The sequence below is a fragment of the Chelmon rostratus genome, chromosome 10, assembly GCF_017976325.1.
Source record: "Chelmon rostratus isolate fCheRos1 chromosome 10, fCheRos1.pri, whole genome shotgun sequence".
In the NCBI taxonomy this organism is placed as follows: Eukaryota; Metazoa; Chordata; class Actinopteri; order Chaetodontiformes; family Chaetodontidae; genus Chelmon; species Chelmon rostratus.
Window position 1 is genome coordinate 27,215,341 of NC_055667.1, and position 144,179 is coordinate 27,359,519.

Below are 144,179 nucleotides of genomic sequence, written 5' to 3' on the forward strand. Positions count from 1 at the left end.
TATTTCTAGCATTAAATACGACCATTTACTCACCCAGACAACTTTGGTGGCATTTGGAGTCGTTTTGAAGAAATTAGCCCCAGAGGAGCGGCGCGTATATCCGTATAATGCGAGTACTCGGGGCATCCATGCGCAGCCTCTATATAACTCATAATCTGCAGAAACTCGTTCATATTCCAATATTTAGTTCTGATATGCTGGTGCTATTCCCCTCTGAGCCCGTGGTGGCATGTTATCAACATCTGGCGTCTCTCGACAACTACCTCTGACGTGGATGATGTCATTACCGAACGCCGGGCGCTGCGAGCAGCCAGCCACAACACGGCTGACTCTGCGGCGGTCGGCTACGAATACGCAATAACGAACCATAGCTGTGCCAAACTACAGCTAAACTAGCCGACCGCCGGCTCAGAGGGGAATAGCACCAGCATATCATAACTAAATATTGGAATATGAACGAGTTTCTGCAGATTATGCGTTATATAGAGGCTGCACATGGATGCCCCGAGTACTCGCATTATACGGATATACACGCCGCTCCTCTGGGGCTAATTTCTTCAAAACGACTCCAAATGCCACCAAAGTTGTCTGGGGGAGTAAATGGTCGTATTTATTGCTAGAAATAAGGACCAGGTTGTAAAAAACCAAAGTTATCCTTTAAAAGAAGTCTGGTGAAAATGAAAGCAGCAGGTGTTGAGAAATACTGACCTTTAGCCTCATATCTGTCAAACCTCCAGTTAAAGCTCAAAATGCAACCCAAATCCATCGTTTTGCTGTGACGACACCAGATTTCTAAGTCGTGCCCAAGTTGACGATATAACAACATGAATGAGTGTTACTAAACCTCCTGCACGGACATGAGAGGAATTTGCTCCTGAGCACGTTTACGTTCTCGCTGTCTGAACTTGTGATTCTCTTTGTGTTGAATTTTAAGCAAGAACGCACCGAACAGGAGGCAGCGCGATGATAATGAACAGCAGAACTAACAGCAAAGAGGACTGTTCACAGATCGGCTGTTCGCATGTTTGTTAGGAACCAAAAGCAACAATACAGGAACAGACGGACCAAACAATATAAAAACACTGGGGAGGGAAATACAGTTAAAAGAGTAAATTGTTGGAATAATATTCAGCAACATATTCAATATTCACATACACTTTCTAATAAAGGAAAGACCCACGAGGGGATTTAAAAATGCTAATGATGTAGCTTGTCGGTGTTCCACAGTCTGGGGGCTTGAACCACGGGGCCCGGTCACCTTAAATCAGAGCCGGGTCTAGAAACAACCAGCAGAGCCACATGCACTGATTGCCACAGAGGGAGTCAATAAATCCTTTATATAATTTGGAGCAAGGCCATTTAACACTTTAAAAGGATCAATAAAATGTCCGAATCAATGCTGATAAAAAAAAAAACTGGCAGCCAGTGTGAGTCAGCTAACACAGGAGTCATATTTCTCTGTGCCTTCGCACGTATAAGCGTACGTAAAGATCTGATCTGATTTAGCATCGGAACAGAGATCTTCATCAGAAATCACGGCGAGCGTTCTAGCTGCCTGCTTCTTGTTTTGCGTAAAGGCGGCGAGCTGCGTCAGGAGGCGGCGGCTCGTTATCTGAACCCTCAAACAGGTTTCTGCGCCTGAGAACACGACTGAGCGCCCATGAATCCGAGAGGACTCATCCTTTCTCTTTCCTAATGACGGCGTGAGTCACGACGCAGACGCTGATCTGTGATCTGATGACTTCACGCCGGATGTGGAGCCTGATGAGCGTGTCCTGAGTGCTGCATGCATGTAGCTGTGTCATGTGGGTTAAAGGAGGTAACTAAGTACATGTACATAAGTACTGTGCTTTAGCACAATTTTGAAGTACTTGTACTTTGAGTATTTCCATTTTCTGTTACTTCAAACTTCCACCACATCTCAGAGGAGATTTTGTATTTTTCACTCCAGTGCAATTATCTGACAGCTGTACTCAGATTATTCTTCATATGTTGTATTAATACAAAATAACTAATAAATGATGCTGTTTTTATGAATTAGGACACCCACCAGGACATAAAGTATTTAAAAGTAGCTCCAACTTTAACAGATGCAACTTTAAAGTAATGCTTCTTCTTTTGGTATTTAGAATATATTTTTATGCAAATACTTTTACTCGAGTAAAGTTTCAAATGCAGGACTTTTACTGGTACCAGAGTATTTCTACACTGTAGTATTGCTACCTTCGCTTACATAAAGGATCTGAGTACTTCTTCCAGCACTAATGTCTGGAGTTTCTTTGCTTAAAAAGTGCTTGAACGCATCGTTGATGATTGTTGACGGCTGTAAGAGGTAATGAAAGTGAGACTGGATGAACCCGTCCACACCTCCAGAGATGAAAACGAAAGAAATGCTTCCCTTCTCAGGGATTCTCAGGGATCCTGAGCGCGGCACAGCTGTCGGGGATTTCTAAGGTGAGATGAGGAGGTCCGGCCCCTCTTCACAGCTAAAGAACCGCAGCCGTCATGTGTTTGGGATTAGACCGACTCACTGTTAGAGATGTGACACTGATGGAGCTGAAAGTCTTTAGGGGCCACCGCAGAGCTGGACTCTGATGATCCCAGAGGGCCTCAATGCACCACCTCAGACATGGTGGTGAAGGTGTGTTTTAAGATGATGACGAAAGGACAGAGAATAATCGTCATCCATTTCACCATTTTTCAAGCAAAATACCAATTATTTGACGGTTTTTGGCTTTTATTGCTTCACTTCTCTTAAATGATAGTAAACTGAATATTTTTGGACTGTTGGTCAGACAAAATAAGACACATGAAGACACTTTGGACTCCAGGAAATTGTGATTTCCTAAAAAGTCTAATAATACATAAAATATCAATTCAGTATTTCAAGTTTATTGTTACACGTCTGTCATATTTTAAAGCACTAATGACAAAGACAACTGTAAAAATAGCTGAAATCATTATTTTCAAGGAAATATTATATATATATATTGTCCTGTGTTCCTGTTTACCCAGAATGCATCAGACCACTTAAAGCGTAGTTGTTTTTTTTAAACAATACACACATGCCTGCATGTAGGTCGAAACAGGTTTTGCTTGCTGGGATCACCTCCGGCTGGTGAAACACAGACTGGACTCTGACATGAAGTGAGATTCTGCCTTTTCACTCCTCTGTGTTTCCACAGAGCTTCAGTGCTGAGCTGCAGTGGACGCAAAGTAAGAAGACACTGAATGTTTGGTTCGCTCTCTCTTCATTTGTCAAACTGCAGAAGCCTCATCATGGCTTTTTATAGTGAACATTTTGGAGTATATTTTTGCACAGAACAGGATCTTTTAAGAGCCAGCAGGACTCATTACAGCAAGAAAAACCTGTTTCAGTGTACATGTGATTATGTGAGTGTTGATCTTTGTCATTTTCACACTGGTTATTATTTCTCTTTGTGTCTTCTTCTTCTTCTTCCTCTTCTTCCTCTTCTTCTTCTTTCAGTGGAGTCAGCCAGGATTTGGAATGAGTCACATCCTCTGAAGTCCTGACCTTGTGAGAAGAGTCTGCAATCCACTCAGCTTCCAGGAATCCAGTGTGGACTCCCCCCTCCCCCTCTCCTCAGTGTGGGATTCCCCTCCTCCTCCTCCTCCCCCCTCTCCCTGCCGCTTGCCCGCCATGTCGTTGCACGCCGGCCTCGCTGGCTACTCGTCTCACATGCCTCCAGGCTGCCCTGCGCTCGCACTGAACGCTGCTGATTGGCCGGGAGGGAGAGAGCTCGTACCTGCCAGGTGGAGGTGCACGCTGCTTCGTTATTGGCTGTCGTGAGTTAAATGGGAGTGGTGGGACTCCTCCTACTTCCCCGTCTACTCAAAAGCACTGGTGGCAGCAGCTGAGGAGTGAAAAGAGAAGGAAATACAAGCAGTGGACAAGCGTCAGGGAGTGAGACAGCAGGAGTAGTCACAGGTAGGTCGTTTTAAAATGTTCTGTTCTACTCTTTACTTGATAATGTGGAAAAAAGGCCTTTTAGTCTAAAACAGAGCTTCTTCACTGTGTGTTTCTTTGAAGTTTGGAATCAAGCATCCATCTGTTTAAAAAGCTGAAATCAGGCTCCTCCTCGTCGTCGTCTTTCCACCTCGGTGATGGACGTTGATTCTGTGCTTCAGGATAGTTCCTTTGGTGCCTTTGACACATGACTTCAAAACTCAGCTTTGCATGATCTGCATCAGTTTTACATGCTGCTTTGTTTGTAATCTCAACCTTGTGACAGAGACCTGAATCATAGACAGGAGAGAGTCACTGTCATCCGTCGTTTCTGTTTCAAATGTGAGGATTTGCTGCTTGTTTTAGAACTTTTGACATTCGAAGATCTCACTTTGGGAAATGTTGCCGTGCATTTTCACATTACTCTGACATGCTATACTGTTGGTCAGCAATGATAATAATGCTTAGTTGCTGCCTTAAAAAGTGAGCAACAGTTCCCAGATGTTTGTGGTTGTACAAATGAACAGTCAGTCCTTATTAGGCAACATCCTCACAGTGTGTGATAACGAATCATTAAAGTCATTTTATGCCATAAATTTGATGGTTTCGGCTTCTCATGTGAGAATTTGCTGGTTCCCTTGTCTTTTAACTGATAGAAAATGTAACATCTTGATAAGATCTCTGAAGGCGTCACCTTGGAATAGATTCTGTTGGGCGTTTGCACTACTTTCTGATGTTCTGCAGACCAAAAGATAATCAAATAATTCCTTCGTTGGAGCATTAATGTAGTATTTTTACATTAAATAACTCCATCACATCATCAGTTACATTTCTGCCATGTTAACAGTCCAGCTGCAGGGAAGAGTTAACAAAGGAGACAGTGTTGTAGAAATTAACGAGTCTTAACTAGGCAACATACCACAATAGTCCACCTGCTGAGTGACGTCGAGCCGATGAGTCGGGAGCCTGGAGGCTCTGCCGTCACCGGCCCGCTCGTCGACCTCATTGTTTAATTCATGCGGAGCGTGTATAACTCACAGATGACAGTTATTTGCTGTAAGCTGACGGTGCTGCTGCGTGTGTCGGCTTGCCCTCGGCCTCGAGGCTGTGAAGCTGCAGGAGAGGCGTGCAGGTAGAGACGTGTGTGTGTGTGTGTGAAAGTGTGTATACAGGAGAGTTTTTGTGTGTTGTCTTGTCTGCCGGTAGTCGCCCTGGAGGCTCAGAGCAGTGTCACACAGGGAACAGATGGTCAATGGCTGCGTGACGCGCTCTATTGACTTTCTGACTCAGACACGGCGGCCGGTCGGTGCTGCAGCGCCGATGATGACACACAGTCAAATATGTAGTCTGGCTGAATGTATTGATTTCTGGGTGAGGTTTTGCACTGATAGAGAAGCCTAACTGGCACATCTGAGCTGAAGCCTGTGCTTATCTGTGCACATGTGTGAAGAACAGAGGCAAGCATGACGTTTATTTAGCAGTTTGAGGAGGATGTTACAAGAATTTCACTATACAGGAAGGATTTCTTCTGTTCTGCTTAAACTCTCCAGTTTTCCAGCTGCAGAACTGCAAACCAGCATTTTACCACCAGGTCTTATTTGCTCTGGTTTTGTTTTCTCCGTCTGTTTGCGTCCCACAGTTACGACGTGCGTTCCTGGCAAGCCGACAAAACAGATCGATCGCTCAGACGCGCAGCAAAGATGGCCTCCGTCGCTCCATTCAGCCGCAGGCAGTGGGCGTCCCAGTCGCTGAGGGTCACCGCCAAGGAACTTTCGATCGTCTCCACCCGGGGTAAAAACAACGCCATCGCAGAGCGCTTCTCCAAGTAGGTCTTACCTGAGCTCACTGTGCCTCTCTGCCTTCCGGCACGAGTTTAATAATTTACCAGCAGCCACTCAGCAGATAAGTCTTTTTTCATCCGTCACCTCGCGATGCTGTCTCCTCTGCGTCTCCTCAGAGATGAGGTCACGGGTCTGCCTCACAGCACTTTCTCGCCACTCAGCTGTTTTCAGTTTCCTCTTTCACGTCAAAATGAGATTATCACGCCATCAGCCCCGACCAGTTGCTCCGGACGAGCTCATGTCACAGACTTTACTGAGTAAAACTGAGGTGAATTCACTTCACGACCATCCAGGTGAAACGCAACATATCAAGTTACTCATTGAGAACTGAGAAGGTGGTTGTTTGGGAGGATGTCTCCTCTCTGCACTTCCTCCATCTGACCACTAGGAGTTGGTGCTGCTCTGTTTGTGGGCAGTGAACATGCAGTTCACAGTGCTGTTCTTCCTCCCTGAGCATAAGAAATGCAGCTTGTTTCAGGATGTTTCTGATCACCTTTCACATGAAATAACATTAAAACAGCAAAACGTCAGGACTTTGAATACAAATCCTGCAACATATGAAGGTAACAACAAAACAAATATATAATGTATGCACATAAAACACACAATTTTCTTGAGTTAAAACCTGAGACTTTGTGAGACAATAGAGTTTAGATTGTCTTTGGAAGCAGATGTGGACAAAGCATTGAACCCACTTGTCACTTCCTGTGTCTCCTCTGTGTGACCCAGTGTGGGCTGAGGACTTTCCGTCCAGATTTACTGTCACACATGAAATCATGTAGGAGTATTTCATATTAATTTCCTGTGTGTGGAGCAGCTGCTTTTGCTTCCTGCTCAGTTTGTGATGATGATATGACTGTGAAATGTTCTCGCATTCACTGACTTTAACTTGTCTCCTTGTCCTCAGGTACCAGATGGCAGCAGAGGAAGGCAATGCAGAGAAGAAGAAAGCGGTGCGTACCTTATTCAGTCTGATACATGTCTGCTGTGTGCACACAGATTGAAGTGAAAGTACTGCATTCAAGATTTGACTTCAGTAAAGTTATATTAGTATAGTAAAAGTACTGAAGGTATCAGAAGTGAGAGTACTCATTAAAGGATAACTTTAGTTTTTTACAACCTGGACCTTATTTGTAGCATTAAATACGACCATTTACTCCCCCAGACAACTTTGGTGGCATTTGGAGTCGTTTTGAAGAAATTAGCCCCAGAGGAGCGGCGCGTATATCCGTATAATGCGAGTACTCGGGGCATCCATGCGCAGCCTCTATATAACGCATAATCTGCAGAAACTCGTTCATATTCCAATATTTAGTTCTGATATGCTGGTGCTATTCCCCTCTGAGCCGGCGGTCGGCTAGTTTAGCTGTAGTTTGGCACAGCTATGGTTCGTTATTGCGTATTCGTAGCCGACCGCCGTAGAGTCAGCCGTGTTGTGGCCGGCTGCTCGCAGCGCCCGGCGTTCGGTAATGACATCATCCACGTCAGAGGTAGTTGTCTAGAGATGCCGGATGTTGATAACATGCCACCACGGGCTCAGAGGGGAATAGCACCAGCATATCAGAACTAAATATTGGAATATGAACGAGTTTCTGCAGATTATGTGTTATATAGAGGCTGCGCATGGATGCCCCGAGTACTCGCATTATACGGATATACGCGCCGCTCCTCTGGGGCTAATTTCTTCAAAACGACTCCAAATGCCACCAAAGTTGTCTGGGGGAGTAAATGGGCGTATTTAATGTACAAATAAGGTCCAGGTTGTAAAAAACCAAAGTTATCTTTTAACCTATCCGTGTTTTGCACCCTGATAAAATGCTCTTCTCTCAGAACTTCACTGACATCATCACTCGCTCTGCGTGAAGTTACATCTTCATCATTCACATGAGTACATGGAGTTTGGTGATCTCACATAAATCCCATAATATCTTTGCAGAATTTCAACCTGAGTGTCGCAACAAAACCCCTGTGTTGGTATACAAAGCCTGCATTTTATAAGAACGCATCATATTTTATAAGATGATCGTATTTGTAAGCAATGTATATCATCAGAGTTGTACCATAAAATGGAAATATTCAAGTAAAGTACCTCAAAATCGTACTGAAGTACAGTTCTTGAGTAACTCTACTTAGTTGCACGCGTCCTGTATGGAGCTGCTAGCTTTGCTCGTGCTGCGGTTTCAGGCCAGAAGAAGCTTCATTTAGAGATGTTCAGGTGAGATACCTGTTGCTCAGCACTGAGCAGCGTCTCCACCCACTCCAGCAGGTGAGCCGTATTATCATGTTTTATCATGCAGCAGTGGTAACAGGACGCCTCCGTCCCACCTGATCTGTGTGAGGGGGGTGGAGGAGTGGTTTCAAGTAATATATGGATGGATCGCTAAGATGTTTGGTACAGGCTGTATGTGACACCCCCCCCCCCCCCAGATGGATTTTAATTCTGAATTGATGAAATGTAATTTTGCTCTGGCGCTATCTGGTACTTTTATTTAATTTATTCCTTCAAAGCTAATGACCTTCCCGTTAACCTCAGCTGTACTTTGTCCAGTGCTAGCAAATGTTAGCATGCTAACACATTAAACATTGTACCTGGTAAACATCAATATGCGAACATGTTAGCGTTCTTCACAGAGCTGCTAGCGTGGCTGCTGTGTCTCTGGTTACATCTCAGTTATTCTTAATGCGGCACGTTCTGCAGAATCTGATGGTTATTGACTCGTTCGTGGCTTTTCTTTGTTTGACTGTTACTTCTAACGTCAGATAGAAGTGACAGTCATGAAGGCTTATCAGACGATTATTATTTATCCAGGTTTAGTGTTTGTGAAAAGTTGTTTTGTAGCTGTTAAGGTTTCCAGCACACACTCCCTTTACCTTTTTCTCATTTCCTGGACTTATTTTCCCTTTTTCCCTCACTGACGGTCTCTGTTTCTGATTTTCTCGGCCTCCCCGCCCCTCACCCGTCACCCCTCACCCCCTGCACTCCCTCTCTGTTTCCTTTCCTCTGTGTTGTAGGGGGTGGGCTTGTTACTTCATGCTGCTCTGATCACTTCTCAAGACTCTCACATCTGGGACGGCTTGTTGCATTTGCAGCTGGTCAGCAGACGCTCGACACACACACACACACACACACACACTTTGACACACAAACGGCAGCTGGACGTCCGGGACTTCAGCCTCTTCCTCAGGTTTTTACCCTCTACTTTGACAGTCTGTTCTGGATGCAGCAGATCCAGGTTTCCAGGCTGAACGCCGTCCGGCTCTTTGTCTTTCTCTGCGGTTTCTGTTTCTTCGCTTTACTTCTCTCCTCCTCACGTAGCTGAAAGTGTTTGCTTGCATGAATGCTCTGATGTGTGTGTGTGTGCGTGTGTGTGTGTGGACAGTGTTGTATTTCGCGTTTCTAGCTTCATTCAGCAGTTGGAGGTGGTGCGAGTCCAACACTGGATTCATTGAACAAACTAAAACCAGATTCAGAGGGCAGCTAGCATCCCTCAGTGCGTCTCAGAAAAAGTGAGTCATCATATTTAAAGTGTTGATGTGTGACTGTTTGTGTGGCTGGCAGAGTTCGTCTCTCACTGTTTAAATACAGACAAAGTCTCTCTCATGTGCCGTTACACTGGACGTCTGCAGGACGGGAGGCGTTTAAACACCTTTTACTAACGAGTCGGAAATTAATCAGCGTCTATTTCACTGTAATATGTGAAGGTTCGGTTTGGACTGTTGATCAGACAGAACGCCTCGACTTCAGTCGGGCATATTTTAATGGACTTTTTCTCCTTTCTGATGTTTTATTCACAGTAAAATAATTGATCAATCAGCTCACTCAGTCCGTCCAGGTGCAGTCTTCTTTGTCTTGTAGATCTACAGCCTGCTGAGTTGGAGCTGGTTCATTCGTTTGTTTTAAACTAAAAAAATAATCAGCAGCACTTTGATAATTGATGAAATCATTTTTCAAACAGACATTTGGTGGTTCCAGCTTCTCAAACGTGATAATTTGATGCTATTTCATGATGAATATCTTTCAGTGACAAACAATTTAGAGTTCCAGACCTGCATCTGAACTGGGACCAGCTGAGTCTTCGCAGATCTTTCTAGATACAGTGGAGTTTTATTTGAATTGTTTGATTTATCTGAATTTCTACAACTTTATGATTTCAGGTTGAGTATTTTTATGTCGACAGCGTGATGTGTGTAGAGCTGAAAGGAGAGATGGGCCGATTCGGTGCTGCTGTTGGTATTCATGAGATTTGGTGACAAAAACACAGAATAAATAAACCTTATCTTTGAACCAAGCCTGGGATCCTGGATTAAAATGCTGAGCTGATCTCTTGGTGTAAATAACAGCTGAGTGCTTATGTTTCCCCGCAGGTTGCAGAACCTCCACCCTCCACCGTGTGCAGCGGGAATCTGAGTGTTTTAAAGAAACGCTGGGAGCAGCAGCAGCAGCAGCAGCAGCAGCAGCAGCGGCCGTCCAGCCACAGACCCAAACCTCAAGCCGCACCCTGCAGCCCTGCCGACCCTCAGACCCACGTCAGTCCATCAGCAGGCCCCAAACCTGCGCCCACATCACACATCAAGAACCACTCGGACACCCTGAAAACCGCCACGCTCTCTCAAGACCAGGATACCGAGCTGGAGACACAGGTTCACTCTGAGACCAGCGAGAGCAGCTCCGAGCAGGCGCCGTCAGCTCAGCTGGGTCCGACCGACATGGAGGCGAAGCCCAGCAGAGATTCAGAGGAGCAGGATGGAGCACCGGCAGCTGAAGTACCCGACTCCGAGAAGCCCAGCGTTCCTCTGAACAGCCTCAAGATGATGTTTGAGAAGGGAGAGAACCTGACCAGCAAGGTGAGTCTTTCTCTTCCCAGCGACGGTGACGCCATCTTCCCGTCAGGTGGAAACAGGATCACGTGTTTTAGAGTCCATCAGGTGTTTGGTTTCTCTTCTTCGTGTGTGACTTCTCCAACGTTTGGATTTTTGTTCAGGAGTTAATGAGTCGTAAATGAACATTTTTAAAAAAGGATCACGATTAGTTTCAGTCAAGAGGTCAGATCCCTTCAGTGCTGTCACGCTGCAAGTCACATGGTGCAGCCTCAGTTCGCCATCCTTCACCCCAACACACACACACACGCACACACACTCTCAGCTGACTTGCACGTCCTCTCGACGAGCATCGTTGGAGCTCTGCCTCAAGCGCTCCGGGCAGCAGGATGTTTTTTTGTTGCAGATGAAAGTCGACGCGTTTAACTTCCAGTCATGCATCTGCTCGAGGCGTGTAAAACGTAAAGTGCTCATGCTCGAGGTGTGACACGTTAACAATGGCCGCGCTGTGTTTCCCCAGCACAGAGCGCCCATTTATGACAGGAAGAGAACATTACAGGCCATTACGAGGCTTTCAGAAGCGTGCTGATGCTTTATGATTCGGTGTGCTTAAACAGCCGGCAGAACGCAGCTAACCGGTCAGCTGGACGTAGCCTTACTGATCAATTTCTATCAAATGTTTGATGTACTTTGCACTCCCTGCACCATAAATAATTGATCAGAAAAGAATGGCAGCGGGGTCGTTAAAGCTGCTGAACTCAAGATGTTAACGATGAATCACATGACTTGTGTCTGAAAGGGTTCGCTTGCTGTGAGAAACCCACAAATTGTCCTCGCTCAGCTCCACTGACGGGAGTAAAGACAAAAGAAATGTGAAACTGAACCTGTGAGCGGCAGGTATGAGGCGTTCAGCGAGCGGGCGGCAGCCACGCCTCCGAGACTTTCTGCTCGTCCATTCCTGTAAGTGTTTCCTCTGATGAGCTGGAACAAGTCTGCCAGGCGACAGGCTCAAACGTCACACATCACCAATCAGGCGTTGCATGAGGATGATGGTTATCCATATTTTTCTTACTGTCGACAAATAGTCCGTCTTTCAGTGCTTCCCGACTTAGACCCTGGTGCCACTGGTTTCCACTGGGGGCATTTCATTTTATTTACAATCAAACAACAAGGTACTGCAGTTTTTAAAGGGGTACTTTGATATTTTGAGAAATGCATTGATTCACTTTTTTGCTGAGAATCAGATGAGAAAATAGACACCACTCACATGTCTGTACAGCAAATGCAGAGCTACAGCCAGCAGCCTGTTAGCTTAGCTTATCGTTAAGACGGGAAACAATTGGAAACAGCTTGCCTGGCTCAATCCAAAGGTAACGAAATCCACCTAAAGCCCATTAATTAACATGGTGTATCTTGTTTGTTTAATCTGCACTAAAGCCCAACTGTAAAAATAAGTTGTGGTTTTACTGGGAGTTATGTACTTGACAGTCCTTGTGCTAAGCTAACCAGCTGCTGGATGTAGCTTCGTATTAACTGTACAGCTTTGAGAGCAGCATCTGTCTTCTCATCTAATCTAAGTGGATGAGCGTCGTTCCCAGAATGCTCCTTTAACCCTCTATGGTACGCACTATGACCCCAGCTGGTAAAAAAATGTTTGGGGTGGTTTTTGTCTTAAAATAAACCAAGTAAACATAATGAAGAGACATTTTCAAAAAATCTTATTTTTTTTTAGTAGTTTTTAGGGTTCGTTGCCATGTGGCAACACCATACCTTAATGGAAAGTAATGAAAACAAGAGAGTTTTGTTTAAAATTGTATATAACCTTTATTTTAAATCTCATGTTATAGTATAAACGATCCCCAGTGGCCTGAACAACAACGTTTAATTCGAATACATGTACTGTGCTTTTGGAGTAACTGATTTGGCTTGTTGATGGCCATCTTTGCCTTCCTGCTTGTGAAAACTGATGAAGCAGTTCGTCTCAGTGGTGGGGCACAGGTAGACGTCGCACTTTGTGCACTGAACTCTGACAGTCCCAGTGCAGCCTGGGTATTTGCACCAGCCCTTTTTCGGCATGACGTGATCTGTGTTGTCCTGATGCACAGCTGCTGGTGGCACTGGTGCAATGGGACCTCTGTTCCTCTTCCTGGCCTCACTATGCTGGGACGGTCTTCCCCTCTTCTTTAGGGCTTTCCTCTCCAACATGCCAGGCTAGCAATCCATAATGGTACGGTGTTGCCATATATTTTAACTTTTTCTATTATATATTGATCGAGTACAGTTCAGGAAACTACATAATAATGAACTTAACTCGTCTATTGTTGAGTGTATATTTTTTTCCCCGTTGAAAAACTTCAAAAAACACTTTTTTTTGTTGAATTTTTAGGAGTCAAATGGTGAGGCTCCTCCCGTCGATGACGTCTGCAGAAAAGGGTTTCAAAACGGCCTCCAGAAAGTCGTTTGACAAATTAAAACACTGCTGTTGGTTTCCTTAAAACCCCCCCTCGTTTTTAGTGCATCATAATTTGGGATGTATTATCTGTGTGTAAAAGGCTTAAAAGGGGGTTGTTGCCATGTGGCGACGCTGTGCCATAGAGGGTTAACAGGAGTAAATGTTGTATTTGTTGGGAACTATTTTCAGCTGTGGATTAATACACATTTTTGTGACCCACTGCGGCGTTGGAGCTCACTGATGTGTTTTTAATCATTCTTCAACAACAATGGAGCTCCATGGCACAGAGGAATAAGACATATGAGGCTCTGCATAAACAGATAACGCTTGTTTGTAGGATTAAGTCATTGTTGGTTTTGGTCTTTTCATGGGATTTGTTGAGAATGAGAAAAATAGAAAAAGTCACCAGACTTATTCTTTAACTGAGATCCAGGGATCCAGTACCAACAAAGGAGTGTTTCTTGGCAAAAAAAGAGAGACCTGTAGTCAGAAAACATTAAAAAATCTGCTGTTACAAGACTTTGTTTTCCATCGCTTTCAACTCGACGCCCATGTGGGCTTTTAAACCGTGAGATCAAGGAGCACAATGGGGAGTTGGGGAGTCTTTTATAGCTATACAGCCTGTCGCTGCAGAGTCGAGGGGTCTTTACAATGGCGTCCACTGTACAGGCGAGGCCGGGCCTTCTGCTCCTCCTTTGTGGAGCTCCCCTCCACAGGACAGATGATGTCATGGTGCAGGCTGGTAGGCTCATGACTGCAGACAGCTGATCTGCACTCTGCGCCTCCTCAGACCCTCACCCCTAAGGCCATCTGAGCTCTCCTCCTCCTCCTCCTCCCCACTTCATCAATCATCCCTGTTGTCCACTTCTCTGCTCCTTCTATCTCTTCTGTTTTCTCTCTCCACCCTCCTCCTCCTCCTCCTGCTTATCATCAAAGACCCCGACCTCCACTCTCTCCTTTAGGGACGGCGGTGACTGTCGATCCACAACTCTGGTCTAGACTGAAATATCTGAACAACTATTGGATGGATTGCCATGAAATTTTCCTCACACAGACCTGTGTGATCTCCTGACTTTTCCTCTAGCGCCACCAAGAGGTTGACATCTGTCGTTCTGAGTGAAGTTTTCATGTCGCACCATCATCAAGTCGAAAATTTTAATCTGTCTAATAATTTGATTCATGACCAAATATGTGAAAAACAATCCGATCAGCCTCGGCTGCACTCAATAATAGCAAATAATAGCATGCTAGCATGCTAAACAAAGACTGATCATGGTAAATAATACACCTGCAAAACATGAGTATGTTAGCATGCTAACATTCTCACCATGACAATGCTATGTTAGCATTTAGCTTAAAACTGTGCTCAGTGGAGCCTCAAAGAGCTGCCAGCACGGCTGTAGACCCCCCCCCCCCCCAGCCCACATCTGAATAACCCCCTCTCCATTCACTCCCCTCCAAGGGGCGGGTGGAGCGCGCAGCCATGAGGCAATCTGAAATTAATTGACCCTCACCCTGCTTGCCTAGCCAACCCCTCCCTCCCTCCCACACACACACCGCCCAGCTCAGCTCAGCCCCACCTACCCCCCCCTCACTCCCACTGTCACCCCCTGCACCAGCTGCTCCTCCACCGCCCTCCTGTCCCAGATGACTCCACCCGTTTGCCTGCCGCTTTATTCAGAGGCCGGGGGACCATGACAAAAAAAAAAATTCACACACACACACACACACACACACGCACAGATGGGTAAGGGGCTAACACCATGGCACACTTTGCCTCCCGTCCTGTCACCAGCCCCACCTTCATCCGGCCGCACCCCCCTTTGAACACCTGCTCCCTGTCGCCTCTCCTGCTCCCACCCAGTCTGTGTTCCCCCCTCCTCCTCCTCCTCCTCTTCCCCCTAAACCATCTCCAGAGGCCCTACCCCACATCTCCCCTGTCATAAGCCAGACTGGGCTGCTCTGCTCAGTCTGTGTCTCTGCTCACTGCCGGATTCACTCACTCGATCAGACTCCCCGCGAACCGGCTTCACCTCCGACTCTCCGCCGACTCTTCGTCCCCCGTGGCCTCTTCTCCGTTCGCCTGCACGAGAGGTATCTGTGGTGTTTCATTCAGACGTTCGTGCGGCGTCTCTTGCTTTCTTTGTTTAGACTCTGAACAGGTTTCTGTCTGCTCACGGTCTACTTTTACCTTCGGTAAGAGTCGCTGCAGCTGAAAGAGGTCTTTTAGACGTGGCTGTGAAGTCCCGCTAATGAAAACCGCTTCTCAGAGGCCACTTCATGGGCTAACTCTCCTCTGTCAGCTCACTCTCAGCAGCATTGTGTGGCCTCGGTTGGGGATATTACCTTCTTTAAAGGCTATTAACTGGTGCTGAAGGTACCTTACTCTTCTGTCTTTGTTTTGGTGAAGCTGGATGTAAGAACAGGGTGTTGTCTTTGTGTGTGTGTGTGTGTGTGTGTGTGTGAGGTGGGTTCAGGGACAGGGTGGAGTCATAAGGGGAACTGCAAGTCAGTCTTAATGAAAGCTTTAATAGTATCAGGATTAGCGGCAGATTCTTTGTCTCGCCTGCTGATCCAGCCTCCTGAGACCCAGCCTGGCCTCGTACGGCCCGGCCGCTTGTTTACATCCCGCTCACCCCAACGTGTTTACGCCCCCACAGACACACACACTCATGCAAACCAGTCTCAGACACCCCCTCTCCTTCAACGCTGCGCCTCCGGTTCGTGGAGGATGATGCACCCTCGGGGATAGACCCATTATTCTGATGATGGTTTCCTTTGTTGGGATTTTTCTTTAATGCCAGACGCAAGCCCCCCCACACACATGCGATTTGCTGTGTGTTGTCATACATGTGTATAATTTATGAGGAACACACTCCTGACTCAGACTCTCAGATGACATCATCTGTGATAGCGTGGCTCATCACACTCACCTGATCGATATTAGCAACGGATCAAAAGACTACGTCTGTGAAAGGTGTCGCTCGTGGAGCGATCCACAGAGAATTGGCACATGACCTCTCAGCTCGACGCCCCGTTTGAGCATCTTTCAGCTCATTGTTTTGGTTTTACAGCCGCAGCTTCACAGTTTCGGCCCACTGTCATTACTCTGAATACTTGTGCTACAGCTGTACGCTGTCTGCTCAGTGCCAGGCAGCACAGGAAGATAGCAACTAGCTGGTGAACATAGTGCAGCATTTAGCAGCTAATGAGCTAATGATACTTTTCTGAGGAGCTGGTGGAGACCAAACTCAGAGCTGAAAGTATTTAACTTGCATTCATCAGATGGACATGAACACGACTTCAGATTAATTATAATGTTGCTCCGAGACTGTTGGATGTTTGCAAAGACGTTCACCATATCGACATCACAGGTGATATGTTAGTGTTGTGTTTACAGCTTGTTCTTGTGTCCCAAGTGGACAACAATCGGTTATTAGTTCCTTAAAGGTTGTAGTATGTAGTAAAAAATGAGTAGATAGATATTAATACATGAACAAAAATAGTGCTGGTTCATATTCTCTTTTTTTCTTACTGTCAACAATTCCCATGAAAAGACCAAACCCACAATCTCAGACACAAACCTGCTGGTTCAGTAGGATCAGCAATCGAACAGGAGGAAATGATGCATTTGTTGGGGACTATTTTCAGCGAAGGATTAATACACGTTTGGTGGGATTGTGTCCATGTTAGCAGTAATAGAGCGGGGGTAAAACAGTGGAGTTGTGTGGATCAGATGATCAAAATATATCAATACAATAAGAAGAACGTCTCATCCTTGAAGTCGAGGCTCTGAGAAGCAGGCGGCTGTGTGTTTGTGTTGTTGCAGCAGAGAACCACACTTCACGCAACAGCTGATGAGTATTTACTCGTCTGAACTGTACTTGTTGTTTGACCTCTGCTTTGGTTTCTCTTGTGAAATATTTCCCGACTTGTCCTGCTGCAGCCTGCAGACGCTCAGAGCTCGGCTTCATCAGGTGTGTGAGCGCGGAAACGACCTGGCACCGCATCAGACGCAGGAGGAGAGCTGCACCTCTTGGATAGTTTAGGAGTAAATGTAAATCTATGGAACAGGTGTTGGAGCGAAGGTGCAGGCGAGTCGCTTGTGCTCTTTACAGACTGAATGCTAAATGTGTAGAGGCGTCAGTCGCCGTCTGACCCGTTGTGTAATCTGTGCTTTAAGCGACTGGAGGAGGACGATGTGTGCCCGCTTGTTGGAAGGCGGCACTGGCACGCCCGTCGGTGGGAGTGGTTTGACCGCGTCTGGAGAGCGAGACGAGTCCGCTAATGTGACTTCAACACATCAGCAAAATATATTCCTCTTAAAATAAAAGTTCCCTTAATTCTGCGGGATGATGGCTCTCAGGATCGGATCCCCCGAGGCCGAGTTTAAAGACGAGATCCTGTTTGAATGAGAATGTTTTTATAGCTAAAACAAAAAAACAGAAGGTCTGAAGTTTTAGTGTAAAACCTCTTCAGAGATGATGAATGATCACTTGAGTTTGGTTTGTTTTGGCTGGCGGCTGTGGACAGACGGAGTGTCTGTCTGAGGCTCCGTCTCTGAGCTCATAAGGGGATTAAAGTGGTTTGGACTGGACGGACACACACACACACACACACACACACACACACACACACACTCTTTACCTCGGTGATTCTCCCTCCTCTTCACTGTGATCTTCCTGATCGACGGTGTTGCTTCCAGCCCGTCTGCTCTGCTGGTTGAGACATGTGAGCATCAGATGGTTCAGTGTGTGTGCCGGAGTGTGTGTTCATAGGTCATGCTGCTTTATTGCCTTGTGTGTGTGTTTGTTTTCTGCACTTCGCTGACGGTCTGTGAATGGTTGTTTTTGCAGGTGTCCAGAGAGCAAACGAGTGGAGGAAACGGTAACACTGCCAGCATGGAGCAGCTACTAGGAGGTACGTATGTGTCCTGTCTTTCTTGACAGTTTATGTGTTTGATCAGAGAAATGAAAAGAAACGAGGGGATGAACAGATTGAGAAGGACATGAAACAAATGGCCGTACTCAAGTCAGGGACAAATACCACTCTAGGAAAGTCCATACAAACAAGGTTTTATACAGCCCTGTGGCCACCACAGTGCCCCATACTTCAATTCAATTTTCACCTTTTTAATGTTTCCAGCTAAGTTTTATTGTGGAAAACCCTCAGAAACAGCATCTGTGTATGATTTCCAGTGGTGCTGCTTCTACCTGCTAATAACATATACAAGTATTTTGTACTGAGAGTACAGTTATGTACAGTTATTTGGCCTTCGCTCTCATCGATCTTGTTTCCAGCCACGTCAGGCAGCTGTTTTCAGTGAAAAGTCTCAACGAACACCAGCAAACAGCAGACAGACAGTCAGCTGGCGCACACAGAGGAGCATCACGGTGGAGCTTTCTTTTTTTTTTCAGCTGTGTTGGACTTTCATTCATCAGGTGACCACAAACGTCACCTGAAACGACTGCCAGTGCTGCTCCAGGTTCAAATACGCAGCCGCTGACTGTTAATGCAGAGTTTGACTGATTTTCAGGCCTGAAAACAAACACTGACAAACTTTTGATATGATGAATTTATTAGCAATCATCATCCTTCATTCAGAGTTGTGTTTGTGTCACCTGACACCTCTCCTCAGCTCTGTTTTCAGTCTCTGCTCACACCTGAATAAAATATCTGGCTCTTTAGCTGCTAAATGCTCCGCTGTGTTCATCAGCTAGTCTCTGGTCTGTCTGCTGTTTGCTGCCCAGCAGGCAGCCAACTGTACAGCTGCATGATGCCGACGAGACCTGACCCGAAACAGTCCGGCGATGACTCTGTGGCTTCATCACGCCGACTGGCCCCTCTCTAAGTAGTCCTGTGATCCTGAGTTAAAACAGCTGCTCTAATGGTCTTATTTTACACGAACACGTCCAGCATTGTTCTCTGGTATTTTCCAATCGGCCACAAACATGGCGAGTGTCGTCCTGCCTTCCTCTGGATGGATCGCATCCTTCTCAGAAGTGACGACACGGACTGTGGTAGAAGCGCTGCGATCAGCAGACAGGAAGAGACAAGGCCCCGTTTCCCCTCCACACTGCAGACGACTCCTGACCTCATGTTCCTGTCCACAGCCTGCATGACTAACCGGCACACTCTGCACTCAGTCTGAACTGGGATGGGTGGAAAAAAATAAACCCCCAGCAGAGCGGTTGTCAGAATTCACCAAATGTCCCCGACAAATACTGGACTGTAAAAAAAAGACGACGTTAAAAACAAAATGTGTGTTGTTTTGAAAGCTGCAGCCTCAGATGTGATGTGCTGAACAAACACAAGCTGTGCTGGAGCTCTAATCTGCACATTCTCACCATTGTGCGTGTCCTACCAGATGGTCTCGCCGAGTCCACTCCTCTCCGGGACAGGATGGCCCTCTACCAAGCTGCCGTCTCCAAACAGGAAGTCCCTCCCACCTCTGTCAGTGTGAGTACGCCTGTCAATCATCCTCCAGAGCGACGTTTCACTCCAGCAGTTTTCTGCAGACGTGTTGCCTCCAGTTTTTGTTACTAGCAGTGGTGGGAAGTACTCAGATCTTCTACTTAAGTCAAAGTAGAAATACTCTATTACAAGTTCTGCATTCAAAACTTCACTTAAAGGCCAAAAATATCAGCATCACACTTAAAGTCCTGAAACTGAAAGTGCTCATCGTGCAGAATGTTTATTATAGCACTCAGTTCTAATTCTTGATGTATTTATGTGTTCGTCCTTTTAATATTACAGCTGGTAATTTGGAGCTAAATCAGAGAATTGACTTAATTTCCACCACTGCCTATGAAAATATTATAATATACTATATTATTAATATATTCACTGCTGTGAACTCTTCATCTCTGTTTGGAAGCTTCATTCTTCATGTGTTTAGAGGCGGTTGTGCAGCAGAGAGCAGCCGGCAGCACCTGTGTAATATTCATGTTGTGTATGTTCAGGTGTTCATAGATCTGAGTGTGATGCTGCAGGTTCACTGTGGCGTGTTGCTGCGTCGACCGTGTCTCCTGAATTGGCAAACATCTCCTGAAGGAGGAAATAAAGGCTAATCTAATACCCTGTAGGCACCCAACATGTCTAGAGTGTGGGTGTGGACGAGCACTGGCAGGGTTGAACCAATGACAAACGAGTTTCATTAAAGGAATCGTAGGATCCAGCGCTCCTGGATCTCCACCCACACTCAGATGTTCTTAATGTCGCTTGTGAATCATGACACCAAATCGCTTTGCTGCTTTACCTTCCTGAGGTGGCTGAGGTGTCTTTAACATTAAACACCACCTCTCTGACTCTGGACAGGAGGCGGCCATGATGCCTCCTCACAGTCACGTGATCAGTGATGAATGTTCGTCCCGCTCTGTGGATCAAATGTGTTGTGCTTTGTTAGTGAACTTCCTGTCGTGTTTCCTGTCTCTCAGACTGATCAGCTGGACACTTTCAGCGGGAAGCAGAAGGAGAACGTTCCTCCGTGCACTCTGGACATGGTGAGGAGCGCCTTTGTCAGGCTACGCGATGTCACTTCCTGTTCCCGCGTGGTTCATTTGTAAAGCCTGCCATGTAAAAAAAAATTACAGTTTTTGATGAATATCAGGATTGATTTTGTTCTCTTCTCTTATTACAGAGTCCAGAGTCTGAACCAAGCAGCAGGAAAGGTTTCACCTCAGAGAGCAACGGTAATTTACTTTCCACGTCTTCGTATGACTCGACATGATAGGAATGTTCTCCTCTAATGAGAGACTTGGCAATTGGACCATCATTAGAGTGGATGTTTGGGTGTAGCGGGTGGAAAAAGAAGCCTGGAGTCGATTATTGTAAATGTGACATACAGAGGATCCAGTCTGGAGGAGTCGTCTTTGAGTGAAATCTGCGTTTTCTAAACTGCTTGTGCTGCTTCAGTTTGGATTCCTGAGCAGCCGCGTGTCAGTGTGTTGTATTAAACGTGGAAGTGGCTCCATCTAGTGTTCAGAACACGTCACTGCCTCTTTCTTACACTGGTCGTTCTGTGATCCTGCAGGTTCTGCCACCGGCACCCCTGCATCGTCCAATCAGAGAGACTCTTCTCAGCTCAAGACTTCCAAAGTGAGTCCGCACAGAGACGCTTTTCATGCACAAACATGTCTGCTGTGTGCTGATTCATGAACTGTGTGTGTGTGTGTGTGTGTGTGTGTGCAGAGCTTCCGCCTGCCTGTGAGGGAGACCTGTGTGTCGTGTCTGAAGACGGTTTATCCTCTGGAGAGGCTGGTGGCCAATCAGCACGTCTACCACAGCTCCTGCTTCCGCTGCTCGCACTGCAACACCAAACTGAGGTGAGGACGGACAGACAGTTCACTGAGGACGGCTACAGTCCACCTCTCGTCTTCTGTCACCTTCTTTCCTCATGTGGTCATCCAGGAATGAAATGTTGGCCCATTTATGATTCACATATATACTACACCACACCTTCAAATCCATGTGCTGAGCAGGAATATTCAGCTTCAGCTCATCAGAAGAACGTTTGCAGCTTGATGCTCTGACAGATTAGAATTTCTCAGCTAATCACGTCTTTTCTCTCGTTTCTCTGCGCTCAGTCTGGGGAACTACGCCTCCCTGCACAACAACGTCTACTGCAAGCCGCACTTCTGCCAGCTCTTCAAGGCCAAAGGCAACTATGACGAAGGCTTCGGCCATCGGCCCCACAAAGAGCTGTGGGAGAGCAAAGGGGAGAGCGGAGACGCCTCCCCTCAGACCAAGCCGAGGGTCCAGAGCCCGGCCCCGGCCTCGGACGTGGACGGCCCCAGCGTGGAGGACTCCCCGCTAGCTAAGGTCAATGTGCTGACAGCCACTATGGAGGCTCTGGGTCAGGGGTCGTCGGAGAAGGCCGACCGACCCACCGAGACCCGCAGGCTGAAAATCTCCTGGCCGCCACGATCAGAGCTGGAGGACGCGACCGGCCGCGGCGGAGCCACGACAACCACGGACGGGGGCTCCGCCAGCAAGCCCGTACGCCCCAAGTGGCCCCCAGAGGAGGACTCCCCCTCCTCGGCCCCTGAACAGGCCAGAGAGACACCCTGCCTGCGCCGGAGCTCCTCCCTGAAGGAGCGCAGCATGCCCTTCACGCTGGCAGGACAGGCCGGCAACAGTCCCGCTCCTGAGGCCAGAAAACCGAGTCCGCCGCCCCCTGCGGAGGAGCGACGGCTCAGCCCTGAACCCTCCAGCATGGAGCTGCAGCTCGGCGGCCAGTCGTCAGACAGCCAAACCCCCACTGAAGACAGCTGTGTGGACGTTCACACCAGCTCAGGAGAGGAGGAGCAGGAGGGCGAGATGAAGAGCGAGAACACGCCGGACCATCACGTCACCAAAGAGGAAGACGACACTGGAGATGAACAACCTGGGCAGGAGGAGGAGGAGATGGAGGAGGAGGAGGATGTGTGTGTGTTGGAGGAAGAGATGCCTCCTCTGAAACAGCAGGAGGCGCCAACGGACATCCCGTCTCCTGAAGGAGAGGTGGAGGCCAGCCGGTCGTCCCAGGATGTGGGCTTCTGGGACAGCGAGGAGGTGGATGATAAGGAGGAGCAGGAGGTGCTGACGGTGGAGGAAATGATCAAACGGAACCGATACTACGAGGACGAAGAGGAGGAAGAGGACGTATAAAGCGATCGTTGTGGTCTCGGCCAACAGACGACAGCCGCGGACGCTTCAGACGTCCTGCCGTTCCTTTTTTAGATGTTTTCTTCTTCTCCTGTTGAAAGACAGTCGCTGCAGCGTCTAGTGTGAACTCTACTGAACTCTTCGTGCCTCTTTGAACACTTTCTGAAACCTTTCAAGCCATTCCGACAGATTACAGCGCTGTGCTGTCTGCTGGGGAACGTGACGCTCTGACGTCGCGCGGTTTTTAAAATGATGCCCCACATCATGTTTTTAGAACAGAATGTCTGAAGGTCGTGACGCAGAATCAGTTTTATTTTTGTCTACATGACTTTTGTAATTTTCTATCTTCACTGAATGCTAATCTGCTGTCCTGAGTATCAGTTACACGGTCACTAATGTCACTAATCGGCCTCTTAATCCGTTTCAGAAAAGAAAGGCCAGCACTTTGATCTGTGACCATTTTTCAAATAATCTGTCGCGTTGCCATTCTGTACATTCATTCATGTACATGTTAAAAAAAAAAACCTTTTATGTTCCTTTGTTTTCCATTTTCAAGAGTTACAACTGGATCTGAAAAATGTTGTACTGTTGTTTTTAAACCAGAGGACCAAATATCTTAGATTGCTACTGTTTAAATAAATTGTTATATACAAAATGTTTCGTGTCATTATTAAATGTGGGTTTAGTTACACTGAGCAACGATCCCAGACGTGATTATGAGCAGAAAGTCGACATGAATGCGATTTATAAGTCCAAAAATCATAATTACGATATTCAGATCTAGCATGAACGCACCATTAGTCACAGTGGTGCTTTGTGCTAAATGCTAACATAGCATGCTAACATACTGACTATAACAGTGTTAACATGCTGTTTAGTTGGTGTAATTGTTTACGATGTATATCATCTTAGATTAGCGTGCTAGCATGCTAACACTTCCTAGTTTCAAGTTAATTTTGAATAAACTAAAAACTACTAAACGCAAAGTAAAGCTGAGGCTGATGGGAAGGTCGTGAGTTCTGCAGGTTTTTGGTCTCAGTGCTGCACAAACTGAAATTTTGAGCGGGTGAATAATGAAGGAATCAGCACAGTTCTGAACGTCTGAACCAAAAATCACATCAATCCCGTCAATAATTCACTCAAGACCACAAGTGAACCTCAAGGTGGCGCTACAAGAAAAGACCACAGGTCACTACAGCTGTTCAGTGATGATGATGAAGGATCCTCGTTTACACTTTCAGGGATCAAAGTCGCCCACCAACAGCAGTGTGACTAAAAAGCACCACTTTCCAAAAAGTAATCCATTAGGAAGGAGATGCAAGTTCAAATTAATATCTTCATTAATGGTTCACAATATATATAATTTACTCATGCTTTAGAAATGTATTCTAAGCAACAACTTTTTGGGTTGCCAGATTGAGGAAAAATCCCCCCTTTTAGCTCTTCACAAGCCTCTAATAGACCGAAACCTTCACCAAACTCCATTAATTAATAACTTAATTACATGTTTCACCACAGATTTGACTCAGAAAATGTGAGACCCACAAGAATTTTTTTTTTGTGCATTACCCACATTTCTAACAGCATCATCACCAAATAAATAATAAAAAGCAGCCAGAGGGATCTTTCACAATCTAATCATAGTTATTCTTAGACTGACATAATAACCCTTCATGCAGGGTAACTTATCAGAAAGTGGTACCAAAGTTGGTTTGACAGCAACATCTTTTTTTTAAACAAAACAACCCATCACTCTGCTACATTACTGAACCCTTTATTGATGATCATACATGTACTGAACAAGGCCATTATAGTGCAAGTCAACAAGGAGGAATTATTACAGGAGTCCTCGGTGAGTAAAGTTGGAAACGCTACAAACACTTTCAATCAGATTTAGCTCTAATTTGGTTGAACTGTGACACCGTCTGTAAACTGAGATTCTGAGTAAACTTTAACATAAGTGACTTTAATACCCTGAACTTCGACGTGGCCCAAACGTCCACATCGGTGTCTCTATCCAGCCCTGCAGGAGGAGAAAACTGATTTACGCATTTTCACATGTCCTGTAGACCTGCTAAGGTCATCAATGGCTCCAAAACAAATCCTGACGACAGCTAAAAACGATCTCCAGCAGATATGTGATTGAACAGTTAACCCTGTGTAGTATTTTCACATCATGTTATATCTCTAGCGTTACTGTCTGCAGCGTTCTGGTGTATGAATGATGCAGTTTGTCTTCACGACCAAACACTACAGAAACCTGCCGTGTGCACCTCGCAGGCAGGTGCAGAGGAATGTACGCTACAGTTTATGTTACAGGGCTGCTGATGTTGTCATGGATACATACAGATGTGGGAAGATGCAGAGGAGCTCGATGAAGAGGTTACAGCTGATACAGTATAATAAAGTAGACGTCATCATTCCCTTTAATCAAACAGACGCAAAAGAACAAAGAAATCAATGTGAATCATTTGTGTGGAAACCAGCTCCCACTGACGCGACACAACAAACAGGGTTTCTCACTCATCCACGCGGATTGTTTTATCTCTGGGGCCTGTTTCACAAAGCGGCTGCAGGTGAGTCTGTTTGGGTCACCTGGCGTCACTGAGACCGTCACGGCTGTTCTGGATGAGGAAGTACTGTGAGGCTCCACACAGAACCAGCGGCTCCAGGCTACGTTATCCGCTACCAGCACAACACGGGCAACAGTCAAGTTGCATTGTGGGTAACGCGGGCACCAAGTTTTGGAAAGGAAGAAGAACGCATGTCAGAAAAAATGGGATATTTGGTTCTGCTGCATCGATTCTGATCCCTGCGACGCGACGTCAGTGAGACTTAATATGATACGAGATGAAACACAGACGACTAATACGCTAATTATTTTTCCGATTTAGAGACGAATCATTTCACGAACAAAAAAAAATGTCCAGATTAACCGATGATAAAAAGAAAAGCAGCAAACCGTCACACGTGAGAAGCAGAAAAAGTTTTTGACCTGATCATATTTCATTATTATATGAAAGTTGGCGTTAAGCATCAACAGCGACTGTTCAGCGTGTGGACGAGAGGATCCAACCGCCAACGCCGTGGTCACAGCGAGCGAACGCCTCATCGCGTTTATCCGACTGAAATGCTGCATTTATAATTAACTGAGCTAATCAAAGGGCAGATAAAAAGACCATTAATTACAGAGAGCTGAAACAGTCGGTCCGTTTATCAAATGATTGATCGAAAGAAAGAAATTCATCATCTGCGAATCGTTTCATATTTTTAAAGCTTTTTAATTCTTTGTTTGTCAGCTGTTGTGGTTTAATGAGTCTTCTGTTATTACTAATTGATCATTTTTGTGCTTCAATCATTTGTGATCGAATCAATCAAGAAAATTGAGTAATCAGATGATCTCTAAAGATGTCTCTTTATTATTTATAAGCCCTGAACTTTTGTCCACGTCCTGACCCCGGATGATTCAGCGTTTCCGGCGATCTGATTGGTCAGCTGTTTTGATTAGGTTTCGTTCCATCCAGCACAGGTTACCATGGCGATCTAACCTGGTTAAAGCGAGCTGCTTCATGACAGCAGGCAGCCGGAGCGAAGGCCAGAGACTGAGACGTTTGTGATTCAGGCCCCTGGCGCTGCCGTGCAGACACACAAACACATCACACGCAGCAACCAAACATCATCGTCTTCACCCTCACAACACACCCGGCAGTTAATCCTACATCACAGACAGGAAGTTAAGTTATCGTCTGACTACAAGAGCAAGAGATGACTTTGAGCAGATTTTTGTTTTTTTTTCTCTTGGCTCTTTTAAATTACCTGCAAAGTATCTAAAAAGCGGGAAAAGAACATCAAGAGTGGAAATAATCCTTCATAGTGATGACAAACGTGCACCGCGAGTCAAACTTGTGCAAAAGGAGAACAAAACATTACGACACAGTGTGACACACAACAGTCTGATGCTTCTGTGTGAGGTCTGCAAGTTAACCTTGATGTTCGGAGGTGCTTCTCTTTATGGCTGCAGATTGTGGCGCTGCATCAGATGCATTATGTTGGAAGGTGTTCTTGTTATTTTGTCCACCCGCTGTATTCAGATTTGCCCTTTCATGTTCTCAAAGTGCAACAACAAAACATTCCCTGAACTTTTGACGCAGAAGACAAATTTAAAGGTGGATTTACCAGATCGCTCGTAGAAAAACGTGTTTCTGTTTGTATTCTGGCGCCAACGTGAAAAGATCTTCATCCCCGCAGGAAACGTCTGATCTGACGCCGCGCACCAACTGCATCTCATGTGAGGCTGCGATTACCAAACCGGCAAGACATCTCACATCAGCTCCGGGGCAGCAGCGAGCGAGGTGGGGCGACGGCAGGTCCCTGATCGCTCACAGGAGGGCAGCCTCACCCAGAGAGAGAGAGAGGGCGAGAGAGAGAGAGAGAGAGTGTGTGTGTGTGTGTGTGTGTGTGTGTGTGTGTGTGTGTGTGTGAGAGGGTGTATTCCCTGAAACATAAACCGCCAACGGGCTCTGACTCGGCAGACTGTTGGCCTCGCTCTGCTTTGCTTGGGGTCGTGACAAATGAAATAAACTCAGTGTGCCAGACCTCATGAGAGGGATTTAACAGCATGCAGGAGGAGGTTAGACGTGAGGATGATCGCAGGACAGATTGCATAGAATTAACACTTAAATATCTTCCAGGAGTTTTAGCCTTGAGGTGCGGCGGTCGCACTCCTGCACCGCGAGCTACACGGCTCCCTCCGCCCCCTCACGACCGGCGGGACGACCCGGTCGGGTTCCTGTGATGACTGTGAAATTTACAACTCTTATAAATTAAAGCCGAGGCAGTTTTTCGAGGAAGACGACGGAGACGTGCGTGCGTGTGTGCGGCTGAACTGAGTGTGTCCTGGCGAGTGTTAGCAGCATGCTAGGCTACTGTGGGTGAGCTCTACAGCGCAGCCAGCTGTTTGCAGGGCGTCACAAGTCCAGTCCGGCTCTCAGCTCATCCGCTGAGGGGATGCAGATCCACCTTGACCTTCTCTCCGCTGCTCAGCATCCCCACGGTGGGGTAGAGGCCGCCGGGGGGGACCGCCATTTCCCTCCGCCCCATCAGCTTCCCGTTCCTCGTGAAGAACACCTGCAGGACCACAGGGGGCGACAGTGAGCTAACACACACACAAACACGCCTTTCAAAGTAAATGCACCGATGGAGCACTGGAACAATCAGTCCTGAAAGAAAAGTCTTTTCACAATGACTGATACGAGTACAAACTTCATTTGAGAGCACTCAGTGTGCCGACTGTAAACAGGAATTACGTGCAGTTAGGAAATATCGTTAAACAAACAGGTGACAGAGTAATGTCTGTCTTCTCGGGGGGGAAAAAAAGGTCAGTGTTTACAGTACATGTCTCTACTAAATCAGCGAGTGATCAAACATTATCCAGCTGTTCTCAAAAGAACATCAACAAGCTTTTCAATGCTAATACCGAGGGCTTCTTTCCAAGTCTGAGAGCAAACACCGACACACTGAAACAACAAGCCGAGCGCTGTGGAGTGTGTCTGAGTCACATATCAAACATTTACTGTACCACCCACTCGAAAAAAAGACAGGCTTAACCGCTATTCAATTACAGATGAAGGGCGAGTGAAACGGCAACGGGCTTCATCGGTGTGAACGGCAGCGGTCCGACACCCGCGCACACGTGCAGCTGTGCCCGCAGAGACCTCTGCGATGGAGGGAGCGGCGCATTCAGGGTAACGCGTCCCGCTGAGCAAATGTTGACAAATCTCTGGATTACAACTCGGCCGATTCTATTCTCACCCACTTGGGTTTCGGCGCTGCATGCGCTCACACCCGCTCGGTGACCCCCCCCCCCGGCCTCTACTTGCACAACCGCGTGGGCAAGCGAGCCCGGCGGCTACGAGTCAAGGCGAAGTGAAAACCGCGGTGATTAAAGCAATAACAAACAAACAGCGGCTGGAACACGCAGCGGTTGGATGTTTAGAGTGTGAAGCGACTCGCTGGATGGACGTTACAGCGGGGGCGCGGCGAGACGGGCGCACGTGTGGACTGAAAACTAAAGGTCACAGTGATGCGTCCCGCAGGGGCAGAGTTGCACCAGAACGCTGTGAGGCAACTCGCTGAGCTTTCTGCTCTGTTACTGTAAGTAAGATGAAACTAACGGCGTCATCCTGCCGCGAAGCTCCATCATAAAAAGTTCATGTAAAGCAGACCGACAGGAAACAGGCTGCAGGCGTGAGGGGGGGTCTACGAATGCCTGAAATGCTGCACTGTGAAATAAAGCTGCAATAACTTGTCAGTTAATCGAGTGGTCGACCGAAGGAACATTTATTGCAAACAATTCAATCTATTGATTGTTCAATCATTTTTTTAATGCAACATGGCAGCAATCTTTGAATTTTGGACGGTTGGTCGTTAGAAGACATCACCTTGTGCTCAGGCAGCTTTTGATTGGCTGCCATTTTAACGACCTCACTCGGTCTTTACAAAGCCGGCAATTAATAAGAAAAACAACTGGAGATGAATTATAATGAAAGTAACTGTTTCTATAAGCCGCCCTTTGTTTACAGTCTGTGCATCTCCACACGCATGAACTGGACGTCTATTCATGTGTTTTTAGGACTCATTAAAGGAAAAGGCTGGAAAATCAGTTTTTTTACTGTCAACAAACCCAATTATGCAAAACTAACAATAAAATTGATCCTATTAAGTGTTCACTGTTTATGCAAAGCCTGATAAACCTGCTCCTCTGAGCCATAGAGCTCCATTCACATCAGTGAACCACACTGTTGCACTGGGACATTCTGCTTCGTTACCATGAACACACACACACACACACACTGTAGTCCTGCAGCCCCAAATACTCACTATGTATAAATACTGAGTGCGTATTGATCCGCACCTGAAAATAGTCCCGAACAAACGCTCTGTTTGAGTAATGTATGTTTGTGACCTGATTCTACAGAGTTACATCTTCAGTATGAACCAATGAGCCGTAAAAACTACAGAACAACAACAGTCACATCCTTTAACAAGTAAAGACAAATACGAAACAACAGCGTGTCTCCGTCTGAATCTACTGAATGCGTTCGTATGTTCATGTAGATTAAAAGCCACGCGGCTGCTCCCAATCGGATGCTGAACAACAAGTCGATGTGGTTCTGTGACGTTACACCGTCCATTTAAAACATTACTCACTTCCAGATCCAGAGCAAGAAGGCCGCAACGCAAAACAAAACGCTTCATCATATCAAAGCCAGAAACTTCTACTGTACACGGACAGATGTGTGACCGTTGTGACATCTGACAAATCCATCCAGGCCTGCACACTTCGGTGCATTTCTGCTTCTTCTTCCAGCGCTGGTCAGCCCTGATTTTGTTTATTTTGTATGTAGTACTGCCGTCTCATCTCATTTGATGATTTGGGATGTAGTGCAGGACAGAACTGACTGAACTCAACAGCTGGTGTGTTTCCAGCTGTTTTCTACTGTTTACAGCTGCACTGTTCAATGCTTGCACATCAGAAATGGATCAAATGACTATGTGTAATGTGAAAGGAGCCGTTTGCAGTGACGAAACGAATCTCACCAACTCTGCAGTTTCAGCTGGTTGTCTGTCAGCTCCAGTTTTTCCCTGCCGGTCTAACTCAGAGCCGGGCTGTCGTCTTTGTTAAAAAGTCAGACGAATATGCAAAAGCTTTTTTTTATTGTACTTTTCCTCGTCTGCTCTCCTGGCCCTCTGCAGGTGGAGCACACACAGACTTTGTACACTGTGCACAGTTTGTGTGTTTGGTTCATTGCTCTCATTACATCAGTTTTCAGCAGCAGGGAAATAGTTCTGATTAACTAATAGTGCACAACTCATCCAGCACCAAACAGAGGTGGGGGGCCTGTCAAAGGAACACTACTACCTGCAGGTAAGCTATTCTGTTAGCATCTTTGCTGCTAGCTCACCACTATTAGCTGTGCAAGCTAGCACAATGTTATCGTACAGATTGCTCTGGCTGCGGGTTTTAATAATAAAAGTCACATTTCAGCAGAAACTGATAATTAAAAATAGCATTTGTTTTCTTTTTACTACAGTTGCACTGAGCTGGTCCTTCTTCAGTCAGTATGAATATTTATAAAGTCATAGTGTCATATTTTGGAGGAACTTAAAAGGTGATGTTTTATCACTGTTGTGTTCAGATCTTGTTAAACTGCCCCCCAGTGGCCAACAAATGAATTAATGTGAAACCCTGAAATGCGACTGAATCTAAAACATGGGTAGTTAACATGTGCAGCAATGCAGTTTTCATGAATGTTCCTCACCGTGACCTTCCTGCCCTCCTGTCCCTGCTCCACTTCCTCTCCATCCTCCTCTTCCTCCTCTTCATCGTTGAGGTACAGAACGTTCTGGACACCGGCGTGACTCGGACGGACCTCCAGCTGCTCCCAGTCGTCCACGTCACCTGAGGACAAAACAGAACTCAGTGTGTTTGACGTGAGGCGTTCATGTGCAGAGCAGAGTTGTTCCTGAGCTTCCTCGCTGATAAACCACCAGAGGAGGGAACACAGTGCAGAGAAGAAAGACAGCAAACGCTTCATTAACACCACAACCGGACATGTTTCGTAATGAGCCTTTAGAAGGTCTGTAAGCTTGAATAACAACGTTTGTCCAAACTGTTATCACAGGTTCGGTCTTTGAAATGGATGAAGAAACCACCTGAGAGCAGGAAAGCCTGTATTTGTCACTCATGGAAAGAGGGAGGGTGGGAAGGTAAGAACTTCCCCTTTAAGTGTTCCATGCGGGGGATCTTGGTTTGCATCCAGTTTCTTTCCCACAAGCAACACAATGGACTCCGTTAAGACCGAATGTTGCCACAACCGCCTGATGCTAAACCATCATAAGCAGGTTTAAGAGCGAAACCTCCCACGGACACACCAACCACTTTAATGAGTGACAGTGTAACTGTAGCACCTGAACCCTGAGCCCTCACCTTCTCCATCCAGGATGTAGTCTCGTGGGAACATGATGCCGCAGCCCATGATGTCACCTTTGAAGCAGCGAGGACCAAAAGCGTCTCCGACGCCGCTGCCGTGAAAGATCTTGCCATCGTCTGTCGGAGTCGAGGAGCGAGAAGGAAAGTTTTAATTGTGCAGATATCCAGTTAAGTATGTCTGTTAACCTGTGAGGTGGAGTTCACCAACTCCAGTTCACGACTAATAAGATCTCTTTAATACCACACTGAATGCAACTGAAAACCCGTTTCACTAGAATTTATGATTAAGCGTGATGACCAGGAAAGAAAATAATTACTCATCGCTTCCCAGCTGTGTTTAACAATCTCAACCTATCGTATCTAGATATAATTTACTCGATTACATTTACACCTGATATCAATACGTGTCTCCAGTGTCCACGTTGAGATCCGATTTACTGCGGCCGGTGTTATCCAGGTATTAGTGTTACTTCCACCTCCAGAGGTGGTCCGGCCAATCGGATGTAGAGCTGCAACGATTAATCGACTAGCGGTTATTAAATTAAACCGCAGCTATTCTGATGATCGGTTAGTTGGTTTGAGTAATTTAAGAATTTCAGAAGAAGAAGAAGAAGTCTAAATTCTCTGATTCCAGCTTCTTAAATGTAAATATTTTCTGGTTTCTTTCCTCCTCTTTGGCGGGAAACTGAATGTCTTCGGTTTGTGGACATCTGAGGACGTCATCTTGGGCTTTGGGAAACACTGACTGACATTTTTCACCACCGAACTAATCAACTGATCAAGAAATTAATCGACAACCTGTTAGCCCTGTCCTCAGTGCGTTGTGGGTGTATTTACAGCTGACTACAGCTTCCATGCAGTCAAACACTGTCTGACTGCAACCTGATCACTCTAAAAGCTTTTTAACGCACGGTGTGAAGAGGGATAAAATAAATGAACGTGACATGGGTTGAGGTGTGAGACGATTAGCCTCCTCGCTGCTACAGCTAGCAGTGTTTGCTCACAACAGTCCCACTTTCAGTTTCTAAGAGTGTAACATCTCTGACAGCCCGCAATCAGAAACAAAAATAAATCAGAAGATTATTGACTGCTGCAATATTTCAGGCTGGTCGACTCGACTTAAAGACACAGACGGCGCTGCGTCTTTTAATGTGTGTGCAGCACGTGTACATACAGCGTAGTCCTAACATTCAGGACATCCTGATATTCCAGTCAGATGATGATGTGTAAAGGCGAAAGCAGCACGAGTAAAAACACCTCTCTCGCTCAAAAAAAAAAAAAAAAAGGCATCAAGATCCAAAGGAAATCATCAAAACAACACAAACTACAGTTGCGAGAGACAACAATGAAAAAAAAGGGCAAAAGAAAAACACTGCAGAGGTAGCCTGAGGACGAGCGCTCCTCAAGCGAAGCGGCGTGGCTTCTGCTGGTAAATATTTATGGAGTTGTCATGGGACCCGTCCCCTGCTCAGGATACTGTTTAAACAATCTCTATCTGAGCACCAGGAGGGAGACGGAGACACTGTATCATTACGGCTCCCATGCGGGCCCTTGTCACAACACCACACACCAGGCAAACAGTGGAGCCACGCCGGCACAGGCGCAGCGCGACTAAAAATAGCAGAGCAGGGCTTTGGAGAGGGCTGGCGCTGGAGGTGAGCTGGGGCGTGGAAGTCCAGGTTTGGGCCTGAGGATGGAGCTAGCTCGCAGGGGCAGGAAAGACAGGAAAAGCCCGGCGGAGCGTCGAGGGCGCGACAGCGGCTGGAGCAATCTTCAAACTTCTCACACACTTTGTTTGCAGCTTTTATTTAGATTATATTCATGAAAAGCCTCTAATTATTGTGAAGATGCACTGCTGCAGCTCTGCCTTTTACTGAAGAGACGTGTCTGTAAACACACAAACTGTGATTGTCGAACGGGAATCAGATTTTCCATTTTGTTGTTTACGGCTGTTTCTTTCTCGAGCATCTGAATTACATAACGAGATTAAAGCTTTTAAATTAAATGATTACTTTGATTACATAACTTATTAAGAATAAGTGCAACGATTGATTGCAGTGATTATTATTATTATTAGCAGTATAGCATTGCACTTCCATAAAGTTGGGGTACTCACAAGGGACAGATTTTAAAAAAGTACAGTAAAAAAAAAAAAGAAAAATAATATGAGTTCCCTCATGACAAGTAAACTGAACTTTTAAGGTTTAATCAGTTATTTGATGATGTTAATAATTAATAATCATTAGTCACAGCACTAAATTAGAGCATGTTCTGCACAGTAAACCTTCAAATAATCTCTGTTACAGCAAATTGAATTTTGTCTATTTTAGTCTTTTAGCACACAAAAATATGTTCTGTTGCTTTTTCTCAAATTTGCTTTGGAGCTTGAAAGGCTGGAGATCGAGGTGCAGGAAGCAGGCTCAATTTGGAGCGAGGCTGCAGCGGAAAATGTTAAAATTTGTGTTGGAGACTAGAGAGTTTAAAATTAGCACGGAGGTGTTGACCAAGGTTTGGCTCGGAGGAGCAGAATACGGGTGACGGCGTTAATGCAAACGTTAAGATGGCAAACTGAGGCAGCTGCAGGTAAAGTCAACAGCGTTAGCTACTGGGACTGCCCCCGGGTGCTGGATCCAAAGGTGATCCCAGCAGCAGTAAGAAGGTGAAACCGGAGCCGGGTTTAGCGCTTGGAGCCGGGCCCACAGGAGGAGAGGGCAGGCTCTGTGGAGAAGAGAATCTGACTGAGACCAGCTGGGAACAAGAACACAGGCCGTCTGCAACATGAGAGTTCGTCTGGAAAAAACTGGGCTTCCCTGCTCAGGGAACAATGACTTCACACACTCCTAAAACATGAAAAATTAAAACAAAATGTTTATATTATTCCATGATTTCACCTACTCTGTCTCTCTCTCACACACACACACACACACACACACACACACACTGTTCCTAAGAATTTACTATAAATTCCACTGGCAGCTGCCCTGTGAGTTCATCACAAACATGTTGTTGATATAAAATATACAATATACTTCACAGTAACACTCCAGTTTATTAAGCTGATGAGTCTCTGGTTAGAAGCAGTGCAGCAGCAGTAGCAGTTTTTCTGGGTCTGGACTCTGCAGTTCTACGGTCCTGCTTAGGTTTCTGTCTTCTGTTTGAACTCGACTTAATTAACTTTTTCAAAACATTCTCTTGTTCCAATCTGAGGATTTTTCTTTTTCTCGGGGTGATAATAAATTGAGTATTTCTGGGTTCTGGACAGTTGGAGTAATTTGATATCATCACTCTGGGCTTTGGGAAATTGTGACGGACACTTCTGACTATTGTTTCAGTATTACTGAGATTTTACAGGAGAAAAAAAGTAATTGAGAAAATAACTGGCAGATGAAAGACAATGAATATAATCATATAGTTTATAGTTTGTTTAAAATGTAGCTCTTATGTTGTCGGCTGACCACGAAACGTGCTTGTATAAAGTCGCTGCAGTTACACCACATGTACAGACATCCTGCAGGCAGAATGATGGATATGTCCCATATAGAGTCTAAACTCTATGGACAGAAAATTAATGAACTATTTGATCATTTTTGTTATTTTTCAAGCAAAATTGCCAAAAAAAAGGCTTCGGTGTCAAGAGTAAAGGAAACTCTTTGGTTTTTGGACAAAACAATATGAATAACCCAGCTTGTGCTTTGGGAAATTATGATGCATTTTTCACTATCTTTTTTATAATATGGACAAAACAACTAATTTATTGAATAACTGAGAATATAATCTACACATGAATAAATAATGGAAATAAACGGTTGCAGCTGTAATTCTCTTTGCTGTGTGGTGACTTCCACAGGACGGACACAGGCTACACGCTCAGTTCAGATGGGGGGTTGGTGCATTTCTCAGACTCTCTTTGTGCAGGTTAGTGTTATAGAGACTATGTCACCAAAGTCCATTTTTGTCCCATCAGGTAAGATGATGACATAATCCCCCTTCACATGTCGGTATTGGATATTTGTTTTTGCAGAACCTGAGCTGGAATCAGATTAGACCCTGTCACTGACACAGAGCACAGGAGTTAGACTGAGCCCTATTATCTCAGGTCGGTTTGGTGGTGATGGATGGATGGTGGCGGTGGTGGTAGGGCACAACCTTCAGCTGCGGGTGTTGAGTCACAGCACGCGTGAGTCACTGATGGGGGGGGGGGGGTTTGGAGGGGGTGACAGGGTTAATGATGCTTGCTGAGGAGCACTCACTGGTTGGATGGCTGGTTGCTCCTGATAGGGCCCACAGGGGCCCACAGGGGCTCGCAGTGCCTCGCAGTGCCCCACGGCCCATTAACTCGCGGAGCCAAGCCGAGCCAACACACGGGATGGAGGTCCACGGCGGGCCAGCTCCCAACACAAACACTCGTGGTAACACCAGCGCAGGCCAAAGAACTCTCAAACTATACAAGCTATACAAAGGAGCAGCGATATGGTTGGCAGGCTTCGTGTGTATAACTGGAATATATCTGGAGTAAAATCACAACGTTTAAAGTCAATAATACACATCACATGTGACCCAGGTCAACACTGGTCGCGTGCCCGATACAATGCACCATAAATCAGAAATCAGAAATAGAATAACAACGTAAGCATAACCGAGAAAAGAAGGAATGCTGCACTGACCCATTATGTCATTTATGTATTTGCCTCCCGGCTGCGAAATATAACTCTGAACTATCTACAGCCACTGACAGCTAATGATAAAAACATTAAGAACACTGTGCATTCAGGAACAGCATGAGGCACATGAGTTAAAAAAAATAACAATGGGTTTCAGCAGTCCATACAAAGCCAAGGCCTGCCAAGAATATCCTGGCAGACATTCGCCCCGTTAGATACTGAGGTCAAATACAAAAACGAACCATAAAAGTTAATAAACAGAGGTACCACGTGTCATAGAAACACCTCTTCACAGCATTCTTGGCTCGCACCAAGCAGGAAAACCAGGGTAACAAAGCTAGTCATTCCTTCTTTAAGCAATTTCTGCTGTGGTTATGTGACCGGGGGTATATAATACTGTGTATACATTAAGTTTTTGTCACTCCGCCAAAGAGCGTCCGCATGCAATTCTTGAGGTTCCTGAGCTGTTCAGTGAAAATCTTGGATGCATGGAGGAGCGAGAGGAGACATGAAGAAGAGGCCCCGGCTGTTGATTTTAAGTAGCTGAATCCGAGCCTGCACCTTAACCCAAGCATGGGAAGGCAAACCTCATACGCACAGCGTGGAAAACCACATACATCATTTTAGTCTCTAACAAATAAGATTAATGGGAGCTGTGCTGGGGCGTGCACATTTCTGTGGCGTCCAACGCGCAGCAGCCAAACCAGGCAGACCGCAGCACTAGACCTCTGGGACTGGCACGGTGAGCCCCCGTGAATGACTGGCCTCGTCTGTCACTCAGCAATGAGGCATCATCCACGGACCCGGCAGGACGCACAGCAGCAACTGTTATTAGTATTAATGTATCTTATAAACATCAACTCCAAACATTAATGGAATGTGCGGAGTGAACGAGAAAATGTGTTTTGATAGCTGACTGGAGGTCAGCTGGAAGTACGTATAAGAACCTTCCCGCTGGAAAAACATATGACAGTGACATTTGTGGCATGTGAATCATTCAAAGATTAACAACGGGATGCTTCAGACCAAAATAATGCCGATAAAAGCCAGCTAGCTCCTAACTGCTTCAGTCTGATAAGGACTAACAAGATGTTGACTGTGACAGTGGATCGGCAGATAAAGAGCCAGCTACTGACTGTAGCTCGTACGGTGTAACAACAACCACCTACCCAGCTGCCGTTATTCTCATATCACGGCAGCAGCGTTTGATAGCTAATCTCTTAGCACTGATAGTGACGGGTGCTGAGGCCTGGAATGGCAGCTGTGGGGGTTTGGTGCAGATGCCTGTACAGATAATGTTCACAGGCCTGTCGTCACAAACAGCCAAGGCTGAGTGTGTGTGTGTGTGTGTGTGTGTGTGTGTGTGTGTAAGCATAAGATAACTAAACTCAGCTTTCTGTGTCTTGTTTTTCTTTGGGTCACTGCTTAGAGAGATATTTAGATGACCAAAAGAGAAAGACAGAGAGCCGGAGATCTGATCCTTCTCCTCTTTCTGATGCTGTCACGGTCTGTTTTATCTTCTTTTTGTCCCTTTTATCTACCCGCTATCGTCCTTGATCTCTGTTTGTGCTAGTCACCTTAACATCCAGCTGGAGCTTTGCTCTGTGATGTTTGCATCTAAAAGGCAGCAGATACAGGAGAGTCGAACAAGACTAAAGGGGAAATTCCACATGCACAAAGGATATAACGCACCATCTTCTTCCTGAGAAATACACAAGTAGAGGCTGAGAGAAGAACAGAAAGGGGAAAAAAAAAAGAGAAATCTTACCTGCGTGATACGCCACTGACCCTCGGCTCCAACCTGGGTGTCTGTTCCTCGGGTAGTCCTGCACAGACACAGTTCTACAGGTCACAAATACAAGCTTTCACAGTCATGAATATATATATACACACATACATATAAATACATACATATATATACGCAGGCTGAGGATGTGTGAGCCAAGAGTCTGCAAATTTTGTTCAAATAAAGACTACACCAGGTGACGTACAACACAAAAAGTTGTGCAAAACAGAAATAAAACACAATGTGATCGTTTGCTAATCATTTTTGACATAGACTCAACTGAAAACATATCTAATATTTTACCTCTTTAACTCTGAATCTGATGCAGCAACACATTTCAAACACGTTGGGACAGGAGCAACTAAAGACTGGGAAAGATGCTGAACGCTCCAAAAACACCTGTTTGGATCATTCCACAGGTGAACAGGCTGACTGGTAACAGGTGATAGCATCATGATTGGGTATGACAGGGGCATCCTGGAAAGGCTCAGTGGTTCACAGCGAGGACGGCCCGAGGTTCACCACTTTGTGAACACGTGATTGGATAATTGAAAGTACCACACGGGCTCAGGAACACGTCATGAAACCGATGTTGGGTAACACAGTTTGTTTGCAGATGACTGCTTTCTGTTTTTATTTACGGGTTGCAGCATCTCTACCAGACAGCTGTCATTGTTAAGCATGTCTGAGACAGAGTGTGACAGACAGACCGAAGAATCGATAAATGAGCATGAACAGATTGAACAGATGCAGGTCAGCGGCTGACGCACAGTCCTAACCTGTACACTGTCCTCCTTCACTCATCCTGACCACCAGAGACAGACTTCCAGTAAGCCACGTCACCTTACTTACTCTTGCTATGCTTGTCAACCTTTCCATTCTCACAGCCACATATGCGGCTCACTGTGACAACAGTGGCAGACTTACCACCCAAAATTCATAGTAATCTTTGAAACACACAGAAGCAAACAAAAGCAAGTTTCTCATTTCTAGCTTATGGCCGTTGACTCTGTCGGCTGTTGCTTGCAGATTTAGCAGCTGTAGCTAGCTGGCTAACAAGTGCCACATCAAAGTATTTTCTGCAGAGTTTCAAAATTACTTAAAAAAAACAAACAAAATCCTTCGTCTCTTACCATATGGCCTTGACGTTTGCATAAAACACTGAGGACAAAGCCGTGTGTCACAGGTAAAAAGTCAGCACCTCAGCAGATGATGATCAGTGTGGAGGACAGAGCAGCACTGTTCTCGTATTACAGGGTAGAGCTCGTTAGCCCTAATAAAGAAATTAACTGATGAGTTTCAGAAAAGCAGTGGTATATCGGGTAACTGTTAAACCAGTTAAGTTTGGCTGGGAGTCCCAGACAGAGCTGCTAATGCTAGCCTAAACTCTGATAGTGTTGCATCCTGGGCACCAAACACTTGCCGGGGCTTTTCTAACATCACCTGTACCACAAATTAAAGTAGTTAGCTGATGATACGCTCCTCGGCTTTGGAGGCGGTAACAGTAAGCTTGTCAGCCGGGCATGCTATCATTTGCCGCTTATGTTTGACAGACACCGTTTGCTCCATTCCTCATACGTTTGCTCTTGCTTTTGGTTTTGAAAAACTCTTCTTTGCTGAGTGTTGCTCTTGCAGCCCCGTGCACAGCGCTTCAACACGAGCAGAAATCCAAAGCTTGACAGGTCTGACTATGCCAATCAACTCTAAATTACAGAGCAGAAAGCCAGGAGCAGGTTTACATTGTTTCCCAGAGCCCTGTATTATGACCAGCGCAGTTTTAAATCATGTTGTTGCTATATGCCTTTACCAATGTTAGCATGTTAAAGAGAATGAGGATTCCTTTCCATTCCCCCCCCGTCTGTGGATATCTGTCAGTGTCAGCTACTTCTCTCAGAGCTGAGGATGTTTCTCTCTCTCTCCCCATCTCTCTGCGTGTACAGTATGTATGCCTTTCTCCAGGTTTCACCATGCCAACAGAAATAACTAGAGGGCCAACTTTCGGATAAGATCAGAGTATGACTCAGAGGTAATTACCAGAGATTTTTATCTGTCTTCTAGGCTGCACCTCCATTACTGTAGAAACACACTACTGAACAAGAGAGGAAGGAGGAGGAGGAGGAGAAGGGCAATGACATTATGCTCTTCTTTCATCTCTCAGTAGGCTACATCTTCTAAATGCTTTCCTGTCCCCCCCCCCCCCTCTCTCTCTCTCTCTCTCTCTCATTCGCGTTTCTTTTCAGCAAGTAATAACAGACTTTCATTTTCATCATGTCTCAGGTCAAAGTAATCAAAATATAACCAGGACGACATCCAAAAAGAAAAAAACAGCCTTTGGCCAGTCACCGTTTTATCCAAACAAAAGAACAGCCACTGATGACTGACGCAGAGACTCAGGAGGTAATACATCACACCTGGTGCACACTAGATCATTTTCACATCTTTGATTTCAAAAAAGACGGTAGACCACAGACGCAACGGCAGATTTTTTTCAATCATAAGCGCACACCAGGCGATTCGGTCGAGATGCGGGACCACACACTCGGCATTTATGCTAAACTATTTCAGAGTGGCAAATAATGGGGACAGTACAGACAAACAGCCTGGTCAAGACAGGCAGACAGAGTGCAGCATTTGAGGACAGGACATCAGGGAAGCATCAACGATCCTGCCTGACAACCCCATTGGGGCTTGAGGAACAGGAAATGGAGATAGATGGGTGGAAAGCGAGAGAGAGAGGGAGGGAGGGAGGGAGGAGGACAGAGTGAGACATCAGCAGAGGAAGACAGAGAGACATGGAGGAATGCAGCTACTGCTCCAAGCCTGAAAACCCTTGATCCGCCAAGTCTGCTCCTCTTCCCCCTCGTCTCAACCACAAGCTGGAGGATTCCACTGGCTGACTGGCATGTGGGCTGCATCTCCACAGAGAAGAGCGCATGGGTGGGTGTCTGCTCCCTGACTGATGATCCACAGACGCTGATCTGATCAGAGATTTTGAGGAACACTCTGAGATAAGGCAGCATTAGGAACGGCTCAGCAAACTACGGGTGGATTTATAGTGCTTAAATGTAAACCGCAGACTTGTGTCTGATAAATGGATCAACTGTTAAACGCCTGTTTTCACAGCCGTCTTCTTGGTAATTGCTGTGTCCATCATCTCCAATTCAGAACATCTACTGAGTGTGCTCTGCATTCAACAAATAAATATGGCGGATTAGTGAGTAAACTGAGGCAGCACTCTCTTCTCTGCACACTGAGAGTGAGGCTTTACAATACTACAGCATTGCAGAATCTCAATAGCACAGCATCTCTGATTTAGCAGAGTGGGATGACGATGCCAGTTGTTTGACCACTTGGGTCCAGACTGAAATACTTCAACAACTATTGGATGGACTTCAATAAAACTGAATCCAGATATTCATGGTCCCTCGAGTATGAAGCCTACTGACTCTGGTGTAGGGATATTTCAAACGAAAATAGTGTTTGATATTCACTGGGAGCTATCAGACCGTTGTTCGAAGACACAGCTTGTACCGTATTTTCCGCACTATAAGGCGCACCTTCAATGAACGGCCTATTTTAAAACTTTTTTTCATACATAAGGCGCACTGCATTATAAGGTGCATAGAAAGAAACTACCGTCCTGTGGTGTCTGGGGTTGCGTTATGCATCCAACAGATCAGGGGACGGCAACCCGCGGCTCTTTCATCCCACTGATGCGGCTCCTGAAAATAATTAATGAGCATTTAATTAAAATGTATTTGATTTTAGTTTGTTCGGTTGAAACAAATCGCTCGCGCTCACAGATGACAGTTTATCCTGCGTAAAGATGCAGGTGACTGTGCACTGCGCTGATGTGCAGACGCTGTGCGCTGAGGTTCAGCAGCAGAAATCACATTAACCACGTTTGATTAATATTTTAATTGCCTATTATTTAGCACATATCCATATTTTTTAATTGTTCAGTGAAATAGTCATTTTATTATTCAGGTTGACAGCTGACTGCAGCACCAGTAAAAGGATGACGGCAAGCAGAGAGTGGAATACTGCTGTTACTTCGGCCACGCCCCCTGACTACGATAGCCATAATTAACCAATATTGATCCATATAAAAGGTGCATCGGATTATAAGGCACACTGTCGGTTTGTGAGAAAATTAAAGGCTTTTAGGTGCGCCTTATAGTGCGGAAAATACGGTAATATGCTAGCAGCTAGCTTTACTTGTCTTACTGTAGATGGCAGTGCACTTATTTGTATTTTAGATTAATTTAGCTTGGCTCGTAGCGAGTAACTAGCCTCAGCGGTCTTGATTGCTGTGCCGAAATAAGCTACAACCTGAGTGTATCTGGACATTTTTGCACTGACTATTATAACTTTCTGCCGGTAGCATGTACCTCTCTGTTTTCTACATGGATCATTGGCAATATGGATGCTGCTAGTGACAGTTGTCATTTCAGCTCAATAAATGAATGGCTAGAAATCTGCTTTTGTCAAATTCTGAAATCTAGGACCCATCGTTTCAGGTAACCAAGTACCTGGAAAAAAAAACGATATGACAGTGTAATTATAAAGTTTTAATCTGCAGACTCATCTGAAGTGTGTTCTTGTGAAATTCTTTGGCTGGTAGGCCCCATTACTCAAAACAGTATGCAAATAAATAAATATATACAAGATTTCTATAAATATAAAAACTGAGTATAATAACAATTAAAGAGTATGCAATGAAAGGTATGAAGCAATAAAACGTATAAAACGCAATAAATATAAAAACAGAATATAAATGGCAATAAATGGTGAACAGCAATAAAAAGGTATAAAAAGCAATAAAAGGTGCACATACAATCAATCGAATATTGCACAGATAGAGTGCAAGTGTGTGTGTGTGTGTGTGTGTGTGTGTGTGTGTGTGTGTGTGTGTGTGTGTGTGTGTGTAATGGCTGGCAGGTCTGTTCTTGGCGTCTGGAGGGCAAGCTCATTCTCTAACAAAAAGTGTGCAATGAGAAGAGAAGGCATGCTGGCAGCATATGGTGACCTCCGGTCAGCATCAGTGGCTACCGCCAACCGAGAGCTCCCCACGAGCGGCGCGCCCAGACGGCGTCAGCGGACAGTTCTTGTTCAGGTTTTTGTTGGTCCAAAACAAAACGGAGCTGGACGTTCAGTTCTCAAGGCCAAAGACAAAAGTTGCTCCAGTGTCAGGTCTGTTTGTTCGGTGCCAAAATCCCCCCTGGATGCTGCCACCCAGAGGCCAGAATGGTTATTTTATTTGAACTTTTATTTTATTTATAAATAAGTCGATTGGTACCACGCTGCATAATGATTCTGCAGTTTAAAATAAGACTGATTGATTGATTGCACTCCATGTTGGTACAGCTGCCGTCCCAGTGATGAAGCAGCCGGTCAGCAGGCTCTCTATAGTTCCCTGAGGACTTTGGGTCTCAGGCCATATTTCTTTATGTCTGTACAGGCTATACAGGCACCGTTGAGCCTTTTGTTTGTAGTGTGGCTTGCCCATGTCACGTCCCCCATGTGGAGAGGTGGTTGTCGTGGTACCGCTGTTCGAGGGCGGCCACCTCCTCTCTGTTGGCCATCTCATTGCTGTGGGAGATCAACCCCACAACTGCTGTGTCTTGCACAAACTTCATTTTGGTGTTTGTAGCCTTTGTTAAGAGACAGTTTTGCATGCAAAGGGAATAAAGGAGGGGGCTGAGGATACAGCCCTGTGGTGCTACCATGCTGAGAATCAGTGGAGGACCAGTGCGGCTGTCCACTCTCACTACCTGGAGGTGGTCCGTCATAAAGTCTAGGATCCAGTCATGTTGTGCTATGTTCAGGCCCAGGTCCTTGAGCTTACTGACAAGCCTGGAGGCACTATAGTTTTGAACACTGAGCTGTCTAAATAAACAGCATCCTTCATTCCAGGTGGGAGAGGATGGTGTGCAGGACATTGGCGATGATGTTGTCTGGGAGGGTGCTGCAGGTTGTTGGAGACGAGCTTGGATTCGATCTGTTTCTCTATTCCATCTTTGCCTGTTTAATTGCTGAAGCATGTTCATTTGTGTTCTTCCAGTCGGATGTGAAGGCACAAAACAAGAAAACAGAAATGCCTGTGCAGGTTTCCATGCACACATATCCCTGTTAACACTTGGCTTTTGGCTAGGCATGGTTTTCATTGTTTTTGTGAGGGCCAGGTGCATTTGTTGATGAAGTTGGTGTCTCTTTTTTCTGGTGTTGAATGTCTCCCGGTCCACGTGTTCAAAACAATGCTGTAGAATGGCGTCTGATTGGTCTGACCAGTGGTTTATGGTCCTATAGGCTGGGCCTTCCTCCTTCAGCCTCTGCCTGTAGGAAGGACAGACCTGATCTGCCAAATGGAAGATGTTGGAGGGCTTTGTAGCCATGGAGGAATGAGATCCAGTGACACCACTTATTTTCACAACAATAAGCAGAGTCTCTGGATGCATGGTTTCCTGCACATCAATTGCTCTGTGTAGTTCTTTGAGTGCTCTTCAACTACCTAACCTAACCAAGCCCTGAATATCCTGAACCTAACGAGAAACATTTAAAGTATACCTCCCCATCATCATTTCCCCATCTTCCTCAACCGACACAATCAATCGATGAAGTCCAACCAGTTGGAAGCCGTTTTTAGCCATTAATTCTGTAAAGCTGATCGTACTGTTTTATGGGATTTAGAAGAGCTTTCCTTTAGATAAATGAAATATTCCAATCTATTGTGGTTTCAAAATTATAATATAAGTTAATACTGTGGTTTTGTTTTTCAATCAGTGGTGGTGCCACTCAGTCATACATTCGCTCCTTCTATATCAACATGCAGTATGATGGAATGCATTTAAAAGAGAGATAACCATGTTAACCAGCTTGCTCAATCTCATGTACTGTACTGTCAAAACATGGTCACTACCCCTGTTGGCCTGCAGAAGCCATCAGAGAAATGCAAGCTGCTTCTAAGAACAACAAACACTGGCATTGCGTCCACAGCGTGGCAAAGCAAAGGCCTGCAATATCAGATCCACAGCTGCTACACCGGTGTCATCAGAGCAGCCTGCATTTCCACACGGTGGCAGAGTAAACAAGTCTGAAAGAGTAAGAGCGGAAAGGTGCGGGCCGAGCAGGGAGCCATGTGGAAGCAGATACCCATCATCCACAGCAGTTATCACACTGGCATATCACAGAGCTGTCTAAAAATATAACTTAAGCCATGAATTACAACGGATGTGAGTGTATGGGTGTGTGTGTGTGTGTTTGTAGGGAGGGAAAGTAGTGCGTTTCTGTTTGTACGTGCCCACACAACCTCACCTATAGGGGTTGGGCAGCAAACTAATGCAGGTCTGTTTGTATAACCTCGTGTCATCAGGCTAAAACCTCAGCTCCTCACACGACAACAACAACCATCTGACATTAGCTGATGGTCTGACTGGAGCGAGGCGAACAACAGCCTATCTGTGCGTATGTGTTTAGGCACGTTCATCACTTTTTATGGATGCAAGTGCTTTCTTGATACAAACAAAACTGAAAATACTCAGGTTATTCTGTTATTGAGTGGTTGGCCTATGCCAAAATTCTTTTTATATACCTTTCAGGGAACTGCAGGTCACTCAGCTTTTATCTGCACTTTGAATCATTTAGATAACTACATCTTAGGAACTTGGAACTGTCCAGCCGCCTGGGAAATATCGGGGATGTGTTTGCAGGACTGGTCAGACATGAGCCTTGAGACTGATAACTGGCCTTGTGAGGGGAACGTCACTGAAAGTTATTGACATTCAAACTTGGCCAACTGGGGGTAGTGGAAATAAGTTGTGAATACAACATGACACCTTTTATGTTGATTTGTTGAACTATATTTCCTTTGCTCTGTTTTTGCTCTGTTATTAGTCTCTACCAACTTTAAAAGGAAGCATCTGCCTCTTTAACTGCTAAATGGTCCACTATGTTGACCAGTTAGTCTCCATTTGTGTCTTGTCAGTCGTTGGGTGGCAAGCAGATAGTATAGAGACATAGTATAGAGCTTTTTCACTGAAAACAGCTGCCTGCTGAGGCTGAAAGCAACACAATGAGATCAGTTGCAGTAAACCAAAACAGTAAAGTTGTGGGCAGGACACTTAAACCACAAGATGAGCTTGCAATACAGCTCTCCTTCAGGAGATAAGCTCTGTGAGCTCTGCGAGACTGCACTTAAACACAGCTCAATGCAAACGTCAACATTAGAGCTAGACTGATAAATCTGTCAGGCCGACATATGGGCCGGTATTAGCTTACAGCAGATATATTGGTACATACAGTATGTCGGCCAACTCCCTACACTCTTCCACCCCATTCCTAAGTAACAAGAAAACGCAGAAGAGAAACACTAATGTTAGTGTTTGTTCGGAAACAGTGTCTCCATTACATGGTTTGACGGACCGACCTTGGCCGTTCCCAGAGCCACGCCAGCAAGACTCCCTTTCCACTTCTGCACATCTCTTCTCCAACATTCACTCAATCATCACAGACACATAACAATAAATTATGAAGATCATGATGACTACGGTGGTGTTGTCTCATGTGCAAACATTTTATCTCAAACCACATGGTCTTTTCTAAGTCTGTTAGACAACATCTAACATGCTAAAGGAACTATTAGTCCCAGATTTAGCTCCCAATACCGTGGTTAGTTCCTCAGACTGTTATTGTCTTAAACAGGGCTCGAAATAACAATTATTTTCATTATCAATTAATCTGCAGATTATTTTCTTGATTAATCGCTTAATAATTTTAAATGTAAAATGTCAGTAAAAAGTCAATATGCATATAACGAATTCCCACAGCGCAAGCTGACGTCATCTAAGGTCTTGCTTTGATGACGTCCAACAGTCCAAAAACCCAAAGAAGTCAGTTTAATGTCATGTCATGTATGACTAATAAAAGCTAGAAATAATAAAAGTGCCTGAAAACACAATTATTTGACTGATTGACTTCAAAATAGTTGCTTAATTTTGTCTGTCAGTCAACTAATTGAATAATTGACTAATCTGTGGCAGTTCTAAACTTAAGTCGAAGCAAGGAGTCGGGCTGAACACTTAATCGCAATGGCCATATCCAAATCCAATTTCTAATAAAGGTGAAATGTGTGACAAAACTGAACTAGAATGAAGTAATATAGTGCTGCTGGGCTACAAAGCTTCTTCTCCAGTTGTAAGAAAACATGTTTGTTTGGTTCAGACTACCAGAAATGTCACATAATCATGATTTTAATAGATTTTCAGTGAGGAAATAAAAACTGTGATGCAAACATAATAATCCCCACTAATCGAGAACATTATCGCAATCTGTCAAAATAATCCCAATCTAATTATTTTTTTTTTGCCATATCGTGCAGCCCTACCAAAAACCACCTCATTCATTGTTGTTGTGCGGGTGGTGCTGTGTGTTCCTCAGCTTCAGATCAGAGGCACAACAAGAGCAGCAGTGAAAAAAGGTTAGTAGGACTGCTGCATCACAGGAGGAAGAGGAAGCGAGCTGTTCCCAGGATTCGTGTCTCAGGGCATACCAGGACAGAGGAAACACTGCCGTTCCAGTCTCCTGAGCAGTTTGAGCTGTTTTGTTGCACTCTGTTGTTTGTGTGTTCGGCTGCGTTTATGGACATTTACAGAGAGTGAGTCAATGCATCCATCTGAGACGGAGGGCCACGAGTGAACTGAAACCATCATGTTCACTGAGACACTGAGTCACATATCTGTCCCTTCAGTCCTCCATCATAGCGATGACACTAATCCATTCATCGTCCCATATTCAACCGTTCCCCCCTGCCTGCTTCTTCACTCCTCATTCATCTCACAGCGTTAAGCTCTTTTTCTTTTTTGTAGGTTTTTAGGGGTTTGTTTGTTTTTCAGGACATGAGGGTTTTCCTGCTTTTTTCCTGTGTTTTTCATATTCTGAATAGCTTCCCTTGATTTTTCTACCTCCCAACTTCTACCTTGCTACCCCACCTCCTCAACCCCCCACACTCCAATCTACCGGCTACACTCTCCCACCCCATAACTAAGCCTAGATCTCTCTTTGTCCCACAGCCTAGCAACCAGTGTGTGTACCGGATGAAAAACAACCACGCTACCAAGCATATGCATGCTGTACATTCATGGAGACCCTTATCTTCAGAGGAATGAGAGAGGAAGCGAGAGGTCATGACAGGTCTAGGAATTGCAGTAGGGTCAAAACAGATCTTAGATTACAAAACACACAAAACAACACATTTACCTTACATACAAAGCATTCAAACTTATCACATCACACAAATTCCTCAGACTTCCCTGTTGGACAGGAAACTGGCAACAGTGGCTTAGGGGATTCAAAAATTTACTTCCACCTTTTTTATACCAGCTAATTTGATTTTAACACGTTGAACCTCGACTTTCCCTTTATTTGGCGTCTTTGCATTGGGAGGAGTCTGCAATCCTGTTGGCGGCTCTGTGAGGCTGGACTTGGGCACCGTGGTACTGTACAGTATAAGGTATAATGCTTACCTTGTAGACCATCTTAGTGCTTGCACATTAGCATGCTAATACTTGCTAATGATCACTCAACACAGATTACAACTGAGGCTGAGGGGATTGTCATTAGTTTTGCAGGTATTTGGTCACAAACCAAAGTACTGGACACATGGAAAAGTTGACCAGATGATGGCACTAGAGGAAAACTCAGGGGGTCAGCAAAATTATTTCAATCCATCCTATAGGGGACATGAATGTCTGTACCAAATTTGGTGGCAATCCATGATGTTGAGATGCATCACTGTATAACTGAAATCTCTGTACTGCTGGTGGCACCAAATGAGAAATCAGTGGGTCACCAAAGTAAGCTTTGTCATCCAGGGACCATGATTGTCTGTTGCAAATTTCACATCAATCCATCCAATTTCTGTTGTGAATATTTCAGTCAGGAACAGTGTCATTGCAAGAGCCATGTCATAAAGTAAAATCGGTTGCTTGGTGCCAGGCTACTGCAGATGTGACGATGGGAAGACAGAGCAAGTTGGCAGAGGGGGAGAAGAACGTTTGTAAAGTGAAGTAAATTGAGCACAATGTTGAGCCTGAAGTCAGCAACCACAACAAACAGAGAGACGCAGACAAAGAGACAGACAGGCAGAATGTGACAGTCTGCGGGGCATTAATGGGTGGATTTGTGTTTATATTCGGGCCTTCTCTCTTACCACGGGATGCTATGTGAAAAAGACCAGCATGCAAACTTGTGACTGCTGTTGAGTAAACAGTCATTACCCAAGCCCTTCAATCTGCTACTTTATCACCTCTCCTGGACTTAAGCTTAATGTCTTTATAATGAAACCCAGATGCAGAGAGAAAAGTAGTGGAGCAAAAAGAAAGAAGAGGAGAACTCTGAGGAGGTAATGGGACTGGAGTTATCACCACTCAACGTCTTCCTCACCCATGAGAGCGCCGTCTGTATGTGTTTAACTGAGAGCATGTGTGTGCATGCGCTCACATGATTTTCTACTGGTTTTGTCTCTAAATTCACAGAAAATGATTGAGGAAATATAATAAGATGCAGATTTGGAAAAAAATCTCAGTTGAAAATTAGATATCTGTAGTTTTGTTTAATTTATCTTATCTTTTCTGAAAGGGGACACTGCTCTCTGACTGACCATGTCGGTACTGTAATTTGATTGGTGCAATATCGATGCTGGTGGCAAAAAAAAAAAAGTTTGTTCTTGGTTGGGGTCGACGCCGTTAACCACTGCTCATGATACTCTGTGCCTCAGGACATTTGTTACTGTGAGTTTCAACAGTCATATTTGTACATAACCAACGCTATGCGAGTCTGTTGAAAAAGGGGGAAGAAACATTGTGTAGCAATGTTCATATGATGTCCAACATGAGGTGCTCCTGTCAGCGGTGCACCACAGAAATTGATAGCGAGTCTTCCAGCAACACTGGCTCTCAGATGCCTGTCAGCCGCTGCCATAGGAAACGCCCACCCAGAGGCCTGAAGCTTAGAAACGGTATCCAAGAATATGTCCAAGAACTGTTTTATCCTCTTTCGAAATAAATGGAAAAATATGCAAAGTAGCCACAGCATTATAGTTTATTTTAGTAAAAAAAGTTTGACTTTAAGGGTGAAATATGGGTAATACTGCCTTTGCCTGTGAGGTGGTTCGACAAGCAACATATGGGAATACTACATGCCAGCATTATTGATTCATTGTTGTGTCTTATTCCTTCAGCAACAACAAAGCACTAAAAGGACCGCCAACAAAAGAGATTTTAAGATTTTAACAGTTACTAATATTCCAAAATTACATGACTAAGCAGGACACACACATACAGTGCAAGTATGTCTCTACCCGGTCTGTATGCATCTACAGGTCTCTGTCTTCGCATCGCTCAGTGACCTCTGCACATCTCTGCTCCTGTTTTATATAAACTGCCTCTGAGACCTTGAAAGATGTGCAGGTTTCATCTTTTATTTTTGTTATTAAAAGGAGCAGAGCTTTGACCCTGGGAGAGACAGAGCTGGCAGCTCTCCAGAGTCCACGGCTTTGGCAGTCAGTAATATTTCAGGCTCATAACACTTTCGAGGCTAAACTTACAGGGCGTAAAACACTCACAAATCATGAACCTATACTGTCGAAGAAATAGTTCCTGAGTCAGAAGAATAATGTCATGTAAAAACGCAATGCAAATGGGATTAGTGACAGAGTCCATCTATCAGAGAGCAGACATCTATACAACTTTAATCCTGTTCTTTATAGGCTTAGTAAGGAGGATTCAAAACAGCCCAAGCGTAACTGCTGCAAGATCCTAAACTATTACCGCTTATACTTTATATCCTTGTGTCTGTGCATTGAAATGATCTTGATAAATTAACCCTTGTTCGTTCCACTCTCTGCATCTCTTATCGTGCATCTGCCTCATTCAGCGCCCAAACATCTACAGGTACGTCTGTTTTATTCTTCAAAGCAGTTCAACATGGTAATAGTCACTTGCAGAGCTGCAGTGTTAATGCAGAAATGGGAACCGCATGTGCATTCTTTGGAAAAAGAAATAAGGGCTCAAATGAGAGGTGTTAAAATTTCTCTAATTGTACTTTCCTCTGGGGGTGTTTCATCTACCCAAAGTAGGGCATTAGATCCAAAGAGAACGGCTACGCTGCTGGATAATGGGAAACAAAATAAAGCTCATGACAGTACCACTATGTTTACTGCTATTGTCTGTTTTTTTTTAGTTTTTTCCTCTAAAAGTGGCTTTATGGGCTCAACCGCTCATCGTCTTTTCTCCATACATCGAGTACTGCTGTTCTTCAGTTAGGACAAGCTAACAACATTCCCAAGACTTGTTGAACTATGGGGACCAGAGGGGGGAGATCGTAAGAAAGCAAGCCAATGGGAGGCTTATTCCTGCAGTCCACACACATCCCTTGAGTTGATTGAGCTATACTGCCTAATATATAACAGTGTGGAAAAATGGGGGAAAGGGCCAAATGCAAAAAAAACCCCTCTCTGTTGAGTGTAGGTGTGCGTAAAGTTGTCAAAAGTGTTTCTTTTCTTATAAAGCTCACCCTTCTAGCCAGGCCCAGAGCAATATAGCACTTCTCCCCAGCATCAATGATCTCCAGTTCATAGTAGTGGCAGCGGGTGGTGAGTGGTTGGCGGGCCTGGGCCAAACCCACGTCCATGATGCTCTTTCCTTTCCCAACATACTCCAAGAGCTGAGGAAAGGGGATAAAAGGAGTGGGCGAGAAAAAAAGATGGGGGTTAATATGCTACGATATAAACAATATAAAAGGAGGACTAACTGAACACAGGCATGTTAAGATACAGACACATTTCCACGTTGATTATTGCCCAATAAACTCCAAACACAAGGCGCCCTCATCACTCAGCTCACTGTCCCAGATGATGACATGTTGATGGTCAAGCTTTCATCTGTCCACACTAAGATCGAGTATACCTCAAAGGAAGTGACTGACGGATCGTCTGACACATCCCATCCTCACACCTTTCCAGCGTTGGGTTTGAAAAGGTGACTTTCATCACTTTCCAAAACTTGTACAGACATCATCGGTCCTCTGCTAATGAAATCTACCGACTCTGATGATCCCTGACTTTTTCTCTAGCGCCACCATGAGGATGACATTTTTGGATTTTAGCAAAATGTCTTGACAACTATTGGATACTACTGCAACTGTTGATCCTATGACCCTGCTGTTGCCATGGAGACACTCAGCCAACTGTAGGCTATAGCTTTACTGCGAGCCTTGTTTTTTTCAACCTATGTTTGTTTACATTTTGGCAAATTAGGAGGATTAATAGGACGCTGAATTAGGTATTAGCTGTTCCTGTTTGCTATGTAGCCACAGATCACTGCATTACTTTGATACTGAAGAAAACATGGGGTGATGAAGCTCTGGTGTATTTTTTTCCTATAATTTCAAAGCAGATTTACGGAGTTTTTCGATTGACTCAGAGATGATATGATCCTCAGAAAGGCTACATCACACTGACTCTAGAAATGTGTGCATCAGGTTTGCGTCTTCAGGTTTGAGCTAACACCGGCTACAGCGATCAGTGGACAAGTCTTTTGAAATGTCTCGACATCCTCCATGAGCTGTGTGTCAAAGCCACTGCTGTCAAACATACTTTGGTTTGTCTGCTGTACTTCATGTTTCGTGCTTGTTAGCTAATGTTAGCATGTTTACACTCTGAACTAAGATGGGAACATATTAAGCATAATACCTGCTAAAGATCAGCATGTTGGCCTTCTCGCTGTCATTAGCTTTTAGCTCAAAGCAGCATCGTACAGTCTCACAGAGCCACGAGCGAGGCTGCAGACAACATCTTTTGTTACAGAAAAAAGTGCAAAAACATGAATGCTTTTGAGGAGAGATAGTCCAAAAGTGGCCCTTGTCCCTCGCTGTGATGGCAGGGTTTTTACCTCAACTTTGAGAGTGGCCAGAACATCTACTGCCTTCAGATGAACATGTTCATGTATTTGTTTCAGTCTAAACTTTCTCTTATCCTGGCTGTCTCTGTTTCAGCTTTAGTTTATTTGGCTATTTTTCCAGTAATGTAAAGTCTTTGTGAGAGACAAAAGGTTGAAGACAAGATCAAGCTTGAGCAGGATCCTCCGCTCAATGTTGTTCCAGAGGCGAGGGACTTAACCACACAAGCCATCTTTTGCAAGTGTGTCCTAAGTGAGTGGGCAACATGACAGATTGACACTTCCAAACACAGTCAAACCCTCACTGAACCGCCCATGGTGACTTTCCTACAAGTATCAACAGCCACTTGAGATTGCATGTACAGTACCCAATGACAATGCAATTACTTTCAGGTCTATTTTGGTCTTAAGCATCTAAACAGGTGAGGATGGGTGGGTACAGGTGAGTAGGTGGGCAGCTAGGCAACCGCAAAGCCTTTAGGCTGAGCAGTGTTTCCATGCCATGAGTGCATGTGTGTGACTGTGAGTGTGTGCGCAATGAAGAATACGCCCCCAGTTTGAAAGGCTAGGATGACAGACAAGGTGGGGGTGGACAAAATGACTTCTGTATTAAGCCTTTGTGTTTGCGTGTGTGTTTTCCACTAGCCAGCCACTTGAAGGACACACCTGGTGGGAACAGCTATTCAAAATCTACGTCACAAAAAAGTCAAGTGTCTCAGTAACTTATTACCGTTTTTCCTTCTTGTTATTTTCTGTTGCTTAGTGATACAAACGCAAAATAAATCAGAAGTGAAGTTGAGGCAGTCAAAAAGTTTCATTTCAGTCTCTGAGCTTGAAGAAAGACTGAATTTGTTGCTGAGAACAGTGACTCGTATCTAAATGTTATACAAGATTCAATATACAAGATTTACATGACAACTTTGGTTAATCTAAAAAAGATTGTTGTGTGCAGCATTCAAACCATAATCATACTGAGGAAAACATAACCAACATGAGAGATTTTCCTTGTAAAAAAATGCATTAGAAATTCAGAAATGCATCAAAGACTCTAAACACTAATCCTGTGTTAAAGAAGGACTGGTTTTGTGTCCATATGGAACAATTACGATGAGCTAAATTTCTTATTTTATATTGTAGTGAACTTCCAGGTTTTAGTCTTCAAAAACATGAATGAATGCACAGCAAATTCTAAACTTCAATGTGATTAATTTACATAAGAAATATCATAGGGTGAACATTTAAAGAGGAAATATAACTTGTCCAATCAAACCTTTTTCTGTTATCTCCAACTAAGATCCTTTCTGAGAGCTAATTTGGGTCCTGAAATGACTCTACCTGTCATGAATGATGTTGAGAGATTTCTTTATGAGGGGAACACACACAAATTTATTTCTAAAATGTATCGCCTGTTGTTGGATGAGGGCCTAAGACCAGGTCTGCATAAGTCTAGAAGAAGATGGGAGTCAGATCTTAATGTTACAATTGATGAACAGTTTTGGACGGATTTATGCCAAGGCAGCTTGTCAACTATTATCAATGCCCGGTATAGATTGATTGACTATAATATTTTGCATCAATTATACCTTACCCCAGAAAAATTACACTAATTTAAACCCAGCCTGCCACACACGTGCTTCAGGTGTGGTGCTGAAGTTGGTTCCTTTCTGCACTGTACCTGGCTCTGTGTGAAAGTGAGGCCTTTTGATATTTGCTCCACTTTGACCAGGATCATAGGAGTTAATGTTCCAGTAGACCCTGGACTGTGTTTGTTGGGGAACTTGACGAGTATTCGCAGTTCTCTAAACAATGCACAACTTAAGTTTGTGGAAATTGCTCGATGCGTGGCCAAGAAGTGCACTGCATTATCATGGAAATCTGATTCCCCTCTCTTCATAGACAGGTGGTCTTTGGAGATGAATAGTTGCATTCCCCTGGAAAAAATCACATATTGTGTCAGAAAACAATACAACACCTTTTTGAAAATTTGGCAGCCATATTTAGATCATATGTCTTGCACCAAACAATTAATGTAATCATTTGTATTGAGTTCACACACTGACCCTTCTTTTTTTTTTTTTTTTAAGTATTTTTACCCTCTTGTTTGTTATGTCTGTATACTGTTGGTATATCGGCATGTTTGTGTATGTTTCTATATGTTGCATATAAAAAAATGAAAATTAAGTAGTTAAAAAAAAAAAAGAAATATCATAGGGGGCAACCTGTAAACAACCCCACCCATCTGCCAGTGACCTTTATTGAATGTCAGAGAGTTTTTAACATCATCTCATTCAAAGTAGGGATCAGGTTTTCCTGACCCTTCATCCAATCCTGGAGGTCCTGGTTCAAAACTAGAAAGTTGATTTGCTTGAATTATTGATATGATATGAATGAAAGTTTGATTGGGAGATGCAATCCGCTAGAGAGAAGATGTTTAACTCTGGAGCCGCTGGAACTGCAGGAACACTCATTGGGCCGACGGTTGTACAGCGGTCTGCCATCAAGTTACTCACAGCATCATCATCATCATCATCATCATCATCAATTAGCCACAGATGATGTATCAACAGCAACATTTGTCATTTTAAGAAAGTGAAGGTCAGCCCAAACAAACAAAAAAAGCTAAGTGAATGTTTTCTACACTGAACTTTGCTAACAGGAGAGAACTGCTTTGTTACCATAGAAGCTGATTGTGAATCCATGTATTTTGACATGACTCATGAAATAATTTGTTCACACTGACGCACTCTGATTGCAGTGAAATGCTCTCAGTGACAAGCCTAGCTTTATGGAGAGCAGCACTGCAACACCGGAGGGCAGATGTGGGTTAAGTTAAGTAAAGAAAGGATCGGATTCTGATTGGCTATCGATCCATTAAAATGGCCAGATATTAAATTAGGATTCAAATATTTACTTGTTTACCATGTTTCCATTCATTGTTTCTCACCACAATGCATTCATGTTGAATACAATTCTTCTCACACAACATTTGTAAAATGATTTTTTTTTTTCTGTTTTGAAGCTTGCATCATTGACATCCATGTTTTCTAGCTTGCAGCCTCGTGTTGCCTCATCCGACATTCAATCAGTTGGACAGAGCGATACCCATGGCAACAATGTACGTTTGCTGCCTCTGTCCTGATGTGATAAACAGAACAGATACCCAGTCAAAAAACATTGCTCTTATGCATTACCGGTTGTCAAAAACTCCACATGCCACCTTAAACCTTTTACTGGCATCAAACAACAGCGTAATTGAAGGAGTCCTCTAGGGCTTTGAGTTTTTATTAAAAATCTGAACATTTGTTTGAATCCTCGAACAAAATTTATAGTCTAAAAGTGTAATAGTCCGTTTGAGATAGTTTGCTAGCATAGCCCCTGATGCTACCGAGAGCACCCGGTGTGCTGGGGTTGGGGGACGCACATTCAAATTCATTTGAACAAATCGTGTGTCATTTTAATAACCTGAACTCACACACACACACCATATGAGAAGATCACATCATATGAAGAACAGCGCATAGACCGAGTTGGCTTTACAGGATTATCAGACTAAAGCCTGCGTCTACTGTTACATAACTTCATCAGCTACTGGTTGTCAGTCTGGTTGCATAAAGACTGCAGAAATACTCTGATAATTTCAACAGCAAGCAAAACGCTGGCAGACCTGGGCAGCAATAATTTAACAATTCTGCTGTTAAACTGAAGTCATTCTGTAATTCTATGAAGTTTTGTACCTGAGGTCTGTTTATTTTTGTACTGTTAAACGTCCAATAGTCTAACACCTTGTAATTAAAAGAGCAACATTCTGTAACTGCAGATTATTCACCATAATGAGAGTAAGTGCCAACTACTGCAAAGTGATGTATTTTTACAGTAATGAAGACAATCGCTTCAAGTTCCTGGAACAAAACCATACTTCTTTACATGTACTTTCTTCATACGACTCTGCTGATGAATTGTTCACATGGATGACAGTGTTAACCTCCACCTTCTTTGTTACAAACTGCTCTTTCATGTGTACTCTTGTGTCTCCTTAACCCGCTGCACTTTCATGCCTGGACAACTGCTGTTCTCCTGCAGAGGAGGAAAGAGTTTCGGCGTGATGAGCACTCAGTCACACCTTTTTTTGCTTCTCGCTGCTGAGTAATGGGAGGAGGAGAGAGACGAGAGGGCAGAAAAAGAGAGACGTAGCCTTGAGCAAAGCATGCCTCACTGAGATAGCTGACAATCTCTCTGCCTCTTTCTCTCTCACTCACTCACTCCTGTAATTCAGAGTGGTGAGAATGGCGATGGTGGTGTGCAAGGCCATGTTTTGTTGAGCTGCTGCCTGGGAAACAGATGTAACGCCCAGAGAGTGGTCCTGCCAGTTTCCTGTCACACCTAATGGGGGAACTGAAAGAAAGGTGAAACTGAAATTAAGAGACCTTTCTTTATTAGGTGGTTCACACTTCGCACAACCAAACTCTGATTAGACATCACATAAGATGACTTTCTTTATTGCATTTTATATTTTTATTCTTTTTATTACATCTTGTTTTTGCATGGGTTTGCTTCTTCGTGTATTTCTAATTGCTTTCCCATTGTCTGTTCACTTGTGGTCGACTTGTGGTCGTAAAAGTGTTTTTGTCCCCTTTTCTTTCATCTCCTTGTCCTGCACATTTCGCCGCTGTTGTTTCTTCTCTCAAATAAATCCTCACAATTTACATGCTTAAAAGCTACAACATGGGCATTAAAATGTGAATGATCTGAGCCAAATGTGCCGCTTTAATTTGGAAAATGTCCTTGTCCAGTGGCTGTGATTCCCTGCTCTAATTCATCTCTCACTTGGGTTGGATTCCCTCCAGTCGCTAAATCTGACTTGTCCATCAGTCACCTTTCTGTGCGTAAGGCGACCGAGATGAATATCCTCATGAACTAAAAACCACCGTCATGATGCCACAGCTGGTTAAAGCCGCTCTGTCATTTTTAATGGGCGAGCAGCTAACAGGTGATGTTCGTACTGAATGCATCCACGAGTGCTGAACAGCATTAGAATGACTCTACCTAAACCATGTCATGACTTTGTTTATATTAACATGAAATATTCTACATTAGCTCCTTTTTTTGAGATATAAATCACCTGAACAAAACCACTACAACTCACAACCACCTATTCATTAGAGGTTCAGACGTTCTGAAACAGCAGAATGGCTCACATGTTCGAACACCTCAGCAGCAGGTTCAAACACTTCAAACGCCATATTTGCATACTTGCAGTACATTTTATATGTGAACAGATTTTTGTGTAATTCTAAGATGGTACATTCAAAACAGATCACTCACTCATTACAGAGCGTGATCTTTCTTGTTCCAGCATATAATGTGTCATGTGCTATCACAACTGACTGCTATGGGATTGACCTTATTTAACTGGGTTAGGAAGTTCTAAGAGGTACTTTACATCAAAACAGTATGCAAAATCAAAACACAACCTGTAATTACCATAGCACTGACGCAGTGAGGTAGAGTTAGGTGAATAAGTATTTACTGTTATTTGCTGTTTTAAGAGATGAGGATATTGGCCTTATGGCAGCTTTCCGACCTGCAGCAACACTTTAAAATTCTGCAAGACTGCAATCGACTACTTTAATGTTCACATAGTGACCACATGTGGTACTGCAAATCAGCAATAACATTTGAGCACTGGGCAACTGCATGAAACAACACCCTGAAGAATAGACATACGTAGTCACTGTGCAGGTTTAATCAATCAATCGTCCCTCTGAGATTTCCGTTGAAACCTGTGAGAACCAAGGACCCACATTGTTGCCCTTAACTGACACCTCATCACTCCCTGGCCAAGTGGAGCTTTTCATCACCTTTTAATACACTCCATTTATTATCACTGTTACCACTGCTGGGAAGATGTTGCCCAAATTAACTTGTGGCTCCAATGCCAGCAAGTATTGCCACCAGTGCTGATTTATTTGGACAAAGTCCTAAAATGTTACAGTTTTACAGGAACGTTGCCACCGGGCAAACACATTACTCTTGGCTAAGTGCTAAATAGCAACTGCGAGACGATGCAATGAAAAGATGGCAAGACATATAGAATAATGTGTTTATGATGCCAAACTTGTGTTGTATGTGAATGCTGATTGAAACAAACGCACTATTCATGGCGATGATATTTTCTAACGATCCTCAAGGATCCGAGTCAATACTATTGTCCACAGAGTATGGCTTTGAAAAAAATATTCCAACTAACATAAAGGCACAGGTCGAATTTGCGCTCACGATCTGTGTATTTATCACCAGGCTTCACTATAAGACAGCAGCTCATGATGTATTGTGGCCTCCAGTCTCATGTGCAGAGCAGGAGTGCAGTAAACGCAGTTCAGTGTGGCACAAGCTCAGAAAACAAATGATATAATGACAACTTGTGATGCTGAAACAGAAATGCTCACAATTAAAAGGTGTCCTTGTAAGCAAATAAAGGTTGTCTTTACAATTGTTACTCTCCACATGCATTGTGTGTTTCCTTTACAGCTGTCAAACACTTCGAATATATAATCGAATTGTCAAAAAATGCATTCAACTGTGACAACCAAAGCTGAAAAAAAAAGACAGTTTTACATTGTCCAGTTATGACCATTTTTTAAGCAGAAAGTCCAACATCTTTAAAAATAATTATCTAGTTCCACCTCTACGAGCTATTTCTGCTGCTTCTCTGATGTTCACCCTATCTCTTGCTCCTCTCCCAGTTTGGTGAATTAAGACTTTATGTTAACCAAACCAGAGCTGGTGGTGGTTGCTGGAACAGCATAAAGACAAACCAAGAAGATGTTGGTAAGTTGGAATGAAGTCTATTTTACAAAGATAAAATGACTGTTTCTGTAAATGGAGTCTGGTGGCTTTGGAGAGAGTGATACCTTAATCCATGTTTCTGGTTAAACTTCCAAGGATCTTACTCTTTAACAAAAAGGTCTGTCTGCGTGGGAATCCTTTCCACATTTATTAAACAATCTGAGCCAGTCAGTGGCAAAAATGAACACTTTTAGTGGAATGTATATCGCATCACCCATGTGCACATGAATGCATGCGTGTCCTTGTGCACATGCACATGATAAACGAAATGGGAACCCGTTCATGGGAAAAACTTGACATGAACCATTCAGTAATGAGATTAAAAAACATTTACTGTGCTGAGTTTGACTCAACCGGAGGGAAAACGTCTGCTGCTCAAATTGAGTCCAGTATATTCTCAGGTTTGATGAATAAGATGTACAACTCCAGGTGCAGAATGAGTCAAGCACAATTACATTTTCCATGTCCATATAGCGGCGAGGGTCCAATGATGTAAATTTCTTTATCTTCCCACGAGGTTTGATGCATAACATTCACATGGCCAAAACTGATGTCAGTGTACAATGTACATATGTAAACCCAGCTGCGCACGCAGATGCCAAAAGTAGTAAAAACAGAATCACATGAGTGTCTGCTGTCAGAGTCACTTTTGGAGCATATGCAGCACTTCATAAACAATACATTAAAGGCTTAAATGTGACAGTGAGTGAAATCATCACCATGACATTCTACATCTCTGTAAAACAAAGAAACCTGGCCATGAAGATGCACAGTATATTTGATATCCATATATATAACATAATATCCATATTATAGTATTTCATAGCCTACTGGGGCAGCGATGTTTAGGGAAATAATGAGAAAAAAACATACTTGGATAAGGATGTTGTTTCTTCAGCAGAGGACAGTCATAAACAGGGAGAATATGCAAACTCCTCACAAAAGGTTCCTGTCGACCACTACATTCAAAGCCAGGACCCTCTTCACACAATAGTGTCAAACACAAGCCACTGCTGAGAGTAAATGTAAAAGCAGGCGTTACATAACAATGTCAGCATGACACAGTATGACCTACCACGACAAAACTACTTTTTAAAGATGCAAATTAGCAGCTGGCTGAAGAACAAAGACACAAAATACAATAAAATGGTTTTTGCTTCCTAAAATCCCCTAATTACGGCCATGAATGACCTGCTTTTTCTACTCTCTCTGACAACGCAATATTAAAAGTGCAACAGCTTACAGCAAAAGCTTTGTGTCCTCTCTCCAAACAACACACACAAACACGCACACACACAAACAGCTAATCTCTACACACCTCCAGGGAAACACAGCTTATAATCAGCTGTATGTAACAAAGCCGAAAACAAATGAGCCGCATGGTGCTGTGGGTTTGGAAAGGCAGTGCACACAAATTTAGCCATGGGCTACATCGTGGCTGACATGCACCTCCTCAAAAATGTTACTACAAGTCAGGGCTATGGCGTCGACGGAGACTGTGGGGGGTCATCCTGGGCTGCCTGTGTTTTCTCCTTAAACTTTTTGATCCTGGTGGAAACTCAGTAGTCTCCTTTTCAGTGACCCACATCACCGCGCTCGCCGCTGTGTATGAATGAATGAACATTATCACAGCGACTGCTCAGCGGTCTCATTCTGAGTGTGCCTGCAGCCCATCGTCACTCTATATCACAAAGTGAAAGAATGTAAACACAGCTGCTGTGAGAAATATAATTAAAGCATGATACGGCCTGATCCTGTACAATACAGGCGTGTAGTGTTGCTGATAATGGGTGAAATCTGAACTATAAATCACGGTGGGACTCCTGCTAACTCCTTGAGTTTACTATATATCAAGCTCATTTTGTGCGACACAGGTCCACAACCTCTGCCACAACCAGCCAGCCGACCTCCACTCAGTCCATCGACCTTTCTTGGATTAAGTTATTCATAGTTTCCTCTTTTCTCACGCCGCTCAGTTCAGAGAAGTGCAGGCAACCGTGGTGGTGCCACTGCGAGGCCTGAGAGGTTGCAACCACAAGAACTGGATGGGAAAGTTGTGAACTTTCATCTAAGAGCAGTGTCATGTTGGGATTCATGACTATTGTTCCCAGAGGAAGGAAGGAAGGAAGCAGGCAACCTTAGAGGGGCGTTGGTACTACAGCTGGCTCTGACAATTGGAAAAGGTACAACGAGGAACGGAGCAATAATGAGTATTACTTGACAATGACTGGTGTGGTTGAAACTCGCATAAACTCTGGGGCAGAAGAGGAGATGCTCTGGAGAGGACACTGCAACGTGTAGCCAAGTTTGAAAAAGTTCAGTGCACCTCTACAGCACAAAAGAAATGTGTCAGAGGGTAAGATACATAAATCTAGAAGAGTTTTAATCTTCACGTGGAGGGGAGCGGTGGCGAGAGGGGGAGGAAGTGAATGCGAGATATGTGCTGTGAGGGAGCGCCGGTACATTTGGGAAAACTGATAACTGCAGACTCAGGTGCTGTCCACTTACTCGTCGGCCCGCTCATCCGCAGCTGAGGGGATTAAGTTGGTGGGCACAGCGACTGCTGTGACAACAGGAAGCAGAGGATTGGAGGCTCGTGTTCGCACTGAGCCGCACGTACGCAGTGGAAAGCCAGCCAAATGTCTCCTCTCAAGAAAAACAGCAGAGCAGGAGCATGTGGCAAGTAGAAAAAAAAAGTAAATAAATCTTTCAAAGATCCTTTAATGTATGTGCAATAAAGTAATCAATCAATCACTTGTAAAGGAACATTAAATTTATTAGTGTTGAACAAAAGCCTTGAAAAAAAATAAACTGTGGCTTCAGAAGAGTTCAAACTACTGATCAAAGTAGTTTTTTCTTCCTCTATCAAAGGAGTGAATTACTGACTAAACTAAATGAAACGAGTTGCTGCACTGACCTCTAATGGTTGAAGGGTAAACGTTTGTTTAACCTGCTGGCCGGATTCAGGTGAGGTCTGTGACCACACCCATGCGCAAGGTACCATTGCACTATAGTGCACTGTTTAAAGCTCTAACTTTTCTACTTTTGGTTGCTGTAAAGCACAAAATGTTTTAAGAGGTGGGGGTGAACTCTGTGTTCGGCACTATTTCTGTAGGTGTAACAACAGAACTGATAACAGATCTCTGGATTAATCCTGTTTACGAATCAATACAGGCCAAAAGTTCTTAACGTCACTTAATTGGTGGTAATATACCAGCACACAATGCGTCTGATACCTAATCTGACCAGTACAAGTCTTTCCTGGAAGGTAGAAAGAGAGCACGAGAGACAAGTTCAAACCCAGCTTTCTGTCTCACCTCCATACAGCTGGCCAATCACTGAGTGAGTGTCGGATTGTCTGTTTCGGTGTGGGGGTAGGGGGTTTTCTGGAGCTTTCGACTATCTAACAAGCAGCTTTAGTCAGTCTTTCTCTCTGTGACGATGACCACAACTTCATTAATCGATCTAATGTTTCACAACGCCATTTCCATGATTTATGCTTCTGTAGCAGAAGTCTAAAGAAGGATACGCACATTTTCATTCCCAGTTTTGGCAGTATAGATATATTGCACATATTGCTTCATGTAAATGCAGCCATGTCTAATCTAATTCAACCTTAATAATCACTGCAAGTCCAAGAAAAAACTATCTGCAAATCACTACAATACGAAGGAAGTTTTTGTTTTTTAATTAACTGTACTAAATCATAGGTACAACAGTACGTAGCCTATGATCTCATTATGTGGATGCCTTTGTTTAAGATAAATCTGTGCATCGTTACAGAAAGAAAAAACAAAAAAAAACATGGTCTGCTCTTTCAATATATCCAGAAATTCAACTTAAAAAGAGACATCTGCTGAGCTTGGCAGCATTACGTGCTTTCCAAAGCAGAATAAAGTTTTCTCTTCTGGACCGTTGAACGCATCGTGGCACTGCTTTCAAAACGGGAGGTGATGTGACTGGTTATGACTCAATCCAGCCCTTAACACACCCGCTGATAATGATAATAGATTCCTTTCAAACCTCATTCCCAAATGCACTGGGCTCGCCATCACGAAAATCCAGAAAGTTACAACATCAGCACACTTCACTCTGCGTTCTCTCTGATTCTCTAAAACAGAGCCCTCTATCTCAGCGACTGCCACTGTTACACATCTCAACATGTGCTATTATTAATGTTTCTTCATGCTATTCTAATACGTTTCTAACTTTCACTTTCATTTTGCCACTAATGTGGCTCTGTTGATTAGGACACCCATTATTATTATTGTTAGGAGGAGGTAAAGTTCACTTATATGGGGCTGAAACATTGTCACGTCCAAATACTGGACCATAATAGAAGAGGCGTGTGTGCAGTGTTACTAGTCTGTGGATGTCAAAATGATGTTAAAACTAGTGGCTCTACTGTATTTAATATTAAATAAAGTATTTGATTATCAAATAGAGGCTCGATATAGAGGCTGGTGACCAAATACTGGCTAAACTAGCACTGGGTGTCATGTCATCACACTGCAGAGAAACAAACCATTATTAGTTTTGTCGCTCTTTCTGAGAGTCGAGGATATCTGCTGCTTTGACAGGCATCACATATTTATGTTTACACTGTGCGTAATGCCAAACCTGCTTTCACCTCATATCAAGCTGCCAGTGAAACTAAACAGAGCCAACGAGAGCACAGCCATTAAATTAAAATTCACTCCACTCACTTCAGTTTTCCATTCAAGAACCATGAGGGCAGAGTATTCATTACCCTGAACAAACGGCCTTCGGACGAGTGATTAAAAAGTTGAAAGGAACAAAGAGCAAAATAGAAGATGGTCAGAATATGATGGAGGCCAGAGCAAAAACAGCAACCTCCCCGAAAAGGAAGTTTTCTTTTATACGAACTTTGACGAGGACAACCACGGTGAATGATGCAAATGCAATTTTTCATAACAAGAAACAGAACGAGGAAGTTATAAAACAGAAAAATACATGACTAGACAGAATAGAGCAGGAATATTTGGCAAGGTATAGCAGGCAGAAATCTAGGATCAGATACCCACCTATCTAAACAGGAGTGCCATCCCCCACCCCTACCCCCTCATTGTACCATTGTACTCTGTGAAGTCTGCGGCTTTGCACTCCTCAGTACTGTCTCATCAAAAGCATACCAGCCACAGAAGTCATTTATCTTGCAGCAATCATTTCCGTCACCCTGCACCCCCCAATGATCAGTAAGGACAGCTATCATCCGGAACAGTCATTATCCTCACTTAGCAAATAGCAGCGTATAAAAACTATTTCACTGTTTTGACACAACGTTGGTGAGGTGCTGCTGGGTGAAACAAACCGCCGAGCAGCCAGAGAGGTGTAATTCATCTATGGCAACCGAACGGTAGATCTGTAAGTCATCGGAAACCACCAAGACTGGAAATATCTGTTGCATAGCTGCTGCACATGTGAGAAAGGAGGGAAAATTTTCCATGCCCCTTAAAATATAGCTCACAGCTATGGGCTTGACAACTAAAATGTTACTGAAATCCATAGGAGTTCGGATGGCGTAAACAGTCAGAGAGGAGAGGAGTCAAGAAGAGAGGAGAAGAAACTGGGAGAGAGGAGAGGTGAGGAGACATGGGTAGAGGAGAGAAGTCCAGGAGTGAGGACACGACAGGACAGGACAGGAAACAAGAGGACAGGAAGGGGGAGAAGAGGAGAGTTCTGTGTTCACAGATCCAGAGCAGACACTTGGAAAGGCTGAGGCAAACGGAGGCAGTTTCAGCGCTGCTTAAACCACACAATGAAATGAACTGGAAGTGAAAACCATCAAAGAGATTAAGTGAGACCACCTTGTGGCTGATATAACGTTCTGCCTTTAAAGCATAATCTTACCTCATCCTGCTGCACAAAGATTTCAAGCCTTCAGACCTAACCTCTTCTTTCCCTTTACTTCTCCTCCTATCTTTTCATTTCCTCTGCCACACTTTCCTTTTCTTTCTCTTGTTGCTCTACAAACCAAACTTTCTCTGTTATTACAGGAAGCAGCCGCTGCTGCCGCTTCGTCCCACACCCGTCCCCGTCTTCAGTCTCTGTACTGAATCCTTGCACTTGTCACAACTTGACGGCCTTATCGGCTGCTGAAAACCTCACAATGATGACCACATCGTGGGGTCTACAGGCTAATGGTAGCTTACACATGAGAGAAAACTAAAAAGAAAGAGAGGAAAGAAAGTGAGGAAAGAAATGACTGCTGGACTGCTGAGCGGACCATGCAGCCGGGCACCCCAGCTGTGAAAACCTCCAACCACATGAGAAAGAGTAAAAGATTCCTGCGAGTCCCGTTACTCCACTTATTGAATTTTTACAACCTGGTGGACTGCCAGGCACTTGGCTCCACCAGCACATTTCATGCCATAGCCACTCCTTGGTCCAGAAAAACAGAAGGGAGAGACAGACAGAAAGACAGAGAGTGAGACTGCTGGTTGAATCATCCGTCTCACCCACAGCGCTCTGCTTTTATTACCTCTGTCTGCTTTCAGAGAGGATGGTGGCCTCCGTTTCATATGTGTGTGTGGCAGATGATTGCGTACCACCGCGGACAGACGCGTTTATCACGTAACCACATACGGGACCCACACACAGCTTGGCCCCCCTCTCTCCTGTGTCAATGAGAAACCTGCCTGCAGTCTTGTGGTTACTTTCTGAAGGTGGAGGAGGTGGGCGATGAGAGCTCACACCTTAACACAGAACAAAGGTGTTACAGTTCACTACTGTAAAGTGGTGGGAATATAGCATTGCGATACCTTAGATACTACACTTGTTGCCAACAATGAATTCCATTCGAGTGGCTAACACAAACTACCTGAATCATAGTTTAGTCTGTGTCTGAGAAAACATCCCTGAACCTGAACTCTAAACCCCTAACCCGTAACACCAACAAGGCCAAATATCAGCCAGTATCAATCACTGTGTAACACTCGGTACAAAAAGAGACCAAGAATCGAGCCGCTTTACGATTCTGTGCTCAGACACAGCAGAGATTTGTGCTAAATGCTAACATATCACTGTTTGGCAGGAATATATTGTTCAGTTTAGCATGTTAGCAAACATTTGCTAATTCGCAGTCAACAGAAAGTTCAGCTGACGGCAATGTCATTAGTTTTGTCATAAACCAAAACTATCAAGGTGAAAATCTGAGATCAGAGGATAAACATAGTTAAGGAAACGTGAATGTCCACGTCAAATCTCAGTGAATTCCATCCAATAACTGCCACACATTTCACCCAAAACTGTAAATGTCAACCTCACGGTGCAAGCAGATGAAACCGGGGGATCAGTACATTTTGTCTTCTGGGGATTCTGAATGTCTACCCATGACATGGTAATCCATCCCATAGTTGCTCAGATATTTCAGCGTGGACTTACAGACACTGCCATCTGTGGGGCCACACTACTGAAGCAAAAATTATCAAAGTTTAATAATTTGACTTTCTTAGTATACGTCAGTGTGAACAGACTATTAAAAAACCTGGAAAATTCATAATGATAACGATACCTAATTTGAAATGTTCTCAAACCTTAAGTCAGCAGCAAAACCCACAGTTCAACTATCAATGAATGAGTCCTCATCTCAACAAAAAAAAAACCCTCTTCGGGATAAAAATACTCAGTTTGAGACTCAAAACAACCATTGACTGACAAAAATAAAACCAAGTGATGCCTCCTGTGCCTCATAGACTCAGTGAGTTATCTCCTGTAGTCCAGCCAGCACATTGTTGGCAAGCCAATCAACGATCACTCACGGACTGGATTAGGCCTCTTCCACTGGTGAGTAACGTTAGACAACACATTTTCTGAATTCATTAATATTCTGCTTGTCAGATGGGAAGTTTAGGCAGGATCTCAGGATTTGGCCTGCGAGCCACCAGCGGACAAGCGCTGATGAAAAGCATCTTGTTCCGATGAATACTCCATCTACTGGTCACTCTACAGACTGGAGAGAGACATTCTTTCATTCTGAAAGATTGTGATAAATGTTTCTGAACTGTTCTTGCTTAATGCTGATATTTAACATTTGAAAAACACTGGAGAGAAAACAGGTGTCCAAAGTTGACAATCACAGTTATTGTGGTCTCCGCAGGTGTGGTATCACGCTAATACTGTACACCCAAATGCGTGGTTTGCAATTCTAAGAGAGATGCATGTCAGCTCCGATGTTTACAGTTGGCCTGAGTAGCCCGATTTCAGCCACTGTGATCAAGTAAAGTCCAGGACATTTCATTTCATAGCCCAAAATCACAAATTTGCCTCAAAAGGCAACATTTTCATTTGTGTCATTGCGCTTGGTCTCAGCATGATTCCTGTACTGTATAGCCTTAAAAAGATATGCTGTATTCTCTGCCCACAGTATAAAATGTTCTGTCAAAGACAATGAGAGTGACGCTGTCTCACCACTTTACTCTGGTAATTCTGAATGAACTGAAATAGTGTGAAAAAAATGTCATGCACTGTCAGCATTAATAAACAACCCACAGCACAGCACTGATATGGAGACCAGCCAAGCATCAAAGCGTGGTCAAACTAATCAAACCTCAGGAGGTGACGCAGGGCTGTTCAACAGGACGGGCAAAGAAATCGTAGGAAGGAAATCAGGCTATGAAGACAGAACTTTCCGTTTTTCTACAAACACAAAAAGCTGTTTTAGCCTTACCTCTCCTGCTGCATCTCCAGATCAAAAGCTGCTGTGATCTGACACAGCTGAGAAACGACAAACCTGATCGGGCTTGCAGGAGGTAATTACACAGAATGAACAGAAAACCCGGTTGTCTGTAATGCAACCCAATAGATGAGCACTGTAATACTACCTTTATGAAATTGGCTTCGTTGTTGGCCCTGTGTCAAACATGTCTCGATCCAGCTCTATTGTCACTTTTTAGGCTTGCGTCTGTGGTGCTGATGTATTAATTATGTTGATGTTTCTGATTCTTTGTTCCCCATAAAGGAAGGACACTGTGTGCAACATAAATAAAACAGAAATTACTTGGTAATCATTTCTGACAGATACTCGATTGAAAATAGTACAAAGACAGTATATTCAATGTTTAACTTCATCAGCTTCATTGATTTTTGTAAATATCTGCTTATTCTGAATTTGATGTAGCAACACGTTTTTGACGGCAGAAATGCCTCCTGTCTTTGGAACGCCATAAAAAGAAAAGTTGTTGTCTCAGGACTAAAATGAGGAGATAGCCGGACTCAGGAAGGTCTCGGGAGTCCGATGATCTATAGTACACTCTGATAGGAGGTACGGTTCTCTCACGACAGGATTTAGTTCAGGAGGTTCGCCGAACCCAAATCTCACTGCATACAATATCAAACGGGTTGGGAGCAACTAAAGACTGGGAAAGATGTGGAACGCTCCACCTGTTTGGATCATTCCACAGGTAAACAGGTTGATTGGTAACAGGTGATAGCAACATGATTGGGTATGAAAGGAGCATCCTGGAAAGGCTCAGTGGTTCACAGGCGAGTCCTGAGCGAGGAACACTTTGTGTAAAAGACATTTTACACAGCATCCCAACTTTTTGTACATTCAGTCTTTTGTTTTTGATAAATAAAGATGAGAAATTTAAATATAGAGCGATGTCACCATTAAAGTTGCATTCATATTTCTATATTAGGTCTCAGCTCTATTCAGCTTCTTCGTCTCTTTCAGCTCAGTGTTTTGGTTTTACGGCCTGCAGATTTAGCGTACTGTTCCGCCTCAGCGCTCTCATCAACCTCAGGTCCAGCCACAGCAAGCAGCTATAATAAAACCACTGAAACCTACCTGCCACGGGTAGACAAATTTAGCAACTTGCTGGTGAAAAGGAAAACACCTCACTGGTTAAGAATGGTTGAAACCATAACAGAGAAGAATTAAAGGGCAATGAATGTTCCATTGATCAGGTGGCCATAAACAGGACTCTAACGGGATGGAAATGTGCTCCATCGTTCGCTAACATATTCGCCACAACAACTTGTCAGATGTGTGTTAATATTTTGTGTGTGGGCGTATGTTACAGACAGAAAATATGAGAAAACCGAGAGAAATTAGCGATGTGAAACAGGTTTAATTGGGGTATAATAACATGAGAATATTATGACTGTAAATCACTTCTCCAATTAAAATGATTACAATGTGGCAACCACTCTGCCACATCCGGCAACCAAAAGCTAACAGAGGTACCTTGCATCAGACAAGTCTGAAGATCCCAATCCCGATTTATCTGCACTTTTATCTGTAGTTAAAGGAGTTGGTGTGTTACCCTGCTTATGTGCCTAAGCTTTGCAGGTAGATTTGCCAAACTGTTGTGTAATCTCCGACTCTGATGTAGCAAAGAGGGGATGAAACGGACTCTTTTCTGTGAGTCTGCTGATTATCTTGTTACTGAACCTGTTTTCTACAGAACGTGGAGGAAAATCCCTGAGCTGATGTCATGAAGCAACCTGCAAAAACACTCTGAAGGTGACCCAAATCCAGTCATGGCACGATCATTCAACAGAGACAAAATAATTAAAATTTAAGTGATTGTGTCTGGAGCTTTCCCTGAATTTTAGCGAGCATTAAGTACAGTTGTCAACAAAGAGGGATTTGCTAAAGAACAGGCAGTTGAAGGATCTTGTAGCAGCACAAAACAAACATGGGGAACTGGCAACAGCCCGGCAGAAGTACAAGCAACTGAAAAACCACACTATAATCTGTCATATTCAAAAGACATGCTGGAAGAACACACAAAATATATGTGATGCATTTGTTGTCAAATACATTGGCTCTGTGTTCACAACTCAAGAAACGCTAACAACCAGTTGGCACATATTTCAGCCACTGATGTACCAGAATGTTAAATCATTGTTAAATCACATGTTCAACATTTCTGAAAATAGTGCTTAAGGGATTAATAGACAAATCACTGTGTGAACTGGGAACATGTTAGAGCCTATATATCATATGTAGTTTTATTTGCATTTCTGTCTCACATGAATTAATAGTTTGCACTTTGTTTGGCTATTGGTAAGAACCGAGTAATCAATGCACTTCTCGGCTCTGCTTGTGCATTTGTTTACTTCACATTTTGTCGTCTGAACAGTTAAAAAGTCAGCAGAGGGTTGTCTAGGGTTGTACCTGAATCAGAATTTTCAAAGTCAACTTTGAGTCACCAGCGCTGGTGGGGTGCTGATGCTTTTCTCTTCAATACACCTCACCTAAAGTTATGAGAAATACATTAATCACGGCCTCCACCCAGTCACAGTAGGTACAGTCCAGCTCACCAGCTAAGCCACCGTCTCACGCGAAACTTCTACGACCCTGTTTTACCTGTAACACAAGTAAAACTTTTCCACTAACATGGAACGGGTTGTGTTGTTCTTCGTGCAGCTAATTTTGAACCATTCAGTGCATTTGAACCAAAAATAAATTGGTCTGGAACCTGCTGCACCCAAAAAATAGCAGGTTTTCCTTGACCTAAAGTGAGAATGGTGACAACATCAGCTGGCGTGTCATATTCCACAGGCTGGAAAAAAAGGCCGTTCCTCTTGGCTCTAAATGCCTTTTGACCAGCATTAGTTGGTCCACGCTTGTTTTTTGGATAAAAACAAGTATCTGTAATGACCAAATGACTCACAGGTAATCAATTTATCCGTCATCTTGCGACAACTGTTTACTTCCCTTGTGCATTGTGCAACACTTTCTGTTGACAACACATCCTTGATTTCAACGGTTCTGCTCAAAACCAGTGGAAACGCATACTGTTTTTTCAAGATACCACCAAGGTTCCAAAAATCCCGACTGGATCCGGTTTAAGAACCAGCAATAATTGGTGGAAAAGGGGCACCGCTATGCATCCTGTTGTATTTCAGTTATAAAACTCCTAGCACAGCTTTGTCAGCTGTAGCAGAGGAGGTTGTACCACTGCGTGATTCAAAAGCAGTTTAGTCGGCTTTGCTAACATTCATCCCCAGAGCTGAGAGCGTCGTAGCAGACGAACACTTTGTTTCTTCTGATGTGCCAAAATGAGATTCAACTTGGGGGTTTTGTGACCAGTGTTTACGGAACAGCCCTCATGATACATGAATGATTTAAATAACTAGTATTTGATTAAATTATTGTCACTTGCAGTTCTACTTGTATGTAGTCCATCTACTTGTATGGACCTGTACGCAGCCATCAGCCAGCTCACACTGGCAAGTGAAAACTAGTGCGGTAATATAGCTGCTTAGTGGTGTGAGCAGCAAGGTCAAATAGTCCAAATACTTGCTTAATATACTTGCAATCTTTGTCCTAAGCGAGGCTAGTCATTGCAGAGAACAGTTATCTCTGTTCTGAACGCACATAATTCAAATGTTGAATATTCCTTTAACTTTTTCTGCTTCTTACCGTGCCGCTCACCCGGACGTCGTAAAGCCGTCCCCAGTCATCTTCATGGCTGTCCACCATCATCATACTATCATCTTCCTCCAGGAGCCACTCAGCCTGCAAGTCAACCTTCACTTCCTCCCCCATGGAGTGCATCCCTACAGCGGGGAACAGGCCCTCTGCAGACACAGGAACCTCGACTGAACCAACCTGGATGGGAGACGAATGTGAGGAAGCAACAGGTGAAGAAACAGAGACAGCGCTGTACTTTACAGATAAACCGTTCAGCTCGTGCAGAACTAGTAATAGTGCAAGTTTGTGTTTATGTAGTGTTTCACTACAGAATGTCATTGAGATTAAAAACACATACCTCTTTGCCATTTTTAGTGAAAAACACGGTTGTAAAACCTGCTTCAATATTTTCGGAGTGTATTCCACAGCCAATACGGTCACCCCGTGCACACTTTGGCCCAAATTGCTGTCCCACAGGGTTGCCATTGTAGAGTCTAGGAAGAATGACGAGATAAGAATCTTCAGAACATAAATGATTGAGTTATTGCTTAAAAAAAACAACACCGTAGATAACGTGCACCCTCTCAGAAATATAACAACTGCAATTGGCTAGCTTCCTGCTTGTCTTTTCCTCTGAAAGTTTTCCATAGCAGTGGAATAATATTTTCATTTTCTATTGCATTTCTTTACTAGTACTATAAATGTATAGACCAACAACAACAACAATCAATAAGTACGTGTGAAAGGTTCAGAGTCATTCAGCCAAAAATAATATTTCTGCAACCAGCAATTTTTATGTGGGTGAAAAATGTAGAGAGTATGTAAAAGCTGAGGAGAAGGATATAGAGAATTACAGTTACAGTTATGTGTGGATGCAGCATCAACAGGCCACAATCCATTTTGTCTAACCATGCACAAAACCAACGCTGTACTGTACAGTATGGAAGACTGTGGTTTGACTTACTTGCCGTTGTCAGCGTGGTAAGCTACAGAGTATGGCAGCCAGCCAGGCTGGTGGTCCAGCCTATAGAATTTAGGCACCAGGCCCACAGCAATGGTCCCCCTCACCCCTGTGTCCACTATTGTCACCTACACACATACACAGAGAGAGAGGCGTGTATTTACATGATTACGGCCTTTAACAGAGTAATTTATTTATGTATTTATGAAAATAATTGGTCTTCTCATCACTAGTCCTCTCCCCAGTGCTCGCTCATGTGTTTTGGAGGAGTGGTTTTGGGAGACCTGAAGCCGCCATGAACACGGCACAACACAATTCACCACTATTATGTCCTATGGGGTCCATCACAATTTTGTTCCAACGTTCTGCCTTTTAACTATTCACACCCAGCAGGAAACACTTACTACGATGTTCTTGCACTCCTGAAAATCTTATAGACAGGTGGTTTGGCTCATAGCTACTCAAAAATCCTGCACACCACAATCCAATTAATGAATTTTACAAATTAAAAATATGAGGACTAAACAGTAAATAAGTACAAGCGATGATCAATGTGAAGGATTTGTTGTATACATGGAGCTCTGGAGGAGAGAGCTGGGGGCAGACTGGAGCTTCTGGAGGAATAAACACCCACGGTCACAACGGATTCTGCTCTGATCCAGAGCTGTTTACCGGCGGGAGAAGAGCTCTGATCTTATCTTTTAAACTTTGGGGATTAAAAAGTGGATTAATCTTGGCTGCAACCTGTCTGCAGCACCGAACCACAGAGGTGCCCACCTGTAATTAGTCTCGCTTCATTGACTGCTTACTGGAGGGGAAACGCACTTCACTTCATGAATGTACAGAGAGGGGAGAGGACGAAGAATTGTCCGAGAGTCCAAGCGCTGAGTTCAGTGAGCGTCAACAGAACACACACACACCCCCTCGGTGCTTTTGCTTGCTAGCTTACTGCTAATGTTCAGTACTCTGGCTGTCTGGGGCAAAAAAAACACAATTATCCCACAGTCAAACTCGTGTGTGTAATGCAAATCATACATCAGACATCGTAAAAAAATAAAAGACAACGGACACTCAGAGCCTCACACACACACACACACACACACACACACACACACACACACGTATATATAAAGACATTCAGTACAGCCCTACATAGTAGCATGAAAATGGTTTATACCTGCTGCACATCTCTAGTCCCGAGCTCTGGTGGCAGCAGGGAAAAAACTCCACAACCACCTCCCCTCAGACATAAGCCAGCCTGCTAGCTAAAACCATTCAGAGCACAATGTCACACACTACCAAGCAGAATTAGGTGAAAGGTAATGCAGCCAAACAAAGGAGAATAGCCTCATCCAATGTGAGTCTGCTATCAGTACACGTGAAACCAAACTTCTTGGGCTTCTATAACTAAATATTCCAGGTCTAATTCCTGTCCAGTCAGGCACTTTAAGGATAATACTCTAGAACCTAACCCTGCTGTGTTAAAGAACTAAAATCTTGGCCCAGGTTACCATTTCCACAAACTGTTTCAATATCAATTGTGTCTGTATGATTTTACTAAAAGTTCCAAAACATGTGAGATTGACATGTGAGATCGGAAAATAGCAGGAATCAGCTCACTGATGAGCCGTTAAGTTATATTGATATGAATTTTTTGAATAAATCTATTAAAACAAGAGGAATGCTGCAGATGTTCAGCTGGGCTTGAAGAAGACAGATGACAAAAAAAAAACTGGAAAAAGTGCAGCAGCAGTGACAGAGGTGAAATGGATTCCTTGTGAAAGCAGAACGAGGAGAAACACGAGGATAGCAGTGACGCATACATCGACAGAGGCCTGACCTTTGTCAGAATAAACACTCCCAAATTTTCGAGATATCTGGGAAACTGACAGCATTTGCGTCACAGAGTGGAGAATAATGTAGCATAAAACTCCGGATAATGACCACACTAAAATCCACTTGTTTAAATGTCAGAGAGATCTATTAGGCTCCAAATGTTATCCTCATTTAAATATAAACATTGTTATCTTTAAACTTTTCTTGCTATAGAGGAGAGTGAGATCTGGAGGTCAGATGAGAGTTTGACATCACATTTAAAGTAAATGTCACATCTGGCCCAAATCTAGGACACCTCACAACCAAGATAAATAATGTCCAAGCACATCTCACTGAAGCAGATCTGAAATGTTTCAACATATGTCCGAAATGGTGCTTCTAAAAAAGAAAAAGATATAAAAGAATAGTGGAAGAAGTAAATCATTTACAGCAGAGCTTACTATAGCTACCAGACTTAGACGCTGCATGGTCTTGTCTGGCTCTATTTGCAGCTCAGCAGAATGACGTAGGTTCACAGGATAATGTATAGCCTGGTTCTTCCTCTTGAAGCCTAAAAACCCAGACAAGGAAGTATGCCTGCCTCACCTGCTGTCTCTTAACCGCACGTCAGAGCAGGCCTGCTCTGACGTGCACCATCCACAAACAAGCTGGCTCATAAATAACACTGCATCCCTCTACATGTAATTTATGGCTGAATACTTGCAACTTTCCTGTGCTAAATCACCAAGATACTAAAGAGTTTGAGGGGAAAAAGTATGTATGAAAACTATTAGCTTTTGATACATAGGGGTACCTCAGATTTGCTAAATGTCCAATGGCTTCTCCTGCTGTCAGTCTGCCTGCCAGTCTGGTGAAAAACACTGTGTCAGACTAATCTCTGTACTCAAAGATACCACCTAACCCACACCCTATCCCTCATTCCAATGCAGCGAGGACATTTTTGAGGTAGTGGTTTTGCACTGTTCAACTGGGACTGTAGGGGGGCACAGAATTTAATATGGAGTTGAGAAAATTGTCAGCAATGGGATTCCAGAGGATAAAATTGCTGGCTGGATGGTAAAGCAATCTTGGGCACACACAGGGACGATGGTATGTAGTAAGCCTATCATATTGTGAATAATCTTCCACCCCCCGACATTTCAAAATAAATGATTGTGCAAACGACAAACAGTCTACTTGTTTTCTAATAATTACCATATATCCAAAAAAAGTAGATGAGCAAAACGTGGGGGGCAGAAACACAGTCTGAGACAGCTGAGAACTAATTATGCACTATAAAAAAAACCTTGGAGAGCTAACAGTGATATTATAGTAACAATGACAGATGCTGACTTACAGCATCACTATCACAAGCCTTACCTCAAAGTAGCAATTTCCCTTTGATAAAGGATGGCCAGCCACATAGCAACCCACCTCTTCAGAGTTCCCTTGGTAACTAAAGAGAAGAAATTACAGGTTAACAATAGGTGATTTCCATTAGGTCAGACTGCTGTAAGCACAATCAGAAACACATCTCAAAGAAAAACCTAATCTTTTGATGGAAAGACTGTCAAGACACTAACAGTGTAATCACATGCACCGACACGTGCAAGAGAAATGAGCTGAAAATATGTGCCCATTTTTAACAATTAAATAAGACAATGATAGCTGATATAGAACTGCTGTTTCAGCCAGATGATTAGAGGAAGGTGTATCAGATGACATGCATATGATTACTGGCCATTACTGTTTAATAAGAAATGATGTTCACCAGCTTTATATAAGAAGGGAAGTTTTGTTAAGGAAGGGGAAACTGGAGATGTGCAAGGACAAACACAGATTTTCCTGAGAACCACTGGAGCTCAAGAAGCTCTGTATCAGCAATGCAGTGTGTTGAATGGAATTACATTCACAAGTTATTACTATAGAACAAATCTACACGGTAGGTTGGGGCCTCTGAGGTTTACAGTCAAACAAAAACTTTATTCAAACTTAACCAATTACAAAAACTCAGGAGGGATAGCATAGATGTTTGGAAAATTCTGTGCCTGTGCACTTCAAGTTATGCTGACCTGGAAACAAGCTTCTACTGACAATGATTTTTTTTTTTTTAAGTCAGTGGTTTTGAGGAAAGAAGTAAAACCGTGTGGGTTTATTACCCTGGAAGGCAAAATAAATGTACACACATACTATGTGTGTACCTCAAACTGTCTGACTTTCATCTTCTATCTCTGCAAAAACAACATATTTTGATGTGCATTTTGAAGTATTACATGAGAAAAGGTTGATGAAAATGGTAAAAAAAAAAAAGCTATTACACTCTCTAAAGGTCATTTTCACTTTTTTTTTTAATTAATGTACCTCATGGGAGATGCAAACACCACTTCCTAATAGTACACATTTAACTACCATGACTGATCAGCTGTTTCCACATAGAGAGAAGAAGAAAAAGAATCTGTTTCCACTGTTTCCCCATACTGTGCAAAAACATGGCCGGTAGTTGCACCAGGTCTTTTCCTGTTCTTTGAGGTTTTTTTGGTGCTTGGCAAACAACTGGTTGTGTTTCTGGTTCGTGACCTCTTTTTCCTCTACAACACCAAGTCCGAAAAAGTTGAGACATGTGTAAAACATAAACGAACAAACGCATGGTGTAATGCTGTTATGAAGTGTTTCTGAGCTCGTGTAGTAATCTCCTTTATGCAATCGGAACCTCACCCCAACCTTGCTTGTGAATGAGCCTTCAAAGGATGTCCCTTTCAAACCCAGTCATGATACTATCACCTGTTACCAATGAACCTGTTTCAGCATAAGCACATAATTACAAAAAACAATGATAGTGGTGAAGCAAAACATTAAATATATTGTCTTTGTATTGTTCACAATAGAGTATGTGTCCAAAAGGATTAGCAAATTCTTCATGTTTCCCACAGCGTCCCAACTTTTTGGAATTGGAGTTGTACTGTTTGTGATAAACCTGCCCAACATAGTCCAATTTGACAAAAATATGCTTTGCGTAGCCTAGTTCACTCACTCAGAACCAGTTCATGGAAACGCACCTAATTTGCTTTGTTTTTCTGTTTTTCTAACAATTCAAAAGTCTTCTTCAAATTCACTTGACAATTATAGGGAAACCAGTGATATTTTGCCCCATTCTTACCCCAAAAGGGGATAAACTAGTCTGTTCATCGCATAGGCCAGAGACCTCATGCACTGATCTGATGCATCATATCAGCGCAGATACTGAACGGATACAGATTTTTAATTTGGGAAATAGAGGGTACCTGTGTATCCCTACTCCTATGGTGTGTGCATATGGTGGATCAACATATTGATGATAACAACATGTTAAACCTTCAGGATCTTTCAAATCATACATAAATAAGATTAAAATGTTTAAGAAACCGACGATAGCACCAGAGGTTTTGCAAGTCATGATAAAGAGCAACAACATAACACAGAAGCATCTACTCTATTTCACCCAATCCAACAAAGTCACTTAATCACTTCAGGCAAGTTGAATATCTGAGGCTGACCTGAGTGTGTCTCCATCCTTCTGCAACCTCATATATCGTTCCTGTGCTGGGCGCCCATCCCCAATATCTCTGATTCGACGCCTCAGATTCAGGAGGCATCTGTGATGTAGTACGTTGAGGTCATCCATCTGAATGAAGAAAATGAGACAGTGGAAAAAATTGGCACTAACATTCAGCAGGCTGTACAATGTTTGCTGACCTGGCTGTTTGGTGCTCGAGAGAGAGAGAGAGAGAAAAAACAAACACAGCTAGGAGGAAGCTGAATCACGGGGTAATTACTATGTACCAACAACCCAGCTCCTCTCATGCATGTTGTGGATAGTTTTATACAATAGTTGCTTTTAAGTTTCTGTGGCAAAGATGAGGGGACTGAGGCAGGTTCAAAACATTTGGACCAACAGATGGAACTACTGTATCTTCACTGCTGTCACATTAATACTGATGAAAAAATTGTGACATGGATGTTCTGATCCTGATTTTTTCTCTGCAGATAAGAGAATAAGAAGATTTGCTGTTGCTGTAATGGACATTTGGACACCGTCTGCTCTCATACTTGTGTCTTTAGATCACTTAAATAGTTTGAAGGTGCTGATATCATGGTACCAGTGCAACCAATGTGTCATCATATTTTAGATTAACAAAAAGCAGAAGACAACTGGAAAGTCATTTGAAGATGTTATATTCAGCTTTTACTCATTACCACTTCAGAGTTTAATTGTTTAGTCTACAAACTGTCAGAAAATAGTGAAAAATGTCTATCATTGTTTCCGAAAACATGAGGTGATGTCATGAAATTGTATAAATCCTAATTATAGACTGCTAATTATTTTCCATCAATCTAGATACATTAGTTCAAAGGCATAATGTTCAAAGTATGTGAAAATTCATGTATGACTTAATCTGGTATAAAACCAGTTCACAACACATCCTATTAGTATTACTACACATATAAACGTAATTCAATGATATCATTTTTTACAGTGATTTTTATTGTGCCATCCTTTAATATGACGAAATACATTGAACATATAATACATGCAAACAATTAGCTTATAATGTATGTACACCACCATTACTATTTGTCATTCAAACAGGGTTTGATACAATGCACTTATCAGCTCTGCATGTTTATACAGTATAACCCCCATCTGACGTTCTTCTGTGCTGTATTTCCTTGCAATGACGAGGAAATGCATCACAGATTTAGCGTTTAGTTTCTCTCCTTCCTCTGCCAAAGAAACATGTATTTGCAAGAGGAAACAGGTGACCAACCCCAGAACACACCCGACCTAACACACACACACACACACACACACACACATACACTGAGAAAACGAGAGAGAGAGAGAGTGATCGAGCTGCAGTAATCAGCACGTATTCTATGCATCGACTGGACTGACCGTATTCGGTTGGTTTTGGTTTGGGATGTCGTTCAGTGACGTTGGATGAGATCGCGTGGACATAGCGAACACGTCAAACTTACGCACCGTGTCCATTTTCTTCTATTAAACCCTCATTCAGATATTTTTCCAGTGGTTGCAAGGAATAAATTGTCATTGACAAAAGTCATTTTAACAGAAAATGTGAAAAAGCCGCAAGGAGGCAAAGTGGGCGTGCCAATGTTTACATCTAACGCTGTCATGGTTTGTAAGATAGCAACTCAGCGTGCTAACGACAAAGCTACTTTAAGTTTAGCTAGCGTGAATTTTCAGACAGTTAACTGCTGCCACGATAACTGAAAATTAGGTATAGCTCAGTGTTAGCTAAATAACGTTTCATAAAGACAAATATCCATTCGTCAGTTGGTGACGAAGGGTTAATTTAGTCGCAAAGCTGGGTTAGCATCATTAGCTAGCGGCTAATTTGATAGCTTCTTTGCTTGATCCTGGGGCTCGGTGCTTAGCAAGAGGATTCCTGACAGTGGAGGGAACAACAATGATTTATTATAGGTGTCATTATCGATTAGTCAATCGCTTACCTGTTATCAAGGCGGCTAATAAGACAGAAACCCACTTTTGTCCATCAGCTATCCATAGCACCACATAAAACTTTGGAAACTAGAGTTCGGCGCTTTCCAGTGACATCACACCCTCGTTACTGAAATAGCCAATCGCTTCGAGTTTTGAGAAATGGTGAGAAGCATTCAGCCAATCCAAACACTCAAATTGTGTGCGGGTTTGTGTGTGTCTTATTTTGACTGACCAGCATGTAAAAGGATGCAAATATTAGCTTGGTCTCTCAATGATAAGTCCTTTAGAAGAAAACCCAAAACCCAACTTATGGACCATCTTGTTTCTGGCAGGTCTGGTGAGTATCATAGTGCAACAGTTTCCCCTTTCTGTTGGCAGTGTGTTTCATGATCCTAAACTGAAATATTACTGTCAAAAACTTTAAGGGGGTAGGTGTTCAGATTAACACAAAGTCAGGGGGATGCTACTCAACAGGGCAGAGCAGTGTCCCACCACAGGGTTTATGTAGATTGCGGTTGCTGTTTTGAAAGCAGAAGTGGCAGCAGAGAGACTTACTAAGCCAGCTGGGGTCGACCTGAGCTGAAAGAGAGAGAGAGGATGAAGAAACAGTGTGGCTGCAGGAGGAAAAATGAATAACCCAGGGCAGTGTGGAAAAGAGAGCCCCCGTTGGTCTGGCGTGTGTCTTGGAACATTCTCCTGATATGTGGAAAGACTAGTGCTGCAGCTCTGGAGCTGATGGGAACACAAGACGGCAGGTGATTTCTGCCCTCCATGCCAGGATTAATCAGAACAACAGGCTGCTGATGGCAAAGCAGATTTTGGCCTCATGTAGCTCTGAATTCCAGCAAGTATAGGTCAGTGGGTATGTTGGTGTGCTCTGTCAGGTCTGTGCTACCACTGGAGCAAATGACCCTGTGTCAGGCAAAAATGCACGCAGCCCTTTTTATGTCTAGTGTTCTGCTAATTTTAAAGGTAACGCAACACCAAGTCAGCAGTGTTAACATTAATACCCAAATTCAGTTTATGCTCTGTGAAAAATTGTGGTATCATAAGCTTGTTGCATCCGTCCTCAGAGCACCCATGGCAGCAAGGCAATGTCAGATAACACAGGAGACAGTGGGACTCTAGATAAGAGAGGAATTCCTCAACTTTCAACCTACAGCCGACTTCTACCAATGATCATGTGCAGATCCTTGACTTTGCTTTTATATCTTTTATATTATTACTATTTGGACTGCAGTTGCAAAGTTAGTTTGTTAATTTGTCTTGCACGGGTGAAAGAATTACGCCTTGTAGAACGTAATTTATATACACCAAATAATCTGTACTTATTCACCAGAATACATTACACTGTGCAGATGTGTCAGTTTTATCATGCCAGGAGTGGCAGGATCTAGTGTTGTGTGTTGAGTAGAAGGGTAAAGGGCTCAGCAGTGATCTTTTGAAGATGGAAAATCCTAACTGGCTGAGTGGAGCGATGGATTGCATTATTAGCAGTTTGGCTCCGGCTGGTCAATGTGCATTCTTGCAAAAATGAGTCCTCCCCCCTCCTCCTAATTATCCAGATGATTACTCTTCCATTTCAAACAGCTGGCTCTCGCACTTCAACATGTGATGCGGTCCGTGTAGTCAGTTAATATCTGCTGAAATGTAATCTAGAACTCTTATTAAGGCTGGATTAGCCCTCTTGTAGAGGCGACGCAATACAGATCTGACTCAGCAGTGGTTTGATTATGCTGAGGCACAGTTTCAGTTGGTGTATGCTACATAAAAGCAATCTCACATCAGCATGTTACACTTCTGTTTGTTCATAAACTAACATGTCTGAAGTACATTCAGGAGATTCATTTCTTCACTGTTTGATTTATTGTTGCACACAACTCATTAACTCGACGTTCTCTAAACTTTGATCAGTGCTGTGTGTTTCTGTAATTTGACAAAAAGACATCTCATGTGTACATGTTTGGACAGGAAGTGCTCTCTGTCATAACCTCATACAGAATGCGAGGAGGAGAAAACACGCAGCTGTGCATTTATCGCAGCAAATGGCATTGCAGCGGCGAGGCTGGTGGAGGCACATATACATTTGGATTTGTTACCATGGCAAATATTATTCCGGAAAGGTCTGTGACATTGGAAAGAAAGTGCAAACAGCTCAACATGACAACTACTCCTGCATCTGTAATGTAAGAAGAAGGGCTAGATGTATGTATATAACAGGAAAGGGTGGAGAGATTTTGATAATTTCTGAAAGGAACATAATCCACCCCCCCACTTGCTCTCTCCCTCCCTGCCACCTCCCCCTCTCTCTCTCTCTCTCTCTCTCTCCCTCTCTCTCTCTCTCTGAGTCCCAGCCCCTGAAGGTGTCATAACTGTGCTCGCTCTCTCTTTCTCTCTCTCTCTCTCACTCACTCACTCTCTATCACCGCCTTTCAGATCTTTAAAAGCTGGTGCTTTGCTGTGTCTCTCTCGATCTCCATTTGTCTCCTCTGGCACTGCAGGGGACTCAACCGGCAAAGCACCAAGGAAAGCTACTGTATAGAAACGGGAAGAAGACTGAGGAAAGGGGAGAGAAAGGGAGAGAGAGGGAGAAATATACATCCAGAAATAGCATCAGCCACATTTAACTGACAGAGAGTGACAGAGTGGAGAACCTGAGACCTGGACAGAAAATGCCTATCCTTTCTAACTTAACAACCGTTGTTTTGTTGCTGATTGCTCACTGCGGATCATGGACCGGGGCAAACCGCTTGGGCCCCTTTAAGGTCTGTCCCTCCTGCAAGGATCCACTGGGGGCAGGTCGGCCCCCTAGGGACCATAATGTTGCCGGCAGCACGTCAGTGTTGGCCCAGGGAGAGCCCTGTGGTGTGTACACCCTGAGCTGTGCCAAGGGGCTCCGCTGTGTTCCCCCACCAAGGGAACACAGCCCCCTCCAGGCTCTGTTGCAGGGAAGGGGCATTTGCGCCAAGCACAGCAGGACTAGTCCCACTGAGAGGCCCCACCCCACAGGTAAGATACTGTATATACACACACACACACACGTGCATGAAATCACGTATGCACACGTACATGCATGCGCCTACAGATGCAAACAGACACATGCATGGACACTGCAGGTAGGCTAGACGTGTGCACCACACATAACTGTATTTACAGTGTGTCTCCTGTATTGCTGTGACTTGCATGTGATGCTGTGTCACTCACCAACAAAAAGAAAGGCCAATTAGTGTGTGACATTTAAGCCTGGATGCATTTTGTGCACTACAGATGAATTTGCAAACCTCTAGCACTAATACTGCTCAGCAGTGCCTCTGGAGTCACTGTGATAAAAAATGTCATTTGTCACTACAGTCCTATTGTACAGACTGTGGTTTGTTAATCAGAAATTATGTCAAATCACTAAAAACAAGGACCTTTTAATTAATCTTGGGGTGTTGCAACAGTGTATAAGTGAAGATGCTCATTCCTGCGTTTATGCCATTTGTACACTATAATATATTTAATTTTAATCCGTTTGAGTGACAGGGTGCATGACAATGATCTGTCCTACAAGTCAGGTTCTCTGTAGAGGATTTAGAATGAATGTGAAACTGTCACAGTGTCACCTACATCCTGATCAAGCTGCTTTTTATTGCAGTGATCTCCATCTACTGTTCAAACTGAGATACTGCGATACTAACAGTCTGAAAAGGAAATATACTGATGGAAATTAGGTCTCGTTGAATGACCACCCCGGATAGATCTCATCTGAGTGACTGCTTAGTAATGTCATGTGCAAAAAGGTGCAAAGATAGATACCAAAGTCTAAATATTACATGTGCAGCATATATTGTAAAATGTGACATGGGATGTGGTTTGATGTTAATGGCTATGATGGTTTAATGTCACATTCTCATGCCGGTGTGTCATTTCCTCTCAGGTCCCCATCCCTCACACAGTGGTGACATTGAAAGAGTAAGTTCATGCTCTCATTTTACAGCCTCAATTGTGTGAAGCTAATGGATCATCACCTAAATGATCAAAATACTCAGAAGCGTAAAGCATTTTATGTACTATAACCAGACTGTGTAAATACTCATCGTATGTGACGGAGAGGGTCGTATATGGTGCTGCACTATATTATGGAGAGTTATTACCATAGATCCTCTGCTGTTTGGGGTGTTGCAGTGGCATGTACACACACTCTGCCCTGAAGCCATGCATTATGGTGCATGATGTGTGTGCTGCTATGCGGCAGAACTAATTGAGCATGATGTGAATCAGGAAAGTTTCAAGTCGGCCGCTGCCGCCGCAGATTTTTCACTTTTGCGAGCCGGTTGATCTGCTCATTTGAGCTAATATGAATGTTAACAACAGCAACAACAGTGGTCACATAATTGATCAAGATGTTTGATTCCACAAAGTGACACAAAAAAAAAAAACGCACAGTCACTTCAAACCATTCAGTGACCTGAAAAGCCAAAGCATTGTGTAACAATATGGTTATATAATGTTATACAATATGTGACATCTGATATATATAAATATACATATTCTCTGCTTCTGGCTCTAATGCTGCATCACTGTAGCTAATCCTTTGTGATTCACATCCACATGTGTTGTGATCAAAGAGGATTTCTGCCAACACAGTCACCTGAGGGGAGATAGCAGCTTGCCACTGCCACTCTTTATAGGTTCTCTGTATTTGCCTCTGGTGATGTTTGAAGTCACACTCTGCGTTGCTGTTTTCAGGCACCCTGCCGCAAGCTGCTCAATAGTGTCCTGAGGGGTCTCGAGCTGACAATCTTCCAGTCCGACCGTGACATCTATATACCCAACTGTGACACCCGTGGCTTCTACAGGAAAAAGCAGGTAGAGTGTTACAGTCACCTGAAGCATCGTGGAACATATTACTGGAACTTTACCGGCTGTTAGCTCTTGTGATGTGATGTGAAAATGTGTCTTTGCCGCACCGACTTCGTGTCACTGTATGTATTTGTGAGAGTGCGAGAGCGGCGCTCTACTGCAGCTTTCTGCTCGGTGCACCCAGAGATTTGTCTGTGACCACAAGGGCTGAGAATAATTGACACTTCTCTCCCGGAGCCTCCCAGCTGTGAGCTCAGAGAATCAGTACTGCGCTATGATGACATATCATTTTCTCTCTCTTCCTCTCTCGCCACCTTTCCCACTCTCCCACTCAATCTCTGCCCTCCTCTTCCCTTTCAAAATCTCCCTCTCTGTCTTTTAATCTCACACAGTGCCGCTCCTCCAAGGGCATGCAGCGCGGCCACTGCTGGTGCGTGGATGAGCTCGGCACGCCCGTGCCCTCACGTGCCAGCGAGGACGGTACTTTACCATGCGATGGGGAGTGAGGGATGAGTCTGTCCTATTGCTTTGAGCCTGGAGGAAGAGGAGAAGGAGGAGGAGGAGGAGGAGGAGGTGGTGGTGGAGGAGCAGGAACACAGGGAGAGGGGGTGGCTTTAGCATGTGCTAGACACTGCCTGGACAGGAGGTAGCAGGGATAAACCACTTCCTACGGAAAACACACACCAGTTAACGTTCACGTCCTCTCTAGAAGCAAGACACACACACTCTCACAGTCCAGCAGCAGCAACAATAACATCTGCCTGAATGTTCAACAGTTGCAGCAACGTCCTCTGCGTCGTCTGGTGACACGCTGCATGCTCACATTAACGCTCCGTGAACTGCCTCAGCGATCCAAGCGGTATTACTCCAAATGATCTCTATATTCCCTGGCTCTTGTCCTGGCTTTCTGGTAGATTTTGAGTTTCCTTTTTACTTTAGGATAGCTGACACTGCCTGTGTTTGTTCTGATCTCAGTGGGCTGAAATACTGTTACGCAGGTGATGTGACACAAATGTTTGAAAAATGTGTCTCCCTCACCGTCCTCTCTCCCTCTCTCCAAAGATACACTGATATCAACATACCTAATTGACAGAATATTTCTTTTCTATTAATTTATTTTTGAGTCTGTATTTCCATCAAGTACTGCTTGAATCTTACAGTATCTTATATATGTCAAGTCAGAAAAAAATAGTCATACGAATATGATCCTGGATGCTTCTGTTCATTTTATTTGTCAAAATGGCGTTCTGACTGCTTATTAGTTGATTGTTTGTACATATGTTGGAATTTTGTGGTCGACTGTGTGTTCTGAAGTGGCAGACAAAAAGCTTACGGCTGTTACCCTTTTCAAAAAGTTGTAAGGCATATTTTTATACACGTCAATATAATATTTTATATATGAATTGTTGGTTTATTTAATGAACTACAGTACAATGCCATGTATTTTTATATTGTCAGCAGTTTCTTATTTAAAGACAGAGATTATTTTATTTCATGTTAGGGGAAGTGTTGTGCTTTAAAGGCACCTTTATGGCAAAACTCATCACATTCATCAGAGCTCTATTCAACTGCTGCACATTTTATGGTTATATCTCATGTTTTTAATTTCCTTTTTTATTTATGCTTTGTTTATTTGAGAACCGAGAATGTCCATGTTACTATTATGTTTTATTTTGGCACATCATACAACAAATTCTGATTTCAATAGAGGAAAAAAATGATCAAATTTGTTATTGTTATAGTATGTCTTTCCCAAGTCCTTGCAAAAGTCATGAAATTGTGTGCTATTAAAGTGTGATTAGAATTTATCTATTTCTGAACAATCTTGTTGTGCCAATGTGTGTGCCGTGATGATAGGTCCATGCACAAAGGACCTGTAAGATTTGAAAATATGAAAATAAAACATAATGATAATAAAAATGGAGAAGAATTAAACATATATTAATATAACAATGGCTGTTCGGTGTGTTCCTTTTGTGACATGCAGAAGAAGAAGATGAGAAAAGGGACGATGATGATGATGATAAGGGACTGAAATGAAGAAAAACACACAAACACAATCAACGTAAGTCACATAACCCCAAATGTGCCATAAATCCACGGGTTCAAAGTAATTAAATATATTCACTTCGTCTGCTTTACTGCGTCTCAGAAGGAATTATTATACTTTTTACTCCACAACATTTATTTAACAGCAACAGTTACAGCTACCATGTGGTCGTCTTATAAAACATGATACATAGTTCATAAAGTAGTTAGAATTAACTCCATCTCAGCTAACTTCTACATTAAAATCTTGCTAACATGTTAATGCAGCAGTAATAATGACAATCATCACAATCAAGTGAGTCTATGAACTAGAAAAAGAGCAACTTTATGTGCATTTTGTTAACGATATTTGTAATTAAATTCCTGCACTGCTACTTTTACATAAGTAAAGGATCTAAATGCATATTTCACCAACGCACAAATTAGAATTATTAAACATAGGATTGAATAGAAAGTGGGTAGAAAATCATGACAAATACAATCAAAAGATTTCATCCTAAATTGAACCTTAAAACGAGGCAGAAGCTAACCATGAAAACAGGAGTCTACAGCCATGTTAGAGGCTCTGTGAGGTTGTACCAGAGATACTTTTAAGTTAATGCGAACATTGACATGGCAACATGTTCGTAGTGATAATGCTAACATGACAGTGTTTGACAGGTATAATGTTAATCACGTTAACACAAAGAACAATTGAGGTTGATGGGAATGTTGTTAGTTTTGCAACAAATTCCTGGATGAAATTTAGCTTTGACCTGATGACGCTGCTAAAAGAAGAGGATGAAGGATCACCAAAGTGAGGGCGGCATGAACGTCTGCACTAAAATTCAGACTAAAAACCCCAAATGTATCAAAACATCACGAAAAGTCATCAGGATTCACTGTTTGTGTGAAATTTGGTGCCAAAAACAAAGGTGTCAGCCTCATGGTGGCGCTAGAGCAACAGTCAGGGGATTTAGCACGGCTTTCAAAGTGATCCATCTCATTGTTCCTGACATGCTTTAGTCTTGACTAAAACGGCGGACTGACCTCAGACCAACATCGCCGACGACAGAATAAGAGCAACGTAAAGCGATAAGTCAATAAGACAAACACGTCGAGATTATTCATTTTAGATATAACAAATGTGAAATCTGCCCCAAGTGGATCCCTGCAGGAGGGAGGAGGAGGCCTGAGCAGCTCGTCTGGACTTTGATCCACAGTCAGCAACAAAACAATGTTTGTTAAGGTGGAAAAGATCTGAATTTTCTCGTCTCAAACACGGAAGCCCAGTTCCACCTTCAGCTTCCTCACAAGCTGCTGACGATGAAGCTTGAATGAAAGAGAGCCATCTAGAGCAAATCATAAATATTTATAAGATGAAATCTGCTCAGTCGTGATGCCAGGATGGTGACAATAGTGATGAAGATCATGACTGATCAGGTATGGGAGGGTTTTGGAGGATTGATGATTTTGGTTCATTTCATACAGGAGTGTGTTTAAGCTGTTAAAAAAAGACTTCTGCACAGTCACTCCTGCAGCCGGGGCTGCTGTGATGAAGGTTTCTCTGAATCATCAGCAGCACATGAACAGGTTACTCTGGATTACTGATTCAAAAAGCCTCCGTTTGAGGTTTTCGTTTGTGAGAATCCCCTCTGCAGTCACAGTAACCGTCACCAGCAGCGGAGCAGAAATCACACATTACAGCACATTAGAGTCACACTGCTTTTCTGCCATTACTACGCACATAAAGGATCATTTTCTCCTGCTTCGCAACACTGGGACCCAATACATGCCTGTTTCCAAGGTAACCGCATAGAATATCCCATTTGTCCATGCGTGATATGAAATGAAGGCCTTGCAGAAAATGAAGGAAGAAGCATGATCCTTTGTAGAATCACACCACCACACGTCCTACTTCTCTATCTAGGCTGGTTGCATTTGCTATTCTTGGAGATTCTTCTGTGCATTGAGCATGAGATGAAGGCAGCGATGTCGACAATATACGTTGTGTTACTAAATTAAAGATGGTACAAAAACAGCACATTTCTGTTTCAAAATGAAGCATTTTTTAAGAGTCTTGGCAGCAGATAGACTGGAGCTGCTCATTTCTCCGTGGCAAAGTTTACAAAATTCTCACACGTTAAAGCTGATAATTGGCAGAAACTGTCAATTATTTCCAAATATTTAAATCATACATATTTCACTTTGTTTTAAAGCACCAGTCCAGACCAGAGATCCTGGATAGAGATAACACTAAATTTTCCCATTGCTTTATTTTTTAGGTCTTGACACATTCATAAACATCAATATGATGTAAATGTTTCAGGTTTGACCTAAAGGCAAATGTAATCTGTAGTCCACAGGCAGGTTGCTGTTAAACATTAAAAGAAAGAAACAATGGAGAGGGCTTCTATGTAAAAAGGGGTTTCACACAGACAAAATGTATGCGCACATGAGAAGCAGTGCTGCGTTCACAGCACACAGGAAAAACAAGCCTTTTAGCGTGTTTTTGCTGGCCTCCGGTGGTTTAGTGTCTCACTTTGCTGCAGTGACGTAAAAGTGTACTCCAGGACCCTGTGACATCACTGTTGGACATGGTCACAGGTGCAACAAAACAAACTTCTGACCAAAAAAGACCTAAAACTTTTAACCAGAGATGCTCTTTTTGTTTTTAGCCTGGTGTTAAAGTAATCTTCAACTTCTTATCTCATCATCTCTAAATGCTACATAACATGAATTAATCATTTGTCAAACTATGCAGCCCATTTCTATGGCAGCATAGTCATACATTGAGTGAAATTATTTATGGTATGATTGTGAACTGTAAAGTAGAGGAAAGTAAGTAGAGTTGCTAACAACATGCTACTAGATTTCTGAATATCACTAAAGCAGCAATGAGCAATATTATGCAAATTAACGCAAAATCCTGGCAATGTGGAAGGTCTGCTATTGGAGCATTAAAGGGGCGCTCCACTGATGTCACACACAAAGAACATCAGCTGAGTCCCACTTGGCCTGTGAAAACTGTAAATATACATATAGTATAATGTCCTCCGTGGCTCTAAGGAGAGAATAACCCTGATGGTGGCACAGTGGTGTCATTACATTTATCTCAGCTTGTGCCTGGAGAAGCTTTTTGAAAGTGTAGCACCACACCGCTGCAGCACTCCTAATGACAAAATTTAATTCTGCTTCACATGAAACTGTGGGCAGCTCTGTTTCTGTAGGATGTCTTCATAGGTACCTCAAAGCGTCATGTTGTGACTCTGCTCTGGGATCTTGCTGCCCTCTAGAGGTCAAAAATCTGTTTGGGCATAAATTCTGAAAGCTGTTGTTTCATACATCTGCAGATATCTGGGTTGTTTGAACAAAAGTAGGGCACTAAAACACACAGGTGGAATGATCTTGCATGGATAAATTAAGACAACTTGGAAGCTCACTAACTTTAACTGTCTTTATCTGCTATTATTACTGAACTCCACCCATCACCAATACAACACCCTTCATAGTGGGTTTCTAAGTGGTACTGACAGGTAATAAATAATTTAATACTGCTGTTGACAAGAACAGCTTTTGGGCTGCCAAGTTGTGAAAACTCCCTCTGACTGCAGCTAAAATTAGGAACAACGAGCAATAAAACAATGTGCAACTTAACTCCGGTCATTAGCTCAGAAGTATTTTTTTCCCTGAGCTTTAATGTAACTTCAGTCCCAGGTCCCATATATTTATGATCTAATGCTTTTCTTCTTCTTTATGGCCGCAGGATTCAGTGATTAAAAAAGTATTTTATTGTTATTTTTAATATCTGTATCCTGCTTTGTCCTAAATGCATTTATTTTTCATAAACGACAAATACATCACGGTTTTTAAGGTACCACGATGTTTACAATGCCACCTGAGGAGAAGACTTCAGTAAATAAATGAAGAAACTGATGCCAAAGGCAGACCTTTCATGACTGCAGGGCTTCTGCATTAGTGAAATGTGTATGCAAAACATTGAAGAGCAAGTTTTCCAAATGTAACTGTCCTTTACTTCAGAGGGGGATACATCTTAGGTATATTATGGTAAGGGTCAGATAGTGTATAAATCCCTCAATGCAATAGATGTTGGGGTTTGCTTTAATTTGTCACCTGTTTTTGATTCTAGTACCTTTAACCACATCGGTTTGACAAGACTTTTATTTATTAACACATAGAAAGCAGCTCAGATCAGGAAACGGCCATGCTCTGGAAGAGACTCTCCATCACAGGCAAGCCCAGGGGGAGGTGTGGTGGTCGACGCAGAGCCTCAGCTACAGGTTATAACATATAGATTACATTTTTTTCAGTGGCATCACAGTAAATGTCAAGCAAGTCTTTCATGTGAATTTAGTGTGTCTGATTGTATTTTATTGTTAATTAATATTTACATAGAAAAAACACAATTGCAGTCCTAATCCTGCCTTAATCCATTCTTATTCTTTTATGTGTCACAGCCTCCAACTGAGTGCTCCCTGTCATCCAGTGTGAAACGTCTGCCTATTTTACCCTCAGCAAGTCCTTTGATGACATTTGGTAAATCACAGTTGTCGAGGACATGACTGTAAAAAAATCTCTCTGGTCCTCTGGGGTCTTTTAATGAAGCAACAGGAGAAGATGTTGAGTCCCAAAAAATCAGTTTTATTCTAACATCAATAGAATGTGCAAGGTTACAGAGCTCCAGGTCTCGACTTAACCTTTCCCTGATCCACAACAGAGTTGGGTCAGTTCGCGAAGTCTGACACACGACCCCTCCCTGACCCAGTATTTTATAGACAGAACATGAGGAAATGCTGAAACAGTCGTCGGCTCCTCCTCGTTGCCGTCGGGCGCTCTCTCTCTCTCCTCTTCTTGGTCATCTTGAGAATCCAGCGTCACCGCAGCAACCTGTTTGCAAGGACAAATCTAGAGAGACACCCTTATCCCTGACGCCAACCTGTTCTATCTAAAGTCGAGGGCCCCGAGGTCTCCCATGCCAGGCCTCTATCTCAAAACCTCCTGTTCTAGGTCACACTGGCCTCAGATATATTCTGCACACAAAGAATCACTCCTCGTCTACATCACTTCTATGAATAATAAAGGAAAAACTTCACCGGGAGAAGTTGATTTTCTGTTGATTATTCAGTCACACAATCCATCAGCAGAAAATATGAATAAGATCAACATATCAGGACCCAACTATCATTAACGTGAGCATATGCATGTAATCTAACTATTAGCAGAATATATGTGTGTAATCAAACGTATCAAAGTAAAGGAATATGACCCAAATATCCATCACAGTGATGAAAGAATTTTAAATCTTCAAATCTCCCTGTATAACTGAATTTAAGACCGAAACAAACCTTAACACTTACACTTGAATATGAACACTAATGATTGGAGCCAGCTTCATAGTGAAAATATGTGTATACTGTGTGTGTGTTGATTAATTATTTTAATGGTTGTTATTTAAATAACTGAAGTTTATATTTTCTTTACAGAGAAAAATATGGAGAGGCTTTCTGCTATTTTAGCATCATGCCGTTCTGGTGAGCCTTAAAAAAGTTCAGCAACATCCTGGTCTTTTCGTCAGCAGAAAGCCTCAGAGACCACACAACCTCCAATGCCTCATAGAGAAAGAGCTGTTGGTCATCCTCTGTGCTGCCTCTGCAGTGAGCCTGCTGTCATTCGGTTGGTAGAAAACTATAAAATTTCAGAAGGGGAACTGTCAGGGGCTAAACCCTGAGACACATATCCCAATTTAATAAAACTTTGTATCTCACCTAATTCAGAATATCTTAAGTTGAATTTATAGTACTTATCACTAGGGGTGTCAACGTTTACAATTTTTTCTCTTCATGTACACGGGCCTGCTAAACGTGTACCCATTTACACGTCGGTTATTAATGATTTCCTTCTATCGCAGCTGTGCTGTAACCACTAGAGGGTGCTGTCTCCATTCAAATACCTCCTAATCCCATTAAATCAAAGCCATTCCAGTCGTTATCAGACAAAAACGTTATTCACCGTTGTGAGTGCAGGTGACTCACTAGGGCCATGAACCTCGAAGTTCTTTCAGACGCGACACACATTAGAAATAAAAGTCTTGAAGGCGAATCTTCAGTTTGATGTCTTTCTTTACTAAAGCTTAAAATCAAAATACATACAAAACAAAAGATGGGTCCATAACTTCTAAATAATTATTTCTAGTGCGTTGTGTAGCCGATCAAAAGACTGTGATGCTCCAATGGCTCGTGGCTTCTGTTCTGGCTCGCATCCTGACGGTTTTATATTAAACCAATGGCCAATCAAAAAGCATCACAACACTAGTATCTAGGTAGAACTCAGTATTTCTAAATAAACTCCTATTATTACTACATGCATACAATTCTGTTATACAGTTCTTATATTTCTACATCAACTTATATTCTGTTAAAGTATAAATTAAGTATTCATTCTAAATATAAAATTTAAATCTAATAACATACATTTTCCATCAAAACATAAAAATGGCTCTAACAACCGTTATTCAAATGTTTATTAAAAGTGAAACCGTCCTGACATCCTGAGGGATTTTACAAAACGTAGTTACTGGTGTGAGCAATAAGCTCTGCACCGAGTCATACAAGGCATGTGCTGTTTGCGCACATCCCAGATCTGACAGAATACACAGATCATTCAGTAAAAACACACACAGTGCTCCACTTCTTGTTCGCCCCCATCGCATCCTCGAGTCAGCTTGAAGTGAAGTGATATCAAATCACTGTGGTGTTTTTTTATATATATATCGACGTGCATTAACACATGCATCTGATATGTATGCAGATAACTTCACTCGTGGGAAAGTTTACAGTAAGTGTATAGTTAATGTTATTACCTGAAGTTTTCAGGCAATATTATCACCCCTAAATTCTATATAATAAAGATGAGAAATGAACGAGGAGGAGGAGGTGAAAAAAATCACATGTGCACGGTTATTGATTTTTCCGTGTAGATGTTGACACCCCTACTTATCACTATTCTCATTAAATCATTTTATTTATGGTCATTTTGTCTTTCCCTCCTAGGTGCAGAGATCGTCTTCCAGAGGAGTGGTTCTGTGGCGACTGTGATGTTCTGCATCACAAAAAGCAACCACTCCACAACAGGGAATCAATCCTCGATGGGTTTTTTAAAGCAATTCCTCCAACTACCCACATCGTTACACAGGAGGATGGATATCGCACTCATGAGCAAGGTCTTCATCATGTCTTAATCTAAGTCTTATATTTTCCATATGTGTTTCTAGCTTGTTACAAATAATGGAATGGAATGGTTTCTTGTTTTTGTCCGCATGCATTTTGCCAGCTGTGACGGCAACATGCTGTTCTTGTGAGGACACAAATGTCATCACATCACCTGGAAATCAATGGTAAGAACAATTTGCCACACTACACAGATCATGTGTATTAAGTATGCGGTTGGTATAATGTTGTTTATTTGCATTATGTTCCAAGGGCGTTATGACTTGCATCAGCCTCTGTATACGTGTGGAACATGCGAGAGGCAGTGGACTCCTGATTTAAAGGATCTCATTAGGAGTGGATACTGGCCAGCCTCTCTTAATGTGTGTACTTTGGACACGCTGGACCTTCTGAGCTCCTTTAAGGAACTGAAGGTCATCTCTCCTGGTTTTGCCAGACAGGCCTTCGCAAAGTTGCTGGAGCATCGCACAAAGTGTGGAGGAAGAGTAAGTTTATTTGTTCCTAACCATATTAAAAAAAACTTTATTTACATAAGCAGACAACATTACAAAAATGTATAATTCTCTGTATCTTCCAGTCTGGACATATCAATGGAGATGCACTGCAGCGCAGTTTCTTGGAGTTTTCATACTCTTTGTTTGAGGAAAATCAGCTGTGCTGTGGTGCTGATTTCACCTGCCCAGCCTGCACACCTGAAATGTTGGCTGTTTCTGCAGAAGGAAACGAAGCTATATCGCTTTGGCCAAAGTGAAAGGTGATTTTTTTCTACGGTGTTTTTAGTGATTCGTTGATATTCCCATGTGTTTAATGGATCTGTCTATTTTTCTTTCTTATTGAGCTGTGATGACCCTGCCTTTTTTGAGCGCCTCTTTGTGGCAAAAGACAGTGAAGTGTCCACATTTACCAAGACCATCCAAAAAGCAGTGAAAAATGCAAGTATTATTGATAATGTGACAAAATATCTGTATTACTGAAATATTAGTGAAATTGAATTGAGAGAAACACTGGCCTATATAGCAGACCCAATTGCATTCATTTTATTAATGTTTGTTGTGTATGTCATAGACACATGGAAAAGGGAAATGTGGAGACTCCCAGTGGACAGCGGCAAGGGAGAGTTCAAAGAGGGCTTCCAAATTGGATGAAGAGGGGATGGAGGTTGCTGTCTGTCGCCATGGCTAGGTGATTAATCTGTTTTCCATGTCTTTGCACCCCTTATTAGATTGCATTTCAGAAACTCATTATTTGTTTTCAACAGCATGCATGGACATGCTTACATTGCATGCTTTGGGCTGGAACCACAAAAAATGGGCCTCTCTACACCAGGCACCGTCCACCAGATATGTAAAGGTAAGTCTGTATTTAAGGATTTGTTGAGTAATTTATCGACACATTTGTTGTTCACTTGGCTTGTCAATCCCAAAGAGCTTTAACCTGATTATTGTACAACACTGTTAATCAGACATGTTGTGAATTCCCTGCTGTGAGGAGTCCACGTCACAGCAAGCTGCTCAATGCAGAGACTACAGACTGTTCTGCGCACGCGCAGTGTGTGTTCAATAACTTTCTGTGTTGTTAATTAGTTGAGTAACTCCTCGCCGATCGGCAGTGCTCTCTTTCATCCCTTTTGTACAGTACGACAGTGTGCGTCGGTGAGGATGTAAGTTTATGCCGAGCAGATGTTGTTTATACTTTGTAACGAGAGTTGTTTATATTACCAGGTTAATAAGCTCCACGTATAGCTAAACATGTAGCATGCTTACGTAGCCTCATGAAACATGAACGGCCCGACATGTAACGTAGCTAATTGGCGTGCATTTGTTTATTTCTGTCGTCGTTTATTGGCCGTGTAGCTGTTGCTCATTGGGGCAGCTATTGAACTGTGTGCTAGCGTGACAGACCGACCGGCTCGGCAACTGCCGGGGCTGTCTCAGCTTAGTTTGGTCACGTGACCTGCCTGCTGCGTCAGGCTTTTGTGTTAGTCATGATCCTACACTGCCACGTACTGGTGATTTTCAGTATGACACGCTACATATGTCAATTGTAATTCAGATTATTCTGACATTTCTGCCACTGTAGGTTAATTATTATTAACACTGTTATTATTGTTGTCTTTGCAGACATCACAAACCACACTCACACTCACACCCACAAATCCACAAAAGCCATCAAAGGGAGAGAAGTTGTTGCGTCTTCTCTGACCGGAGGATTAGGCCATTTTATGCACAGCCAGCGTATCATCACCAAAGCTGTTCCCTTACAAGACATGTCAAAGGCTCCAAGACGAGACTGCAAGGTTAGCTGAGCTAAAAACAGAGCTCCATTGCTCAGATGAAATGGCATTACAGTGGATCTCTGAGGTGAATGAATGGGCAGCTGGAGGTAAGCAACAGCAGATAGAAAGCAACAGTGTGCAGAGAATGCACATAGCATGGTTTACAACCAAGTGACGTTTATATGTAGACCAGAACAAACACTTACATTTAGTGTTTTGTGTTCTGCTATACTGAATTCACTTTAACTTTTATTTCTATAGAGACACCAAACGCACTTCATACCACTGAAGGCACCACACAGACCGAACTTCAGCAGTCCATTGTGGGACTCTACCTTAGTGTCAAGCAACGGAAGCAAACCCTCTACCGCCAGAATGGTATAACAATAAAATAAGTTCATAAAATCTTCTGCTGTATTTAGTAGTGTTAATATTCCACCAACAAAAGCATGTATACATGCAATTCATGAATTACTATATCTGTCCATTATTTTTGCCATCATTGATTATGATAATCTAGATTGTGTTCTTGTTTTTAATGTCTCTTTAGACAGCAGCAAGCTTCGCCACCGCCTTCGAAGGCAGGCCTATGGTCATCTCCACCCGGGCTCTCGTCCTGCAGTGAGCCCGATTGAAGTTCTGTTGGGGGCCTGGTTCAGGGTCAGGGTAAGGGGTCAGCAGTCTGGGTTGGCATGGGTAACCCCTGTCACCCAGCAGAAGGCCGTCAAACTCTCCTGTAAAGTATAGTTAGAGTATATTAAAGGAGGGAGACAAGTGAATTTTGCAAATTGTGCAAATCTTTAGGCTGCTTACCGCGTTGCAGTCTGTTGCTCAGGTTAGACTCGCGATAAATCCTTGAGTCATGAACAGACCCAGGCCACAGTAGTCAATCCACATGTACCTGCACATTTATGCTGTGAATGGACTTCCTATTCACGTAGTCTGCTTCATTATGTGAAGGAGCTGTGATGGATGAGTTTCACACTACACGTGCCGAAACTTTGAAAAACATCAGATTTTTCTTGGTCCTTTACTAAAATGAACTGATATTATTAATTATACACAGGAACATTTTGATTTAGCCCTATCGCCACACACCGAGAGGGTGCAGCGTCATTGTTTTTTATCTCGACCTGAGAGAGGACCGAGATCTCAGACCATTCACAACTTATCTTGGTAAATGTTTATGCAACCAATAATAAAAAAGAAAATGTTAATTTAATTTTTGGCTATAGAAGAAGCAATTAATGGATGGATGTCAGTATTTCCATTAGCTAAGATCATCTGGGGAGGGGATTTTAATACAGTTATGAACGATGAAATTGATAGATTCCCTTCAAAGAACAAAGGAGTAACGAATGAGCTAGTTAATACATGTAAAAGATTAAACCTAATTGACATATGGAGACATAAGCATCCAAGTGAGAAAATGTATACATGGAGTAATAAAAATAAATCCTTACAGTCCCGTATTGACTCTTGGCTGGTTTCAGCCAGCACAACTGATAACGTAGAGAGAACAGATATTGAACCCACTATTTTCACAGACCACAAAGCAATTTCAATTAAGATAAATCTGTCAAACAGACCAAAAAGTAACACAGACTACTGGAAACTAAATAAAACACTAATTCAAAATCATGACTTTCAAAACCAAATAATAAAGCTTATTGAGAAATATTGGAGACAAGCAGTGACTACCAACCTGTATGGAGAGTCCTGGGAGTTATTAAAATATGAAATCAGAAGATTGGCTATCACATTGGGCAAAAAATGTCTAAAACAACAAGAGAAAAAGAACTTAAATTATGAACTTAACTGTGAAAGAAAACCTATGTGAGGAGGAGGTCAGAGAACTTGCTTCACTGCAATCTGCGTTGGATTTAATATAGAATGTGTTTAGATTACTTAAATTTACCCTCTTTCGATCACAACTGAATATGATTTGTTACCCCATATATGTTTATACTGCCTTTACATGACTCCTTGTGTTTACACTGATATTTGAATAAGTTGCTTTTTGCATTTTGTGTTTAATTTTTATTATTATCAATTTTTATTTTTTTATGTTCACTCTCAGTTGACACTCTGTATAACCACCTTGTGTTAAATTAAGGGGGAAAAAAAGACATTCCAGCGAGGTGAGGGGAGGGACAGAAAGTGGAAGGAACTTCCACTTCTCGCGGTGAAGTATCGCGAGACGACCTCCGCGACCTGAATCACGTGGTTTGCAGATGTAAACAAACCTCGGAGGTGTAGAGTCATTCAACTGAGAGAAGTCGCCAGAAAGTTGCCAAGTTACAGATAAACAAAGGAAGTCAAGCTTACGGTCTGTGAGGATGTCCTGGATGAGATGTCCTTTGCTCGTGAGGGAGCGGATGTTCAGGTGACCGAAGTTGACGCCAGAGATGTTGTTGCTGAGAGGGGCGTTAGCCGACCTAGCCAGGCTGGCTAACACCCCGTGATTCACAGACCGGCCGGTGTTTCTGGGTGGGCGGCGAGTGGAGGACCAAAAGGAGATGGTCCCATCGGAGCTCCCGACGCGGAACCCCCGCCGAGACCCCAGGTGGATATATCTCCGGCGAGGCAGGAAGGAGATGTCTGGGTGGAGGTCCAGAGCTGATGGAGGAGATCCGGGCCCGTTAAAGCGAAGCCGGAGGAGCTCCGCGGCCGAATACTGAAGAAGTCCCTCCACGGGTGGGTGAAGGAGCGACAGGATAGTCCAGACCAGCACGGACAATACAAGGATCCTGCCGGCCGACCTCGTAATGCGCAGTGGTGCAGTGGCGATGACACACACACACGAAGCCAAGCAGCGAGCCGAGCAGGTAGGCAAACGAAGGCCAGTAGTCACCACAGAACGATGGCAGCACAATCGGAGGTCATCAGGCGAACAAGAGAGAGATAATCTCCCAAATTAGATAAGAAATACGGTCATCAAGTGCGTGGATAACCGTTAGAACATGTTAAAAGTTGCCGGTGAGCAGCGGCAGCAAGACGCGCCAGCGTTCACTCGACCGGAAGACGTTAAGCCCCAGAAAGCCACCAGAGATTCCTGTCAGAGGTTTATTCTTGTCAGGCAAGGTTCATTAAAGCCGCTGAAACTTTACAGTAGCAGCAGTAGCAGCCGGCAGTGGTGAATCAAAACTGTGTACATTTACGCAAGTAAAATATGCGGTCGAAAAGTGTAAAACGGAAAAAAATAACGTGAAAATACGCATTTGAACTATGTAACGTGTCCAATAAGTGATGGATTCCATATATATATATATATATATATATATATATATATTATTATTTTAATTTGTAGTTGTAGCCAGTGGTTGAAAGTAATTAGTGATTGAAAGTAATATTAAGATTTCTGGTATGTGGCTCTTAAACTGTCTTGCATTAAAATGGCGCTGAAATGAAAAATGACAGATCACGTTCCTGCTCATCCCTGGTGCACCTAGTAACAATGTATGCCGTGTTGTTTTCTGTATTCCATCTTGTCTGCAGATAAAGCAGGATTTCAGTCTGAAGTTTGGTGATGACATCTCTGCAGAGTTCCTGGAGAAGTGGCCGACTCACTACAGGCAGAAAGTCCTTGAACAAAGCCGTGGCCTCACCCAGACAAGCCACCTTGAAGATCTCCTTCATAACGCTGATTCCACAACAGAAGAACTGGAACATGGTACACTGGAATTAAAGAAATAAGAGTAATGGACGAGGGAAATGGTTTTGGAACAAAAATATCAACATTTTAGTAAAAATGTCCTTGTGAATTTTCTTGTATTTTCAGGATGGGACCGTGAGATGACCTCCGTCTTGCTCCTTATCCACCTCATGCCACCATCACCTGATGGCCGCAACAAGAGACCAGGAAAGCTCTCCGCCAGACAAGCCATTGACCACCTTGTGAAATTTATCAAGGTAATGTTACAGTTTAATGAAAGTTTAAGAAGGCTCACTGCTCTGTCTGTAATATTTAACCTTAAACCCTACTCTGATGAAATCATGCCATGACCGCGCTCATATGTAATCAGCGAGTGCCCTGTGATATTTATCTGATTTGGCTCCCCACAGATCTATCACCATGGGCCTCAGATATGCTGATATGAATAAGTTTATTTCTTTTACATTTAGCAGAATAAAAAATATAAGGCGGAAAATGTTACGGTTCATCTTGCATTTTGTGGCAATAAGTGATTCTGGAGGTGATGATGGGGTCCTAAACTGCAACTGATTAATTTTAATAGCAAGACTAATCAAGTTTTCTTGTCACAGACTGGGACCAGTGTTCAGGGGCATCTGGACAGCATCACAGAGAGGCGTCAACCCTATCTACTGGCTGTGGGGACCCAGAAGAGCGCCATACACAAGCATTTACTTGTGATTGACAAACATGCAATCCCGCGTCAGTCACCAGATTGTCTTGCCTCTTTTGACGAGCTTTTTAAAGCTCATTTCTTCTTCGCTACCTCGTACAACAGGGATCTGGCCAATGTCTACCACTTTTTGCAAACTGCTGTTTACTGGATTGATGCTGCTACCACCAAGGTGAATCCCAGGGTCGAAGAGATGAGGGCTCGGATGCTGCACTGGTTTTGACACCTTGAGATGCTTTGGTTTGGAGGGTTCGGAGGCTGTACTGCAAAGATGTATTTTGAGGGCTCTGATGCGTCACTGATTTGATACAGAGATGTTTTGTTTTATTTGCAAAGGCCCTCAGGCAAATGCCAGTTCACTAATTAAGCACTTGAAGTTGATCCACGGACTTTGTTCAGGAAAGACACTTGGCCTGAAATGTGGTCAGCCTGGTTGTTCTCATTTCTTTGGTACTTTTTCTGGGTTTCCAAAGCATCTTAAAGCACATGAAGCCTGTGATGATCCTGGACTTACCATTAGGCTAAACTAGGCAGTTGCCTCGGGCCCCAGGATCCAGGAAGACAGCGACAAAACGTACGAAAACGGTGCGAAGAGAAGATGAAAAGAAGTTACCCCAGCAGCGCTTAAAAAAGGAAAAAGCAGAAAGCTGCTCTCAAAATTCCCCAAAGTGAGGACACTCTTCACTGCAGCAGCGGCTAACAGCAGCTAACAGTGGCTAACAGCAGCTAACAGCAGCTAACAGCGGCTAACAGTGGCTAACAGCAGCTAACAGCAGGAACCCACAACCGGCAAGTGAAACGGCGACGTCGACACCTGTTGGGGAGGGTCCGTTGTCGACGTGTGGAGATGAACAACTGGTGAGTATCAAAACTGTGGAAGGAGTGACCCCCCCCACCCCCGCTATATTGAGTATTTCTTTATCCCATTGAAGACGGGAAGCTTATGTGTCATTTTGTAGTAAGCTTTGAATTTCGTTTCTACAGAGGATGAGAAATCAATTATTTCGTAGGCTTTTTTTTTCCTGTTGAATTTCAAGGAAAACTTCAAAATCAACGAGAGGTTTTACAGGTAATATTGGCAGGTGGTTTTAGTCCTTAATGTGATAGAAAAATGCTAGAAACTATGTAACTTAAGGAAGTTATTAACAACTACTCACTGCATTAAAATTATCCCTGTCAGTGTTGTAGCTTTATATTTATTAATATTGCTTTAATGTGTTATCATTTACTGCTGTAGATGTTTAAGGTTGAGCTCATTTTAAATGAATTAATTTACTGTTGGGCAGTTTAAGCAATTGTCGTATCTTCACCAGTCTTTCCTGTGACATGCAGCCTGTTTTCAGCCTTGTCATGATGCATTTTCCAGCTGGCCCAACATGATTTTTTGAAGAGTTTTGGCTTAAGAAGTCACCCCTCAGAAGAAGACTTTAATATTATCACAAATATTAGCATTAAATCATCATTTTGGGGGAACATAGTTTCCAATGAGCAGGAAGGGTGTGAAATATATACGCAGCAATGTAAATAATGTTCAGTCGTGGAGTAGAAAGTGCAGTATTTGCCTCTTAGATACAGACAAAATTGAAGTTGCATGAAATCCTCAAATTTCTACGTTAGCAATTGAGTAAATATTACTATTTTTATTAATATTATTACAGTTATGATTAATACATGTCACCACTGGGTAAGAGCCTTATACTGTGTTTTGTGTGTGTTTGTTTTCAGAATGAGACAGGGATGGGCTGTGTTCTGAAATGATCCAGCCAGGCTTTGAGGATGGTCTTGTTCCGCCAGATTGTGAGAGTCCGTCCTCATCCACTCTGCTAGCAAGCGGTCAGCACAGTGTACTTCTTGAAGATGACCCAGCACTCTGGCCAAAACAGAGTCATGAAATTAGAACTTTTATCGTGAAATCAATTCTATGTTTGTGATCTATCTTAAGTATTCTATCAGAGAACCTACTGGTAGAAAAATAGTGCCTGCGTATTCTGTTAAAATGTTTATTTTAATTGACCTGTTTTGTGTGTTGTCTTCTCATTTCAGAGGGCTCCATGCCTGCCTTTGCCTTGGGCCCCAAATTTGTTAAATCCGCCCCTGTCCTTAACTCTCATCAGGCTCTAAATACTACAATACCCATAATCCTCAGCTGAAGAGGTCAGTTGAATCGGAGCACATTCAGAATGCTCTTTTTTCACAGCAGACGTGTTGACTTGTCATTAATAATTACATTAACGAGTCTGTGACATATTTAAATATCTGCTGGGAACAAACACGTCATGTTTGTCTAAAAATGATCTGAGAGTGATTATTAATGTTATCAGGATTACAGACACTGAGCTTTGATTTGAAGCTCTGTGGTTGGAGTTGACTTCTTCTTCTTCTACCTTTACTTTTCATCAAAGACCTGCAGATTTTCTTCTGTTTCTGTCGTCCGTACTGATGATTCACACAGGAGACTTTTATGAACACGAACCAACCTTTGCTTTCACACCCATGGACGCCCAAAATAAGTCCTCCTACTTTGCACCTCTATTTTTACTTATTATCCTTCAGAGCTGTGACATAACGTCCTTCCTACGGGCAGAAGGTAGGACAGTATCGTAGGACAGAAGGTGATTTGACTGCACCTCAGGAGTAATAACGATTAAAGTTGTTCCACTACTTCCAGGTCAGACAGGACTGTTCAGGTCAGGTGAAAACATGTGAAGGTGGATCACATGTTGTAGTTGTATCAAAGCTCTGAGTGTTTCACGCATACCGCTGAACTGTGATAGCGTTAAATCCTGAAGAGAAGTTATTTTCCTCCCTCAGCTGCCGCTTTCTGTCTTGTTTAACGTGCAGCTGTTGTAATTCCACATGCTGACCAGCAGAGGTCACCCTGCTTCAGCCCATGTTGAAGTGATGACGCAGTTTACAGTCAGATTCCTCAGGTCAGATGCAGAAGAACAAACAGGGACTGCTGGGTTCAGTGTTTCATTCCAGCATGAAAACAGATTGTAAAACACGTTCTGTTGTTTTCTGGGTGAATTCTCTGCGTCGCTGCCCGTGATGAAATCAGTTCAGGACAGAAACATACCTGCACTCGGTCAGTCCAGGTGCTGTTAACGTTACTGCTGCTGCTTTTACAGCACAAATGAGTCCCATCATCCTCCACAAAACATCACCATGGTTACAAGGCCAAGAGCTGAGAGATCAGCTGCCGGAGAAACACCAGTTGCTATAGAAACGGTCACGGAGCAGGACAGAAGAGCCAACATGGCTGTCAACGGAGAACGCTGTCAGTCAGCGTTCATGGTGACTTAGTTCAGGATAAAGGAAGCAGGTCTGACTGAACAGGTGGTGGTTCAGGATTTACACCGTCAGAATTAAATCTGTTTTAAAAAGTGTACAGAACTGAAGGCGCTGACCCTTTAACTTCTGTTTCTCTCTCACCAGTCTGTTCAATTTTCTGATTATTTCTGCTTCCTCTATAAACAGCCACATCCTTTGAAGTCAGCATTTCAAGAGAGACTTCCAAAAAACTTCACCAGATTATTTGTTCGTCTAATGATGGATTTCTACCTGTTTTTCAAAGTTTCAGGTCTGATTTCATTAAACATCTGTTCAGCAGCTCAGCATTTAAATATGTGCGTTCACATCCTCAGAAATCTGTTATTTTAATGATGCAGACGTTCATCATTTTAAGTTTCCTGAAAAAAAATGTAACCTTTTCTGTAATTTTAGGGGGAAAAAAGAGACAATATTTAATTGATAAATTCCAGTTAAGTGTTTGTGTAATCTAGAAAGTATTTTAGTCAGTGCACAGAAAGTGTAAAAAAAATCTAATTTGTTCGTATAAATGAACAGATAAAGAGAAAAAGTAATGAATGTTTCCTTTATTTTAAATTGAGCTTTTCTTTGTATTTTTCCCTGTAGTTAGCATTAAATCAGAGGCTTTTGTCTTTGGGAAAAATTATAGGAAATAGTTTTTCGAATCATTAAAATAATTAGGAAACTGCATGTATGAAATAATGTTATTTGAACATCACGGTTGTAACTTTGGCAGGAACTGTCAGTTTTGAACATGAATAAAGGACCAGTGATGTGTTTGAAAATGTGATTTAACTAAACGATGTCATGTGGTAATCAGTAAATATATTAAGTCTTAAATGAGAATTCAGCCCTCGTCTCTTAAAGGTCCCCAGTGCTCGGCTTCGTCAAGTCTAAGATGACCCTGATGATGTCATGGTGATGTCATCAGAGTTATTCCGGCTTGAGTTTGAAAACGTTTTACAACAGAAAGCCCGAGCTGAATGTGTAGCTGTTTACCAGGCCGGAGGTGTAGTGAAAGGCTATCCAGTTGCATCATGGGAAATGTGGGAGTCAGTGTTTCTGGAGCTGTCAGATGTCAGGATGTGTCGTCCTCTGCTGGAGTACACCTTTAAATCCCATTTCACAGAAAGCTGAACTCAAGACGAGGATGTTTCAAATGTTCACAGTTTACTGACAGTGTTCACATCAAAGATCTCTGCTGCTCGGAGCCTTCAGGACTCACCACATGTACATTTGTGAGGTCACAGGGTGCATGAAATCACAACAGAAATACAAAAACCCAAAACCAGTCGCACAACCCTTCCTGTCATGATGAGCTCATCGCACACACACACACACTCCCTGACATACAGACACAAACCTGAGCACAAGACGTTAACAGCGCAGTTCTTCAGAAGGACTCGGTCCCTCAGAGCTGACCAACAACAGACTGCAGGCCAGTATGACAACGAGACCTCTGATTATTGCACACAGCCCTGAAAGAAGCGAGACGAGTCCAGACTGCAGACTCAGGACCAGATTCACTGAACCGGAACCACATCATCTGCTGTTCAGAATTATTCAACTTTTTCGGTAATGAATTTATTCATTTTTTTTTTCTGAGAATGAGACCAGAGGTAAACATTAATCTCTTTCTTGTGAGTTAAATATAGAGCTGGAGTCAGGATGTTGTTAGCCTAGCTTAGCATAAAGACTAAAGGCTGTATCTTGACATGCTAAAATTTAAAAAATACCAACACCTCCAAAGCTCACTAGTTAACACGTCGTATCTCAAACCTGCACTAAAGCTGTTGTTGCTGCTGTTTTTAAAGAAATTACTCCCCCTTAAAAACCACAAACTCATTTTTGCATCTTTGTGTCCACATTAAATAAATGAGATAAACAACATGTTAATCAGTGCAGTGTTAGTAGGTGTATTTTTGAACTTTGGTCAGTGCCAGGCTAGCTGTTAGCTCCTGTCTTTATGCTAAGCTAGGCTAGCCATGTCCTGATTCGTGCTTTGTACTGACCACACAGACATGAGATTAATATCCAACTTTTCATCTGACTTTCAGAAAGAGAGAGATCGACCTCATTTCGCCCCTTTTTAAGAAAAACAACAGTTGGCAACATCTTCAGAATCACAGTTAGATAAAATTTCCCTTTTTAAATTTTCTTAAGTTCTTTCCAGCGTCTCTTAAGTGAAACAAGCTAAGGTAAATATTAGCTAGCTGCATGCTTCATGAACTTATTTCTTTTTTGTTGAACAGATTCAGCAGTTAACGAGCGTCCTGCCTGCGCTGGTTAATTGGCTCCATCCACGAAGGTTTAACTAGTTTATATGCAGTTTTAGAGCATCTCTTCCTCTGAGATATACATGTGAAAATAAAAGCTCAGTCTGTGAAATAATACAGTCTCCACCGACTTCAGCGCTGACAAAACTTTGGGCAATCGTTGAAATGCTTGTTCTGTGCTATCAGGAGTTAGCATGCTAGGTTTCGACTGTAATAAGAGCTGATTGTAAACATCTACGAACAGACACTAGCATAGCAGGATGTTGGTGACAAACAGAAGTAATCTACTCGAGGCAAAATAAAGAATAAAGTATATAAAAAATTAATATGGTTATAAAATAGACTTTTACGTGATCGTTGTTCTAGATTGTCCACAAACCAAAGTTACGCAATATCTTTGGCTAAACACTACTAACAAGTTAGTATCAAACTTGATATTATCTTACACACACACACACACACACACACACAGTTTAGAAAAAGAAAATTCAACATCTTCATTTGACGAGTTCAACTTTGTGACCTGAAAACTGTCTTCAGGCGTTCGTTTCTTCCTAACTTTGACAGAATATGAAAATAAATGGACATTTTCTTATTTTTAACAAAATTGCATTGAACAGCTTCATTATATAACACATTATTACATCATAACGTTTAACCCTGATTAACATTTCTCAGATTAATCCGACCACCCGTTTCTCTCACCGGTGCCTGTAATCATATTGGCTCGTAGCAGATAGCAGAGTCCCGCTAACAGTACGAGACTGATGCGCTGCTGCTGAACTCCTTCACTCCTCACACACGCTGGATTTAAAAGAGTCCGATCTGGATCATAGTCTCATGTAGTCATTTTAAGATGAACAAGTACCATAGTCTGGCTGAATTTGCTGCTGATGCCTCATTTTGTAACTAAGCATGGTGATATGTGCCGAGTCAGGGGTCAATATTGTGTTTGCACAAATGTCCGGAACTGGAACACGTTAAAAGAACGGTACCGCATTTTATGAAACATGCTGTTCGCTTGATGAGGGTTTGATGACAAGTTTTAAACTTTCACGTGTCCATTAAAGGATAACTTTCATTTTTTACAACCTGGACCTTATTTGTAGCATTAAATACGACCATTTACTCCCCCAGACAACTTTGGTGGCATTTGGAGTCGTTTTGAAGATATTAGCCCCAGAGGAGCGGCGCGTATATCCGTATAATGCGAGTACTCGGGGCATCCATGCGCAGCCTCTATATAACGCATAATCTGCAGAAACTCGTTCATATTCCAATATTTTGTTATGATATGCTGGTGCTATTCCCCTCTGAGCCGGCGGTCGGCTAGTTTAGCTGTAGTTTGGCACAGCTATGGTTTGTTATTGCGTATTCGTAGCCGACCGCCGCAGAGTCAGCCGTGTTGTGGCTGGCTGCTCGCAGCGCCCGGCGTTCGGTAATGACATCATCCACGTCAGAGGTAGTTGACTAGAGACGCCGGATGTCGATAACATGTCACCACGGGCTCAGAGGGGAATAGCACCAGCATATCAGAACTAAATATTGGAATATGAACGAGTTTCTGCAGATTATGCGTTATATAGAGGCTGCGCATGGATGCCCCGAGTACTCGCATTATACGGATATACGCGCCGCTCCTCTGGGGCTAATTTCTTCAAAACGACTCCAAATGCCACCAAAGTTGTCGGGGTGAGTAAATGGTCGTACTTAATGCTAGAAATAAGGTCCAGGTTGTAAAAAACGAAAGTTATCCTTTAAATAAGAAGCTACAGCCAGCAGCTGGTTAGCTTAGCTTCATATTTAATGTACAGATGTGACTCTCGGAAAGAAAGCAAATAAGTATTTTTTCCCAAAATGTCAAACTATTCCATGAAATTCATTTATGTGATGATTTTTGACATGGGGCACACTAGGCGACTTTCATTTGCTGAACAGATTAGTAGATTCACTGAATGCAGCAGAAAACTGGGAAGCCAATAGAAGTAGAAATCCAGGTGCTGCATGGAGACTTGAACCCTCTCGATAGTCTCATTTATGCACAGTCTGTCTGTGTGAACGTGTGGAGATTAAAATGGTAAACCAGTCAAAGCAGTGACTAAAACAGAACAGTCCGGTGAAACAGCGTCTTAAAGGATTCAGAGGCTGTTTGATCGACCTCCAACAGGCCGACAGCGAGCAGAGCGTCCCAACACTTCTGTCATTTCAGAGAGTCGACTTTGACATTTTATGGCACAGAAACGGAAACAAAGGCAGTAAAACCAGAGAAGGAGATGAGACGCTTTTCCACAAGGCAACCAAACAGATCGTGTGTTATTTCAGACCAGTCGCAGGCGATCTGGTGCGTGAATAATCCGACCAGTTTATCCCCTGTTAGCTCTGCAGACTCTGAAGCTGAAGCAGCAACTGGCTGGAACTCATTTCCACAGCAAGTGTTGGTTGAGAGGTCCTCGTCTGACGGTACTGTTGGTAGTTCAGATTCAGTCAGTTTCTCCAGGGCTGGTTAGATTGTCAGATTCTGTTCATTTCATCCTTTTCTGCAGAGAGCTTCTTGGTAATTTTCCGCCTGAGCGTCAGTAGAAGCTTTTGGTGAAGTCTTTCAGTGCAGTTCTTATGATTCTTGACCCATGTGAAGAGATCTGACACGTTAACAAGTACAAGTCAGATCTTCCTACGAGGCAGTCAATGTCCAGATTTGCCAAGATCGCAGCGCAGAGTCCAGTTTAATTGTGTTTTTGCAATTAGTTTCATTAAAGCTCAAATTCTACTATTTTCATCATTGGTTCATGTCTGCGAGCGTCTGTGTTTGAGTATGTATTTTTAACATTGCAATGCAACGTGAAAAGGACATCGGACACTAGTACCAACGCAGCAGCGTCGCGCACCTTTTAGCGTCTTTTTGCTCGTGGTTTTCGTTCTCCCGCTTCACATCGAAGGTTGATTCCCTCAGGCTCTCACCAACCCACCCATTTAAAATTGTCAGCAGCCATTTCTCGCAAACATGCTATCCCAATAAGACTGGCCGATTAAATGAAGTACTCACTTGAGCTAATCAGCTTCCTAACTCGCAGGTTTGCTAGCGAACAGCTCTGAGCAGTAAGCATGGTGTTGTGACATTGAAGGCTGACTCGTGGACAGACTTGGGCGACTGACAGTGAACATGATGGCATTAACATTAACTGCTGTGGCAATAAGCCCATCGCCACAGGTGGTCGTGACAGGTAGGTTACTGAGTTGTGTTGTTAAGTGAGCTTTCTGCACCTACAGATAGATACAGTGTTCAACATAATGTGACGTCTATGCAGATAGATGACCACCACCTCTGCCAGCACAATCCCACATTAAACACGAACCTGTCTTTCTGATTTGGTCACTATAGTGCGTCCGTCCACCTTGACGCACCTCCAATAAATCTGTGCCTGAGTGCTGGTTTGGAGATTTCCATCAGTCAGCAGAAACTGCCTGTGGGGCTGTGTTCCGGGGGTTTTCTCGTCAGACAGTGGTGACCGACAGCAGAGGGCTGGGACACAGTTGACTGTCGCTCTCCACCCGAGTCCCGTGAGTCAGCAGCTCCTCTACTGTGGTCCAATCATCAAGCAGCTTGCTGTTCCTCAGTCGGTTTTGCTTCATGTGGCTCAGCTCCAGCACCGTCTGAGACGACAGCGAGCCCTGAAGCCCCCCGGCCTGCTCCTCGCCTCCTCTCCTCTCTCTGAGTTGCCGCGACAGCGCCAGGTGGCGTCTCCTTTCGGTCCGGCTCCAATATCGCCCCGCCCATCGACCATCCTCCCCTTCCTCCTCGCCCTCTCTCTCGCCCTCTCCTCGCACCTCCTCGTCTGTTGTGACCTCGCTGCGTTCCCTGGCCAATCGGTAAGCTCGGGCTCTGAGCAGCTGGTTCCTGACTGACTTCTGATTGGACAGTCTGGAGCGGGGAGAGGGTGGAGAATGAGGGCTTCGTTGTGGGGCTCCCAGTGTGCTGTAGAAAGGAACAGAGGAACCTTTAGTGTTGCCAGTACAATTCCCCAGAGTTTGACAGCCACGCCAGTCTGACACGCCACTAGATCCAGATCCAGGACTCTTAGAGAGGGAGTCCTCCTCTCTGCTCCGGTTTGTGCCCTGGCTGTTTCTCAGTGTGTTCTGATGATTGGTCAGACTGGTTCGGTCTATGCTGAGGTGACTGCTGGGGTGGCAGTTACTGGGGTAACTGGCTCTGCTCCTCGGCCCCAGCGTGTTGCTGGCAGCGCCTGGTTGGCTGTTTTGGAGTTTGTTTCTCAGAGCGTTTGGATCTGGCATGTTGGGGTGACTGGCCCTGCGGCGCCGATGTCCTTCACTCAAATCTGTTATTGTACGACTCCGCCCCGGAGCCTCCATTATCCCGCCTCCTCCCTGCTGCTGCTGCTCCAACCACAGCGCCCTCCGCTGGCAGGGCTCAGTACGACAACCTGCAAACAGAAAGTAGTGATCAGGTCTCAAGTTTTGCATTGATCTGTAAATACATAAATCTCCACTGAGCCATTATAGCACGCATCAGACCACCTAAAAGGTCTTTTCATTGCTTGAATGTAGCTGCTGTTGCTGGCTTATCATTTGTGTGCTTGGCAACAGGAAAATGCATCTGGCAGCAAAAACCGGGGTGTGGTGTACCTCAGTTTCAGGATCAACTATGATCTTAGTTTCTTCAAATTAGCTGCATGTCAGACTCCCCGTGTCCAGGGAGGAGGTTCCATGTTTACAAAGCTTTGCTTCTTTGACATCTTGAGAATGATATGTCCTTGCTGCACACTAGCTTGCAGCACTGTCACAAAACTTGGAATGACACCGCTAATGTCCAGATCAATTTACAGGACTAATATCTGTGTTGAATGAATAATCTGATATATTAAGGAGTCTGTAGACTTTGGCATTAGATGGATACAGCAGTTTAAGGAAATTATTTTGGCGTTACGAACCAACAGAAGGTGAAGGCGGGGAGTGGTGGCGGGGTAAGGTGGGACTCCTCTCAGCTCTGTGGAAATGAACCGTTGTGGTCGTGCTGTTACCCACAGTGCAGCGGGATGCCTGTGGTCCTCCAGAGTGAGTCACCGGAGTTGTCTCAGGGATGGACTCCAAATCCCAGCGTCCTCTCTGCTCTCGAGGGGAGTGGCCTGAGCGGAGGTGGTGAGTTTGTCGATGGGCGTGACTCCCATGAATCTTATGCAGTCTTCTGTGCTCCCCGGTGCTGACGCTGTGGAAGCCCGAGTCGCTGGGTTCAGAGGAGATCAGGGACTCTGAGGAAGAGGAGGAGCCTTGGGAGGAAGGGGTGTGACCTGGCAGTGATGACATGGCATCTGTCTCGGCCTCTGAGAAGGGCACCCGTTGGTGTGGGCTGTCGGGTCCACATCCCAGCCCGCTGTCAAGCTCACTTAGCGGTAGATATCCAAGGAAGCGATCAGACCGCCAAGGAGGATGGTACTCGGACTAAAGAGAAAGAGACGATTTTAATTTATTATTCATGTTTTATTATGTCTGTTGTTACGCAAAGGCCGCACAGGATCAGCCAAGAATCACTGAAACTAGCTACCTGTCTGGTGAAGTCCTTAGGCTCCATCTCTTCTGTGTTGTAGCAGCCAATCAGACAGCTCTCTGAGTTCGGCTGGTAGGGCAACATTTCTGGACCCTGGAATAGAAAAAAGATCAGAATATTGATTACTTTTGTATCATATAATAACGATCTGTAAACTGGATTAGAATGCACAGCAACGTAAATTAAGAGTATAATAGAATACAACACAATAAATCACCTGGTAGTCCAGTCTGTCCAGGTGATCTAAGCTGTAGGAGACGCTGGGCAGGTAGTTATTACCCAGGTGCTGGTCATTGGATGATCTGGGCAGGTAGCCGTTAGGTTGATAGACATCTGACGACATCATCATGTGACTATTGGTAGAGTATAGGTCAGGTGACACCGTCATGTGACCATAGTAAGGCCTGTGTGGAGGAAGCACTCATGTTTTATAAGGAGGTGATGTCGTGTGGGTCCATTGATTGTTCAGATGCTATGAATGGAAATGGTAAATCCATGAGCTGTAAATTCCTCCATGAATATTTATCCTCATCCACATGTTTAATCACAGCATGTGTTGCACTGACAGCTGTCTCAGCAGAACGAGCTTCCACTCATGAATATTTATGAGACTCGGTGCAACATCATGCTGATCGTGCAAACCGAACTCGCTCCCAAGCGCTCAAGCGAAGAATATCGTTCATTCGATTTGAATCATCAGCAGACAGAAGACATTTTGTTTTCATGCCTTTCACTTCAATCTGTACACTTTAGTCCATTCCAGCCATTTTCACCCAGTCCAAAACTCCTCCCCATGTCCCCTTTCCAGACCTTTCATCCTAATCCTAAACTTTTCATCATTTTCAAGAAAAATTCTACCCTTGCCCCAACCATTTACCCCACTCCAAACCCTTTCACACCTGATACCAGTCCTTTGCCCTATTCCCACTGTTTCATCATAGTCCTCAAGTTTTAGATCATTTCCAGTTTTTGATCCTTTACCCAGGCAGAACTTTTGACCTCTGTGCCATCAGTTTAGTCTATTCCCAATTATGTAACACATTTTTGGGGATTTACCAATGTAGGAGTCTTTAATTAAAGTCCCCAAATCTGACCTAAGCTGCATCCCAACATCCTGACCCTTTCCCAAACCTTTTCTCCAGTTTGAACCAACTTAGTGCATCATTTACACCCTGTTTATCTACTTATCCTGATTAGTTAGCTTACCCCACCTGTAACTCACCCACAGTCGTAACACATTAGCCCATTCCCAACGTGTCACCATAGTTCCAAACTTCTGCTTGATTTCAGCTGTTTTACTCCAATTACAAGCTGTTACCCAGTTCATAATTTTATCCCCGTCCCAATTCTGTTCTCAACTTCTGATCAAATACCTCATTTTCTGAAATATCCTGAATTTGACCCTACTCCCAAACCTTTATTTTCATCTATACCTTTCAGCTCGTCCCAAGATCTTGCCCTGATCTGTTTATCTCCTCTAACACGAGTCTTTACCCCATTCACGAACCTTCATCATTGTCTGATTCACCCGATTTCCACTCTAAGCCCCAACTGTTGCCCCGTTTATAAGCCATTATCAAGTGCACAAATGTTATTATTGTTTTTGGCATTATTTATTTTATACTCTTTGTGTGTCCGTAAACTTCTATAGTTGACTTTTATTTTGTATTTTTTATTGTCCATTTGTTCTACTTGTTCTTTTTACTTCTCTATTGTTTTTTTTTTTTTTACTTGCTCAGGACGACCCCAGTCTCACCGTTCTGTCCTTGTCCCAAACTAACCCAAAACCCTCTGCCCCCAGCTCTTTACCACGAGCCCCCCATCACGCAGTCTTATACCCACCCTGCACTGTATCCATCTCCCTGGCCTTCCTCTCCCTCCATCAGTCCCATGGCTCTCAGGGCCTCCCAGTGTCTTTCTGTCGGGACGCTGCACTCCATTGCGCAACGAGACCGCCGCCTCCTGTGGCCACGCCCCCTTCTTCCCTCCACCTGCATCGTGATCGGCTGGCCATACTCATCCACAAAGTGCAGCTCCTCCCGGTGTCGGTGATGAGAAGGTTCGTGAGTCTTGGCCTGACGAGATGGAACGAGACAGATGACGGTTCTGACTGTACTCACACATCACGAGCAGCTGAAGTTCAGGTCTGTGCAGCTTTAAGAAGGATACTTCATAATGTACTGCTTCTAGTGTGTAACATTCAAGTATTATCTGTAGTATTGATGAAGGACAGAGGCAGCAGAAATACACAGTGGCAAAGTGGGAGTTTAGCCTCCACTACAAGGTCAGTCAGTTCTTTGCTTTCTAACTTTTTGGCATGCCTGACTACAATTGTGTTACATAACGCCGCTGATGATTCACACTCGCTTTATATAAAAAGATCAAAGATTGAGCCATTATGTACGAGTTGGGACCAGGAAAGACGAATCTGCAGGTTTGTGTTCCAGCTAAACAGCAACAGAAGGTGTGTTGATGTCAGCTGGTGTTGGAACCAAATTCTGCAGAGCCGCCGTCCGCCACGACACAACCCGTGTGCAGTATTTTAAAGCAGCACATGTACGTCACTTACTGTGTTTTGCTCTGATTCAGTCTAACGTGTGTGTGTGTGTGTGTGTGTGCATGCATGCTGACACTGGCGTGTTGTGAAGCGCTTTGGTTGGTCAGTAAGAGGAGAAAAGCTCAATATGAACACATTTTACAGCAGACAGTCGTTTGTGTGCTGGAAAAACACAAACGAGTAGGTAAAGTACACCTGTGCATGTAGTCAGTACACGTACAGGTGTACTTTACTTGAGAATTTCCATTTTGTGCCACTTCTTCCTTCTACTTCTCTACATTGTACTTCTTATTAGTGGCGTCCACAGGAACACACAAGATGTATATTAGAATTATTCGAGGCTAATTTGATTTAAGTACACAAATAATACACAAACGATGAGGCAGAATCTGTTATTTTATAACATTATTTCAAATACTTGTTCCAGTAAAAAGCCGCTTTTGATAACTGTGGATTATCTTTCATATAAATATACTGAGCGAGGCTGCAAGTTTACATTACAGGAAAAAAAAAAAACAGAGAAGGTCTCAAATGGAAAATGTGTGTCACCATTCTGTCAGCTCGGTACATAAAAGCACAGCTCACACCCTAAAGGACATGCTGTCATTATGTCTGCTGACGCTGAGTTATGAGCCAACCATGAGAGCGGCGGGTCGGGTTGTAGCGTCACATGTGAAAGTTAAGATGCAGTGAAGTCAAAGAGACTCGGCCCGAACAGCAGCATGATGTAGGTCAGCGTTCAGCAGCAGCCCTCTGTAACCCCTGGACCAGTACTGGAGTCTTTACACTCTCAGTGCAAGGCCTGGGGCCGCACACACACACAGAAGACCTCAGACGCTAACAGAGAAAACCAAGCACACACAGATACAGAACGATGTGCACACACACATAAACAACCAGTTCATACATGCAGAAACAGGCGCGCACACACACACACACACACACACACATGCAGGAGTGATGTGCTGTACCCTGGAGAAGTGTGTTTCGCTCTGCTGCACTTTGACAGTAACACAGACTGATCTCTCTCTCTCCCTCTTCATCTCTCTGTCTCTCTCTCTCTCTCTCTTGCAGTTTTTCATGAAGCTTCGACTCGATTTTCACCGAGTCTCGAAATGCAAAACTCTGCAAAATGTGACACTCCTCGTTCTCAGCACAAAATCACGGTTAGCGCACAAAAACAAAAATGAAATAAAAGTGTCAAAGACAGCAAGCTTTGTAAAACTGTTCCAGAATACTGGATTTGATCCTGTGAATTGAAGAATTGAAGAAGCAGTTTAAGCTGCTCTCTGTCAAATAATAAACCCCATCAGACCAAAAAGAGGAACTTCAGCCTGAAGTCTGTTCTGGTATGTTCAAAACATCACATATATCATACAAGTACAAATAAATTCACTGTGTTCACGACACAAGAGACGTGCAGAGAAATGATGCGTTCAGCTCAGTGTGACTGTGATCTTCCTCGTGATCTTCCTCAGTTCCGCTGTTCACCCCGCGGCCAGACGAGCGTGTGGATGTTGGACTTTTTGTTGCAGGCTTTTTGTTAGACAGTGCTGTAGTCCAGGCTGGTGAATTAACTGTGGGGAAGGTTAGCTTTTACAGTCAGGACGAGGCCGCTGAAGACTGCGGCCGGTCACGGTTCAGCGCTACCTGCTCGGCTACAGCCTCATGACTCCACACAGACCCTCTGATTGGTCGAGCCTGGCCGTGCAGCGAGCGGCCAACACAAGAGGCTCCGACAGAGAGTTGAACCTCCTCGTTTACTCTGTACCTGCTGCTGCAGAGGCACCGAGGGTTCGCTCTGGAGCTAAGTGCTGAGGCGTGTAGTCAGCGAATGTCACTGTGATGTTTATGAATTCTCCTGCAGCAGAAACGAATTAAAACGTAAACACGTTGTCATCGAATGCGTTGAAATGTGCAGTGCTTTAACCACAAAACACTCAGTATCTGTGTTGTTCGTGTTGTGTCGTATTTGACAGGCTGGTAAATAACAGAAGCAGCTTCGTGTTAACAGTGAAAACAAGTTGAAAGAAAATGGATGGAAACATTTGGCTGAAAACGAAGCGAAGGACACGGCTGGTACGTTCCTCGTTACGGCTCACTTCAATAAGCCGAGACTGAACTCGTGTTCTTCCTCTGACGATTGGATTGTGTGAGTGATTTGGGTGAAGTGGAGAGTCGGTGAGTCACGTTTTCTTTTGTACGCAGCGAGAGGGTCGATGTTTCGTGGAATGACTTGAAAAAATCCCTGAAATATTCTGCTGCACAGATGATGATTAAAAACCGTCCGCTTTATTTTGAAAGAGAAAAGAAACATTTGACTGTTTCATTTGTCTTATTGTGATTTGTGTAATCACTGCAGTTCTGTTCTGTTGGTGACTTTTTGAGATCACAGCACTGAAGCCTGTCACTGCTCACCGTGAAATGTTCTGTACATCCACAGGCAACACAGAGCCGCTCGTCCTGCACCACCACCCATTTATGTCAAACTGTCGGCGCCTTTACAGTCAAACGACACAACATCCCGCCGCGTTACGTTCTGCCAGCCTCACATCAGACACAAACAGAGCGAGCGCGCTCCTCCGCTCTCACAGAAAACACTCCATTCAAACATTTACACTGAGCCTGAGCGGCCATGACAAAAGATCCCCGCTGATCCTCGCTCAGACGAACCTCAGCTGTCGCCTCGGCAGGAGACGCTTTTTGATAATGAAGCTATACATATGAAGGAACCAACGGGCTCAGGCAGGAAGGCGGCCCGTCGCTTGCAGAGGCCAGCATTGTGTTTGGATAGTCAGCTCGCTGATGGTTTGTCCAGGTCAGCTGACTCGACTCCGGTCAGCTTTCAGTTCAGGAATGTTTTGCACTTTGGATCAGTTGTGAAAATGAAGCAGTGAACCTGTAGCGTCTCTCTGTGCCTCTGTTCATCTTCCTCTCTGTGTTGTCCGTGGGCTGATGTCCAGTGACCGTGTCTCACGTCTCTGCCCGTTTACTCGTCTCAGAGGTGGAGTCACCTCAGCACCCATCAGGTGGAGTTATGACCTGCATCCTCCGTCTGTCTGCACCGCAACAGGAAGTCATCTGATAAGGTGTTTGTTCAAGTGCGCCGCAGCATCAGCGCATCGAGGATGAAACCTCCTCTGACATGCGTAGCCGGATAATCGCGTGTTCCGGCATTGGGAGATGAACACGTGCCAGAAAACATTCGTCCTGCCGTCGTCGTTACGGATTGTTCAGCTCCGCGTGTCTGAGAGCGCCGAACCGCGGCCAGTCGAGCCTTTTGATCAGCGAGGCGTTCAGCCGGGAGACGAAAAGCGGCTAAGCTACGAGCTCTCGTCGCCGATCGTCGCAAAGAGAAGAGACCTCAGATAACCACGAACGGCAATTACTGAGATGTGGCTTCACGCTCTAACAAGTAGAGAGAAGCGAGGAGGAAACAAACACTCTCCAAGAAAAACACACTCATTTGTGAAGCGACGCCGGAGCTCTCGTCATTATGTGTTCTTCTCCCGTTCAGGCTGTGTTCAAAGAGAATAATTGAGCCTGAAACCGAGACGTTCTCTGCTTTGGGCTTCCACAGTGACCTGTTTGCTTGGCTGCAGCACAGACAGCACTCGAAGTCCTGCTCAGCTTCCAAACACTCAGAGATGTTGTTTGTTGGATCAGATAAGTGGGTCGATGTCAGCTTCAGCTCAGCGTTCAGCGCAAAGTCAGCAAGAACGAGGAGCTGTCATTCATTTTTAACAAAACCGCTAGAACATAAATGAGTTGATTATAGGTCGTTCAAGACTCATAACAGAGACACATGTTCCCTTAAAATGTTCTGTTTTACAGATAAATCCTAAACTTTATGTCAAAGATGACACAAACAGTGAATAATGGAAAACTGTACATCGCTTGTGCACAATTCAGATGGACCGATGGAGCTCAGAGCCGACCATCACAGACAGAGCATCAATACTGGGTGACTCTGCAAAACCCCCTGATTACATTCACCGATGTGGTTCACTGGTCGAATGCCAAACCTGCAGATTCTTGACGTGGTCCAGCTGTGTTTAGTCCACAGCTGCAACAACAACAAGTGGTCTGAATTTACAAGTCAAGTCAAATTAATTCTATCCATGTTGGACAGAAACACAAATCACACATTTACTGTCCAACGTTCAACAGCTTGTGTCCTGAGATCCTTAAACAGAAAAGCTTTAACAGCAACAGTTGCTGCAGCTCTGAGTCACACCTGCGACTGGCTTCTTCTCCACAGAGCTGGCAGCTGACGCTCTTGGTTACTGTAGTATTTAGAGCTGTTTACCACAGAGGCCACGCTGACAGCTCGGCGAGGCTGAACGGTGCTTTGAGCTAAATGCTAACATGCTGATGTTTTTAGTGTGTTGGTGTGCACTCAGCAGAGTGACGGTGGAGAAGATCAAAACAGGGATTTATTCATCTCTTATCGTACCTAGCTTTCGTGGAGTTTTTGAGCCATGACAACATGAACAACATGTGGCCTACAGCAGACTGGGTCCGCCTTGTTTTCAGCCTAGCCGATTGCTGGAAATGCTGTTCGCCCCCTACTGGCCAGATCAGATCAGCGACGAGTCAGCAGTGAATAAAACAGGTTTTTCAAAACTGTACAGTCATAAATGTGCACAAATAATATCAGCTGGTGGGTCCAGTGGCATGCAAGAGTATCTGTGGACACACACACACACACACACACCTCCGCGGTTGCACCTGGCAGAGATCGTTAGCTCTAAACAGACAGCTCTGGACACATTCAAATGTCGACCCGATGACGGCGCTAAATGAAGCGTTAATATGATTGATCCTGTGGGGAGCATGAATGTCTGAACCACATTTCATGACCAGCCTTCCACGAGTTGCTGAGATATCTGACACCGAAGTGGAGGTTAAAAACAGGATTTCTCGGAGAGAACGATGGAATAAGTAGAAGACAATCGTCCATAACTCAAAGCTGTGCTGTGGTTTGATTCACCAGGAGACTCGAGTGTTTGTTCAGGAGCTCTGAGATCATTACAAGAAGAATTTATAGTGGAGAAAAAGTTAATTCAGCAGCTTGACATTTAACCCTATAGATGAGTTTGATGTAGATAAAACACACACACACACACACACAGATGTACAGATATAGCCTTTAGCCTTCAGTCATCAGAGATCAGAGCTTCTCCTTCATTTGTTGTCCGGGTTCACTGGTATTATCTGGTGTGTGTGTGTGTGTGTGTGTGTGTGTGATGCATGTCCACAGTGATCTAACAGAGACGAGGTCGTCTCAGCAACCATCACATCTCGTTATCTCTCTCTCGCTCTCCCTCTCTCTCTCTCTCTCTCTCTCACCCCAAAAACACACCTGCAGAGGGTCACTCACCTTTGTCCGAGTGAGACGACAGCCCATTCTGACTTCTCCTCCGACAGAAAAATGAAGGAATAAAGGCTGAAAAAAGAAATGAAAGGAGAAAAAGGTGGAAAGAGGAGAGAAATGAGGAGATCAGATGAAAGAAGCTGCAGAGGAGAGGAAGGAGGTTTAAAAGAGTGAAAACAGAGAGCAAGAGAATAGAAAGATGGAGAGAGAGAGAGAGGGCTTGATGAGCCTCGTCCGCCCACCAGCTCACATCTCCAAACTCTGATAACCCACAATCCTCAGCTAATCAGTTGTCCTCCTGCACCACAGAGCAAACTACAGCTCCCATGATGCCGCGGTGTAAACAGCAGCAGTGATAGCGGTCGGTGGGCAGCAGGTCCATCGCATTAAACCTCTCTCTCCTGAAGAATCAGGAAACAACGCGGGCGAGCGAATGGCAGCAGCAGCAGCAGCACAGAGAAGGGCGAGCGAGGCAGAGAGGCTACTGAGAAACTGAAAGCGAGAGAGAGATGGAGGTGTGAAGTACAGAGCTGTTCCCATCTGACAGTTTCTTCTTCTTTCTTATTCTCCTGTCTCTCTCGCTATCTCTCTCTCTCTCGCTGTAGCTCTGCTCCTGCCAGCCAATCACAGAGCCCGGATGCAAGGAGGAGAGGAGGTGGATGCTCTGATTAGTTGAGAGCAACGTCAATTTGAGCATCCATTCAGGGTTTTTCTCTCCTTCACCTCTCTCTCTCTCTCTCTCTCTCTGTCTCTGATCATCCTTCTTTTTCCTCCCGTGTGTTTTCTTTACACTCCGCTTTTCCCCCTCGTCTCCATCCGTCTCAAAATGCCTTCCTCCTCCTGCTCATAACCCAGCGTTTTGTGCCCTTAGCCTCGACTGATGCTGATGCTCTTCTCTCTTTCTGTGTGTGTGTGTGTGTGTGTGTGTGTGTGCGTGTGTGTGTGTGTGTTCAGTGTTGCCATAATGTGCGTTACCGTGTGATTTCGCTTTGTATGTTTCAGGTGATTCATGGTTTTCATTCTAAAATGAGACATTCAGTGTTCATCAGTAACACTGTGTACTGTGAGTACATGTACACACAGTGGACATGTATGGCTGCTAATTATTGTAGTACTCAAAATACCAATAAATTTAATAATATTTATTCTGTAATTCCTCACTCAGCTTTTATTCCTGACAGTTTGAAGGAGGCTCGATAGTTGGCAAAATAAAATTTGAATCTTTTATTAATCTGATAAAACATTTTGGAGGCTTTTATTTTGGCGTCAGATGGGGAGGGACCATGTAATGTTTAACGAGAGCTGCTATTTGTCCCTTCATATCGTCTGTCAGGCTTCCAGCTTCATGCTCACAGAGCCACGACATCCAAACAGTCAGACACAGAAGATTCAAATCTGAACGTATTTTAGATCTTTGCTCCATCAGAGAAGATAAACTGGATCAAAGAAACCGCGTCTGCAGACCCCGACAGTCCTCCTGTTGGCCATAATCTGAGGAGACTCGTTCATGGACCCTGAGTTACAGAGGACTTTCAGGAAGTCTCAAAGTTATAAAACTGCTCCATTAAACCGTCAGGATGAAGAAAGGAGGTGATGATGATTGTTGTGGTGGTGCGACGTCCTCCTGAGAGAAGAATGAGGTTGATTACAGCAGAGTGAGAGGAAGAGTTACGTAAGTCAAATTAATGCGGCTTAATGAAGCTCCACTGACTCCAGGGAGACCTGAATACACCGACACACACACACACAGACACACGCTAACACGAGCTAACATATGGCACACACACACATTAACATACAGACACACACACCCATAAATATGAACACAAACGAGGTCATCCAACAGACTCCATGATGAGAAAAAAGAAAGTTGCACACAAACTCAACCAAATTTAAACATGGTCGTCCCTTTAGGGTCCAGTGTTCGCTCTCCTTCCGGCTCCGCTTTGGTCTCCACCAGCTCCCGAGAATCTGAGAACCTGCTAAATGCTTCGCTTTCTTCAGCCGGGAGTGAAATGTGCTACAAAACCAAAAGTAGAAGCTAAAAGAGGCTGAAAAGCTGGTTTTGATCCCACGCTGGGAAACAAACTCAGCTGTACGTTCGTTAAAACGTGTCATCTTGTGAAGAACTCAGTGGAGTTGAAATGCACATGAGTAAAATATGAATAATAAAACTGTCTTTGGGCTGTTGCAAACTAAAAATATATAATATTGCAGATATAAATTGCACAAGATAAGTAAAAATACTGATCAGTGCAGCTTTAAAAATCAATAAACACACACACTGAGTTGAAGGAACGTCTCTCAGCACGTCCCAACAAACACAAACCTCAGAATAAAACTGGACACTGAGGACACGTTAATTAGACCAGACCGACGCCGTGTCTTCAGGAAGTACTCACATCCTTTTCTTAGGTCAGTTTATAAATTGAGTGGATGGAAAGAAGAGAAAAGGGGGAGACGGAGGGATGGAGAGGGAATAAAAGGGGGGGGGGGGGGGTCAGCCAGAGGCCACGTCAGTGTTTATGTCTCTGGCTTCAGTGACTCTCTCTCTGTCTGTCTCTGTCTCCTCTATTCCCGTGTTTCTCTACCTCCCTCCCGCTGACCTCTCTTGTCTCTCTGTCCTCCAACACTTTGTCTTTCAGTGCAAACACAGGTCCATCCATCCCACCTGGGGGAAGGTTGGTGCTGAGCTCACCTGAGGCCCCGCAGAGCTTCACGGTGTGTCCATGCGGTGGACTCTCACTGCAGGACTGAAGGACAGAAGCGGGGTGGAGTTCTTCTGAGGCCACATCAGACACATACGCCGAAACCTTTGACCTGAGACGCTGCTTAATTTTTGTCTTTTTGCTAATAATAAAGAGAAACTTCGAGTCAGCGCTCACTGAATCCATGTCGCAGGATGTTGTCAAGAAGTTCTCTGATGACTCAGCTGTTGTCGGGTGTATAAGAGAGGGAGAGGAGGGGGAGTACAAGACACTGATAGACAACTTGAGTGGTCCGAACAAAACCACCTGAGGCTGAACATCAGCAAGACCAGAGAGATGGTGATCGACTTCAGGAGGAAGAAGACGCCTTCACAACCACTACGGATCAAAGGGGATGTGGTGGAGGAGGTGGAGGACTACATCTATCTATCTGTCTGTCTGTCTGTCTGTCTATCTATCCAGGTGTCAGAGCTCAGATTCAGACCCACAAACGCTGAACACTGAATGCTGCACTGAGCCCGGCTGCCGTAAAGGAAGCAGCACCGCCACCAGTGGAACACCAGCTCGTCCTGTCTGGACTGAGTCCCGCACACTGAGGAGGACAGAGACCTCCATGCTGGACTATACTCAGGCTTTGACTCTCACCACCCGCTGCAGCAGAAGATAAGGAGAGGAACGCCGAGCTGATAGCGAACCAACGAGGGAGGGAGCACAAACATCTGAGAGATCCGCTTCAAGCTTGTGGATCCTAACTGGACCTTTGTGGAAACAGCCACAAGATCCAGGAGGAACAGCAACACTGCTGGTGGTGACCAGAAGAACTGAAGAAGCCTCGTAATGAGAGGGGGGCTGTTTTCAGGCTTCTACAACCCAGTCCGGCTGGTCTTCATTCAACCCTCTTCAGATAACCAGGAGCTGGATGACTGAGAACCTTCACAGACGGAGTTCAGTAAGGAAACATCCACATTCACTCGACTGGATTTATGTATTCTGCTTTATTTTAGTGTTAACAGTCCTTTAAACCCTGCTGGGTCTGCCAACATCTGTAAACACCCCAGGACAGAGGGTGAAACAAGGTATTTGGTTCAGCTTCACCCTCTGGACCAGTGGCGTGCACAGACTTTTTGAAGGGCAGGGGCGAAAAGGAAAAAAAGGGCACATATAGCGCATCCTCACCACTGAAGAGGGCACTTTAGCACGCGTTTTGGCTCCCAAGAGGGCACTTTAGCACGCGTTTTGGCTCCCAGGGGGCACTTTAGCGCATGTTTTGGCATCCAAGAGGGCACTTTAGAGCGCATTTTGGAGTCCAAGAGGGCACTTCAGCGCATGTTTTGGCTCCCAGGGGCCACTTTAGCACACGTTTTGGAGTCCAAGAGGGCACTTTAGAGCGTGTTTTGGCTCCCAGGGGCCACTTTAGCACACATTTTGGAGTCCAAGAGGGCACTTTAGAGCGTGTTTTGGCTCCCAGGGGGCACTTTAGCATGCGTTTTAGAGTCCAAGAGGGCACTTTATCGCGCGTTTTTCAAAAACTGGGCCACGAGGGGGGGACGGTCGCCACAGAGCAAACTACAAGCAAACCCCCCCTGTGCACGCCACTGCTCTGGACAAACCTTTACAGCCACTAGACTGACTGAACTGGACTCCCCTCGAACCCCAAACTGCCTCCTTTCATCAGACACACATAAACATGAACACATTTACAAGACTGTAAACGCACACACACACACACACACACACACACACACACACACTTGTGCATAAAGTGAGAGAGTGATGGAGGAGATGGAGGACGAGACACCAGAGCGACGCTCACGAGACAAACACGATCAGACAAGATCAATTTAATAGAAGAACGGAAATGCTGTTTAGCTGCAGGGAAGAGCTACACACACACACACACACACACACACACACACACACACACAGCCTCTCAGTTTGCAGTAAATGTAGCACCAGAAATAGCCTGAGAGCAGTAAGAGCAGTTAGCAATGAATATTTCAACTTCCCTCTCCCTCATTTTAAATCTCTCTCCACCTCTTTAAACTTTTAATCTTCAGTCGTTGGATCTTCACCTCCTCTCCCTCCACTGGGTGTTCTCCTCAAACCGTCCTCCTCTCTTCTCCTGTCTGCCCTCCATCCCCACAGCTTCCAGTACAGAGCAGTAAACGAGGAACCATCGTCATTCAAATAACCGATACGTAGCGATAACGACATAACATTTAATCACAGAGTTGACGTCACAGCTGGTGTGAGACGAGCAGACGCGCCTCAGATTTATTTCTGTACCTGTGGTTCAGGAGCTGATAGTAAATGCTCTGGTTTAACTTTAATGTGTGAACTCAGCACCATCAACACTCTCTGCAGCCATTACCGTCACCATGGCGACCATTTCAACGATAAGCCACATTAAAACCACATTCATCTGAGGACAGATCACACTGAGTGATCTCCAGCTACACTGAGTATTCACCATCACTAACCATTTACAATCAGTGGTTCATTTTTTTCAAAACAGATCAAGTCACACAATGTGTTGTAACCAGTTAAGAACTGCAGATGTGGACTGGGTCCAGAGTGATTCTTCCCTCTGTCCAGATGTGGACTGGGTCCAGAGTGATTCTTCCTTCTGTCCAGATGTGGACCAGGTCCAGATTGATTAGCTGCTCAGTCCAGATGTGGACCGGGTCCAGAGTGATTCTTCCTTCTGTCCAGATGTGGACCGGGTCCAGAATGATTCGGCGTTCTGTCCAGATGTGGGCTGGGTCCAGAGTTATTCGCCTCACTGTCCAGATGTGGACTGGGTCCAGAATAACTAAACAACATTTTGATTTCAGTGAGAATTCAGTGGTTAATCTGTTATTATGAGCAAATGAAATGTCTCTGTTATTGTCAGACAGTTATCTTGCGATCCTGACTCCATTTACACCTGATACTACAATGGGATCTGGATCCAGATACGCTATCTGGATAATAAATGATCCAATCTTACCTTTGTGTTCACACCTGGTATCTTTAATGTGCTCACATTGAGCAATTTGAGGAGGCAGCAAATCAGCCCCAGACTCCTTTAAACAGTGACACAGCTGATGAGTTTAGGGGAAAATATAAACTTTGTGAAACACTGTCTATCACAGATTCCTAATGATCTGTCCTCTCACAGTGTAATACATGAAGTTATTCCTTCCTTTGTATAAAAACATTGTGTCAGATTGTCCGCTGTGTTGCAGCACTGTTGCAGATGTGTAGTCAGTAATTAGAGGCCTGTCTCTTTTAGCTTCTCACCTGCTCGCTCTCTAAATGTGAACAACAACTGATATTTTATGTTGTTTAATTGTTTACAATTTGAGCCAGACTACCTCCAGATGTGGTCAGACAGATGTGATCACAGTCAGCAAATGTCAGACAGTATTCTCACTTTAAACATTTCCTCTTTGTGTTTAAGTAGAAGGTGTTTGAGCTGCAGTGGTGGAAAGTTACAGACACACAGAATTCCACCCAAAAAATGTCTTGTTAGAAGACCAGGCCTCATATTCACCTCGGATAAACTTATAAATGCGTAAAAACTCTGTAGTATTGCAAAGTTTACTTCGTTAAAGGTCTGAATACGTCTCCCACTGAGCATCACTTCCTACGGCCACACGCTTTTTTCTTGGCGAATGACTTGCAATGATCTTAAGACACTGAGATTAAAATGATGCATCATTGCCACTGTGGTCGCTATCGTCTTTCATAAGAGACAGAAAGAAGAGTCGTCCGAATAAAGCCTGCAAGTGAAACACAATCTGAACAAAGACTCACAGAATAAATGGACAAACTGGTGGATAAAGGAGCCACGTAGACTGCATCGTCAAAAAGAAGAAATACGGTTTATTTCTTTATTAATCTTATATACAGACATTTACAGCAATCTTTGCTAAAGTAAATGAAGATAGTTATGGTAATTTCCTGTTGTCTAAGACAGTGTAACAGAGATTTGTAAATTATTAGAGACTCTGTCCAGTTGTAGTTCCAGTCTGAGTATATAATGTACAGTAGATATACGTATATTTGATCAAAGAAGAAGCAGGGTCGTCAGTTTGACACAAAAAAAACTGTTCAGAAATCATTTCTCCTGCATTTAGGAAACACTACAAACACAAACTTCGACTGTATGTTTCAGTGGTTTGTCCACATGAGATGGAGCCACCCCGCAGATACAAACCATCCCCTGACGGACGTGAAGAGGGTCTGAGAGGCCCGACTTTGAGCAGCCTCTTTACTGCTCTTCAGGACAGAGGCTCTGCAGCTCCGTGGGTCTCTTCACAAACGGCCGAGTATGTTCACACGATTCAACATTTTAATGTCACAAGCAAACCAGGCTGTTTTTGACACTGAACACACATCTGGCTGACAAGCTTTGGGGTTATTGTGGTAACAGAACAGCATCGCCTCGTGATAAACTTTAAACACACTTGGTTAAAGGTGTGTTTTAAAGAAGGAGGTGAACTTCCTTCACACCTGAAGCTCCAAATGTTCAACCCTGTTCACCTCAACCTGTTCTCACATTAAAGGACAACTGTGTTTCACTCAGAGTTCATGAGGAAATCTGTGTGTACTTACAGGTCAGGGTAGATGTGGGATATGATTAGCCTAGCTTAGCACAATGACTGGAAGCAGATGGAAACCGCTAGCCCGGTCTGGTGACAACTGTTTCCTATGATTGGAGCAACTGACCAATCACAGCTCTGTTGGCGGGGTTATGAATGGCCACGTCATCTCGCTACACAGCTAGCCGCCTTCACGGCTATAAGATGGGAACGAGGGTGGATGGGATGGACGCAGCTGTGAAATAACCACAGATTTCCACATGTTAGGTCCATGAGCAGTGAAGCCCAGAGAAAACGTTTTGGAGACCAGGCTTTGAAGCTGCATGCTAACTGACTGATGCTAATGTTCCATTTTCACATTTCACAAATCTTGCTTTTACATTTATGTCGTCTTAATTCACTTTAGAGGAGCATGTTGGAGTATTTTTGAATTTGAACTGAGCAGAGCCAAGCTAGCTGTTTCCCCCTGCTTCCAGTCTTTATGCTAAGCTAGGCTAAAAACATGTCCTGAGTCCATCTGCGTACTGGATGCACAGACAAGAAACGGACGTGGAGAGAAGGCGAATAAACGTTGATCATTTAAAGGCTGCTATTAACCCTCATCTTCCTCTCAACTGAAAACCCAAAGACCTGTTTCCTTTACAGCAACACAGCGTGTTTAGTGCTAGCTGGCGGTAATATCTGTGTTTTCCAGGCAGGTTGAAGCAGGTTATGCACACATTATGTGACCCAGATCTCAGCCCAGACTACATGCAGATGTTGTGAAAATGGCAGCTGTTTTCTGATGAGTGTGAATTATTAATTGACCCATATTACTCTGCAGGGGAGGGCACGGGGCGGATTAACAAGGTACTGTGCAGGCAACACGGGAGCGGTGGGGTGGACTCCTCTTCTGTTGCTCCCTCTTCCTCCTCCTCGTCCTCCTCCCCCTCACAGCCTCACAGTCAGGATCGCAGTCAGACAGGCTAACAGGAGAGAAGGTGAAGATACTGAACCAGCGTTCCGAATAACTTCCCTGTTCTGGGATATTTGTCTTGTTACGTCTCTCTCGCTGTTTCCCTCCGTCTTATCTGTAGTTTCCTTTCTCCTATCCTCCTCCTCCTCCTTCTCCACCTCTCCTTCAACCTCCTCCTCCTTTTTCAGTGTTGTTGAGGGGACCTCAGGGGGATACGTGTCGGGGGCAGGGGTGGCTGGTGGAGTGTCCTCGGCGTCCTGTGCGGAGGTGGTGGTGATACTGGGAGTACTGGCAGCAGTGGTGGTGGCAGGCTGGATATACGGCTCAGTTGTAGCAGGAGGAGGAACAAGCTTCTCCTCATCCTCCTCTGCAGGCTGGAGGGAGGGGTCGGTTGTAGCTGGAGGAGGAACAACTGTGCCCTCCTCTTCGTCCTCATCCACTATGTCATCATCATCATCCTCCACCGTGTCAGCGACTAGAAAACCAACAGAAGGAAATTATATTTTATAACTTTCTCAGACTTCAGGACAGCAGGTTAGTTTAAATTACTATAAAGTAAACATTTAATCTATAAAATATCAAGAAATAGTGAAAAATGTTGTCCGACAGCCCAAAGCATGTTCAGTTATTCAGTTTACAATCAGACGCAACAAAGAAACGCAGCAAATCTTCAGATCTATAAGGTGGAACAAGATTTGTAGATAAATGACTTCAAAGAAACTGTGGCGGTTGGTACTTCCGTTTTTTTTTATTTTGTAAGACCACTTCCTGTTTTGTTGTGTTTTTTCCTTAACTCTACTTTTGTTTCCTGAGGCTCCCTTCCCCCAGCGGCGTCGAGGAGTGATCGGGAGCACCTGGATTCACTTCCTAATCAAGGACGCTATTTATACTCCACAGAGACGCTCCTCGACGCCAGAGTATACTACTACGTACTGTGGTACCAGTGGCTTCACGTCTCTCTTGTGGTAATATTCATTGACTACCTTCTTGTGGCTTTTCTTGTGTGGAGTAATTGTTTGTCTCTTTGTTTTTTCTTCCAGTGCCTCCCGTGCTCACACAGCCCAGCACTCTCTGAAGCCTCTTTTCGTTTGTTTGGATCACGTTGACCATTTCCCTGTTTTGCCTCTTGTGTTGGTCAATAAACCTTCTTTAAACCTTCTCCGTTTCCGCTCCTGGGTCCCTCTCAACTCAGTGCGTCACAGAATCATTGATTATTAAGATAGTTGTCAGTCAGTTGACACAATGTTCTAAATCTGGTGTTGAATGTGTGTCGTACCGCAGAGGTTGTTTTCACATTTCTGGAGGTTCTCTGGGCACCTGGAGCACCAGTCGCCTTCGACATACGGCCTCTCGTCTTCATAGTTCCCTCTGATTAACACACAGAGTTAGAATAATGACTGGGAGGAATAAATCAACACTTTGTTAAAATCAAATTAAATTTCCCCTTTTTGCTTGACAGAACATACTGAACAGAAATCAATATATTACAATTAATATCCTAAATACCAACAGTAAGTGATTACTGGCCACAAGGGGGAGCTCTTGTTGCAGCAGTGCAGCAGCAGTGCAGTCACTGGTGGCAGCAGAGGCAGTGTCTTATCTTTAACAGTGGCAACAGTAGTAATACTAAAGGTAGCAAGGTAGAAGTAGTAGAACTAATAGTTCACTTAGTAGAATCAGCAGTAGGAGTACCACTAATGGCAGTAGCAGTACTAGTTGTAATAATAGTTCTAGTTGCAGCAGTGGCAGTCATCGTAGTAGTAATAGTACTTAAAGTAGTGCTTTTCTATTAGTAGTAGTAGAAGAAATAATAGTGGTACTTTATTAGTGGTAAAGTTTGCAGTAGTAATAGCAGTAGAAGCAGTACATGCTTTAGTAGTAGTAGTAGTTGCAATAGTTTAATCAGTAATAATAACAGTAGGAGGCCGACCAGTAATAGTAACAGTGATACTAGTTTTGGTGGCAGTATTTTAGTACTAGTTGCTGCAGTAGTAGCAGTAGCAGTAGTAGTAGTGGAAAAAACGGGGGTAGTAGTAGTAATAGTACTAATAATAGTGACATTACAAGTTGGTTGTTGTATCATAGTACTGCGTAGTGCATAGTTCAAGGTAGTACTGAGAGTATTGTAGTCGTAGTAAAAGAATAAGTCATGGTAATAGTAGTAGTGTTGTAGCAGTAGTAGAATTAGTCATGTGGTAGTAGTGGTTGTACTGTAGTAGTACCAGTAGTAGTACTAGGAGTAGTATAGTACTGACGCTGGGTAGTAGTTGCAGACGAGGAAGGAGACTCTCTCCCACTCCAGCCCCTCCATGTTGTTACAGAGATGGAAGGCACAGCCGACTCTGTGTGTGTCTGCCCACACCATCTGTAACACACACACACACACACACACACACAGATCACAGAGTTCAGATCACATAAGATACACGTGTGTGTGTGTATAAATATGTGTGTGTACGTGTTTGCTGACCTGTGTGTAGTGTCCACACATCTTATCTTCATCACAGCTGTTGTTTTGGAAGTCATAGTCCAGGTGTTCTAGAGGAACCAATGACATTCCAGTATCACAATTACATCACAATTATCTTCCAATACTTTACATTACATTTAACCAGTGTTGGAAAAAGTATGCAGATCCTTTATGTGAGTAAAAATACCACGCCATAAAAATACTTTACAAGTCCTGCGTTCAGACAAGTTGAATGCAAATGATGGATTCTGCAGGTAGGCAGCTGTAGCATTTAGCACGTAGCACTGATACAGCTAACTTGCTATTTGGCAGAATAGCTGAAAAACACAGACTACTTACATTACATAACCTCTTTTTGATTAATATTTTATTGACTTTTTATCATTTTTAAAGACAAAAATAAGGGAAAAAACATTCAAAGGAACAAAAGGCGAAGAAAAAGAGGAGAAGTCGTCCTTTTCCACCGCAGACGTTTTGACTTGTCATGGTGGGAATAATGACGGCTCTGTTTGGTTCAAGTGTCTCAGTAACATATGACAGCGTGACAGCGTGAACAAACACCAGGACGCTGAAACTGAAGCACAATGCATAATGAAAGAGACGTGCCCTGCTATCACTCGTGCTACAGGACCAGCTACTGCAGAGTCCAGTTCTACAAACAAACCCTGCAGCCGGATGAACTGACTCACCCAGAAACCACTTCTCCAGAGCCTCTCGGAGGTCCAGAGGCCCAGTGCCGGCGAACAGATTCTCTCCGGTGTCCTCTAGTTCTGGGTTGTGGTTCCAGATACATTTAGCAGCGTAGCCCTCTGCGATCACCTTCAGACTCGGGTCCCATCTCTGCAGACACAGAAGAAGCTTATTCAGACCAGAATATTTCCTACCAAAGTCGGGAAACTGATCAGTCAACTGATGCAGACCAGTGGAAGAGTCTTCAGCCATGCTAGTGGCCCTTTGAGGCTATACCATGCTAAATGCTAACATCAGCATGCTAGCATGCTCACAATGTGAACCTTAGCATGCTGATGTTTAGCATTTACTCATGTTTGGTCTTAAAGGCCCTGAAATGTTATTTTCTGATCCTTGATCTGACACAAAAACACTATTTTCAACAGTTTTGGTTATTTTTCTTTACGAGTTTTTTTTTTCAAAATGCGGTGTCACATATTTCTATGCACCAATCAGGATTCAGTGACACCAGAGAAGGTTTGTGAACTTCCCGTATCTGTGACACCGTTGCTCCGCCCCTCTGGAGACCAGCGACAGGTCATGAGTCTATTTCCTCCAATGGGAGAAGTGAAGGTGAGCAGAGATCAGGACTGATTCTTCCACCACATAATCTTCTGATCACTGGGACATTAAACTACATTTTCAGACAGACGAATCAGGAGAGAAGTCGCTTTGTTCGAGACCTGTGTGTGTTTCAGCAACACTCCCATGACATCTGGAGTGAATACCGTCATCTGGAGTCATCCGATTAGCACAGCTTGTAATGGCTCATCTCTGACTTACTTTATTGCTTATGAAGTCAAATATAAAATGTGATGGCGACCGCCCCCCCTAGTGGCCCAGTTTTTGAAAAACGCGCACTGAAGTGCCCTCTTGGACTCCAAAACGCTTGCTAAAGTGCCCCCTGAGAGCCAAAACGCGCTCTAAAGTGCCCCCTGGGAGCCAAAACACGCGCTAAAGTGCCCTCTTGGACGCCAAAACGCGCTCTAAAGTGCCCTCTTGGACGCCAAAACGTGCTCTAAAGTGCCCCCTGGGAGCCAAAACGCGCTCTAAAGTGCCCCCTGGGAGCCAAAACGTGCACTAAAGTGCCCTTTTGGATGCCAAAACGCACTCTAAAGTGCCCTTTTGGACACCAAAACGCGCGCTAAAGTGCCCTCTTGGACGCCAAAACACGCTCTAAAGTGCCCCCTGGGAGCCAAAACGCGCGCTAAAGTGCCCTCTTGGACGCCAAAACGAGCTCTAAAGTGCCCCCTGGGAGCCAAAACGTGCGCTAAAGTGCCCTTTTGGACGCCAAAACGCGCGCTAAAGTGCCCTCTTGGACGCCAAAACGCGCTCTAAAGTGCCCTCTTGGACGCCAAAACGCGCTCTAAAGTGCCCTCTTGGACGCCAAAACGTGCTCTAAAGTGCCCCCTGGGAGCCAAAACGCGCTCTAAAGTGCCCCCTGGGAGCCAAAACGTGCACTAAAGTGCCCTTTTGGATGCCAAAACGCACTCTAAAGTGCCCTTTTGGACACCAAAACGCGCGCTAAAGTGCCCTCTTGGACGCCAAAACGCGCTCTAAAGTGCCCCCTGGGAGCCAAAACGTGCGCTAAAGTGCCCTCTTGGACGCCAAAACGAGCTCTAAAGTGCCCCCTGGGAGCCAAAACGTGCGCTAAAGTGCCCTTTTGGACGCCAAAACGCGCGCTAAAGTGCCCTCTTGGACGCCAAAACGCGCTCTAAAGTGCCCTCTTGGACGCCAAAACGTGCTCTAAAGTGCCCCCTGGGAGCCAAAACGCGCTCTAAAGTGCCCCCTGGGAGCCAAAACGTGCACTAAAGTGCCCTTTTGGATGCCAAAACGCACTCTAAAGTGCCCTTTTGGACACCAAAACGCGCGCTAAAGTGCCCTCTTGGACGCCAAAACACGCTCTAAAGTGCCCCCTGGGAGCCAAAACGTGCGCTAAAGTGCCCTCTTGGACGCCAAAACGAGCTCTAAAGTGCCCCCTGGGAGCCAAAACGTGCGCTAAAGTGCCCTTTTGGACGCCAAAACGCGCGCTAAAGTGCCCTCTTGGACGCCAAAACGTGCTCTAAAGTGCCCCCTGGGAGCCAAAACGCACTCTAAAGTGCCCTTTTGGACGCCAAAACGCGCTCTAAAGTGCCCTCTTGGACACCAACATGCGCTCTAAAGTGCCCCCTGGGAGCCAAAACGCGTGTTAAAGTGCCCTCTTCAGTGGCAAGGACGCGCTATATGTGCCCTTTTTTTCCTTTCCGCCCCTGCCCTTCAAAAAGTCTGTGCACACCACTGGTCATAATGCTCACAGAGGAAGTTGTCACAGTTCATGTCGCTGCTGTATTTTCTTCTTTCGCCCGTTAAACCTGCTGAGTTTTATCATGTTATTCTATTGTGTAGCTGTTTTGGATTTATTCTTGATTTAAGGCCTGTCAATAACTCTGTTCTCTGGGAAAGTGATAAACAAATAATGTTTTGTTATTATTACACAACATGTTTTATGTGTCTTTATTAGAAAATCAACCACAGAGCTTCATCAGCAGATTCTCTGCTGATGTTTTCTGAGAAGTTCATCTGAGAGACAAACATTGTTGGAAGAGATTTGACATTGAACATCATATCAGGGGATTTGATATCTGGATTTCTAAACGGCACCGTTTTTGACCCTGACCCCGACTGTTTCTTTTCATGCAGGTAAAACCAGCAGGCATCATGACACCAGAGCTTCTTCTGCGAGCCTTTATTCCATCGATACGACGTCCTCGTCGCCCACTCATCGATGAGCCGACCTCTGACCCTGACCACCGCCTGACCCCGCCGCCCGCCCGCCTGTCCGAGGTACGCGTTTCCTTCCCGTCGTGCCTGAAGGCTGAACCTCATAGTAATTTCCTCTTGTGGGCAAAGGTGGAGTGTGAGTCAGCTGCAGGGAGTTTAGATTTGATCTGTAACAGATTCAGACGTTTCAGATGCTCTGGTGTCGTGTTTCAGCTCTGCAGGAAGACAAAAGAAAGCCTGTTTGGAAAGATGGATATAAATACTGGAGAGTAAAAGGTCAAAGTACATATTAGATACTGTAAGTAAGTATATATACTGGAGAATACTGCAGTTCTTATGACTCCAACCTAACAAAACTAACAGGAGCCCCTGATGTTCAAGCTTTTTCTTCATCTTGTATGTGATAACGCGTGTGGACAAATTTTTATGTGTGTGCATGAGTTTAAAAAAAATATACCACCTTTCAGGACCTTGAGGGCTCTGAAAGGGGGTCATGTTGCATGATGAGTACTTTCACTTCTGATACTTTCAGTACATTTTGCTCGTGATCCCCATGTATTTTTGCTGCAGCAGAGTTTCAAATGCAGTACTTTTACTTGCGACAGAGTATTGTTGCACTGTGATACTGTTAGTGAAGTAAAGGAGGTCTGGTCTCTGCAGGGCTTTGCTAACGTAGTTAACATACAGTTTTAAACGTACACTGAGACATTTGTCGTTGCCACGTTCTTTAAAGGATAACTTTCGTTTTTTACAACCTGGACCTTATTTGTAGCATTAAATACGACCATTTACTCACCCAGTGTCATGACCCGTGCCATGCACGGCGGTTTTGTTTAGTTTCTCTTGTTGATTCTTGCCATTGCCTCATTTAGTTACTGTTGTCTCAGTCATGCCATGTTTTGTATTAGTCTCTATCCTTGCCCTGTCTTGTTTGTATTTTGTTAAGCTTCCCATTGTGTCTTGTCCTTGCCTGGTTTTGGTTACTACCTGTTTTATTTTGAAGGTTCATGTCATGTGTCTTTGGGTTGCTTTACTTCCTGTGTTTTCCCTCCCGTGTGATTGTCAGATTGTTTCCACCTGTGTCTCATTAGTGTTCCTTCCTAGTGTATTTAAGTCTGTGTCTTCCCCTTTGTCGGGTCGTTGTCTATGTTTCCTAGCCATGTCCATGTAACCTTGTTGCCCTTGATTCCTTGTCACAGTTCTAGCCAGTAAGTGAGTGTTTGTCATTGTGATTCCTTTGTCCTGTCCGAGTTGTGTTTCTTGTGGCGTTACCTTTGTTCATGTCCGTGTTTCTGTTCATGTCTGATTTGTTCCTTGGTTCGTCTTTGTCTTTAGTTTGCCACAGTTCTGGTTAGTTTGTCATCTTGTTCTTTTCTTCGATCGTGTTCATGTCTTGTTTTATGTAGTGTACCCATCCTGTGTTGTCTGCCCTTCCCTAGCTGTTTAGTTTCCCAGACCATAGTTCCGATGTGCGTGTTATTCGTTTGAAACATTAATAACTTAGTTTTCTGTTTTCCTTTAGTTCATAGCCTTGCCGAATTGTTCTCCTCATGTAAGAGTGATTTTCTGTTTGATTACTTTTGTTATTTAGATTCTTGTTTCTCTGTTTTCTAGGAATGTATTTTGAGTTGAGATTTTCTTATCTAGTTCTCTCAGTAGTCAGTTCCGTTTTCTATAGCCTTTGTCTTTTCCTCCTTCGGGAGCGTTTTCTGTTATCATCTTTGTTATTCATAGTCTGGTCCCTAGCTCTCATGTGTCTTGTGTTCATGTGTTGTCTTTCCCTGTGTTGCGTCGTTGTGGTGTGAATTCTGTTACCCTTGTGTGTCGTTAGTCATTAGTTCCCTGAGTTTTAATTGTCTTGTGTTTTCCCTGTGTTTAATAAATGTATTTATTGAACCTAGCGCCCCCTTGTGTGTCTGCATTTGGGTTCAGTTCCCCTTAAGTCCCAGCCTTCCTGACACCCAGACAACTTTGGTGGCATTTGGAGTCGTTTTGAAGAAATTAGCCCCAGAGGAGCGGCGCGTATATCCGTATAATGCGAGTACTCGGGGCATCCATGCGCAGCCTCTATATAATGCCTCTATATCCAGCGGTCGGCTAGTTTAGCTGTAGTTTGGCACAGCTATGGTTTGTTATTGCGTATTCGTAGCCGCCCGCCGCAGAGTCAGCCGTGTTGTGGCCGGCTGCTCGCGGCGTTCGGTAATGACATCATCCATGTCAGAGGTAGTTGTCTAGAGACGCCGGATGTTGATAACATGCCACCACGGGCTCAGAGGGGAATAGCACCAGCATATCAGAACTAAATATTGGAATATGAACGAGTTTCTGCAGATTATGCGTTATATAGAGGCTGCGCATGGATGCCCCGAGTACTCGCATTATCCGGATATACGCGCCGCTCCTCTGGGGCTAATTTCTTCAAAACGACTCCAAATGCCACCAAAGTTGTCTGGGTGAGTAAATGGTCGTATTTAATGCTAGAAATAAGGTCCAGGTTGTAAAAAACTGAAGTTATCCTTTAAGTTTCATGCTTTTATTAGATCAGACAGTTAATGTTGCACAGCAGCGCTGCCTCTGGGTATTTTTGACTTCTTATATGTACAAACTTCACCACACCTCAGTGAAAGGTAATAAATCAGTCAGAGTCATCACTAGTGGTTTGCTTCACCTTTCTGCCACTAGTTAAAATGTCTGCTTGGAAAAGAAAAGCATACAAATAGAGATTATTGCAGGAACTGTAGAGGTCAACTTGCCAAGTTGCAGCTCCACAGAAAGGTCAGACCAGCCGCACTGAGGCGGGCGGAGCGGCGGCTGCAGCAGCGTAAGCTAATTCTTTTTGATGGTGTCAACATATCCGACCACGCCACAGCGTGAAGTCGTCCACTGTGGTTTTCTACGAGCAGCGCAGTTCCTCCATATTGTCCAGAAAGAGTCTGAGAGGAGGATCGGACATGGGGAAACACAGAGCAGAGCGCTGACGTGGATCAGACTGTTTGTCTTCTGCTCGCTCTGTTTGCTGATGTTTGTCTGTGTCTGACAGGCTGCAACAAACAGCCGCATCAGCTGCGACCGCAGGGCTCCTGCCTGAGGAGCTGCGTCCATGAGACGGCGGGCAGGTGGAGTCGTTCAGCAGGGCTCAGAGCGGCTAAAACACGGCTGTTAGAGCGGGGACAAAGTGGATGACAGCAAACAAAACACAGCAACTGACTGTTACTGTAGCTCAGAAGTTATTAAAGTAATAATTGTGATAATCTTTTTGTTATCAGAGGCCACACCGACACTGAGTGAGTGTTTCACAGCGTGATACATCTTCCTTTGTGCCCACACTGCAGTTTATTCTGACTCAGTCCCCCCCCCCCCACACACACACACACGCCGTCCTGCTGCCACAAACACTCACTACAGCACACAATGTGGATTCATCCGCTGCTGAAAATAGTCCCGACAAATGCTCTGCTTCTCCCTGTTTGTTAGAGCGAGCAGCTGTTGTCGGAGATAACTGAACCCTTTTTAAACAAGGAACTATATGTTTGTGTCTTCAGTAGGAACCAATGGGCTCGTTGCTGAGAGCAACACACAGGAAGTCAGAAACTGCCGCGACACACACTAACATCATCGTTTTTTCTTCGCTCGGAGTGCAGGTGACGTGCAAAAATGGCTGCTGTGAAGCTGTGGGAGTGTGAATGGTTCAGTGTCTGTGGAGGCGACGCCGGGAGGTCGGACAGGACTGAGAGGTGGACTAATCCAAGTGCACTGTTTGCTGATGATAAGGAAAATGCAGAAAGTCAGCGGCTCTGTGATTAAAGTTAACTGTACAGTAAGAACAGTGAACATGACGAGTGCTCGCGGCTGATTGGACAGAAGAGATCGACGTCTTTTGGTTTAAGTCACTGCTGCAAAGACACCAAAAGAATGAACAACAGGACTTTGGCTGAAGCTTTAATATTCCTGTGTGTGTGTGTGTGTGTGTGTGTGTGTGTGTGTTTATATGTGTGTTTATTTGTCCAGTAATGACACACAACACAAACAATAGTCAGGGGTCTCCTTCACATTCCTCTCTCTCTCCAGGCTCTCTCAACATCTGGTGTGTGTTATGACTTTCAGGTCATGGACGTGGTCATGTAGTAACACCCCTACACACACACACACACACACACGCCGCAGGTCATCTGGTCTGTTAACAGCTGATTTTTTTTGTTTCTCTTTGTCTCAACAGACAAGTCATCGAACTCTTCATCACAGATCTGATTGGTTTTACATTTCGATGAGCTCTGATCTGTGAGCTGAGGAGCGCCTTTACTGATGCAGCTGTCCTCATGAAGTTGTGTGTGTGCATGTTAACGGTGCACTTCTTCAGTTTAGCAGAGAAAAAAACTGATCTACAGTTTCTGCACAACAGAAAATTACACAAGATGTTCACACATAGACCTCCAGTGGTGGAAAGTAGCTGAGTACATTTGCTCAAGTACTGTACTTAAAGTGCGAGTGTGTACGATTTAGTGTCATCTAGTGGTGAGGTTGCAAAGTGCAACCAGCTGAGCAGCCCTCACCTCACCATTGCTTTCCGAGCGTGTAGGAGAAACTACAGTGGCCACAAAACTCCAGAAAAACATGCAAGTCCCTCTTTAGAGTCAGTGTTTGGTTTGTCAGTTAGATTATCATATATTATTATATTATTATAAGCTCCCCAGCAATATATAGTTATTTAAAATTAGCCTGTTGCAACCACCTGATAACAGTTTGTTAGCCTGAATTAAATAAGCTGCATTTGAAGGGCTGATGCTCAGTAGCTATAATGTTCTGTACAATAGACAGGAAGTGATTTTGCGCTGTCTGCTTGTTTCCACACTAGCGCAGTTAGCTAATGTAACTACAAGCAGCGACTGCTAGCATGTGGAGTTAGCTAGCTAAGCAGCTCGTCTCGTATTCATGCTAACGTCTCCGTTGCCGCTCTCAGCTAAAGTTACTGTACGTCCAGAAGCCTCTTTGAATTATTGAGATATGTATAGTTGTGTTAGCGTGCTAACATTAGCTTCATGGCCCTGCTGTTGTTAAGTGTATGTTATCCTGCTGTTAGCATTAGAATAAGCTACACTCTGCGTACAAAGCCATCCTGCAACAACAAGCAAAAATCAAACACTGATCTGTGTTTGTCCCCTCGAACAATAGAAGCGAGTGTTTGGAGCCGATCACGTCCGTTATTTAGTTTAATACAATTTTATGTAATTATATTACTCAATGTAACTGAGTCTGTTTATTGCCATGTTTTGTCAGTGGAGATTGATTTCAGTTGCTGTTTGCCAGCTTGACCTCACAGCACCTCGTATCTGAGCTGCTTCACCTTCTGAAGCCCACAGCGTCGTCTTGCAGGCGTTTTTCTCCGCTGTGATGGAAACGGCTGGCGGGAGGCACCGCTGTGATATAACTGTGAGTTTCACTCGAGCTGCTCAGGAAAATGTCTCCTCCGGGTTTGTTGGTATTGGTTTCTAAGCACCAATAACGAGCAGCGTACAGTGCGGATGATGAAATCTGAGAGAACAAACAGTCGAATGCGGCGCTGCGGTATGACGGCGTCTCCTGCTGAGGGGATTTACATTCTTCCTCTGCAGGTCTGGTTTCTGGTTCTGGTTCAGGCTCGCAGGCTGTGATCACAACGACTCAGCCGCAGCAGGAACCTTTGAGCCGGTTTAAATCTGCAGATAACAACTCATTTATTCTGCCAAATCATGTGTTGCACCAGTTTGATCCGGACTGGTTAGACTGGTTTCCAGTCCTGTTTATTGTGTGTTGTTTATTTTTATTGTGTGGCCCAGACCTGTTTTGTCTGAACTGGTCTGGTTTGTCTCAAACTGGTCAGCATGGTTTGATCTGAACTGGTTTTCCCCTGTTCCTCCAGAAGTCTTATTTGATCTGGTCAGACTGGTTATTGCTGCTGTTCTGTCAGATTTGTGTGAAACTGGTTAGACTGGTTTCCAGTCCTGTTTATTGTGTGTTGTTTATTTTTATTGTGTGGCCCAGACTGTTCCTACGCAGCACAGACCAGCGTTAACTGAACTGGACTTGTTTCTCAGCCTTATCTGAACTGGTCAAACTAGGTTTTACTGGTTGATTCAGTACTGGTCTGAATGGTCATGGCAGGCTGTCAGCTTCTAAACTGGTCAGACTGGTTTCATAGTTAAAACTCACTCTTGTCTAAACTGGTCAGATTTGTTTGTCAGTCTCTTTTATTCTTATTTTAACTGGTGAGACTGGTTTATCAGTTTTTATTGGTTTTATCTGAGCAGGTCAAACTGGTTTCTCTGCTGTTGCTGTCGTATCGGTTTGTCTGCTGGTCTCAGCCCAGTTTTCTGTTACCAGACAGATAAAACAAAGATCTGTCTTCTGTAATTTCCTCCCAGTTCAGCACACTGACCTCCTTCCTCTTCCAGTTCTGTTTACCTCATCTTACTCCTTTTCTCCTCATTTTACAAAGTCTCTCTCCCTTTTCTTTAGTCTTTTCTCCTCCCTTCCTCCCTCCTTCCTTCTCCCCTCCTGTTCTTCTTTCTCTCCAGTCCATCTTAAAAGCAGAAAGGAAAACATGAATATGGAAATGTCCCAGTGGGGCTTCCATAGGAGTGGAGGCAGGCTGAGACCTCTCCTGATCCACACACACACACACACACACACACACACACACACACACACATTCCTCCGGGTGCTCATTCATTCACTACCTAATTTTCATTTCTCTCTATCCAAACATTGTGTTCTTCATCTCTCAGCTCTTTCCCAACCGCCGTCCTCCTCGTCTGTTGCTCAACGCCGAGCGACGACTCCCTCCCTGTCTCCGGATGATTTCCCTGCTGCGTTCCTCCTCTGACCCTCATGTTATTAACTGAAGGGAGTCTGCAGAGGGAAACACCCGCCTGTTACTGGAACCCAGGCTGCATGTTACTCATGCTAACCTGTACGAACAAGCACCGCGTGACAGCAGACTGTTGCTGCAAAGTATCGGACAAATTTGACCTGATGGTGACTTTAAAGGATAACTTTCATTTTTTACAACCTGGACCTTATTTGTAGCATTAAATACGACCATTTACTCACCCAGACAACTTTGGTGGCATTTGGAGTCGTTTTGAAGAAATTAGCGAAACTCGTTCATATTCCAATATTTTGTTCTGATATGCTGGTGCTATTCCCCTCTGAGCCGGCGGTCGGCTAGTTTAGCTGTAGTTTGGCACAGCTATGGTTCGTTATTGCGTATTTGTAGCCGACCGCCGCAGAGTCAGCCGTGTTGTGGCCGGCTGCTCGCAGCGGCGTTCGGTAATGACATCATCCACGTCAGAGGTAGTTGTCTAGAGACGCCGGATGTTGATAACATGCCACCACGGGCTCAGAGGGGAATAGCACCAGCATATCATAACTAAATATTGGAATATGAACGAGTTTCACCGCAGATTATGCGTTATATAGAGGCTGCGCATGGATGCCCCGAGTACTCGCATTATCCGGATATACGCGCCGCTCCTCTGGGGCTAATTTCTTCAAAACGACTCCAAATGCCACCAAAGTTGTCTGGGGGAGTAAATGGTCGTATTTAATGCTACAAATAAAGTCCAGGTTGTAAAAAACGAAAGTTATCCTTTAACTAGGTTTCTCAATTCATCCCAGAACAACTAAACATTTCTTTCCACCTCGAATGAAACTAAGAACAACAGCGCCCCCTTAGGCCGGTCGATTAAAATGAAAAAGCTCCACTGCAGCAGTGACCAAATCCTCATTACTGCTTCTACATCCTGCTTCATCATTGATGTCGTGGTTTCTTTAGCATCTACTCCTGACCTCACGTCATGTCCTGATATGCTGCTCCCACTGTCGCCGCTTTTAACTTCATATTTTCTGCAGATGTGCACAAGCAGAGCTCCGAAGGATTTCTGGATTCTTGGGATATCCTTCACGCTCACATGAATGCACCGTTTAAAGAAGGTCTTTGGCAATGATCTGTTCCTTAAACACATTTAAAGATGAAGAGGAATGTTATCCTCCTCACCTGGCCCTCAGTTTTAAAAACAGCTTGTTTCACCTGGTACTGATGTCCAATCAGGGTCTCAGGTATTGTACAAAGGTTTTTGTTTGTCTGTGTTGTTCATTCACAGCAGTGGTGCAAATACTGTAAGTTCAGTGACGTAAAACAGCTTTGGAAGCTGTTTAGTTCCAACCTGAATGAAACCACATTCAAACGCAGGTATAACCTGAAATCTTTACATGGGAAATCCCCTCCACAATCCCCTTCCCTGAACTCCAGCACCATAAAAGCATATCGGTCATCACCACATGTCCATACAGAGTTAAAGCAGCTGAAGCTTCTCTCCGGTCCACCGACCAAACCAAAACAACCAGCCGGCCTCAACCTGCCCGAAGCTCCGAGACACACAACCAACACAGAGATTTAATCTGACCCGCAGTTCACCTGAAGTCCAGCTCAGAGACGCAAACTGTTCTCAGAAGCAGCGTCACGACAAAGGGAAAACATTTACATAGAGTCTTTAATGTCTCTGCATGGAGGAAAGTCAGGTGACAGCAGCAGCAGACAGATCGCACGTCGCTTCATTTTCATCCTTTCATCATACGTTCATGGTCCCAGATGATGAAAACTAATGACAACAACACCACGATTACCTCCAAAATCTGTACTGCAACGTTAATGTATAGTATAAATGGTGTTGTTAGCATGATAGCAATGCTAGGTTTTACTTAATGCTATGCTATAATAGCGTACATTTAGCATGCAAGTAGACGCAAACATGCTAAATGTTCCATTTTAAAGCCAAATTTTCTGAGCTGAGCCTGACGGGCTGAGTCTCACATGTCCCACAGCCCTTTAGCCTGGTAGACACTTATTTCTTTGCACTTCCTCTTTCCTCGTCTCCTTCCCTCTACTCATTACTCCTTTCCTTTTTCCATCTACCTCCTACTTCCTCTTTTTCACCACAGCGATCCAGACCTCATCCTGTCATCTCTGCTCTACCCGTCACACACATCCCTTTCAGACCAAGTTACATAAACTCAGAGACTAAGGTTGCTTTACTTTTCAGCGCACTGTTGATGGACGCTGTAATCCCACAATGCAATGCACGGCAGAACTGGAGAAACAACTCTCAGCTGGAGACAATTAACATAAACTGTCTCCAGGAACAGATATACTGTGTTCCATGTTTGCAGAAACATCCTGATTTCTCTTTGTTGAGTTTTCAGGTTCAGGATTTGCAGCAGCAACATCACAGTTTGCAAAGATGCAGTTTGATTAAAGCGATAACGGCGTCACTTCCTGTTAGTACAAAACTAACAAGTATCAGGTCATTTCTTATACATTAACTTTAAAATGTTATACTATGAATATCAGGACATGATATGTTCTGTGTGTTTTGGAATTGGTTGAGGGAAACCAATGCCATAAAGTTTGGTTTTGATTTGATACCAAACGATACGCCAGAATCATCAATATCAATACCAGCACTTTCTATT

At 43.9% G+C, this 144,179-nt stretch overlaps 5 protein-coding genes and 1 long non-coding RNA gene across 7 annotated transcripts in view; 4 read left to right on the forward strand and 2 right to left on the reverse strand.

The window, feature by feature from the left end:
* The first annotated feature begins 3,121 nt into the window (after nt 1-3,121).
* lima1a (LIM domain and actin binding 1a) lies at nt 3,122-23,372 on the forward strand. The gene is made up of 12 exons (XM_041946363.1): nt 3,122-3,216; nt 3,488-3,949; nt 5,607-5,792; nt 6,716-6,761; nt 10,174-10,653; nt 17,935-17,998; nt 19,446-19,537; nt 20,515-20,580; nt 20,718-20,769; nt 21,111-21,175; nt 21,269-21,402; nt 21,664-23,372. The coding sequence occupies exons 3-12, from the start codon at nt 5,668-5,670 to the stop codon at nt 22,724-22,726; spliced, it is 2,187 nt and encodes a 728-aa protein (XP_041802297.1). The 5' UTR covers nt 3,122-3,216; nt 3,488-3,949; nt 5,607-5,667; the 3' UTR covers nt 22,727-23,372.
* A 1,119-nt stretch (nt 23,373-24,491) lies between these two features.
* spryd3 (SPRY domain containing 3) lies at nt 24,492-80,735 on the reverse strand. Its single transcript, XM_041946630.1, has 11 exons — nt 80,632-80,735; nt 78,654-78,781; nt 76,501-76,576; nt 73,309-73,433; nt 72,703-72,838; nt 72,354-72,542; nt 51,732-51,881; nt 38,145-38,202; nt 31,713-31,832; nt 31,045-31,184; nt 24,492-27,850 (listed from the first exon to the last, which is right to left on the reverse strand). Exons 2-11 carry the CDS (start codon nt 78,779-78,781, stop codon nt 27,716-27,718), a joined length of 1,257 nt encoding a protein of 418 aa, XP_041802564.1. The 5' UTR covers nt 80,632-80,735; the 3' UTR covers nt 24,492-27,715.
* Nucleotides 80,736-83,089: 2,354 nt separating this feature from the next.
* Nucleotides 83,090-87,387, forward strand: LOC121612900 (insulin-like growth factor-binding protein 5). The gene is made up of 4 exons (XM_041946066.1): nt 83,090-83,632; nt 84,543-84,577; nt 85,355-85,474; nt 85,861-87,387. Exons 1-4 carry the CDS (start codon nt 83,296-83,298, stop codon nt 85,972-85,974), a joined length of 606 nt encoding a protein of 201 aa, XP_041802000.1. The 5' UTR covers nt 83,090-83,295; the 3' UTR covers nt 85,975-87,387.
* A 9,610-nt stretch (nt 87,388-96,997) lies between these two features.
* Nucleotides 96,998-97,622, forward strand: LOC121613273. The gene is made up of 3 exons (XR_006007175.1): nt 96,998-97,125; nt 97,280-97,396; nt 97,569-97,622. It is a non-coding gene; the product is annotated as an uncharacterized LOC121613273 (long non-coding RNA).
* A 1,661-nt stretch (nt 97,623-99,283) lies between these two features.
* Nucleotides 99,284-105,476, forward strand: LOC121612955. Of its 2 annotated transcripts, XM_041946153.1 has the most exons (6): nt 99,284-99,846; nt 100,517-100,691; nt 100,800-100,930; nt 101,285-102,243; nt 103,111-103,218; nt 103,429-105,476. In XM_041946153.1, the coding sequence occupies exons 1-4, from the start codon at nt 99,787-99,789 to the stop codon at nt 101,606-101,608; spliced, it is 690 nt and encodes a 229-aa protein (XP_041802087.1). In that variant the 5' UTR covers nt 99,284-99,786; the 3' UTR covers nt 101,609-102,243; nt 103,111-103,218; nt 103,429-105,476. The 2 variants fall into 2 exon arrangements, with proteins under 2 accessions (XP_041802087.1, XP_041802086.1); XM_041946152.1 differs by having other exon boundaries at nt 103,111-105,476.
* Nucleotides 105,477-127,019: 21,543 nt separating this feature from the next.
* The window catches only part of LOC121613200 (peptidase inhibitor 16-like), a 20,725-nt gene continuing 3,565 nt past the window's right edge, over nt 127,020-144,179 (reverse strand). Inside the window, exons 2-6 of the mRNA XM_041946508.1 lie at nt 131,873-132,023; nt 131,184-131,251; nt 130,969-131,078; nt 129,990-130,081; nt 127,020-129,188 (exon numbers count right to left, since the gene is read on the reverse strand). Coding sequence (XP_041802442.1) covers nt 128,689-129,188; nt 129,990-130,081; nt 130,969-131,078; nt 131,184-131,251; nt 131,873-132,023 — 921 coding nt within the window. The 3' untranslated portion in view covers nt 127,020-128,688. The remainder of the gene's footprint in view (nt 129,189-129,989; nt 130,082-130,968; nt 131,079-131,183; nt 131,252-131,872; nt 132,024-144,179) is intronic.

Excerpts from the sequence above, each read along its gene's own strand:
- lima1a (XM_041946363.1), top strand. The coding sequence starts at position 5,668 with ATGGCCTCCGTCGCTCCATTCAGCCGCAGGCAGTGGGCGTCCCAGTCG. Across the intron at positions 20,770-21,110 it reads TTTCACCTCAGAGAGCAACG|GTTCTGCCACCGGCACCCCT; the intron begins GTAATTTACTTT and ends GTGATCCTGCAG. Across the intron at positions 21,403-21,663 it reads CACTGCAACACCAAACTGAG|TCTGGGGAACTACGCCTCCC; the intron begins GTGAGGACGGAC and ends CTCTGCGCTCAG.
- spryd3 (XM_041946630.1), bottom strand. The coding sequence starts at position 78,781 with ATGGATGACCTCAACGTACTACATCACAGATGCCTCCTGAATCTGAGG. Across the intron at positions 51,882-72,353 it reads ACGTCCGGGTGAGCGGCACG|CTCTTGGAGTATGTTGGGAA; the intron begins GTAAGAAGCAGA and ends CCCTTTCCTCAG. Across the intron at positions 31,185-31,712 it reads CTACATCCTGGATGGAGAAG|GTGACGTGGACGACTGGGAG; the intron begins GTGAGGGCTCAG and ends TTTTGTCCTCAG.
- LOC121612900 (XM_041946066.1), top strand. The coding sequence starts at position 83,296 with ATGCCTATCCTTTCTAACTTAACAACCGTTGTTTTGTTGCTGATTGCT. Across the intron at positions 83,633-84,542 it reads TGAGAGGCCCCACCCCACAG|GTCCCCATCCCTCACACAGT; the intron begins GTAAGATACTGT and ends ATTTCCTCTCAG. Across the intron at positions 84,578-85,354 it reads ACAGTGGTGACATTGAAAGA|GCACCCTGCCGCAAGCTGCT; the intron begins GTAAGTTCATGC and ends TGCTGTTTTCAG.
- LOC121612955 (XM_041946152.1), top strand. The coding sequence starts at position 99,787 with ATGCGCAGTGGTGCAGTGGCGATGACACACACACACGAAGCCAAGCAG. Across the intron at positions 100,692-100,799 it reads AACAGAAGAACTGGAACATG|GATGGGACCGTGAGATGACC; the intron begins GTACACTGGAAT and ends TTGTATTTTCAG. Across the intron at positions 100,931-101,284 it reads ACCTTGTGAAATTTATCAAG|ACTGGGACCAGTGTTCAGGG; the intron begins GTAATGTTACAG and ends TTCTTGTCACAG.